At 43.9% G+C, this 144,179-nt stretch overlaps 1 protein-coding gene and 1 long non-coding RNA gene across 6 annotated transcripts; one reads left to right on the top strand and one right to left on the bottom strand.

The window, feature by feature from the left end:
* Window positions 1–32,183: 32,183 nt before the first annotated feature.
* Window positions 32,184–134,290, top strand: BCAS1 (brain enriched myelin associated protein 1). 5 transcript variants are annotated; one of them, XM_053574215.1, is made up of 13 exons: window positions 32,259–32,427; window positions 40,179–40,255; window positions 43,208–43,286; window positions 60,730–61,301; window positions 80,629–80,781; window positions 81,838–81,882; window positions 84,465–84,593; window positions 90,765–90,977; window positions 102,961–103,002; window positions 110,289–110,462; window positions 120,268–120,333; window positions 127,165–127,428; window positions 132,940–134,290. In XM_053574215.1, the coding sequence occupies exons 2-13, from the start codon at window positions 40,184–40,186 to the stop codon at window positions 133,012–133,014; spliced, it is 1,884 nt and encodes a 627-aa protein (XP_053430190.1). In that variant the 5' UTR covers window positions 32,259–32,427; window positions 40,179–40,183; the 3' UTR covers window positions 133,015–134,290. The 5 variants fall into 5 exon arrangements, with proteins under 5 accessions (XP_053430192.1, XP_053430193.1, XP_053430194.1 ...); XM_053574216.1 differs by lacking the exon at window positions 84,465–84,593 and having other exon boundaries at window positions 32,190–32,427; XM_053574217.1 differs by lacking the exons at window positions 84,465–84,593; window positions 102,961–103,002 and having other exon boundaries at window positions 32,184–32,427.
* On the bottom strand, window positions 39,557–47,887 carry LOC128573801 (uncharacterized). The gene is made up of 3 exons (XR_008376550.1): window positions 47,606–47,887; window positions 46,614–46,704; window positions 39,557–40,204 (listed from the first exon to the last, which is right to left on the bottom strand). It is a non-coding gene; the product is annotated as an uncharacterized LOC128573801 (long non-coding RNA).
* Window positions 134,291–144,179: the final 9,889 nt, after the last annotated feature.

Below are 144,179 nucleotides of genomic sequence, written 5' to 3'. Positions count from 1 at the left end.
ACGAGATGAGGTATACATTAACTAGCATGATGTAAACACTCCTAATTCTATATGAAATCAGCACATTGTACCCTATAAGTGCATTAATGTGTACGTGATCTATGCATTTAAGATTTAATAAAGAAAAAAGACTGGGACCCAGAGGCAGGTGGGCAGGCAGAGGACAGAGTTCTCAGATCCACATGTTAGTGCCTTCCCCATCATCCCATATGTTGCTTTTCCTGGAAGATAGTAGCCACTGCCCCTACTTCCCAGAAAAACTGAGCCCCATTTCTTACAGAGCTCAGCACCCGTGGTTAGAGGAGATTGCTTCCCCCTCCTCCGCTATGCTAACAATATTATGGCCATCATCTACTGAGTGCCTACTAAACCCTGAACTTAAATCATAAATGTGAATCTTATAATCTAGAAGATGTTATTCCCATATTATAAATCAGCTAACTGAGCACTAATGAAAAACTGGCAGAGCTGGCATCTTTCTCTTCCAAAGCCTGCTCCTTCTGCCTAAGGAGAGGTGTCCCTAAGACACTAACTTAGCCTGTCTTTAGGGAAGTCCAGGGAAGCCTAGGATATACTCTAAGAGAAGCAAAGAACTTTATGGTTGCTTATTAGCTGTTCTGCCAACCAAAGGGACTATCATCTCCATTTACAGGTGTAGCGGCACACATGCAGAAAAAGTAACTCAGTTCCAGTTTAACGAAAGTTAAAGGCACTGTCCAGCTCAGTGGCTCTCAACCTTCCTAATGCCACGGCCCTTTAATACAGTTCCTGCGGGTCGCGGCCCACAGGTTGAGAACCTCTGGCTCTAGCTCTTATTCAAAAAAGTACTTTTTCAGCATGACAAGGATGAGTTAAGCCGTGTTATTGCTACCTTCTGGCCAGTCCCTAGCACCACATAATAGAAGCAGCTGGGGTTTGGTTTTGGATTCCTACCCTGCTGCCACCGAGTCCTAGCCTGGTGCCATCAAACCTCTGAGACTCAGCTATAAAACATTTGAGAATCAGTTTTCTCATCTGCAAAGAAAAAAAAAAGCTCCTGGTACAATGCTTGGCACATAATTGGCCTTCAAGACACAGTAGCTGTTTCTCCTGCGTGCAACCGGTGATCTTTGCTGCACCGTATCACCCACTAGGTTTATCACCAGTGTCCCTGCCAAGTGGCGTTCCCGCCCCAGCAGGGAAACACCAACAATGGGAGTGGTTGTCCATCATGAGCAATCTAGACCAGTTACAGGCTGAAGCACTTCACCCCCTATGCCTCGGTGACCACAGTGACCTGGAGAAAATAATTGCTCAAAAGCCCTCGGTGACCCTGCTGGGGATGCACCGTGCTCCCTGCCAGAGCACATCGTGGTGGGGAAATCTCAGCTGGCTTTGCAGCAGTGCACCTGCAGAAAGGAAATAGCCCATCAACTACCATCCAAAGGTCAAAAGAAAGCACAGCGGTTGTCAGGTGCTGAACCTGTTTCTTTGGGAGTCACCTGTGTGGAATTTTCGAGAAATCTGCTCACTCTCATCTTTTCAGCCAAGTCAGGGATTAATGGCACAGTGTCTGACTGGTCTTATTCCCTCTCAGTTCACCCAGCTTGAAGCTTTGATCATTTCTGCATCTTTAGGTGAGACTTTACTCAGCTTCAGGTTCCATACATTTTATTAGTTGTGTAGTCTCCAGGGTCTGCGTTGGGGCTTTGTTGTAACTTTAATGGGACGGGAATGGAGGAAGAGGAAAGTGAAATGACATTTCCTGAGTGGCAGCGGTGGGTCTTTGTGCTAGGAGGCAGTGCACGTGGTTAATAATTCACATTGTCTCCATAAGGAAGATACTACCCTCATTCTGGTCAGAGAAGATGTAGACAGTAAACTAGATCCCAGGGCTTTTGCCTTGGGCCATGTGACAGAAAGCCCAGGTCCTTGTACCAGGCGGCACAGTCAGCCTCGGAGGAGGCCAAGGATGGACTGGGTCCTTAGGGTCTGTGCTGCTGGCAGGGGTGATGGCTGAACCAACCAGTACGGTGCAGCCCCTTAAACCAGCTCGAGAAGAGACACAGCACACGAAATATAACTCATCGCTTAAAGAAGTTCATCAGTCTCAAGATTTTCATACCGATTTCTCCATAACAATGAGGCGATATCTAGTCACGATACTTAAAAATTACCCTTTAATTTCTCAGCCAATATTTTCCCACAACTCCGCTGTTTCTGGGCCTCTTTCTAAAATCCTCCAAATCCCTCTCTTCTGATTCCGTTTCTTCTGCCTAAATCCTGCCTCTCCTATTCCTTCCATTCTTAACCCGGGCAATTCATTTTGAAGGGTGATCTCTGTTCTTTTACTATTTAGGGTTTTCAGATTCAGTTCCTCTTTGAATTCAGGTCCCCTAATTTTCCATCATGAAAGTCTAAGCCTCGCCCTGAATCTCAGGCTTGCACTCAGCAGTGCACCTTCTGAGCGCCTGTTACAAACCAAGCAGCGTTTCAGGAGCTGCACACCCCACAGCGTTGGTGGTTCTCAGACTGCGGCACGCATCGGAATCCCCTGGGGTGTGCTGGGTCCCGGCCCCACAGTTTTGTTATTGGGTCAATCTTGGCTGAGGGGAAGGCCCAACAGTTTATGTGTCTAAGAGGTTTCCAGGTGATACTGAGGCCGATGACCCTGGAGCCACATTTGAGAATGATTGCTCTAAGCCAGGGGTCCTCAAACTTTTTAAACAGGGGGCCAGTTCACTGTCCCTCAGACCATTGGAGGGCCGGACTATAGTTTAAAAAAAAAAAACTATGAACAAATTCCTATGCACACTGCACATATCTTATTTTGAAGTAAAAAAACAAAACAGGAGGAAAAGACTAAGTGGAGGCGGAGCAAGATGGCAGCCGAGTAACAGCTTCCTTGCATCTGGGCACCGTGAGTCGGGGGAGATAGGACTCCAGGCATCTCTGGCTGGTGGGAACTGCCTATCATCACTCCTATGAGGCTACAGGGAGTCAGCAAGAGACTTCTGGACCCCAAGAGGAGGACTAAAACAGTGGAAAACCGGCAAGTGGTCGCGTGTGTTCAATCCGTCTAAACCCGCCCACAACTGTAAGTTCAGTAGCAGCGAGACTGCAAACCAGAAAGGCCTTACCTGTGAACTGTTTTGATGTCCTTGGACTTGGCACTGAGTTGAACTGCCTTGGGGAAGGCCTGAGTGGGAGTGCGGAGAACTTTGGCCGTTGTCTAGGGCCCCAGTCTGAGCCGCTGAGCCAGACGGAGCTAATAGTGTTTGGCGGTGGGTCACACGGCTCCATTGTCAGTGATCTGCCCCGGCAAGCTCCGCCCTCAGGGTCGCAGAGCTAGAAACGGGTGGGAGCTGGTAACCCAGCAACCAAGTAGCCTAAGGGTGGGGTCTGAGCCGCCTTGCAGCCCTGACCCTCAGGGGCAGAGTGAGACCTGTTTTGGCACCCTGGGTAAGTGGATAGCCACTTAAGCAGTGATTCCAGCGAGAAAGCTGGGAAAGCTTCTGCTCAGCAAGTTTACAAGTTCAAAGTGCCTTTTAAGTGGGCTGAAGAGAGATTTAGGGTGTCTACCTGCTGGGGTTTGAGAAATCAGCTGCCTCTAGTCGTATCAGAACTGTGACTAACATCTCATACCCCATAAGACCACGTGTTGCCCAGACAATATTCAATAACATATACAAACTGCTTTGTTTTTGGTTGTGTATTTTTTTCTTTTTTTTTTTTGTTTGTTTGTTTATTTTGACCTTGTTGATGTTCTTTTGTTTTTTAATTTCAATCTTTTCCATACAGATCCCTTTTTCTTTCTCAATTTTTCTAGTTTAATTATAATTTCCCATTGCTGCCTTTTTTAATAACTACAACTTCATTTTTGCTAGTGTTTCTACCGCTATCATTTGGTTTTTCACCCCATCGTATCCCCGTAAAGTTTTCTGTTTGCTTGTTTTGGTTTGATTTATAGCATTTTTGTCTTTCCTCTCTACTTGGTGGAGGTGGGGTACTGTGTCTGATCAGGTTAGCAAAGAGCTGCTGACCTCAAGGGAACCACCCAACTGGGGCACCCCCAGAAGGTGGGGTTTTTTAAAGTTGGGTCAAAGTACCCTACTGTACACCTATATTGCCCTGTCTCCCTCTTTCTGTGCCTCTCTTCTTTTTGTCAATATTCCTTATCCCCACCCCCTCTCCTTTCTCTATCTTTCTTTTTTTTTTTCTTTCTTATCACTCGGTCCTCCTTTCTTTCATCCCTTTTTTGCTCTTCAATCTTCTCACCCTTCTGGTCCTGTAACCCTTAGTCCACAGGCACAAGATCTTAAAGAGCAAGAGGAAGTGAAAGGAAAATTAGGGCAAGGAAACAGATAAAAGAAATCACTCATGAGGAAGAATCAGCAGAAAACTCCAGGCAACATGAAGAACCAGTCCAGAACAACCCCGCCAAGGGACCATGAGGTAGCTACTGCAGAGGATTCCACCTATACAGAAATGTTAGAAATGACAGAAAGGGAATTTAGAATACACATGTTGAAAACAATGAAAGAAATGATGGAAACAATGAAGGAAACTGCTAATAAAGTGGAAAATAACCAAAAGGAAATCCAAAAACAGAATCAAATCAGAGATGAACGATATGAAGAATATAAAAAGGATATAGCAGAGCTGAAGGAAATGAAACAGTCAATCAGGGAACTTAAAGATGCAATGGAAAGTATCAGCAACAGGTTAGACCATGCAGAAGAAAGAATTTCAGAGGTAGAAGACAAAGTTTTTGAGATAACTCAGATAGTAAAAGAGGCAGAAAAGAAGAGAGAGAAAGCAGAACGTTCACTATCAGAATTATGAGACTTTATGAAGCGTTCCAACATACGAGTTATAGGAATTCCAGAAGGGGAAGAAGAATGCCCCAGAGGAATGGAAGCCATACTAGAGAATATTATAAAAGAAAATTTCCCAAACATCACCAAAGATTCTGACACACTGCTTTCAGAGGGATATCGGACCCCAGGTCGCCTCAACTCTAACCGAGCTTCTCCAAGACACATTGTGATGAGCCTGTCCAAAGTCAAGACAAAAGAAAAGATTCTGCAAGCTGCCAGGAGTAAGCGCCAGTTGACCTACAGGGGCAAATCCATCAGAGTGACCGCAGACTTCTCTAATGAAACTTTCCAAGCAAGAAGACAATGGTCATCTACCTTTAATCTACTTAAACAGAACAATTTTCAGCCCAGAATTCTGTACCCTGCTAAGCTAAGCTTCAAAATTGATGGAGAAATCAAATCATTTATGGATATACAAACATTGAGGAAATTCGCCACAACAAGACCAGCTCTACAGGAAATACTTCAACCTGTTCTGCACACTGACCACCACAATGGATCAGCAGCAAAGTAAGAACTCAGAAATCAAAGGACAGAGCCTAACCTCCACACTGATGCAAAAGATAAAACTAAGCAATGGACTCTCACCAAATAAGACGAATAGAATACTACCACACTTATCAATTATCTCCATAAATGTTAATGGCTTGAATTCCCCACTGAAGAGACATAGATTGGCTGACTGGATTAAAAAACACAAGCCATCCATTTGCTGTCTGCAAGAAACACACCTGGCTTCAAAAGACAAATTAAAGCTCCGAGTCAAGGGATGGAAGACAATTTTTCAGGCAAATGGAATTCAGAAGAAAAGAGGAGTTGCAATCTTATTTTCAGATACATGTGGATTTAAAGCAACTAAAGTCAAAAAAGACAAAGATGGTCACTTTATATTGGTCAAGGGAAAACTACAACAAGAAGACATTTCAATTCTAAATATTTATGCACCCAATTTAAATGCTCCCAGATTCTTGAAGCAGACCTTACTCAGTCTGAGCAATATGATATCTGATAATACCATCATAACAGGGGACTTTAACACACCTCTTACAGAGTTGGACAGATCCTCTAAACAGAAATTAAACAAAGATATAAGAGATTTAAATGAGACCCTAGAACAACTATGCTTGATAGACGCATATAGAACACTCCACCCTAAAGATAAAGAATATACATTCTTCTCATCACCCCATGGAACATTCTCCAAAATTGATCATATCCTGGGACACAAAACAAATATCAACAGAATCAAAAGAATTGAAATTTTACCTTGTATCTTTTCAGACCATAAGGCACTAAAGGTGGAACTCAACTCTAACAGAAATGCTCGACCCCACCCAAAGGCATGGAAATTAAACAATCTTCTGTTGAATAACAGATGGGTGAAGGAAGAAATAAAACAGGAAATCATTAACTTCCTTGAGCATAACAACAATGAAGACACAAGCTACCAAAACCTGTGGGATACTGCAAAAGCAGTTTTGAGAGGAAAATTCATCGCTTTAGATGCCTACATTCGAAAAACAGAAAGAGAGCACATCAACAGTCTCACAAGAGATCTTATGGAATTGGAAAAAGAAGAACAATCTAAGCCTAAACTCAGTAGAAGAAAAGAAATATCCAAAATCAAATCAGAGATCAATGAAATTGAAAACAAAAGAATCATTCAGAAAATTAATGAAACAAGGAGTTGGTTTTTTGAAAAAATAAATAAAATAGATAAACCATTGGCCAGACTTACTAGAAATAGAAAAGTAAAATCTCTAGTAACCTCAATCAGAAATGATAAAGGGGAAATAACAACTGATCCCACAGAGATACAAGAGATCATCTCTGAATACTACCAGAAACTCTATGCCCAGAAATTTGACAATGTGAAGGAAATGGATCAATATTTGGAATCACATCCTCTCCCTAGACTTAGCCAGGAAGAAATAGAGCTCCTGAACGGACCAATTTCAAGCACTGAGATCGAAGAAACAATAAAAAAGCTTCCAACTAAAAAATGCCCTGGTCCAGATGGCTTCACTCCAGAATTCTATCAAACCTTCAAGGAAGAGCTTATTCCTGTACTGCAGAAATTATTCCAAAAAATTGAGGAAGAAGGAATCTTCCCCAACACATTCTATGAAGCAAACATCACCCTGATACCAAAACCAGGAAAAGACCCAAACAAAAAGGAGAATTTCAGACCAATCTCACTCATGAATATAGATGGAAAAATTCTCAACAAAATCCTAGCCAATAGATTACAGCTTATCATCAAAAAAGTCATTCATCATGATCAAGTAGGCTTCATCCCAGGGATGCAAGGCTGGTTTAACATACGCAAGTCTATAAACGTTATCCACCATATTAACAGAGCCAAAAATAAAGATCACAAGATCCTCTCAATAGATGCAGAAAAAGCATTTGATAAAATCCAGCATCCTTTTCTAATTAGAACACTGAAGAGTATAGGCATAGGTGGCACATTTCTAAAACTGATTGAAGCTATCTATGACAAACCCACAGCCAATATTTTACTGAATGGAGTTAAACTGAAAGCTTTTCCTCTTAGAACTGGAACCAGACAAGGTTGTCCTCTGTCACCTTTACTATTCAACATAGTGCTGGAAGTTCTAGCCAATACAATTAGGCAAGACAAGGAAATAAAGGGAATCCAAATGGGAGCAGAGGAGGTCAAACTCTCCCTCTTTGCTGACGACATGATCTTATACTTAGAGAACCCTAAAGACTCAACCACAAGACTCCTAGAAGTCATCAAAAAATACAGTAATGTTTCAGGATATAAAATCAATGTCCACAAGTCAGTAGCCTTTGTATACACCAATAACAGTCAAGATGAGAAGCTAATTAAGGACACAACTCCCTTCACCATAGTTTCAAAGAAAATGAAATACCTAGGAATATACCTAACGAAGGAGGTGAAGGACCTCTGTAAAGAAAACTATGAAATCCTCAGAAAGGAAATAGCAGAGGATATTAACAAATGGAAGAACATACCATGCTCATGGATGGGAAAAATCAACATTGTTAAAATGTCTATACTTCCCAAAGCAATCTACCTATTCAATGCCATTCCTATCAAAGTACCTACATCGTACTTTCAAGATTTGGAAAAAATGATTTTGCGTTTTGTATGGAACCAGAAAAAACCCCGTATAGCTAAGGCAGTTCTTTCTAACAAAAATAAAGCTGGGGGCATCAGCATACCAGATTTTAGTCTGTACTACAAAGCCATAGTGGTCAAGACAGCATGGTACTGGCACAAAAACAGAGACATAGACACTTGGAATCAAATTGAACACCAAGAAATGAAACTAACATCTTACAACCACCTAATCTTCGATAAACCAAACAAGAACTTACCTTGGGGGAAAAACTCCCTATTCAATAAATGGTGTTGGGAGAACTGGATGTCTACATGTAAAAGACTGAAACTGGACCCACACCTTTCCCCACTCACAAAAATTGATTCAAGATGGATAAAGGACTTAAATTTAAGGCATGAAACAATAAAAATCCTCAAAGAAAGCATAGGCAAAACACTGGAAGATATTGGCCTGGGGGAAGACTTCATGAAGAGGACTGCCATGGCAATTGCAACAACAACAAAAATAAACAAATGGGACTTCATTAAACTGAAAAGCTTTTGTACAGCTAAGGAGACAATAACCAAAGCAAAGAGACAACCCACACAATGGGAAAGGATATTTGCATATTTTCAATCAGACAAAAGCTTGATAACCAGGATCTATAGAGAACTCAAATTAATCCACATGAAAAAAGCCAACAATCCCTTATATCAATGGGCAAGAGACATGAATAGAACTTTCTCTAAAGACGACAGACGAATGGCTAACAAACACATGAAAAAATGTTCATCATCTCTATATATTAGAGAAATGCAAATCAAAACATCCCTGAGATATCATCTAACCCCAGTGAGAATGGCCTATATCACAAAATCTCAAAACTGCAGATGCTGGCGTGGATGTGGAGAGAAGGGAACACTTTTACACTGCTGGTGGGACTGCAAACTAGTACAACCTTTCTGGAAGGAAGTATGGAGAAACCTCAAAGCACTCAACCTAGACCTCCCATTCGATCCCACAATCCCATTACTGGGCATCTACCCAGAAGGAAAGAAATCCTTTTATCATAAGGACACTTGTACTAGACTGTTTATTGCAGCTCAATTTACAATCGCCAAAATGTGGCAACAGCCTAAATGCCCACCAACCCAGGAATGGATTAACAAGCTGTGGTATATGTATACCATGGAATACTATTCAGCCATGAAAAAAAATGGAGACTTTACATCCTTCGTATTAACCTGGATGGAAGTGGAAGACATTATTCTTAGTAAAGCATCACATGAATTGAGAAGCATGAATCCTATGTACTCAATTTTGATATGAGGACAATTAATGACAATTAAGGTCATGGGGGGGAAGCAGAAAGAGGGATGGAGGGAGGGGGTGGGGCCTTAGTGTGTGTCACACTTTATGGGGGCAAGACATGATTGCAAGAGGGACTTTACCTAACAATTGTAATCAGTGTAACTGGCTTATTGTACCCTCAATGAATCCCCAACAATAAAAAAAAAAAAAAAAAAAAACAGGAACAAATACAATATTTAAAATGAAGAACAAGTAAAGTTAAATCAACGAACTTATCAGTATTTCAATGGGAACTACGGGCCTGCTTTTGGCTAATGAGATGGTCAATGTCCGGTTCCATATTTGTCACTGCTAGTCGTAACAAGTGATGCAAGTGTGCATCAGATAGTCCCGAGACTGAGAGGAGGAGTCTAGAGACAGAGAGAAGGAGGGGAGTCGGACAGTACAGCGCACATTCCACACATGAGCACTGTGGCCCGGGACCAGTCTGCTGCTAAGCAGGACAGGCAGCGGTGACAAAAACACAGCAGGACGGATAAATGTCCTCAGCGGACTGGGCGTAGTGGAGGACCCCTGCAAAGTGGAGCAAACCTCTGTTCTCAGGGAAATTGCACTGTGGTTAGGAACACAGACAAAGTAATTAAGCCAACAAATAAAATAGGATAGGCTGTCAGTTAGTGAAAGTGCTCCTAAGAATCACCAAGCTGGAAGGGGTGCAGGAGGGCTCTGGGGTGGTCAGGGCAGGTCTCCCCGAGGGAATGACATTGAAGCAGGGACCTGAATACAGTGAGGAAAGGAAGTACATGGTTATTTGGGGTTAGAATGTTCTAGAATCTAGGGAGAGGGGGTGAAAACTGACTTTCCAGGCAGAAACAAGTACGTAGGAGAATAGCAAAATGGAAAAAATAAACTGGCCATTAAAGGCTTGCCTTGAATGGACTGCAGATTGGGAGAGAGGGAGCCTTTAATTCCACATCTGTAAGATTATTCTGTCACAATAAAAAAAAAAAAAAACTGTGTTCTCCAGATAGTGTGAAATCCAGTAGAATCTTCCCACTGCTGTTTTCCATATGCAACTCCTATTTCCCTTCTTGTCCCTTCTTCTCTCTCTATTCCTCCCCAAGGCCCTGTTGTTCAAGTTACCGATCTTGCACTTGAACCTGAATCCATTAATACCCAACCAAAGCCTTTGACCCTATCCACTAAGGTCATTTTCATGGCTAGATTTTTTTCAAATAGATGCTCAGACTCCACTGAGAAATAATAAAGGAATAATACTCTGCCCAGTTGGAACATGGATTATAAGATGCATAATGTAGCTAAGTTCCAAAAGCCTTGTAAGTATTTCAGATCTTTACAGAATTAAAATAAAGTCCTTTTGCCCCTATCTCTTGCTAGGTTTTACCTCCAAAATTTGACCAATATAATCTTTGGTTTCTATTTAAGTATGTGTAAATCAGTTTATCTTCTTAAAAATAATAACTTTCAATGGCAGCACCTGTGGCTCAAAGGAGTAGGGCACTGGCCCCATATACCAGAGGTGGTGGGTTCAAACCCAGCCCCTGCCAAAAACTGCAAAAAAAAAGATCTTTGGGCGGCGCCTGTGGCTCTAAGGAGTAGGGTGTCGGCCCCATATGCCAGAGGTGGCAGGTTCAAACCCAGCCCCGGCCAAAAACTGCAAAAAAATAAAAAATAAACTTTCAAAAGCATTTCTAACTAGTATATTTTCGTAATTGCATGAGTGTGCTGTGATACTCAGTGTTGCAGGACATACCCCAGGATTCCCACCCGCACATGTACACACCTCTGTAATCCACTCCTCATCAGTGTGGGCAGAACCTCATAGGATTCTAGAATACTCTATCACAGTGGTGCTCAACCTTCCTAATGTCTGAACCTTTAATACAGTTAAAAGGGGTCATGACCCACAGGTTGAGAACCGTTGATCTATCATATTCAATGTAACATCTTTGATTAAGTTACATTATAAGGTTATTTGTTAAGCGATTATGGCATACTTAATCTTGTGACTATATTACCCTATGTAAGATTTCCTCAGAGCCAACTGGAGATGGGTTTATAAATCAGGCAGACACAGTTCGGCCAGCCTGGGAGAAAGCAAACACGCAGAAACTTGGATGAATTTATTCCTCAGTTCTACAACTGAGGTTTTACAAATTTCTATATGTAAGGTCATCCGCAAACAGGAACAATTTGATTTCCTCCTTTCTAATTGGGATGCCCTTCATTTCTTTCTTTTGCCTAATTGCTCCGACTAGGACTTCTAATACTATGTTTAGAGTGAAGGCACCCCTGTCTTGATCCAGATTACAGAGGAAAAGCTTTCAATTTTTCCACATTCAGTATAATGTTAGAGCTATGTGGGTTCGTCATCTTTGGCTTTTATTGTATTGAAGTATATTCTTAAAATCAACAGACAAAACTCAGTTGTGTTTCTGTACACCAACAATAACTAGCGGGAAAAAATCAAGAAAGCAATCTCATTTACAATGGCTATAAAAAATTAGACAATGTTCCTCGAAATAAACTTCACTAAGGAAGCAAAAGATCTCCACAAGGAAAACCACAAAATACTAACAAAATAAGTTGACAAGGCCCAATTCATAATTGCCAAGTCATGGAAGCAACCCAAGGGCCCATCGACCCATGAATGGATTAACAAATAGTGGTACTTGTACACCATGGAATACTATGCAGCCATAAAAAAGATGGAGCCTTCACATCTTTTATGTTTACCAGGATGGAGTTGGCACATATTCTTCTTAGTAAATTATCTCAAAAATGGAAGAAAAAGTATCCAATGTATTCAATACTACTATGAAATCAGTATATAATCACCTACACATTCATAGGAATGGTAAAACATAACTATAGTCCAGAAAGAAGGAGGGAAGAGGAAAAGAGAGGGGAGTGGGGAGGCTGGGAAGAGGGAGGGTTTGGGTGGGGGGATACAACCTAATGTGCGTTATGCAATGATACATTTCTATACTATTAAGAATAGAGTGTGAATGTTTTTGCCACAACAAATAAGTGAGCAAGAAGATGGTTATGTTAATCGGTTAGATGTAAGCGTTCCACATTGTATATCAAATTAGCACATTGTACCCCATAAATGTATTAATGTACACAGTTATGATTTAATTTTTCATAAAGAATTTTAAAAATAAATAAATTGGCAAGGACACAAGGAAATGGAAAGATAGCCCGTGTTCATAGATTAGAAGAATTAATATTGTAAAAACAACCACACTACTCAAAGCCATCTACAGAATCAATGCAATCCTTTTCAAAATGTCAATGACATTCTTCACAGAAATAGAAAAAAACATTCTAAAATCAGTATGGAATCAGAAAAGACTCCAGATAGCCAAAGTAATCCTGAGCGAGAAGAGCAAAGCTAGAGGCATTCAATTGCAGGACTTCAAAATATGCTATGAGGCAATAGTAATCAAAACAGCATGATGCTGGCTTAAAAACAGACACGTAGACCAATGAAATAGAATAGAAAACCCAGAAATTATGTATTTACAGTCAACTGATTTTTGACAAAGTCACCAAGAATACTCATCGTCCCTCCAATAAATGCTGCTGGGAAAATCGGAAGTCCATGCACAGAAGAATTAAATTAGACGCCTGTCTTTTACAATATGCCAAAATCAACTCAAAATGAATTAAGACTTAAATGTAAGACTCTAGGAACCACTAGAAGAAAACATAGAAATTGCTTTAAGACAGCATGGACAACAAAAGCAATAGATAAATGGGATTATAAACACAGCAGTTTTTCTGCACAGTAATGAAAATAATCAACAGAGTAAAAAGACAACCCAATGACAAGACTCCACCCAACAAGGGACTAATCTCTAGAAAATACAAGGAACTTAAACAACTCAACCACAACAACAAAAACAAATAATCCAATTAAAAATTTGTATAGGATGGCTCAGCGCCTGTGGCTCAAGCGGCTAAGGCGCCAGCCACACACACCTGAGCTGGCTGGTTCGAATCCAGCCCGGGCTACCAAACAAAAATGACAGCTGCAACCAAAAAATAGCCGGGCATTGTGGCAGGTGCCTGTAGTCCCAGCTACTTGGGAGGCAGAGGCAGGAGAATCACTTGAGCCCAGGAGTTGGAGGTTGCTGTGAGCTGTGATGCCATGGCACTCTACCCAGGGTGACAGCTTGAGGCTCTGTCTCAAAAAAAAAAATTTCGTATAGTAACTGTAGATGCTGAACCAACAAGAAGCACCAAGAACACCCACCACTCCGAGTCTCCTCATACGGGTAGTTGGCCACGATGTTTCCCCCGTGGAGATTGGTGGACAGCATGAAAGAAATGTCCATGATCCCGTGAATGACAGCCTTGGTCTCAGGAGCTAGCTGCATTAAAGATCAGATTAAAGGGATTCCAAATCAGACAAGTGCTGGTATGATCACATGACAGACAAGACAGGAAAAGGAAAGAAAAAACGGAACGTTGGACCTATTTCAACCACTTTGTGGTTGTTTGCATTTTTTTAAAAAAGGTTTCTGTAAGAGCAGCAGCATTCCTCTTGTCTATCTTTCTCGAATTAAAAATAAAAAAGTGTGGGGCCTTGGTGTGTGTCACACTTTATGGGGGCAAGACATGATTGCAAGAGGGACTTTGCCTAACAATTGCAATCAGTGTAACCTGGCTTATTGTACCCTCAATGAATCCCCAACAATAAAAATAATAATAATAATAAAAATAAATAAAAATAAAAAAGTGTTTCAATAGCAAAAATAATAAAAAATAAAAACAAGCTAGATGAATGCTCTTGAAAAACGACATATAAATGGTCAAACAAAAAAAAAATGTTCACTGTCACTAATCATCAGGGCTAGGCAAGTCAAAACTAAGTGACTCATCATCTTGCCCCAGTTAGAGCATTGTTATCTGAAAGATGAAAAATAACAAATTCTGGCCAGGATGTGGAGAAAAGAGAACTTGTATACATCATTGGTGAGAGTGCAAATCAGTGCAACCATTGTGGAGAACTGTATGCAGATGCCTCAAAAAACTAAAACATAGAACTAGGACATGATCCAGAAATCTCAGTGCCTTGAATATATCCAAAGGGCAAAGAAAATTGACAAGTTGGCTTGGTGCCTATAGCTCAGCAGTTAGGGTGCTGGCCACATACACCTGGGTTTGAATCTGGCCTGGGCCTGCTAAATAACAATGACAACTACCAAAAAAAAAAAAAAATAGCTGGGCGTTGTGGCAGGCACCTGTAGTCCCAGCTACTTGGGAGGCTGAGGTAAGAGAATTGCTTAAGCCCAAGAGTTTGAGGTTGCTGTGAGCTGTGAAGATACAGAACTCTACAGAGGGCGACATAGTAAGACTCTGTCTCAAAAAGAAAGAAAGAAAGAAAGAAAATCGGTATGTCAAAGAGATAGCTGCGCTCCCACATTTATTGCAGCACTATTCACAATAGCTGAAATAAAGAATCAACCTTAAATATTCATCCATAGATGAACAGATAAGAAAACATAGTGCATATAGACAATGGAATGCTCTGTAGCCACAGAAAAGGATAAATTTCTGTCATTCTCAGCAACATGGATGAGCTTGGAGGCCGTCATATCAAGTGAAAAAAGCCAGGCACAGAAAGATAAATACCCCTGTTCTCATTCACGTGTGGAAGCTACAATAGTTGATCTCACAGAAGAGGAGTGGAAAAGTGACTCCTAGAGACAGAGAAAGGTGGGGAGAAATAGCCACAGGCTGGTAAAAGGCCAGATAGGAGACACAAACCCTAGCGTTGGTGGCACCGTAGGGTGACTAAATTAACAATAATTTGTTATATTTTTTCAAATAGCTAGAAGAGCAGGCATGGAATGTTTCCAACACAAAGAAATGATAATTGTTTGAAGTGATGGATCTGCTAATTACCCCAATTTGATCATTACACATTGTACACACGTATTAAAATATCACACTCGATCCCACAAGCATATATAATTATTAAATAAATGGAAAGAAAGCAAACCTCCAGGCCAGGTGGCAAAGAACTTGGGGCGCCCCCTTGTTGCAAAAGGGATTCTCGATCCTGCAGATGGAAGGGGATGAATTTGGCCAAACACGAGCCAGCTGGAAGAGGACCCTGAAACTCGGATTAGAATTCAATCCAGCTAACATCCAGATATGTGGAGGCCCTGGGCAGAAAACCCAGCCCCCCTGTACCCAGACTCTTGACCCAAGGAAACCGTGAGATGATCAATGTGTTGTTTTAAAGCCACTGAGTTGACTGCAATTTTTTATACTGCAATTCACAGCTAGGTTCCCTAAGGCTGTAGTTCCCTAACCCAATTCTCTTGATGTCAGGAATCAACCCATCCTAGAAAAATTCATCCATTCCCATCCTTTACAGTCGGTCAGTATGGAAAGGGCCAGATTTTGTGAAGAACGATCATCTAACAACGTCTATTTCACACTCTCATTGCTGGTCACTACTCACTCATCTGAGCGTCCTCCAATTATTCTCCATGGAGAACTAGTTCTGCCAGAAAACAATAAATCTTTTGATGCATGTGTGTTCATCTTTATTACCAGAGTCAAAAATACTAAAAAATTTTTAAAAGTTTATAAAGTAAAGTAGTAGCTAAGATTCATTCATTACTGAAGAAAGAACATTTCTGTAAATCAATGTGGTGTGGTGTGAGTGTACAGTGTTTATAAAGTCTGCTGGAGCGACCAGGGACGCCAGAGGCCTTCATGTGTACCGTGTGCTCACCACTCACTGACCTGCCCGGAGCAACTCCTCGACAACTGAATTCAGCATTCCTGGAGTGGGTCCTAAGACTCTGGATTTTTAAATCCCACAAAGCTGCTGGCCTCTCGCCTGCCCTAAAAGTAGGAAGACTCGCCCATCACTTCTTTATCTACTCACATCTGGAGTCAAAAGACCTCTAGCACAGTTGTTCTCCAACCTACACAGCCCAGCCTCTCCAGGGAGCTCATGGAAACACAGAGGACTGGGCCCACCGCCAGAGTGTTTGATTCCGTCCTGCTGGGATGCCACTGGGTAATTGACCTTGCTGACAAGTTCCCCCACGTCATGCCAATGATGCTGACCTGACATCATTGCTGACATCAGATGCTGACCTGTTGAGGAACCTGTGCACTGGCCAGCAGGACTTTTTTTCTTGATACTTATGTAGCACTAAGTAGCAAATATGGCTTCTATTTATTCCAGATCGTAATGGTTCCAGGTGTTGATAAAAGTCTTTATTTTGCAAAAATAAAGAAGAGCTGGAGGAGCCCCAGGCCCTGACTGTCTAAAATACAATCCAACTCCACCACCTGCTGGCTACTTCAGGAAGTGCACAGGGAGCCTGAACAGCGCCTGAAAAATGGCTTCTTGCAAATTAATCCTGGCAAACTCAATACCCTGGACACTGACCGCCATCATTCTCATCTGCATTCCTTATTCTCTAATAAATCTGATTTGGGTGGTTGACAAATCAGCCTCCAGATTCCCTAATAGCGGACATGTGGTAATGTTTGCAATGTGCCAGTGATCTCACTTAGACAAGTTATGTGTGTGACCTCAACTACTCCCAGGCTTCCTGTGGGAAACAGAGGCACTGGGCATTTAAGTAACTTGCTTAAAGTCACACAGCAGAAAGTGGTGGAGATAAGCTTCAAACTAGGTCATCCGCCCCTGGAGTCTCCACTTTAAATAACTGTGCTATGCTGCTTCTGAAGAAAACATCTGGGGGAGACACCCACATAGTCATTTTTGATTATTTAACCCTTCCTTCCTAGAAACATAGCCCCGGCATATGCGTTGGATCCAAACTTTTCCATCCCATTTATTTTATAAGGAAAAAATTGGGGCCAAAGCGAGGTGAAGTGGCTGGCCCAAGGTGTCAGGTCAGCAAAATAACCCCAGCTCCTTCAGCCATGCACAGGGTCTGAAGGTCTCCAGCTCTGGGCTATGCTCTGCGGTGACAGCAGAATCATGAATGTGCCCTGCAATGACCAGTTAGGGGCTCTAATTATATTTGGGGGCTATGATTCTAGAAATCATTATTTAACTTCCAAAATATATATATATTGATAAGGGGCTATCAATATATATATAACTTCCAAAATATATATATATGATAAGGGGCTATCACATTCTGTATTCCACCGTTTAAAAACTATTTTTTAGTCATTTAAATAAGCCATTAAGATTTTTGACATTTGCTACTTGGATTATTATTTAATCAATAGTTTTCCTGTAATTCATTCTTTTTTTTTCTTTTATTTTTGAGACAGTCTCAAGCTGTCACCGTGGGTAGAGTGCCATGGTGTCATAGCTCACAGCAACCTCAAACTCTTGGGCTCAAGCGATCCTCTTGTTTCAGATTTTCTATTTTTAGTAGAGAAGGGGTCTCAGTCTTACTCAGGCTGGTCTCAAACTCGTGGAGCTCAAACAATCCACCCACTTCAGCCTTCCAGAATGCTAGGATTACAGGCGTGAGCCGCCGTGCCCGGCCTCGTTTTGTTTTTAATAGCTCTTATCCTGCAGTATTTTGTCAAATCAAGCGTGTGACATTACAGGTAGCACCGTGGCTCAAGGAGTGGAGCGCATATACTGGAGGTGGTGGGTTCAAACCCGGCTCCAGCCAAAAACTGCAAAAAAACAAAAAAAAGTTTACTTGATAAACTTGTTTGGTTATCCATGTAGATACACAGAGTTCATTTCTGTCATACCTAAGAACAACTAGCTCTCCACCAGTGATGGCCTCTGTGTTTTGGGGAGAAGTGGGGTCTCAGTGGCCCAGGGGTCTGAATTTTTCTGTTGGCAATGACATTTGTAGGCATAAAACAGGTTATTAACCTTACTGAACCCGGGTTGTGCATCTGCAAAGTGGGGCTAACATAGCTTCCAATCTGACATGGTTATTATTGGAAATAGTAGGATAATCCCACATCAAGATTTGACACAGTACCCACACATAGCAATCAGTGCCTGAGATCACAGTGCTGTAATAATAGCTCTTATGAGGCATGACAGGAATCTCAAGGGTAGTCGTAAGTGAAGCACCTCATGATTTTCTTTTAGAATGTCGACCTTCCTACAGAAGAAGAAACTTCATCCCCACCTAACAGCCAGACACACGGCAGCTTACTAACATGTCATCATAATAAATTCCCTAAACTCTTCCCAAGAACGTGGCATTTTCAAGGCTAGAAATCAATAGGAGATGATCATCTTTATTTATTACCTAAATATGTGGCATGGAACTTTACACTGTTAAGGAAGTACATACTGTTTTCCCATATCTGGAAACAAGCAAACCATGAATTCTTAATGCTGCTTCCTAAGAAGGAAATGGACTCTACCTGATTGAGGGCGGCCACCTCCACCGTTCATGAAAGGCGGTTTTCTCTCCTCGAGAATAGATTGTTCATTCCCTAAGTGGAGAAAGCACTTGGAATTTATGAATTCTTCAAAGTTTGGCTATATTCTTTGGGCTTTGTGTACCATAGATAGAAAAAGAAGGCAGCCCTCCAATTTCAAGGAAGACTTCGTGACCAGGGCGTTGAAACTATCACACATCAACAGAACAGCAAGAAATAGTAAAGGGATTGGGACTCAAGCTCCAAAGCCCCCTCACTGGGGGTATTGTTCTCTCCTTGAGGGAAGGTTGAGTGCAAATAGATGGTACCAGAAAAAGTCAGCAAAGTGTACTTCATTTCTTTTTTCTCTCTCTCCACAGCAAGCTCTGCAGTAGCCATTTGGGGGACAGAGAAGCAATGTTGCAGCTGAAGGGACACTGTGCTTTGCCCTGTGTCCCTGTGTGCACATGTTATTTTACCTTCTCTTGTTATTAAAGGCTCTAGCAAATTAGCTGGCTTGCTTTGCAATCCAAGGCCCCACCAAAATAGGGGAAGAATTGAGAGCATGACCAGCCCCCCAACCCCAAGACAAGAATTCTCTGCACTGTGTCCGCACTACAATCACCTAACTTTAAAATAACACAAAGTACCCCTGCCCTGGCCCCGCCACAGGTATGTGGCATCTCCGTCCCTGGGAGGGGAGTTCCAGTGGTTCCAAGGTGCATTAGAGGCAGGTGGAGGGACGTGGCAGCAAGCCAGGCTAACCCAAGCGGGGCACCAGCTGTGTTTGTACTGTCTGTCCTCAAAGAGGTGGCTATGGAAGGCCCACAGGGCACGGCCGTGCTGCTGGGGCATCAGAGGAGGCGTTTACCCAGGGCCGGGCCCGACTCAGGCTGGCTGGTCTTCTTCAAGCCTGTCTGTTACCTCCCCAGTCCTTTATCTCTTCTGCAAACTTAATGATCCATAAAAGCATTATTACGGAACACAGGGAGTAATTTGTAGGTGGACCCAAATAGAATACGGTAGAATGCAATGGAAATCCAACGTGCCATATTGAGTCAGGACGAACATTTTCTTTCAGAGATGTGTGGGTGCATTTCTATGGACAGAGAGCTTGTGAAAAATGATTACCTTAATTGTAACTTTTCCAAAACATTTGAAAGCCTCTGTTTTAACCTACGGTATCTTTGTGAGGGTTAAATGAGATGGTGTTATGGCGCATGTCACAGACGAAGCTGTCAATAGGTCCCATCAGACGATACATGCACGCATACAGATCTACAGGTCGGTACAAACATGTCAAGACCATCTGTGCTACAGTCCGTTACGTCACTGCCAAGAAACACAGTTGACAGCATCCCTTCCTATTTGCCCGTGCATGTTTCAACTTGCTGGGAAGGCTTCCTTTGATTCCATCCATGAGGATTTTACATTTCTTGATTTTTGTGTGTCTCCAAACTTTTGTAATGACCCGTGTCCATGGCAGAGAGAAGACAGATAGATGATAGCAGACAGACCGTCACACAATGTGACGACAGAAACAGCTGGATGAAAGTGTGAGCACCTCAGCTACCATGCGGTTGGCAATAGACTTGGAAGGGACGCACTCCTACAAGGACATGATTTCCAAAGGGACTTGGACCTCCAATTAATTCCCTAACGTAATGGATGGGAATTTGTTCCACAGCATTGAGATTCAAAAGGTGCCATAGCTCCTCTCTCTTTATCAAATAAACTCAGCTCCAAGGCTTCGCCCACTCAATTGCTGAGAAATTCAATTGCAGTCTTGTTTGTGGTGTCTCTGGAAAATCACTCTTGAAAAATCACTCTTGAGTAGTATCCCAAGGCAAGAACAGTAAAAGCCATGTTATGGGCTTGAAGTGCAGGTAGAGAGCTGATAGGAGACCCCTAACCGCAAGTTACACATAGAACCCTTCAAGGTTCTTATTTCTCCCTATCATCTACACAACTACTTTTATAACAATTATTTTACAATGGTTAGCCTGGGTGGAAGTTTTTTCCCCAAGGATTTTAACTGAATTTTCACAGAAGCAAAATCTCTCTTTATTTTGATCCTTGGAGTTCACTATTTATTGATGTATTATTTATTTCAGGTGTCATTAACAGGCGCCCCCGCAGGCACGGGAACAAACCCGACTGAATTCTACGAAACACAAAATCCAACAGGTGCCCACCCTGTGGAATCACCAACTCCCATGTGCTGTCAGCAGCTGTGGCCAAGCACCTTCAGGACAATTCACAGGCTGCATGTGAGCAAATAAAAAGAACATGAGTTTACAGAGGGAATGGAAGAAAAGTGAGTCCAGTCAACTGTAAGAAGGGGTGGATGGGAATAATAAGACCCATTTCCCTTCATCAATCATTCTGTTATCTGAGCTTGGCTATACGCTTCCTTGCAAAAGACATGACGTTTCCTGGATTGCAATGTGCTATGATATTATTGTTATTTTTAAAGGTTTTCCCGACTTTTATTTTACCTTGAGTTGCTGGCTGAATAGCTAGCTGATCAATGGTATAGTTGGTCTTACAGGACCAGCTTCTCCAGGGCCTTCCACGCCACTTGCCCTTGCTCCCCATGACTTCCTCTGTTTGCCGCTCCTGGTCCACCTTCCACCTGTCTCTGCCTCCTCTCTGCGTCCCAAGGCCAAGCTCAATGGACTATGTCAACACAGCCAACGTACTGCAGTGACCTCTCCTTGGCAGGATCCTCTGACAGAAGTCTCTGGGGTTTTTTGTTTCATTTTAATTGTTTTTTTTCTTTTCCTAAGACAGGGTCTTTCTCTGTCCCTCAGGCTAGAATTCAGTGGCATCATCATAGCTTACAGCAACCTCAACTGCTTGGGCGCAAGTGACCTCTTGCCTCAGCCTCCAAAATAGCTAGAACTACAGGCATATACCACTGTGCCCTGCGAGTTTTTTTTTGTTTGTTTGTTTGTTTTTTAATTTTTTTGTAGAGACAAGATCTTTCTCGTGCTCAGTCTGGTCTTGAACTTCTGGCTTAAGTGATTGTCCTGCCTCGGCCTCCCACACCTGCTAGGATTACAGGTGTGAGCCACCACCCCAACTCCCACCCCCAATCTTGCAACCAGAAAGTTTCCTTTTATTAAAGCAACTAGGTTTGGCCAGGCACAGTGGCTCACGTCTATAATCCTCGCACTCTGGGAGGCTGAGGCAGGCAGATCATCTGAGCTCAGGAGTTCAAGACCAGCCTGACCAAGAGCAAGACCCCAGTCTCTACTAAAAACAGAAAAACTAGCCAGGCATCATGATGAGCACCTGTAGTCCCAGCTACTTGGGAGACTGAGGCAAGAGGGTCATTGGAACCCAGGCGTTAGAAGTTGTTGTGAGCTATGACGCCGCAGCACTCTACTCAAAGTGACAGAGTAAGACTCTATCCCCCTCCCCACAAAAAAGCAACTAACTTTCTCCCTCTCTTTCCTTCTGGGTCCTTGTGCAAGCCCCAAAATTCCATGGTATCCCATCCTGACCTGGCCCATCCGCACCTTGGTATTAAATTTGGGGGGAAATAAATCTTCCTTGAGTTGTCTTCACATTTGAGAGGCCCCTAGGTCTCTTTTCGACCCTTACTGATACACACTGGCTGGGTCAGGTGGAGTCTGTCCACTAACTTGTGATCCATACTCACAGGAGGAGAAAACGGGGGGAAGGATGGAGCTACGGAAACACTTTCTCTTTAGCAATAGACATTGTCAAAAATCCAGAGCCACCCTTCAGAAAACAAACGGGGAGGCAAGGGCGTGGGATTGTTTGAGACGCTCTGCCAACACATACTGTCTGAACAGCTGCTTTTGGCTTTAAACAGGGCAGTGTCTCTTTATGTACATTTACACACTGTAACTTAGGCAAGAGGAAAATATGATTCCTAGGAAATTGGCAGCTGTAAATGTGTCCTCATGGGTGGCACGGCAGGGCAAGGAGGCTGTAGGTCCTGCTTTTTAAAAATCCTCTTTTTTCTTCTCCTTTGGAAACCTCAAAGAGCATGGAGAGTTGGCTGAGTCCTGAAAGTAGTAAACACCATAGGAGATTAAAACTACTAACAGGTAAGCCTTGAGCGAGGGCACGCTGCCTTCCCAGTCCTCACCAAGCTCTCAGGGCGGCTTTGCCGCTCACATGGACAGGGGAAGAAGTGGAGGAATACAAGGAGTGAAATGACTTCCCTCTGCCGCACAGCCGGTAAGGAGCAAAGGCAGGATTCAAACCCAGGTCTGTCTGATTCCAGGAGCCGGCCAGGAGGCACACAGGGGCTCACCCTTAGGGCCCACATTTGTAAAATAAAGCTAACATTGCCTGTGTCCCAGGACGGTTGTTGAGATTTAACCAAGGTCCCCTCTGCCCCCTGCAGAGGTCCCTGTCACTTAGCAGATGTGTAAAGACCTACAAGAGGAAGAGAGGAGGTTGGAATTGCTGGAGTATAGGGGCTCACTTTACTTTTGCACGTCTGATTCTGCAATGTTTCATTTTGGCCAACTCAGACCTGACTTTTGGGAATAACAATGACACTGAAGAAAACACCATTTATTTTGTGCCAGCATCGCACCAACAGTCCTGAGTGCTTTACTTCATTTCCACCCCACACAGCCCTAAAAGGAAGGAGGTCTTATTATCCTCAGTTGAGCACTGAATGAACTGAGTGTCAAAGAGGTTAATTAACTTGCCCAACGCTACACCGTGAGGAGGTGGCAGTTTCCTTAGACCCTACCTGGCTCCTGCAACTTGCTCTCAGTCACTCCTCCACACCTCCCTCCTGTTTTTATTGTATTTAACAAACATTTCAATGCCTGTTCTCTGGCAGGAACTGTTATGAACACTTTAAATATTAACTTGCGTAACACCCATATGAATTCTATGAGGTAGCTACTCTCTCGTGTCCATTATTACAGGTGGAGAAAACTGAGGCCCAGAGAGGTTAAGCAACACACTCAAGGTCACACAGCCTTTCCAATTTCAAGTTCATTATTTTTTTCTTAAGTTTACAAACAAACCCAATAATAGGCATGACAACATTTTTAGAGTGACAGGTTTGAACTGCCCACTGACTGCTATTGCCAGTGACGACTACCACCATGCTATAAGATGCATCATTTGCAAAAAGGCAAAGGAAACGGACGGTGGTTTTCAAGCCTCAGCCTTACCAGAAAAAGACTAGGTGGATGACAGCTTCAGTGAGGTTGCCAAAAAGGGGCAAAAGGCAGAACTTGCATGGGTTTCACCTCAGACCTCGACAGCCTCCACACCACTTGTTGCAGGCACTGAAGAAAACACCATTTATTTTGTGGTGTTTAAACACACCACAAAACATTAAACATCTCCCCACAGGCAGTGGGCCTGGAGAAATGAGCTGGAAATAAGCCCAGTCTCTTGTTCAGTGGGGGTATGGTGACTACCCTGGGTTGAATCCTAAAGGTCAATTGCTGTGAATAATACCGTGGCCTCTAATCCTGACACCAAACAAACTGGGACAATGTTGACCGAGATTCAGCCAACATCAGAATGCAAACATAGAACCAACTCCTCGGGTGGAGGGAGCTCGAGCCAGAGTCTGAACACCTGGGAGGATGAATTGAGGGGCAAGTGGTCCCCTCGGAACCGACAGTTTTGAACTGATGTCCCAGCACTCTGCTGCCAGGAGTGCAGTGTCTGCCAGGCCTTCACTCACACAGCTCTCTGTGCAGAAACGTTTTCCTCCCAACCAGACCTCTGCTGTCACGTGACAGACGCCACTTCTTTATTCAACTCTCAAACTGTAAGATGCTTTTCTCCGACAGTCTTTCTCCCACCCCAGGCTGAGCTGGAGCATCTCATCCTGGACCTCAGATTCCCCCTTGGTTTACTGCAATTTTGACACTTCCCCCATCCCCACTTTATACATGTGTCTTTCTCCCGCTTAGTCTATGGCCCAGAAAGAAACAATCTGGACGAGCACTCCTCCCTGCAGCCACATCAGGGTGGAGACATCACGGAGACAGGGCCCTCCTGCCTGCTCTTCGCGTCTCTGACTCAGCAGAGCAATGGAAACCGGTCTGTAAGGAGGCCACGAGCTGGGAGAGGAAAGGAACTGGCTGTCAAGAGTCTGTGGCTTGCTCATAAAATATTTTCCCAGGTCAATATCTTCAAGTGTTTTCCCTGCACTCTCCTCTAGTATTTTGATAGTTTCATTGTCTTAAATTTAAATCTTTTATCCAGTGAGAATCAATTTTTGTTAGTGGTGAAAGGTCAGGGTCTAGTTTCACTCTTCTACAGTTCTCCCAGTACCATTTGTTAAATAAGGATTCTATTCTCCAATGCATGTTTTTGTTAGGCTTATCAAAGATCTAATGACGATATGTGGCTGGGTTCATCTCTAGAGTCTCTATTCTGTTCCATAAATCTATATCCCTATTTTTGTGCCAGTACCATGCTGTTTTGATCACTGTAGCTTTGTTGTATAACCTGAAGTCTGGTAATGTTATGCTTCCAGATTTGTTTTTATTTCTGCGTAATGTATGGGCTATTTGAGATTTTTTTCTGATTTCATATAAAAAAAAGTTCTATTTTTTTTAAGTTCTTTAAAGTATGACATTGGTGCTTTGATAGAGATTCCATTAAATATGTAGATTGCTTTGGGTAGTATGGATATTTTTAACAATATTCATTCTTCCCAGCCATGAGCATGGTGTGTTTTTCCATTGGTTAATATCTTCTGAGGGAGAGGGGAGCGGAAGGAAGAGAATGACGGGAGAGAGGGTATTTTGTGGGATCTTGCCTAATATGCACAATGCAAGGGTACATTTCAAAACAACTAAGAGTAAATTATAAATGTCTTACCACAAAAAAATAAGTAAGGTGATGGTTATATTAATCAGTTTGATTTAAGCATTCCACATTGAATATCAAATCATCACATTGTACCCAATAAATAGGTACAGTTTTGATTTAATAAAAAATAAATTTTACAAAAAAGAGCCATTGACTTTGGCTGTTGAAAAGGATAAAGGCAAATGTCCAATCAACACGTGACATTTTCAACAGCACAGTTACCAAGGAAATGAAAATTACAACAGGAATCCTAATGAGAGTTTTTCATAATGAAGAAAATACAATATGGTTTTTAACTGCTAATATTCTATCTTAACCTTGAATTCATCCCTCTCACACCTTCATTACTTTATTCATCCATCCATCCATCTGTAGAAATACAGGATGAAATCTTCAGTTACAGAGACCCAGTCCCTGAGCTCACAGAAGATAATATATTATAGTTGGAGAGGAACTCAGAATTCAGCCACATGCATCAAATACCACTAGAACATTGCCACTCTTTCATCCAACACTTGAACATCTGGGAAATCCTTCTAAAAGAAAATTCTAGGAAATCTGTCACATTTATAACAGCAGAAGATATTAAACATGTAAGTGTTCAACATGGCCAGGTAGTTGTTAATAATTCCTCTGATACTTAAAAGAACTCCCAATGCCTATTTTAAATGACATATTTGCATCATATATCATGGTAAAAAATAGGTATTCCAGGTTTCAAAACAGTAATATAAAATGAGTAATCTGTGTATGATATTGATACAGAAGAAGAAAAAATACCAAAGGTTATTTCTTGGTGATAAGATAATAGATTATTTTTATATTTTACTTCCTATGTTTTTATAAAGAATTCCCTTTGTAATCAAAAAAGGAAAAAGCACATTTTCAAAGTTTTATTCTCAGAACCCTTAAAAACGGACCAGACACGGACTTCGCTTAACAATTGCAATCAGTGTAACCTGGCCTATTGTACCCTCAATGAATCCCCAGCAATAAAAAAAAAAAAAAAAATGGGCCAGACACGGTAGCTCACACCTGTAATCCTAGCACTCTGGGAGGCTGAGGTGGGTGGATCACTGGAGTTCAGGAGTTTGAGACCAGCCTGACCCTGTCTCTAAAAAATAGCCAGGCATTGTGGCGGGCGCCTGTAGTCCCAGCTACTTGGGAGGCTGAGGCTAGAGAATCGCTTGAGCCCTGGAGTTTGAGGTTACTATAAGTGATGACCCTGTGGCACCCTACCCAGGGTAACAACATGAGACTCTGTCTCAAAAAAAAAAATAGTGAGGTGAAATGCACATGGCTTAAAATTCACCATCATAATCACGTTAAGTGTGCAGTCCAGTAGTGCTAAGTGCGTTCACATTGTTGTACACCCCCCTTCCTTCTTCAGAACTCTTTTACCTTGCAAAACTCTATCTCCATTAAACAACTCCCATTGTGCCCCACTCTCAGCCTTAATGACCCCCATCCTACCTCCAGCCTGTCTCTCTGACCTTGATGGCCTCTCACATCAGTGCAATCATACAGTATTTTTCTTTTTGTGTCTGGCTGATTTCACTTAGCATAGGATCTTCAGGGCTCATCCATGTTATAGCAAGTGTGAGAATTTCATTCCTTCATCTGGCAACACTAAAAGAAATTCCTCAACATTTTTAGCCCTTCAGGATGACCTTCCCAGCATGATGACCACTCATGTTCCCCATCTGTCCCTGGCCACATTTACAGCCTCATTCTCGGTGCAAATAATAACCTGGGAATACTATCTTATGTTACAGCTACTAGACAGCCTGCCAATCCAGGGCCACTGTGCATTTCCCTGCCTGTTTTTTCCTTCTAGAATTTCTGTTGCTCATCCTCCAAACCTCTTATCCTTGTCAATCTTTAGCTTTCAAAAGGCCGTGTAATTGATCCTCCCTTCTACCCCAGGGACTCAGCTGAGGGCATCTTGCCTCCTAGTTGTCATTCAGCAGTGTCAGGGGCTGAAGCCAGGAATCTTTCTGGGTCCCTAACCAAGACTGAGCCCTGATTTTAGCCATGGGAGATGTGACTCAAGTGTTGTCCATGGCCTGATCTGGCGTCAGACATTGGCCTTCTCTGAACCGTCTCCTTACCCAACTAGAAACTCCTCACGTTGTATGATTATAATGAGCACATCAGATAAAGACAAAAAGGTGATGGAAAAGAAGCCAAGTGATGGATAATACAAAAAGACACAGGTGCATGTCAGGGATGGACGGCCACCGACAAGTAGTGTGTCTGTGACCACACTGTAACATCTGGGTCCCTGCCCCTCTGGCTCAGTGATCATAACACAGCGGACGCTTTCTGGAAGTGAGTGAGAGACTCGCAGAAGAACAGAAGGCGTGCAGAGGGTGCAGGGCCAGGCCCAGAAAAGGCGGCTGGAGAGAAGATTTCAGACTTCACATGACTGTTTTCAACTCAGCAACCGGCTCCCTCCACATTCCCAGAAAAGCAGCTTGGTAACAGGAGCTGACAACCTCAGGAGTTCGTCAATATTTGAGGAGGGGTGGAGTTGGGAAGGCCAGAAGATTACGAGGCAAGACGAGTCCCGTGGCGTGATGGCGAGTCCCATGGCGTGATGGTGAGCACCACCTGAAGTCTGCCGAGCAGAGGGGGCCTCCACTCTCAGCGTGCTCCCTGCCCTGTCAACAGCAGGAGGCAAAGTCTTCCACCCAGAACTCTGCACTGTAGAAGACTGGTTTCTGCCTCCACCCAGGCCCTGGGCTTAATTTAATGATCTGAGGTCACCATCTTGAAAACCTCAGGGTTGGGGTGCCAGCCTCCCATGCAGTTGAAAACCCTAGCATAACTTTTGACTCAGCAGAAACGTAAATACAAATATCCTACTGTTGACCAGAAGCCTTCTTGAGAATGTAAACAGTAAACTGTCAAAGAGGACTTATTTTGTATGTTATATGTGTGTGTATTCTAGCCTGTATTCTTACAAGGAAGTAAGCTAGACAAGGCTGGGCTCAGTGGCTCACAGCTATAAACCCAGCACTCAGAAGGCCGAGGCAGGTGGATCACCTGAGCCCAGGAGTTGGAGGTTGTTGTGAGCTATGACATCACAGCCCTCTACCCAAGGAGACAGAGGGAAACTTTGTCTCAAAACATAAAAAAGGAAACTAGAGGAACAAAAATGCTTTGAGAAAATCTTAAGGAGGAGAAAACAGATTTGCTGTTCAAGTGAAAGTGGATCACCCTTGTCTTCACATTGAGGTGACCGAGGCGTCAGAGGACAAGGTCATCCTGCTGTCTCAGGGGTGGCAGAGGCAGAAGAAAATCCATGTATGAGTGCACCCATGCAGTTCAAACCGGCGTAGTTCAAGGGTCCACTGTCATGTTATCTTTGAGCTTGTGTAAGTAAAACCTGACGGGACAATGAGGCACGGGTCTGACATACATGTAATAGGCATGTCCCTGTTCCCTGAGGCCTGTACACACACAGCATCCCTGAGGCCCATGAGTGGAGGATTCCAGAGGACTCGTGACCCGTGGGTATCTAGCAAGCTTCAAAGACGGAAGACGATGAGTGTGTTACACCTGCCACTGAGCACATGGGGACAGGGAGGGCCCGAGAGCCCCTGCTTTCCACAGAAACTGCCTTCAGTGCAGAAAAAGGCAATGCATTCCCAGAATCACAAACACCCTATCCTATCCTATCCTATCCTATCCTATCCTTCCTTACTCACGTACCTGCCCACAATGGCCGACCGCGCGTGCTGAAACCGAAGAAGGCAGAACAAGAAAGGGAGTGTGAGGGCAACCCGGCGTTTCTTTTCCTCCCCTCCCTCCTTACTCGCTGATTAACTCAAGGTAGAAAAGTGTGGGAGAAGGTGTGAGCATCTAGGCATGAAAGAAACAGGTGAATTAATTTGGGCTAGCGTTTCCACTGCCTTAGTAAGGTATCTTCCTGTGTCAGCGCACAGTCTGGCTTGTGTGCCCTCGGGGACCCTCCAGTCAAACTGCATTTCCAACCAGCACGGCACCATCCTCAAGATGAACGGGAAAATTCACGCTAATAAGGGACATGTTTAATTTTTCTTTGTTTAGAATGACTTGGAGGAACAAACAAAATACTTGACAAGCAGACAGGCTGTAAAATAAAGAAAAAAAACCTTCGCATTTTAGCACCTTTGAAAGAACTTGTCCCTGCTTTTGGAACAAGGGCCTTGTCATTGCTTCTGGTTTCGAACTGGACCCTGTAAATGATGAACCCCCCACTCGCCCACTACTGACCACCCAGCTAACAGGTGATGACAGTTTACAGCTCAGCAGGCCCGCAGCGAGCTGCCCCACCTGAATGGTTTCTCTCTCTCTCTTTTCTTTTTCTTCTAAGCTGTTAACATTTATTTTTTTTTCATTGAATCAAATGCACATAGATCATGAATACATTCATGCATCTGTGGGGTACAATGTGCTGATTTATTTTTTATACAATCTGACGTGGTGAGATCAAACCAATCAACACAGCTTTCACCTCATTTACTTGGTTATTGTGCCAAAACATCTATGTTCTACACTGGGCAGATTTGACTGGTACCTTGTCATATGCTCCATAGGTGTGGTCCCGCCTTTTACCCTCTCTCTCTGTCACACCTCCCCCCTCCCCTCCCTTCCCACTCCATTTCTCTCCTTCATCCTGGGCTAGAGTTGTGTTCTATCTTTCATAAGAAAGTGTGAGTAAATCTCAATAGGTTTCCTCTTTTATGTTTCCATGGAGGGATCTGGAACCTACTCTCCTGAGTGAAATGTCTCAAGAATGGAGGGGAAAGTATCCAATGTACCCAGAACTTCTATGAATGGTTTCTCTTAATCACCCAAGTCACTCCTATCCCGAAACTTCACACTCTTCTCTAAGTTAGGTGCAAACATTCCTGCTTCAGTGTGAACACAGATGAGATGAAGGGATGGAGGGGAAAGGCTTTGCAAAGAATAAAACGCCATCCAAATGACCTTTACTGTCCTGTCAGATTTGAGGATACAACAAGTGCAATCAGCCAATAGTTGCAGCATGCCTGCTAGGGTAAAAAGTCCCTGGAGAAATCGTCATGCCCATTTTTCAGGGTGCCAGGGGATGGGGATAGAAACACGGATGTAAAACAGACAAAGGGGCTCACAGCTAAGTGGGCCCATGGAGGTTTAGGGAGGCACTGGGGCCCATAGGGGCTCAGGGAGGCTCAGGGAGGCGCCAGGGCAGAGGGAGGCTCAGGGAGTCGCAGGGGCCAACGGAGGCTCAGGGAGGCGCGGGGGCCCACAGAGGCTCAGGGAGGCGTGGGGGCAGAGGGAGGCTCAGGGAGGTGCTGGGGCCCACGGGGGCTCAGGGAGGTGCTGGGGCCCACGGGGGCTCAGGGAGGCTCAGGGAGGCGCCGGGGCAGAGGGAGGCTCAGGGAGTCGCAGGGGCCAACGGAGGCTCAGGGAGGTGCTGGGGCCCACGGAGGCTCAGGGAGGTGCTGGGGCCCACAGGAGGCTCAGGGAGGCGCGGGGCCCACGGATGCTCAGGGAGGTGCGGGGGCCCACAAAGGCTCTCCATCCAACAACAGGTGCATAAGCAGGAAGATCGCAGCCCTACTCCATCTGAATCAGGCCCACAGCCCTAGCTCTTGAGCCTCCAAGCCTGTCTGCCCCTGCTGCTCACAGTGTGTGTACGTGGCAGCTGCTTAATGATTGGGTTTATCCCATTCCACATTTAAATGTACAGCGCTGAGCTGGAATTGAGTTTACAGCCCTAATTATAGTGGGCCTGACTGTGCATTCAGCGTTTACTTAAATAGTAATTTGTTCCTTACATGTCCATCTCTGCAAGAGGCCTTCCTTCTCCAGCTCTCTCCTTGCTCTGCGATTCTGTTTTTATTTATAGGACTCTGTATTTCATGACACAATGACCCAGGAGGGGTAGAAGCCTGCCTCTTTCACTCACCTCTCTAAACTCAGGTCTGCATGTAGCCTGAGTATACACAATACATGCTTGTGATGGGAGTGGAGAATATTATCGAATAAAGCCTCAATAATTACTAGTTTGCATCTCTTCTGAATGTTTTTCTCAAGAGCCCTGAGCAGTATAACTCAGCATGTTTCTGTTTTTGCATTGGCTGTTAGGATGCTCAAAGCCTTATATCTGTGAACCCTTCATAATAAGTTTGTAAATCCACATGCACATTTATTTTTGATCCTGTTCTCCTTTGACGTCTCCACTTTTTAAAAATCTTCTTTTGCTATATTTTGATTCATCTTCTCATACGTTATGGCATGCGTCCTTGTAAGACACTTTAATAAATATCCCTGCCAGCATTGAATAAATTACATAGCCTATCTTGAATTTCTGGCTTGCAGAGGAAAAAATAATGCCCTTTCCAATGTCCTACTCTGTGTTCAGGGCAATAAGCCGCCCTGAGGTCACTTGGAATGGTGGCTGCGTGGCTGGGGATGCACAGGAGGTGAGAAGCTATTTCCTTCCGATCAGGTGGTGAGCGGTGCAGGTGCTCTGGACGAATGGAAGGCGGAAGGCCAACGGAACTGCAGAATCTCACAGAACGTGTTTTCCCTGCTCTGCTCGTGACCCATGGGTACTGGGGAAGGGAATCGGCCACCCAGGTCAACCTGCAGGCTCAGTGGGTGAGTGGCAGTGGGCAGGACACTTGGGGTACCAGGGAGAAGTCAGGTGCTCGACTTTTATTGGAGTTGTGCTGCAGCCCTGAATCCAGGAAGAGAAGCTGTTTCTCTAGGACGGTGGAGGAGCACCCTCCCCCCAGGCTGCTGTTTGCCTTGCTGTGTGTTCAGCCAGCAGGCTCCAGAGGAGGAAGCACAGGGCAGGGAGCCGGGCTCAGCTGACAGCCTGGTCGTGGGCAGCACCCTCTGCAGACATAGGACCCCAAGCTCCAGGTGACACCAGTGGGCTGAAGATCTCCTCACCCCACGGGGCCCAGCAGGTAAGTGCTTTGCGATCCTTTTAGGCTTGGCTCGACGAGGTGGGGGTTTTGTTTTGGCAGGCAGGAAAATATAGAGGCCAGGGGTCAGACCCCAGCTCTGCCATCTAGCCCCCGTGTGGCCTGGGGCTGTGTGTGAGTCTCAGTGTCACCATCTATGAAATGGAGCCAAAGATGGCCCTAACCTCAAAGTTTTCAGTCTTACAAGGAATAAGTGACAATGTGGTGCTATTGGCCTATGTGTCTGGAACCACAAGGGTCACTTCAGGTGTAAACCTGGGGAGAAGCAGTGGGTGGAGGGTTCTCTGGGTGATCTGGGGACCTGTCAGGACAAGAACACCCCAAAGAATCCCGCTGCTCAAGAAGTGAGGGAGCCGGGGGAAGAAGCTGCCAAGTGCACTTTGTGAGTCTCATCTAACACTGACGCTGACCCCGGAGGCAGGTACTGGATTCAGATCCCAGGTGTGGGACCCCTGGGCATTTGCAGTACCCTCTGAACCTCCGTTTCTGGCCAGGAAGAGTCACTCAGATTAGAGTGTGGGTGCCCTGGAGAAAGAGAAGTCCCAGCCCCACCCCAGGCTGGGGGCCCTGTGGCAGACTCCTGCAGCCCTCTGGCCTCAGTTTCCTCATCTGTAAAATGGGCCTGATAGCAGAACAGAGATCAAAGAACTGGGATGGCTAAGGCGTGTGAACACGGGGGCACTTAACAACCATGAGCTAGGGATTTCCTTGCCACCGTCATCTCCGTTTTACAATTAGGAAAACGAGTCTGGAGGTGGGTGTAGGAGCTGGTTCCAGGGTCGCACAGAGAGGAAATTGTGGAAGGGGAATTCAGGAAGGGAGGAAAGTTAGCAAGGGACCCACCTCGGGTACAAAATTTAAGGGACACCAAAAAACCCAGTCATCATCATAAATTATATTTTAAGAAAGTATTTAAAAATTCTAAACTAACATCAAGACATCCTTAACGAGCCCTGTGTCAGTGCGCTGGGTGAAGATGGGATGGGATCAGTGGCTGCATTCATTTTGATTCTTTCCAATGTCGTGTTCAAACACAATTCATCTGGACGACTGTTTTGTGGCATCCTGACCGGGTCCTGCTGCAGCCCCGTGGCTTCGAGCCCCTGGGTGTATATACTGTGTGCCCCCTAAATAAAAGACCAGAGAGGGGGTGTGCAAAAGTAGCTTTTAATTTTAGGGAGTTTGAAATAAACCAATGTCCCAAATCACAGAAAATCCTTTTTTTTTTTTTTCTGTGAGTTCTGGAACCCAGAAGAGTTTTCTTTTCAGGAGAAAAACAAGTGTTTTGGGGAATGATGTGGACCCATAAGAACCCTCTGATCCTGGCTGGGTTATGGCAATGAGGAGGGACAGGGACAGGGGGGCTGCCTCCCCGCAGGGGAAGCCGTGCTGCTCCAGTGTTAAATCTGCGTTGATTGTCACTACATCTGCAGCCAAGTGCTGTGCCGTGAAGTGGGTAAGAATTTGAGTGCCTGAGTCAGGTGGATGTGGGTTCAAACCCCAGGTCTATCTCTAAGTAGCTTTCTGCTACTCTCATGTGGACAAACTAGCCAGGTTGATATTGGTGAGGTGCAGGAATTCCATCTCTCAGCCTCAGTCTCTTTACGTGTGCAAAGCGGGGAGTAACGGGCTTCTGTATGTGAGGGGCCTGGCAGCAGGGCCGGGGGAAGGGCAAAGCAGGTGAGCACCTGTGGGGATAAAACGTAGGGAAGGGGCTCACTCTCCTGCCAAACTGCACATGCCCAACCCTGCGAGCAGGCTTCCTCGCAGTCCATGCCCTGCTAAGCTCATCCTGGCCCTGCCTGGCACATAGTAAGCCTCCATTAACGTCACCTGCCATCAGGATTAGCTTACATATGTTTGGTGCAATACTACGAGTGTGACAGTGAGCTGAAAGCTTTCTAGGATCATCGACCACTTATGCAAACACAGCTGAGTAATCCAATAACAGTACATCAATTACCAAGCATTCCTAAAGCACCCAGGCAGATTTTGATAGAGACACCCCTTCCTGGGACCCACAGAGTCCCATGCCAAACACTCACTGCTTGGGCAGTGCAGAGAAGGCTGGATTTCAGTCCTCACTTTCCCCCTTGTCCAGGTAGCGACTTGCACCACTGTCCATGGTGGCCCTGGTAGTAGCTGCGTGTTGCTAGCATTGTGGCACGGCCCGCAGTGGGTGCAGGACTGTAGGGCCAGGCAGAGCAAGTCTGTTCTCTTGATTCTTTTGTGTACCACCATTGCCATTTGGGTTGGGAGCAGAAGGCTGGTTCTGCTGGGTGTGCCAGCCTGGCCATGTGGGCGTGGCCCCAGGCTGGGCAGTGAAGGGGGCCTGTGGTTTGCCTACATTCCATTGCATTGATCGAAGGTGTTTCTTGTTTACTTGGTGACTAATTCTTTCACTGTTCCACCTGCTCCATTCAATAGTCATGTAACTGCCTGCTGGCAATGAAGTTTCGGAAGGGCCCTTTCTCCCCTGCAGGCTATAGAGTGGTGGTGGTTAGCCTGCTTTGCGGGTGGGGTCATTGTTAATCTGTAACCTCAACAAGGCAACACCGACCATCAGCCACTGGTGTAAAAGACAAGGGATGGAAGGCAGCTTCCAGGTGGCCAATTCACTCACGGGTAGGATCAGAGAGCTAATGGGATTATAACATGAGCGAGAGGAGTAACATTAGCAATAACTCACATTTACCTGCCTGGCTACTGCTAAGCCCTTGTGCTAAACCCTTACAACAGTGATCACCAACCATTCCACTGTGCAATCTTCACTTTGGACCACACCATACATATTCCTTGCTCAGTTACAATTTTAATTTCTTATTGCCGAGTTATAATTTTAATTTCTCATTGCAAAAAATAAATATGTAATATTTTATATGCCATGTTCTATTGAATTATGCACAAATCATTCATGAAATTATAGTATCATTTATGTAGCAGAAGAAACAGTAGAAAATAAGAACGTAGAAAGTGGACAGCCTGAGCTCTGGACCTGGACCCAGGCTTGCAAGGGGTAAATGATTCTCCCACTTACTAGCAGATGACCTGTATCAGTCAGCACAGGCTGCAATGACAAAAGTAACCCAGACTGGGTGACTTAAACAACAGACATTTGTTTTCTCATGGTTCTGGAGGCTGGAAGTCCAAGATTGAGGTTCTGGCCTTTGATTTCCCGTGTTAGTCTCCATCCCGGCAGCCTCCTGCCTGTGTCCTCAGAGGACGATGACAGAGCGAGCTCTTTGGTGTCTCTTATTTTAAGGACATTAATCCTATTGGATCAGGGCCCACCGCTATGACTTCACGTGCCCTTAACTGACTTCTTAGGGGCCCTATGTCCAAAAGCAGTCACACAGAGGGGTAGGGATTCTTTGATCTTTTGGGGTACACATTTCAGTCCTAAACATGACCTTAGGTCCGGAACTTTAGCTCCCTGGGCTCAGGTTCCACATCTGTTAAATGGGGACAGTAGAAACACCTGCTCATGGGGTTCTGCTGAGGATGTGATCAATCGACTCAGGGAAGCATTAGAGCAACGCCTGGCATGGTGTGGGCACTACAGGAAACATTAGTTATTGCTGAAGTGTGTCACGTTTTGCTTTCCACTTATGATAGCTAATCTATTCCTCAAGAGCCATGCACCAGCCACTGGTCTACATTCGCACCCCTGTCCTGTGCGCTGCACTGGCCTCTACCTGGAGCTTCAGAGCTATCCGGCACGCAGCTAGCTCTCCACACGTGTCAGATGTGGTTACCATTTTCAATGGATTCAATGTTTCAGTGCCTATCTGGCATTAAAGGACTGGCCATCCTCTTGCCAATGGTTAACAGAAGGTTTAATTGCTAAACATCAACATGCTCCCTTTGACCCCCCCAGTCATTTGGAACAAGCCCTGTAGGCCAACTGAATTTATTTCTGCTCTCATCACTATTGGCCAGTAGGTGGCAGTAACCTTTTGCTTTTGTCCCATATAAATCCAGCTCTTGAAAAAAACTGATAGACAGGCAGGAGCAATTTCACAACACCTATGTTACAACTGCTCGTGGAAAGTGACATTATCTGAATCCAGGTAATTGCTGCAAAAGACATGTCACTGGATTTTTCTTCTTTCATTCCCCTTGACCTTGAAGATGCTAAGAGGCTGCCTAAAACAGGCAATGATGAGGATAATGTAACCCCCCAGCTGTGGGATTAAAAAAAAAAAAAACTCATCTCTGCCTGGATGTCCCACATCTTCCAGCTTCAAGGTATTTCATAATCTCAAATGGTTCTTGAAAGTAACACCCAATTGCTATTGGATTTTAATTCAGTTACGTAGGCGCTTTAAAAATTTGTAATAATTTTTCAACTTGTTAAAAGCCACATTTAGCTGAAGACGTGTGCATGTCATATGTTCACACATGTGTTAATACGGAACATGTGTTATGCACAACATGTGTTTGTTGTAACCTTCGCCAACACATTTAACCTGCATGCCTCAGTTTCTGCATCAGCAGAATGGGAATAATAACACCACCACCTTGCGGATTTACTACATGGAGTACATTAGTTTTACTACAAATAAACTCCAAAAACTGTTTCTGAACACGTGGTAAGCACTCATCAAATGTTGTTAATGTTATTACTTTATCGTCACTCCGGTTGTAAGAGTGGTCATTATTTTTATCCACAGAGGTTCAAATTCTGTTAAAATTTCTGTAAAGGGCCACATCGTAAATTTTTCAGGCAACCATTCAACTCTACCATGCGAACATGACAGCAAGCGTAGACAGCGTATAAATAAAAAGAGGGGCTATCTTCCAATAAAACTTTATTTATGGATGCCAAGATTTGTCTCTCCCATAATTTTCATGTGTCACAATCTATGATTCTTCTTCTGTTCTGTTTTGAACCATTTATAAATGTGAAACTTGTCTCTGGCTTGCTGACGACTGAAACAGGCAGCCGGCTGGATTTACCCACAGCTGTTGTTTGCCAGCCCTGGTCTCGCGGATTCAATGTTATATTCATAATGTCCCATTTACAGAAAGAAGTGACGGTCTGTTGTAAGTGCTCACGTTGTGGATTTTATAAATAGAAAATAGTACAAAAGGACAAGTGTCCTGTATGTTTTTGCATTTGTTCAGCTTTATGACATGGTGTGATTAGGAAACGTAGACAATCCCCAAATTTGGGTACGTATCAAATTCCTGCAAGAGAGCAGGTGGTGGGGTCCATGGCCCCTTTCTTGGCTGAGTTTCCTATTGCTCAATGCATCTATCAGCAGGGAGTAAACACTCCTACAAGGGCAAGACGCCCCCAAGAAACCTTGGCGACACATTGCCTCCTTTCAGCCAGAAATCAAAAGTCCTGATTTTCATTCTGAAAGCCAAAGCAGAGCGAGAGCCAGGTCTTGGGAGACAGGCTACAACTGGAATTGTGTGTGTGGAAAAGGAACTTTAGATCTCAAGACTGCTCATCTTTCCAGTGGCTGAAACGACCCTCCTTCTGGAATCAGACATACTGGAGGTCAAGTTCTCGCTCAGCCTCTTTCTCGATGTGTTTCCTTCTGAGAGTTTTGGAGGCTCAATGCCTTCCTTTCTTAGGGGAGTTAATCATATGCAGAACATTCTGGTGGTTGGTAGGAGCACAGGCAGACTGTGTTTGAGTCTTGCCTCTCCCCTCATTAACTGGGTGATCTCTGGAAAGTAAATGAACCTCTGTGGGCTTCAGCGTCCTCAGATTGAGAGTGAAATCACAACACTTCTGTTCCACAGGGGCGCTGCGGGATCCATGGCCCTTGTATGAGGTGGCACTGTTTACAAAACTGAGCATGTGCTAAATAATTATTTACTGTTTTCATTATTATCGTAACAAGACTCATGAGGTGTTCAGAGATGATGTAATCACGTCCCTAGGTCATGTGAGCCATAATGATCGATGGTTATTCCCTCCATTCAACTAACAAGTAATAATTAAACTCCTAATAAATGCAAATGGACTATTAAGAATAGAAGATACAAATCTGGGTTAAAGCAGGCAGGGCCCTGACCACATGGTTCTTACAATTTGGTGGGAAAGAGAGACATCAATAAAATATTCCATTAATTAAATATTCAATTAAATATACAGGGCTTGGCACCCATAGCTCAGTGGTTTGGGTACCGGCCCTGTACACCAGGGCTGGCGGGTTCAAATCTGGCCCAGGCCTGCTAAACAACAATGACAACTACAACAACAAAAAAATAGCTGGGCGTTGTGGCGGGTGCCTGTAGTCCCAGCTACTTGGGAGGCAGAGGCAAGAGAATTGCTTAAGCCTAAGAGTTTGAGGTTGCTGTGAGCCGTGACACCATAGCGCTCTACTGAGGGTGACATAGTGAGACTTTGTACCCCCAAAATAGATAAATAAATAAATATTCCATTGTGCTCCCCAACGTTCAGATGATGTTAGTGGTTATTCCAGGACTGTCCTACCCAGTGCAGCCACCCCCAGCCTTCTCCTGTGTTGCCCCGACCTCATGTTAATATTATTAATCTGCTTTTATTCAGACCATAGAACCGTATGTCTTTTTGTGTAATAAGCACATGTGTTTTGCTTATCTTGAGCCAGACATTATTTTAACCATTTTATAAGCATTAATTCATTGAGTCCTTGTAGTAGTCTTATGAGGCACAGAGAGGCTAACTAACCCTCCTCAGGACACACAGCAGTGAGGGAAAGAGGGTGGATTCAAGCCCAACACTCTTGCTCTAAACTGCACACCCATAACCACTGTACCATGCTGTTTGCAACTATCGGAAATAGCTTGTCAGTGTATTCATTGCCCATTTGTTTCTTGTCTGTCTGCTTACCAGATTTCAGCCCAGGGACTCAGAGGGCTCATCATTTAATTCAGAGCCGTGACCCTCGTGCTTGCTAGGGCATTAGATACAGAGTCATATGCTACAAATGCCCCTTTTGGTCCACAACATATAATGTACCAACAGTAGTCCCATAAGATTATAATGCCCTATTTTTAATGTATCTTTGTTATGTTTAGATATATTTAGATACATAAATACTAGTTTAGATACATTTAGATATACAAATACTAGTGACATGCTGAACAGTATTGTAACCTACGCGTAACAGGCTGTCCCATCCAGTCTACGCATACAGCAAGCCTGCACCATCTCAGTTTGCGTTGGTACACAATGATGTTCACACAAGGACAAAATCACCTAACAATGTTTCTTAGTGTGTATCCCTGTCATTAAGGGACACATGACCATATTTATTAAATGAATGAATGAATGAAAATAGACCCAAAGATGTATATAATAAAACAGTGCTAAGTACTGTGATTGGTTTTTACAGGGAGTTAACAGGGGGAAAACTAAAAATTAGAAGTATTATTTCAATTACCCTCATTCTAAAGTCTCCTTCATATGATATCTGTGACTCTGGCTAGGAGGAAAAATGTGTTATCTACAAATGCACTTTTGCGGATGATAAATATTTCCCTCCTGGCGATGAAATGCAATTGAAAATTGCAGCCGCATTTGACGTTGTTGGATGTATTACGTATGAATCCAAAATCTCCTCTCCGTTGCTCAGAACAAATACAAGCAATTCGTTCTAACTTCCGCTTGTGAAACGCACCCAGAGGGTGACTTGTCAGGGATCTGCACTTCACCTTCCCACGTAAGACTTCGGTTTGCTTTTGGTTTTGATTTGTTTCTCTCTTCCTTTCTTTTTTCTTCTCTGTTGCAGGAGCAATGGGAAACCAGATGAGCGTTCTACAAAAAGAAGAAGACCAAGAGAATGAATCAGAAGCAGAGACTTACAAGGTAGCATGGTGACAGTCACGGGGACATTGGCTACTAGTAGGAAGTGTTAGAGAAGATGGAAGAATAAACTGCCTGCCCGGTGCCCACCACATAGAGAGGATTAAGGATGGGTTGCTCAGTTGTATTTGAACCTCTAGACTCCATCAAGGATCTTGATAAAAATGCAGGTTGTGAGCCCTCCTGAGACTGGGGAACTGGAAGAAGTGGGAGCCCGTAGATTCTCTGGCTTTAAGAAGCTTCACAGGGTGGTGCCTGTGGCTCAAGGAGCAGGATGCTGGAGGTGGCGGGTTCAAACCTGGCCCCAGCCAAAAACTGCAAAAAAAAAAAAAGAAGCTTCACAGGTGATTCCTTTGAAACCGTTTGGTACCTGTTCCCAAGTAGGTTTAGCCCAGATGTTCCTAACTGTGGGTTATTCTTGCCCCAACACCCCTCCCAACCCCCCAACCCCCCAGGGACACTTGGCAACGTTTAGAGCTATTTTTGATTGTCACAGCTCAGGTGGGGGGGTGGCGCTACTAGCATGTGGTGGATAGAGGCCAAGGATGCTGCCAGACGCCCCTCAATGCACAGGACAGCCCCTCAACCCACTCCAAGGAATGATCTGGCCCCAGTGCTGAGGAGGAGAAACCCAGGTTTAGATCAGTGGTTCACAGTGTCATCTGCACTTTAGAATTACTTGGGACACTTTGAAAACTTGTGATTCCTGAGTTGCATACTAGACAAATTCAATCAGAAACTGAGTGTGGGTGTGAAAGCAAGTGTCAGTATCTTCAAGGCTCCTCAGCTGCTGGGATGTATGAAGACCTACTCGAATCAGGACCCTCTTTCAGAACATCTCTCTCAAGGGCTGAGACCCAGAAAATAAAACATTCTCCATAGATCGTCTATAACCATGGAGCAGAAGGCCTAGCTTTTCACCACCAGTTTGTTTTATATCAATTTAGTTGAAGATTAGGAGCCCTGGCCGGGCGCAGTGGCTCACTCCTGCAATCCTAGCACTCTGGGAGGCCAAGGCAAGCAGATTGTCTGAGCTCAGGAGCTCAAGACCAGCCTGAGCAATGTGAGACCCCATCTCTACTAAAAATAGAAAAATTAGCTGGGCATTGTGGTGGGTGCCTGTAGTCCCAACTACTTGGGGGGCTGAGGCAGGAGAACCACTTGAGCCCAAGAGTTTGTCATTGCTGTGAACTATGACGCCAGGGTGAGAGAGTGAGCGTCTGTCACAAAACAAAAAGGAAAATAGATTAGGAGCCTCACTACATGTAGTAAACAATACCTATGACCAAGTATTGATTGTATCTCAGAGGAAATTCCAGCTCAGAATAGTTTGGATTTGATGAAACTGCCTAAAAACTCAAATGCCCCTTGGGTGGCACCTGTGGCTCAAGGAGTAGGGCGCCAGCCCCAAATACAGGAGGTGGCAGGTTCAAACCTGGCCCTAGCCAAAAACTGAAAAATAAAATAAAATGGGAGTTAAAAAAAAAAAAAAAACTCAAATACCCCTTTAAAGTGGGTCTCAGTCTTGAAATGAGTATTAGAATTATGCAGCCCTTGGGCAGCGTCTGTGGCTCAAAGGGGTAGGGCGCCGGTCTCATATGCCAGAGGTGGCAGGTTCAAACCCAGCCCTGGCCAAAAAAATAAATAAATAAAAAAGTAAAAAAGAATTATGCAGCCCACTTTTAAAACACTTGATGTCTTGCCTCACCTGAGACCAATTAAAATGACAGTCACTGGGTATGGGCCGTTACTAGTCTCTCAAGCCCCACAAATGATTCCAAGTCCAGCTAAATCTGGAAACTTCAGGCTTCCAGGAGCCAAATCAGTAACAAAAATGAGCACAGCAGTGGGGAGTGAAGATGGAGAGCCAGGGGCCCACGCCAGAACAGAAGAGTGCTGGCTCCAGCCACGGTAAGGAGACTTTTCCTTAGGAGTTAGAAAGCAGCGTTCGTGAAATCTCCTGATTTTTAATGATTGACAACGGATTTCAAAACACTTAAAACACTCTGTTGATCAAATAAATCAAATTTACATGCCAAGTATAGACCCGGGACTGCCAAATGATTTGGCTGTAATATCTAGGCCAAACAGTTTGACATGGGGATCTTATGATGTCTCGGTAGAGTTCATGGTAAATTCAGAAACACAGATTTATTTTAAACAATTCAAACCATGACAAAAATACAAAGAAAAGAAATCTCTATTCCCCTAGAAGTCTTCCATCTCTAGGAGTGATATTTAGTCTTCTGGTTTTATTTCTCTCTCTCTCATTAACCTATATTCTTAGAAATAATAGTATTAGCAAAATAAGATATGATATGCAAAGTACTTAGCATATAATCAAGATTTCATTAATGTGGTATAATTTATATTATTTTATTGCAAAAATGACGTTATATAACATTCTGTTTTGCAATTATTTTTCTTTCCATGGGAGTGTGTGTAAATGTATCTATATATAATCTTTTAATATGCTGGTAATAAATAACACAAGAGGAAAGATATCAGGGGAGGGGCCTAAAAGAGATTAAAAGAGATTGCAGCAATGAAGATGCAGGTTGGGGTGTGGAACAGAAAAACCAACAAGGAACTTCCTGTATTTGAGCGTTTATTTGACTAAAGATCTGGTGATGATTTTGTCTAGAGAGTGGGGTGAGACTAACATCACAGGTTTCAGAATCCTCGTGTTGTATTCTTGTACCACCCCTGACTCAGTGCCTGCAGCTGGGTGTGGGGCCATCTGAGCTGCAGCACAAACACTGGAGGGCTCTCATGGCTCCAGGAGTCCAGCCCTTGGAGTGGGTTGTTTTATTTTTCTGAGGCATAATAGAGCTCTGGGTAGGTTCTAGAAACAGTCTTTATGTTTGAGTTTTGGGAGGCACCCTGGTCGCCTTGAGTCGCTTCCTCGAGTTGGTCTAATTTTCCTGACTCACAGAGCCATGTATTCTGTTCCAGGTGGCACACGACAGTCAGTGCGCTCCAAATGGGGTCCCAGTGGTGGTGTCAACCCACACTGTCCAACGCTTCGATGAAGGTCAGTGCCGTGCTGGAGAGAGCCCTGTCCCTCTGTGGTGGGGAAGGGTCCACCGATGCTGTTCACAGCAAAACAAAGTGAAGGGGTTGAGGCCACTGCCTCACTTTGAGAATCCTTGTTATTAATTCCTGGGGCTGTCTGATCAAAGTACCACACCCTGGGTGGCTGAAAGACACCATTGATTGTCTCACAGTGCCAAAGGCCAGAAGTCCAAAATTAAGATGTGGACAGAGCTGGTCCTTTGGAGGGCTCTGTGGGAGAATTGACTCCACAGAGGCAGATGTCATCTTCTCCCTGGGTCTTCACGTGGTCTTGCCTCTACACGAGCCTGTCTCTATGTCTAAATCCCCCTTTCTGTAAGACAACAGTCACACTGGGTTAGAGCCCCTGCCAATGGCCTCATCTTAACTTGAACATCTGCAAAGACCCGATTTCCAAATATGGCCGTATTCATAGGGGATTAAAACTTCCACATCTTTAGGGGGAACCCAACGGAATCCATAACAATGACTTGTCTCTTTTGAATATGTTCTCAGGAGAGACTGAGGATTTACAGCAGATAAGATAAAATCAAGGAAGTGGGAAACACAAACAGCTTGCCTGTTGGAGTCAGACCTGGGTTAGAATCCCTGCCCTTCAGACATGGAACAAAGCGTTTGATTTTCCAAGCCTTGGTTTTCTGAGCTCTACCATTGAGCTGTGGGAACCCAGCCAGTTTTCTGATCTCTAAAGTGGGGAGAATTGCAGAATTGCTGAGAGTATTCCAGGAGCTCAGACATAAAGCATTTAACGCAGGACTGAATAGTTAGGAATTCCTTAGAAACTGGTAAATTATTGAAGATGACAGAATGTTGCCTAGATGAAGGCAGCTTTTAAAACTCATAATATATGAATTTATTTGACATTATTTTAGAGTATAAGACTATGAATTCAATACCTCTAAAGCAATCAGGTCCTAGATTATATTTTAAAAGGTAATATAGGTAATATCGGCCAGGTGTGGTAACTCACACCTATAATCTCAGCATTCTGGGAGGCTGAGGTGGGTGAATCGCTTGAACTCGGGAGTTCGAGACCAGCCTGAGCAAAAGTGAGACACTGTCTGTACTAAAAATGAAAAACTGAGGCAAGAGGATCGCTTGAGCCCAAGAGTTGGAGGTTGCTGTGAGCTATGACACCACAGGACTCTACAGAGGGCAACAAAGTGAGACTGTGCATCAAAAGACAAAAAAAGTTAGTATAGCCCAATGTTTCAGATTACAATTACTATACAATCAGACTGCTAGCTTTGTCATCTGCTAACTGTGTGACCTTGAACAAGTTACTTAACCTCCCTGAACCTCAGGCTCCTCATCTGGAAAGTGAGACTAATAAAGTACCTTTAACATAGGTATCAAATGTAGTAAAATCTCATCTCAAAGCATATCTAGGAATTGCTTTTCCAAGCCTTAGTTTTCCAAGCCTGCACATAAGTCTTCTGGATTTATTACCTGTCACTATTATACTATAGTTGTGGTTTTTTGTTATTTACATATAAGATTCTGGATCTCAGTTTCCTTTCCTAAATAATGAGGAGATGATTCATATCATTGGTTTCAGAGGGTTTAGGATTTCCTAGGGAGCTTATTAAAAATTTGCACATTGGGCCTGGCACAGTACCTCACATTTGTAATCCTAACACTCTGGGAGGCCAAAGCAGGAGGATCCCTTAAGCCTGGGAGTTTGAGACCAGCCTGAGCAAAGTGAGACCCCATCTGTACTCAAAATAGAAAAATTAGCTGGGCATTGTGGTGGGTACCTATAGTCCCAGCTACTGGGGAGGCTGAGGCAAGAGGATTACTTGAGTCCAGGACTTTGAGGTTGCTGAGAGCTGCAATGATGCCATAGCATTCTACCAGGGCAACAGAGTAAGACTCTGTCTCAAAAATAAGCCCAAGTGCCCATCGATCCACGAATGGATCAATAAATTGTGGTATATGTACACCACGGAATATTATGCAGCCTTAAAGAAAGATGGAGACTTTACCTCTTTCATGTTTACATGGATGGAGCTGGAACATATTCTTCTTAGTAAAGTGTCTCAAGAATGGAAGAAAAAGTACCCAATGTACTCACCCTTATTATGAAACTAATGTAGGACCTTCACATGAAAGCTATAACCCAGTTATAACCTAAGAATAGGGAGAAAGGGGAAAGGGAGGGGAGGGAGGGGGGAGGGAGGGGGAAGGAGGGGGATTAATGGGATTACACCTGCGGTGCATCTTACAAGGGTATATGTGAATCCTAGTAAATGTGGAATGTAGAGGTCTTAGCCAAATAACTAAGAAAATGCTACAAAAGCTATGTTAACTAATGTGATGAAAATGTGTCAAACGATATATGAACCAAGTGTATGGTGCCCCACGATCATACTAATGTACACAGCTATGGTTTAATAAAAATAAATAAATAAATAAATAAAAATAATAATAATAATAATAATAAAATAAAAATTTGCACGTCCTGGTCCCATCCCATAGCTGCTATTCAGAATACCCAAAGGTAGGAGCCTGAGACCATGAATGGTTGCAAGCTTTCTAGAACGTGCTGATTTATAGACAGGATTGCCAACCACTGGGCAAAATGATACCCTACATCTCTTCCTGGCTTTAAATTCTGAGTCCAACTTTAACACTTTGATGTGCACACAGCGGACTGTGTTTCTAGCTCTGGATGAAAACGGTGCCGAAGCTGGCCACTGGGATACACAGGCTTTGAAATGAGAATCATACATTTATATAACTTGGAAACTATACATGTTGGTTCTTAAAAAGTTTCAGACGATGCTCACTCATTAGTAACATCAACACCAGCTTCAACTGTATTTCAGTGTAACATAGCAGCTCTTTAAGCAGGCATTGAGGCTGTAATATGCCCTGCAGAAATGCCTATACATCTTTACCATCATTTTATTAGCAATATTATCATCATCATCCCCTTTTTGGAAAAGATTTTTTTTTTTTTTTGTAGAGACAGTCTCACTTTATGGCCCTCGGTAGAGTGCTGTGGCCACACACAGCTCACAGCAACCTCCAACTCCTGGGCTTAAGCGATTCTCTTGCCTCAGCCTCCCAAGTAGCTGGGACTACAGGCGCCCGCCACAATGCCCAGCTATTTTTTGGTTGCAGTTTGGCGGGGGCCGGGTTTGAACCCGCCACCCTCAGTATATGGGGCCGGCACCCTACCTACTGAGCCACAGGCGCCGCCCTGGAAAAGATTTTTTTAAGGGAACATTTCAGATTCGCCACCAAATCGAGAGAAAGGTACAGAGATTTCCCATATACTCACATCACACATGCACAGCAAAATGTCCATTGGCAGAAGAATGGTTGATCCAATTAGCGTAGGCCACATGAGAGTCCTGAGTCCATTTGTGCTGCTGTAACAAAATACCACACACTGGGTCATGTATAAACTCTAGAAATTTATTTCTTATGGTTCCAGAAGCTGGGAGGTCCAAGACCAAGGCCCTGGAAGGTTCAGTGTGTGGTGAGAGCCTCATTCTCTACTTTCAAGATGGTACCTGGTTGCTGTGTTCATTGGAAGGGAGGATGCTATGTCCTCACGGGGCAGAAGGGCAAAAGAGGGACTAATTTGTTCCCTCAAGCCCTTCAATAAAGTTCATAATTCCATCCGTGAGAGATTTGCCCTCATGACTTAATAATTATCCCCTAAAGTTCTCGCCTGTTAACAGCACATTGGCAGTTAAATTTCAATGTATCCATTTGGCAAAACATGTTAAGACCGTAGCAGATGGTGGGTGCCTCAGCAGTAAATAAGGATGAACTGCTGGTAAGTGCCGTGGCGTGGAGGAGCTCAAAATCCTTACACTAAGAAAAGGAAGCCAGGTGGAAAAGGCAACATCCATTTACCTGAAATCCTAGAAAAGGGAAAAATGCAGTGATACAAAATAGAGTCGTGGTTGCCAGAGGCCGGAGATGATAGGAGGAGAGTCCCTGCAAAGAAGCACCAGGGAGTTCTGGGGGACAGTGGAGAGGTTTTCTTTAATCCTAATTATGGTGGTGTTTACATTTGTCAAAACGCACAAGATCATGCTATTAAAATCAGTGAATTTTATTGTAGATAAATTATATCTCAATCAGATAAATCTGATTTTCAAAATGCGGCCCAATTGTTGTTTTTTTAAGTTTTTAATGTTTTCAAAAATCAACATAGTCAAAAGCAACTCATCAACTCAAGGCAGAAAAAATTAAATTCAATAAAAAATGCTTTTGTTGAAAAAAACCCATTTTCCCTTTTAGAGGGGTGTTTCTGCTCACCCAGTTCTGTTGTTTCCTTTGAATTTACGGCCGGAGGGAGGTGCCTGGAGAAAAGTGACCTGGTGAGGAGGTGTTTCCTGAGGACATGATATCTCTTAGCTATTTTGTCAGACTGTTCCGGGGCTCCTGTCTACGGCCCCAGGAGGAGGAGACCTCTGAAGACACTGACCTCCCACCATCATGTGTGATATGTAAATTTATCACATTTCCCTGAAACAATCTTGGAGGTGGACCACCCAGTTGAACACGTCACCCCTCCTGTTGAATGCAGGGATCTCTATGTGGCTTTGTTCACAGGCAACTCTGGTGAATTGCGAAAGAGAAACGAAATCTCAGATGGCTCAGAGATCAGGCAGTTGGAAGGAACAGAACGTCCCAGCTCCATACACCACCTCCAGGCCAGACCAAATTAATCATCCTAGAAAAAGAACACCCTATTCCCGTTAGTAAGACTTTACCACCGAGCTGCCACCACCCCTATTAATATCCAATGGTCACTTTCCAGCCTGTAAGGTGGCAGGAGGACAGCTGATGCTCTTACCTTTTTCACCCAAAAGCTAAAAAGAGAGGACAAAGGCTGAGCCTAGAGATTCTGGGAAGTAAATACTTGAAAGGCTTTTAGCCACCTCAGGAACAGAGTTGTGTTCTAGTGTGTTTTTTGAAAAAGACCCTTGTACACCTCCCCTAAAGAGATATACGGCCAGCATTAGCAGAAAACCAAGCGCTAGGAAAGCATGAAGGCTGCTAGGATTTAATGAACATTTTGTTCCTCAGTATACCAAATACAGTTTTAAAAGGCCCGTCGGCTGGCAAGGGAGACTTGGAGCCGCCTTCTCACTCAAGAAGAGCTGAGGTACAGGGCTATGGATGGTGGGACAAAGAAGGAAGGTGGGGAAGTGGTGGCCTCCATGGCAGCTTCCAGAGCTAAATGAGGCCATGCATCAAGAGCTAAGAGAATCCCAAGTATGAAATTGCCATAGCGCAGACAGGCTGCGTGTCTGCGTACATACTATATCTGGGCTTCATACAGAAAAAGAACACGTTTTGTTCATCCTCCCCCTAGTTTTTGCCCCCTGGGGCTAATACATCACCCATGAGAGGGCAGCCCCAGAGGATGCAGCTTGTTTATGCCACTGATTTAGTTTTAAAGTCAAAGAGCCTAACAGGTCAAAGCCTGGACACGGGGTCATGTGCCTCCTTCCCTCCCGTGCTCACATGCTAATCCCCAGAACCTGTGACTGAACTCTGTGTGAGTTTACACAGTAAAAGGAGCTTTCATACTCGAGTAAGGATCGTGAGAAGGGGAGATGGTCCTGGATTGTCCAGGTGGAACCAAGGGCCTTTCAAAGATGAAGGCAGGAAGGTCAAAGCAGGAAAAGAACATGTAGCAAGAGGAGCAGATGAGAGAGGAAGACGTGGGAGACTGACCACAAGGCCTACAGGAACCGTCAGGGTTCTTGGGGGAGGCTCTGGGAACGGGACAGTCCTGGCCGGCATGGAGATGGTCTGCAGCCTGGAGACAAGGCTCAAGCAACTTGGTGCTCTAATGAGATAAGATTGGTGGCTTGTTAGTAAGAAGGTGTTGGACTTTGAACATTTGTGGTGCATCAGGGTGGGAGTCGAGCCCGTGGGGAAAGAGCACATCGGGATCCTTAAGCACCTAGTCCTTGTACATGGGGCCCCCAAACCTGTTGTATAGCGTTTCAATAAAGTCCACGGCGGAGGTTACTCAGGGCTCTCCTGCATCGATGGGGAGCCTCACCTCTTGCAAGCTTGTACTTTCAATCCATGTACTGACTGTTTCCTGCATGTGGCACTGGCAACCACAGTGGCCCCGACAGAGAGAGAGAGAGAGACTCCCCTGCTGGACTTAAACAGGGGGAGGCTATAAGCCAAGGAATGCAGGCAGCCCCAGATACAGGAAAAGCCAAGGATATAGACTCTCCCCTAGAGCTTCCAGAAGCTGACCCATTTTTGACTTAACAACCCTCAGAACTGTAAGATATTTGTGTTATTTTAGGCCTTTTGTTCATTTGTTACACGGCCATAGGAAACTAGTGTATGCAGGCTGAAGCACTGGCGTCTAACAGCCCCGGGCACAAGGTCCTGGCTTTGCCACTCGCTGGCTATATAACCTTGCCAAAAGTCTTGTATTCTCAGACGCACCTGTAAAAGGGGAGTAATAATATGAACCTTGTGGGGAGTTATGAAAACAGCAGCTGGCATGAGATAAACAGGATAAAAGGAGTCAGGACAGAGCTATAAGCAGAGTCTGCTGTGACGCTCCCTTTCTCTGATTGCTCACCTGGCCAGATGTTCCCACCTGTGTATTTATGCCTAAAATATCACAGATCTTTGGAAAAAATGCCTCATTTTCCACCCTTCTTCAATTTCTTTCTAGCAAATTTATTACATTTAGTCCCCTCTTTTAAAAAAAAAGAAAAATGGCTCTGTACTCATGGCTAATGGATGGCAGAGGCAAAGGCCCACTTTATCTGCCAGGACACGTCATTTTTCAGAAAGAGAAGAATGTCTCTGTTTCACCTGGATAAGAAGTTTCTAAAATTAATATCTTCCTTTTTGTTTCCTAGTCCATTGTTCAAAAAAAGAATTGTCTAATTTTGCTTTTAAAAAAAAGATACAAGTGGAATCCTTTTATTGGATTGAAAATTCTACCTTGAGCGAAGGGCTTCTGCTGATAACATAGTGAGAATAGAAGAATTTGCCGTTATCGGTACCTGGGCAAAAGGGAATGGGAGACCCAGTGCCAAAAATCACAGCTACGTGATACAGTGAAAAATCCAGTGGCCTCGCTGGTCCGAAAGGGAGCAAATAGATGTGCCCTCTTAGCATCCACTGTTTCCCCCCAGTTGATCTTTTTTTAAAATCTGGGTGTCTACCATTCTCATAAAAGTCCCTCAGAGCAGAGTACTTGTCATCCTTTGTTACTGAGACAGTCCCAGAGCTTAGCACAGGGTGTGGGATACATGGAGGTCTTGGACATTGTTGATGGAGGAACACAGGTACATGAGGCCAGTGGTCGCAAAGGAGCCAGGTTGAAGGGCAAGTTCCTGGGTCCCAAAGTGCTCAGCGGTGAGGACTATAGCCCAAACTAAGTACAAATCACTGTTTATTAGAGTGAGAGGTCCAGATTTGGTATAGCAGCCTGACAGCGGCATCAGGACACCAAGTAAGTGAGCCAGTTATGTCCCTCCGGCTCACAAGATGGCGGTCACAGAACCAGACACCACATCTGTGCATGATGGGATCCAAAGACAGACAGGGAAAGGCCAAGATAAGCCACTATTCTGTTCTCCTTTGATTAGGACAGAAGGACGATCTTTCCCAGAAGCCCCTGCTCCCGGGCGGGCGTCCTCTCACGTCTCATTGTCCAGAGCCAGGTCCCACGGCCACTTCCAACTGTGTGCGATGCTGGGACATGGAGCATCCCTCAGAGGAGCAAGGAAAAAAATATAGTTTGGGGACCAGAGTGGACGTGCTATTGAACCGATAGCATCTGCCAGAGTTGATTCCAAAGAATGATTATAATTGAGCGGTGGGGGGGGGGGGGGAGGAGTAGCTCCTATCTTTACTAAGGCCTTTCAAAAGACAGTAAAGGGATCGACCTCATTTCCTAAACGCTGCTTTTCTTTCTCTTCCCATCATATGTATCTCATTGATGAGCTCCTTAGCCTCAGCTCTCCTCCTGAAACCCTGCTGGACACCCCATCCTCAGAGGCACTCCCCTTTCCTCCTTTCCCTACCTTGCACTGTGTCATCTTTAGCCTAAAGTAGTAAGAGAGAATTCTGAAAACCGGCTCTTCCTTTTGAGCAAATGCTACCTCGCCACGCTGTCCTTGGGAATGAGCAAGAGCCCCATGTGAGTTTCATCCTTCTCAAATTCTTTTTAGTGCCTTTTCTCACCAAAAAGGTCTAGCAGAGAATTTCTGTTGGGTAAAATAATTGTATACTCCCTATTGTATCGTTGTGTTAATAGTCTGCAAAGAGGCACACACAAACACACCCCCACCTCTCAGTAATTTGTACCTCCTGGTATTCCTGTCCCTGTAGAGTCCTCTCCCTTCAAATCTGAGCTGGTCCTGTCTACACCCAATAGCAGGTAGTGGGAGGGATGATGCCTGGTGTCCAAGGCTAAGTTCAGACAAAGTTCTCTGCTTTGTCTCTTGCAGCACCAGCTCTGAGGGAAGCTAGCCAAAATGTTAGAAGTCCAACTCTCCCAAGGCTGTCATTCTAAGAGGGAGTCCAAGCTAGCCACATGAAGAATCCAGGAGGAAAGAAAGAAAGAGATGTGTAGCCAGTCCCCAACTATTCTAGAAATCTCCAACTAGGAGCCAGAACAGTGGGTAAAAAAGCCATCATGGACATTCCAGCTAATAGATGCCATCTGGGCAAGGACTGGGTAAACAAGCCACAGCCAGAACTAAGTCTCCAGCCAGGTATCCCTGAGGGAGCCAACATCCTAACCACCTTCATCCTTCCAAAGCACTACAGCTGCAGCCCCAAACTCCTGGCACGGAGATAAGCTGTTGCTGGTGTCTCTGCCTAAATTCACTGACAGTCTTGAACATGATAAAATGGTAGTTTATGGTAGCGAAGTTGGAAAGTGGATTGACCGCCATTTAATTAAATTGTACTGTACACTGCATTTACAAAGCTATTTCATAAGACAGTAAAACTGTGTCACAGTAAAAAAAAAAATCGTTGTTGTTTTAAGTTATTCATTTTGGGGATGCATGTTACACAGCCATAGATAACCAAAACAACTGCTGGTCTGCATTTTAATTTGTTTCATTTTAATTTTACATATATTTCATAATTCACATAATGAATAAATACAGTCATATTTTCTGTTATTATTGTTTGGGCGAAAATTTTCTTTCCCTTTTTTTCTTGGCTCATCTCACATCCGTCCAAAAGATGCCAAACTGGACAACTCAATATTTCTTCTTCTGTATGTTTTTTCTTTATTTTTTGCTCTATATTTCATAAAAGAAAAATCGGAGGCATGATAAAAACTTAAAGAATTCATGGATTGGGGAACACCAGACTGAAAGAGGTTTAATGTTTCAATGACAAAGCATCAGTGGCAAGTATTTATGGAGAAAATGTGGAAGCAGAGGCTGGGCGCCTGTGGCTTAAGCGGCTAAGGCACCAGCCACATACACCTAAGCTGGCGGTTCAAATCCAGCCTGGGCCTGCCAAACAACGATGACAGCTGCAACCAAAAAATAGCCAGGCATTGTGGTGGGTGCCTATAGTCCCAGCTACTTGGGAGGCGGAGGCAGGAGAATCGCTTGAGCCCAGGAGTTGGAGGTTGCTGTGAGCTGTGATGCCACAGCACTCTACCCAGGGGGACAGCTTGAGGCTCTGTCTCAAAAAAAACAATGTGGAAGCATAATAAAGGAATTATTTCATTGATTACAGTTACCTAGTTGACTATCCTGTTGGAAAGTCTCTGTTATATAATTTTAAATTTGTTGGCTGTTTCTGTTTGGCTAAGTTCTGTTTTTCTTTAATATAGGCATTTATGAGAAATAGCTCATTAAGTTTCCCTTATACACATTCTGAGCAATGTACATGGTAAGATAGGACAGGAGGAAAAATCCCCGCTCTAACTCTGCCAGCTCCTGACCCCAGCCCCAAATTTCCTTCTTTAGACACAAATACTTGACAATTTCTTGTGGCCAGAGGTATTCTAAGGGTGCATATTTATAAGTATAAATATAAATCCTCTCCTCTACCTCCCAGTATGATTTTTAAAAATCAAATGGGAATGTACTGTCAGGCACGGCTTTTCCACTTACTATATGTTTTGGAGAACTTTAATGCCTGTGAACTATTTCACTGTCAGGACATATGATAATTTGTTTAACCAGGTCCCTACTGATGAGTGTTTAGGTCTTTTCTGGGATTTTTTTGTCACAGTAACAGTAGTCCTGCAAATAGTTCAAAACACGTGTCTTTGAACTTCTATGCAATTATGTTTATAGGCTCATATTTATTCTAGAAGTGGAAATTAGAACTTCTCGGTGTTTGTGAAATTTTAAATACTGATAGATATGGCTAAATCATTCTCCAAGGGTGCCGGAAAGTTACTCTCACTGACGGTGTCTGCTGCTGAGCACCTTTTCCCCAGTTTGATAGGTGGAAGGTTAAGCATCCTTGGCCTTCCATGGTGCTTGTCTCCGCTCTTGTGAACATCTTTTCAGGTGAAACGCCAGCTCGTTTCTTCTTCTGTGACTCATCCCTCTTCATTGTTGTTTATTCCCCGCCTCCTGCCTCTGCGCTGCATCTTCTTTTAAAAATTAGAATATCCAATCTGGATGGATGTGGAAGACATGATTCTTTTTTTTTTTTTTTTTTATTGTTGGGGATTCATTGAGGGTACAATAAGCCAGTTACACTGATTGCAATTGTTAGGTAAAGTCCCTCTTGCAATCATGTCTTGCCCCCATAAAATGTGACACACACTAAGGCCCCACCCTCCTCCCTCCATCCCTCTTTCTGCTTCCCCCCCCATAACCTTAATTGTCATTAATTGTCCTCATATCAAGAGGAAGACATGATTCTTAGTAAAGCATCACAAGAATGGAGAAGCATGAATCCTATGGACTCAATTTTGATATGAGGACAATTAATGACAATTAAGGTTATGGGGGGGAACAGAAAGAGGGATGGAGGGAGGAGGGTGGGGCCTTGGTGTGTGTCACACTTTATGGGGACAAGACATGATTGCAAGAGGGACTTTACCTAACAATTGCAATCAGTGTAACCTGGCTTATTGTACCCTCAATGAATCCCCAACAATAAAAAAATAAATAAATAAAAATTAGAATATCCACATACCGTAGATTCATCTCTCAAAGGGTTCAATTCGCTGTCTATTCACCCGCGAGCACAACCATCCCCGCCTCTTAATTCCAGAACATTTTCACCCCTCAAACACGGACACCGCCCTGGCCCCAGCCCCTGGCAAACCCCTCATCTCTTTGCTGTCTCTATGAATTTGCCTGTTCTGAATGTGGAATCTGGACCCTCCCCCGTGTTCTCCTTTGCGTTTGGCTTCTCTCGTGGCGTATTTCGAAGCACGTGCGATGCTGAGTATTAATAACACTTCATCAAATGGATGTGCCTCATTTAGTTCCCCCATCCATCTGTTGTTTGGGTTGTTCTCACTTTTTAGCTTCTATGAAAATGCTGCTGTGAGCACGTGTGTACAAGCTTTTATATGAACATATCTTTTTATGTTCTTGGGTATGAACCTAGGAATAGAATTGCCGGGTCACACGGTAACTCTGTGGTTAACTTTTGGGGCACTGCTCACCTGCTTTCCAAAGCAACTTGGCATCTTGACATTCCCACCAGCAGTGTGAAGGTTCCAGTTTTTCCTATCCTCACCCACGCTGGTTATTGCCTGCCCCCTACACCCATCCAGGGGGGTGTCAAGTGGTGTCCTGTTGTGATTATGATTGCATGTCCCCAGTGACTGAGGAAGGTCAGCATCTTTCTGAGTGTTTTTTGGCCATTTTTATAGCAACTCTGAAGAAAGTCATGCCATCTTGAGTATGCAACTTTCCTGCGTCCTTCTCCCCAGAGCCCCTGGGAGCTTACTGTTCCCTGGCTCTTTTTTCCGGAGTCCCAAACTAATAACACTCACCCTGCAGCAGTTTCTGTGTGGTGAACTCCACCTGCCCCCATCTCCAGTGCTTGCTCTGAGGGTCCTTCAGCTGCAGGACTAACAGAATACTGAGCTACCCTCCCTAACAGGTGCTGCATACTGCCCATCGGTCAGTTCTTCCTGGTGCGTCCACCTGCAACCCTTGGGGACACAAGGAGAGACTCCATCAGATTGGAACTGGAAGTAACACAGTAAGGAGTTTCAGCACATGAAAAAATAAAAGCAAAGCAACAAGGGAATCCTTCCTCAGAAGTTTTGAATATTGTAATATAAACAATGTGTGTGTGTGTGCGCATGCATATATATTTAAATATATAATTAGAACTCTGACAAAGCAGCTTGTTTTGATGAGCATACTTGGTACTGTAAAAATGGTCAAAATTCCTGAAAGTTCTCTGGCCCAGATTCTTGTATTTCTGAGGATAATTGGTTCATATCATTACCATTTTTAAAAGTCTTCCCAGCATTCTCATGTTTGTAGATTAAACTATGGGAGTAATTTCTTTCCTTATGGCTTATATTTAAAAATATAAAATAATAATAATAATAACATACGTATAACAAAAACGACTACTGTTTACTGAACACCAACCATATACCAGGCTATGATAAGCACATTATGGGAAATAAATCAATGAACCCCCATAACTCCCCTTGGAAGAGGCAATGTTATTTTTATGTCCATGTTATAAGAAAGCTGAGAGATAGCAATATGAGGTTACTTGCCCAGACCACCTATTAAATAAGTGAAGGGTGAAGCATCAAAGCAGGTCTCTCTGATCCACTATCCAAATTCTTAACAATTAATCACACAAAGATACCACTGGAAAGAAGTTCTCAATTACATATCTAGGTAACGTGACATTCCCTTAAAAACAATGCATGCAGTACAAAATATTTTTTTCTGCACTAAGATCAAATTTTTCAACTCTATCTTCTAAATATTTGGAAACTGCCATTTTCTTTCTTTTTTTCCCCTTTTCCTATTGTTAAATCATAGCTGTGTCCATTAGTGCAATCGAGGGGTACAATGTGCGGAAACTACCACTTTCATTCTTACTTGATTTCTTTTCATCTTCCCTAACTCTTGGGTCTTTTTTTTTTTTTTTTTCATGAAAAGCAAAATCTCTCTGGCATGTCATCCTTATGTATGTTTTATGAGAAAATTTTTTTATTGAAACTAGATTTAAAACGGACTTCTCCCAAGATTTTTCACAGCAACTGAGAGCTTCATTTTAGCCTTCTAGAAGGAGTTTTCTCTTCTTCCCATAATAATGTGAGAGAGGCATGCCCCATCTTTGCGAGATTTTAAACCCCCTGGCTCCGAGAGCTTTTCTTCCTAATGGCTCACACAGATGGGGTGTGGGCGTGTATGCTTGTATTAGAACACATTTTATTTATTTTTAATGTTTATCTGTGGTCTCAAATGACTCTAATCTCTTTTTCCCAAGGGGATTTTTCCTTTCACTTTTTTTGAGATGCCTAAGTGTTGGTGGTGTTTTTCTTTTCTACCCAGCTCCTTACAACTCATTTTCTCACATTGCAACCTCTGTACCATTTTCTCTCCCATCCCAAATCCCTGCTAGACAGACTCGAAGAGCCTGGACATGGCTTCCTGCAGGAGTACTGATTGATGCTAATTGATAAGTGAAACAATTTCCAACCAAATCCCTGGAATTCTCTCCAAGTCTCTGAGTATATGTTCAATGTAATTGGCATAAGGCGAGAACCGGTGATGTGCTCGAGCAATACTGAAGTTCAGCTTCAGGCACAGCTGGCTCTAGATGTCTAAGTGATACCCTTGGGCATCTGCTCCCTGGGCTCTCTGGCTCTGCTTTCATCTGCAACCTCAAGTGTCCAACTTGTTTGTTTGCTGACCCAGCACAAAGAGTGCAACTCTGTTCTAAAAGGTTTATCAAAAATCATAGGATTTATTTTTATTAGTCTTAGGTCACATGCCTACCTGGGAGGTGAGTGTCTTAGCAAGGGAAATGGAAACCCAGGTGATAGACTTACGTGCGTACCCACCAGGTCTGGGCATGGAACATACCATCTAAAAACTCTGTGTTCTTACAAAGTATTGAAACACAGCCGGGCACAGGGACTCACACATGTAATCCTAGCACTCTGGGAGGCCGAGGCAGGGATTGCTTGAGCTCAGGAGTTCAAGACCAACCTGAGCAAGAGTGAGACCCCATCTTTACTAAAAATAGAAAAACTACCGGGCGTTACACCAGGCACCTGTAGTCCCAGCTACTGGGGAGGCTGAGGCAAGAGGATCTCTTGAGCCCAAGAGATTGAGGTTACTGAAAGCCACAATGATGCCCCAGCGCTCCACCTAGGGCCACAGAGTAAGACTTTCTCAAAAAACAAACACAAAACCAAAAAAAGCAAAAAATAAAATATCAAAACACGTGACCCATTCTCTGATGTCAAGCGGTAATTTGCTGCTACAATCTCTACACGTGTTGAAATCTAGTCCAGATACTTGGCTATAAGGAATTTACCCTTTTTCAAAGCAGTATGTTGGCACTTTCTTTTCTTCAATATTGGCACTTTCTTAAAGGTCTGGCTATGGGAAGGTTTTTCATGTTTTGTTGTTGTTACTGTTTTTCAAAGACTTTTTTTCCGGCTGTAACACTCTTTTCTCACCACTAGCTCCTCTGGTGCCCAGCCAGGCGGTAAGGGAGGGAGGGAAATATTGTGGATTTTCAGTGGACGTTCCTGGCATTTTGAAAAGCCTTTGCTTGTTTGAATCTCAGCCTCTCCCTTTTTGTCAACGATTTCCTCTTCTCCTGGCAGGGACCATCTTCACAATTCATTTATATTCACTCTGATGTTTCTGTCGCCTTGCTCACTAACTTGCACCCTCATATGTCCCTTTATCCTTCCTTATTCTCTCCCTTTCCCTTTTTTTTGTATGATATCTGCTGGCACAATCGATTCCTGGACCACAGAAAAAAGGTTAAGAGGAGGTTGAAGATTCAGCCGACGTGCTGGCAGGGTGACTTCCCTGTGCAATCCCGGCCAGTTTCCTCTCTGCTCCTCCATGCGTCAGGAGAAGACACCATTCTGCTGCACAAGAAGCCAGCTCGCCCTCTCTCCTCCTTTGTTTTTTCCTGACTCTACCCACTGTGAGATACTAGAGTTGAGCAAACAGAGAATTGCTAACTAATGTGCCTTGGGGGCGGGGGTGTTTCTCGCTACATATTAATAAGCAGTGTGTGCAGATCAAAGAAATCTCGATACTTCCCTTTTCTTTTTCTCTTTGTCTTCTCATAAACAGACATGAAGAAGTGTCTGGCTACAAATGCATCAAAGGCATGGGAGAAACCTTGAAAATCACAGTATCTGTGTTGGGAAGCGCAGCCTATGGGAAAGCCCTCCCCCACGTCCTTAGCATGAGTTCTCTCCTTTCAGGGTGAGGACAAGCTTGCAAGAGAACCACTAATAGTCCCATTTTACAAACAAGGAAATTCAGAGATTGTTAGTGACTTGTCCACAATCACACAGCTGATTAACAGAAAATCTTCATCTTTAACTGTGATTTAAAAACTTCTTGGTATTGGGTGGCGCCTGTGGCTCAGTGGGAAGGGCACCGGCCCCATATACTGAAGGTAACAGGTTTGAACCTGACCCTAGCCAGCTAAAACAGCAGTCGGAACTACAGCAAAAATGGCCAGGCGTTGTGGTGGGTGTTTGTAGTCCCAGGTACTCGAGAGGCTGAGGCAAGAGAATCGCCCTAGCCCAAGAGCTGGAGGTTGCTGTGAGCTGTGATATTATCGCACTCTATTGATGGCAACGAAGTGAGACTCTGTCTCAGAAAAAAAAAACATCAAGGCAGAGGTCAACGAGGAAATGGATGTTGAAAACAGTGCCCCTCCCAAGCGGGGGCAACATCTATACCCGCAGGCAAGGTTTTGGGGGTTAACCCTGTGCCTTTAACTCTGCACTCACCCAAAGGCTAATTTGCCTACTTTAGTGGACACCTGTGCCTTCAGCCTTCAAAGAAGAAACTCTCTGAGTACTGTATTACTTTTTTTTTTTTTTTGAGACAGACTCTTCCTTTGTCACCCTCAGTAGAGTGCGATGGTATCATAGCTCACAGCAACCTTAAACTCTTGGGTTCAAGTGATCCTGTTGCCTTAGTCTTCTAAGTAGCTGGGACTACAGGCGCCCACCACGATGTCCAGCTGTGTATTACTTCTTAAAATCTTCTGCGTTCTTCCCAGTCTATGCTGGTGTAAGTCTCACAGTAGACAGAGAGAGTATGATTTTAGGAGTCAGATTTCTACCTTAAGCCAAACTTGACTTATCAACTTACTGAGCAGCCTTGGGGGGGTAAACTGACCTCTCTAGCTGTCAGTATTCTCACTCTGAGTAATGCTAATCACTAACATTCCTGACATTTATTGAGCACTTAATATATGCCAGGCACCATTCTGTGTACTTTAAGAATATTAACTCAAGAGCCACGCATGGTGGCTCATGCCTATAGTCCTGGCACTCTGGGAGACCAAGGCAGGTGGATTGCTTGAGCTCAGGAGTTCGAGACCAGCCTGAGCAAGAGCAAAATCCCATCTCTAAAAACTAGCCAGGCATCATGGTGGGCAGCTGTCGTCCCAGCTACTCAGGAGGCTGAGGCAGGAGGATCCCTTGAGTCCAAGAGTTTGAGGTTGCTGTGAGCTGTGATGCCATGACACACTGTAGAGGGTGACAAAAAGTGAGACTCTGTCTCAAAAAAATAAAACAAAGAATATTAACTCACATAATCTTCACACACACACACAAAAAATGATGAAGTAGGTTTTATTATTTGCTTCATCTTAGCAGAATCTTAGGGGACAGAAAGTAAGATAACTTGGATTTGAACAGACTAATTCTAGCCCAGTGGCTCTCCAACATGAGTGATTTTTTTCTAGCAATGTTTGGTTGTCTGAGCTGCGGATGCTACTGGCATCTGGTGGATGGAGGCCAGGATGCTGTGACATCCCACAGAGCATAGGCCAACCCCCAATAGTACAGAGCGATCCGGCCCCAAACTTCAATGGTGCTGAGGCCGAGAGACCTGGTTCTTGCTGCAGAGCCCAAGCCTTTGACCCCTGTGCTGCCTCTCACTTGAAATCACCAGGATGTGCTTCTCAGAGGGTTCCTGCGAAGACAGAAGAACATCCAGGGTCACTGTATAGCACCTAACAGCTAGTAACTTTCCAATAATTGGCATCTCCCCCCCCCCCCACCTTCTGGTCCCCTCTCCCAAGGGGAACGGGGTCGGAAGGCATCTAGATGGCCCAGTTCTGCCTCGCAGAGTGACACAGTCCCAATTAGCACTGTGGCCCTTGCATGTAAAACATCTGCAGTCCATTATTAATCCCTGAGCTTCCCAGCTCGGTTGAATCAGCGCTGTTTATGTTTGCTTTTACAGTTGATTTGGGAAGAAGAGTCCAGGAGGTTAATGTGGCCACTTCGTCCCCCAAGACGACAGGGATGAACGCTGCTGCAGATGCCAACGGAAAGAATCTTGGGAAGGAGGCCAACCCCCGGGCACCAGCTGCTAAATCGCATTTTTTCTTGACGCTCACTCGGCCTGTACCAGGACGTACCGGAGACCAAGCCACAGATTCATCCATTGGGTCAGTGGCGCTCGATGTCAGCCCCAGTGAAGCTTCGGCAGACAAAGGCCCGAGTGACAGCCAGGCGCTTCTGGGAGCAGGTGCAGCGGGCCACGCCGTGGATAAAACCCCCGGGCCCACCACGCGCGGCCACCAGGCCCTCCCCGCCGCGTGGGACCCCGCGCCGCCCCCGCCAGAGGCCGAGCGAGCAGCGCCCGCCAAGCCCAAGGACTCCAGCTTTTTTGACAAATTCTTCAAACTGGACAAGGGACGGGAAGAGGCACCTGTGGACAGCCGGCAGGAACCCGAGAGGGCAGAGCGCCGAGACGAGGTGGGCGAGGTCCCTGGAGCGTCCTGCGTGTCCCATGTCGCCCCTGGAGGGGAGGTGAGTGCGAGAAGGCCTAGGTGGCCCTGAGTGGGTGCTGGGGACAGGGTGGGTGCCCGGGGGGGCGGGGTGGGGTGACACCGCTGCACTCACATCTGCTCACCCAGCACCCCCGAGATAGCAAATTGACCCTTCTAGAACAAAAACACATTGTCACATCGTGTCACCCGCAGAAACACGGGTCTGAAGGACAGAAACAGCAGCACTGTCTGTTTCGTGTAAAATAAAAGAAGCAGTGACTTACCTACGGATGAAGTCGCCCTTCCATTTTTCAAAGGCAGAAGCAGACAGGTTGCATTTTTGATCGTGGAGTCTGGAGGGAAAGGCAGGAACGGAACGAGACCGTTCCTGAGAGACCCTCCTGTGTCTGCAGTTTGCTGAGGGGCAGCCTGGTCAGGGGCTGTAGTCGGAGGCAATTTATTGCTCCCTCTGAACGGCCCAGATTGATCTTTAACTTCCTTCTGCACTGAGATGTGGGTTTGCAGAAAGAGCTTCTCCAGCTCTGGGCAGACTCTTTAGTGCACTAATTATTTTCCAACAAGCCGGAGCAATACCTTTGTGAAAACCTGATTTTTTTTTTTTTTTTTTAGGTGGTATCCTGAATCAGTTGCTTTGTTTCCTGAGCCAGGAGAGGCAGGCTCTTTTTGACATTAAAGAGAGCATTTGCTTTTCAACTTAAGCAAGCTTATTTGTATTCAGGGCAGGAAAAGAGCTCCTTAAATGAAAAGGAAGTAAAACTTGATACATTATATTTTTAAGGCACCCCTTTCCTTGATTAACAGACTTTTAAAGAATATTATTTTTTCAGAACTTGAGAATAAAGTTTAGGGCCTCTAGTTGAGTGTAGAACCAGGAAAAAAGAAGACGGGTTCGTTTGGGGGCCATAGTTGTGTGTCTCTGGTGTCTGTTTGTCTCAATGCCAACACGCTGCCAAAATGCTTCTAGAAACACAGGCTACCGTTTACTGAGCACTTACCCTCTGCAGGCTCTGTCCTAAGCACTGTGTATGAATTATTTTCCTTATTGAAAATAGTTCACATTAATCTCTGGTTTCAACACACCCAAGATGGTATCAAAAATTACACTGGGTACATTGGATACCAGCTGAAAACTCTGGGCCGTTAAAATTGGAAAAAGATTAAATAAAGCCTGTGTGTTTAGGTTCTTACAACTCTTGCTGTTTCTTTTTTATTTTATTATTTTTTTTTTTTTTGAGACGGAGTCTTACTTTGTTGCCGTCCCCTACCACTGGTAGAGTGCTGTGACATCACAGCTCACAGCAACCTCAGACTCTTGAGCTCAAGTAATCCTTTTGCCTCAGTCTCTGGAGTAGCTGGGACTACAGGTTGCTGGCCACACTGCCCGGCTATTTTTAGAGATGGGGTCTCCCTCTGGTTTAGGCTGATCTCCAACTATGAGCTTAGGCAATCCACCTGCCACAGCCTCCCAGAGTGCTGGGATTACAGGCGTGAACCACCACGCCCGACCTATTCTTGCTGTTTCTATACATTCTAACTAAAAGAACTTACTTTCAAAATTCCTTTTAGAAGCATAAAAAAATTTTCTTTCAAATACCCACTTTGCAAAATGCACCAATGCATGACGTCAGTTCTGTAGGTTTCTGTATAATTCCAAAGTAAGTTTTCTAGTGTGTCTGCTCTTTACTGAGTGTGACACTGTTCCAGGCACAGGTGAGACACAGGGACCATGGTGGGGTTGGCAAGGCAGAGTTCCTGCCATTGTGGGGTTTACTGTCCAGTGAGAGAAAATGAATAAATAAAGTTGCAACTGCAACACGGGGGGGTCACGTGCTCTTCTGGAGCAGCAGAGGGCTGGGGAGGCTGCCTGGCCTGGAGTAGAATTAGCCTCACAGGCCCAGGGAACATCCCATCACACGTGTAAACTAGGAGCCTGGAACTTACTTGTCTGGGGTTTGTAATCCAGACAACTACGCAATGACTGCTCAGTCATATTAATGAATATTTCAGAAACAGTTCATTACTTGTCCCTGAGTAAAGAAACTCTTGCTGAAATCTCATTATTAGTCATGAGCTGCTAAAACCGTTCTGAGCTTGTGATTGTTTTGAATAGTCCTGTGCATATTTTGCCTTAGCATCCAAAGCTAATCCATCCCTGACTTAGGAAAAGATGGAGTTATTTATGGAAAAACAATGAAGGACTGTGCTTTACCCATCTCTGGGCAGGTATGGAGTGCTCCATTTGAATCCCCGTCTTCATAAAGTGAACCAGTTCGGCATCTGATTACCAAATCTCAAATGTGTGTAGTCGTGAAATCCCAGGACACTCAATCCATGTCTAGTTCTAGAAAAAGTTTTAAAGTTCTACTTTATTGGGTGGCACCTGTGGCTCAAGGAGTAGGGCCCCAGCCCCATATACCGGGGGTGGCGGGTTCAAGCCTGGCCCTCACCAAAAAACTGCAAAAAAAAAAAAAAAAGTTCTACTTTATTAACTCAGCTTCCTCTATTGAAAAAGAACTCTTAGGGACAGCACTTTGATTTGAGGGGAATGAGTTCCAAAATGAGATTTGAGTCAGACAAGTTGGGATTGTATCAGGAACACGGTGGGCCCCCACCAGAGTCAAGCCCAGGTGTAACATGTTGAAGTTATAACCAGCTCTCAAAGACCTGAAAAAAAACAACCTATCTTCCTTCCTGAATAAGTGACTTAACTCCCTCTGATTCACCAATAAAATCTGCCTCTGATTTTGTTAGACTACAAATTTCAACTTTTCAGCGGTGTTAACATTGAAAATTGAATGATTAAATCCCCTGTGTAAGAAAGTTAGGAAATAGCTATTTTTTCCTTCAGCCTGTGAAATTATGAATTTTCAAGTATCTGCAGGGATTTTTAACACCAAAAAATAAATATAAAACCATCCCTGGATGGACAGTTCTATATATGGGAGGAAAAAACAATTTTTCTATAAGCGTAATAAGAAAGTCTGGCCTTCAGAAAGTAACATAAGTAAAAGGTCTCAGATAGTGGTTTCCTGGGTGGGAGAACCACATTGTGCATTGATGGAACTCAGGGTATTGATTCAGAATTTGTAGGGTAAATTATGCCTTGGGCTCGGCTGTGTCAGCTCCCAGACCCCCACTTACACCACCCCTCCAGTTTCACCCCATGCTCTTCGCTGGTTTGGAATTCCAACCACAAACTCACAGAGCTGTGAATTGGGAGGAAAGATGCCACCATTTCATTCTGGGGGGAGAAACACAAATCTTCTGTGTTTTCAAAATGACAATCTTATTTCTGTGCCTTATAAAACTACATTCAGAGCATAGCATAATTAAAACAAGGCAAGAATTCATGAACAAATGAAGCATTTACTACATAGGCCAAAGAAAAGATAAATTATATGCCTGAAAGGTTTCACTGAGCTGTGATTCACACAAACCAACGTGTTGGCAAGGATGAATTTTTTTTTCCCCAACAACTGAACCATAGCTATAAGATAGGCATTGAAAAGACTCACCACAGAAAAGAAAAATGATCACATAATGAAAATTTGACCTTTATTGGTTAACGAAAACCATTAAGTGTCTGTTGACCGCATGCTATCTCCAGAGGTGTCTTTGTGTTGTGGGAAGCCTTGCCATGTACAGGTTCATAAGATTTAAGAAAAGTCTTCCTTTTCTTTAAAAATTCTGATTAAAGACTGTGATTGTTATTTAAGCACCAAATTCCTGCAAGGCATTTGAAAGATAAATGATGCTTCAAGGAGCATGCGATCTCGTAGGAGACAATGTTTTTAAGGGACATTGTGCTAAGTGCATTGGTTTTCAGATTGGCTCCCACTCCAGATACTAACAATATTCAGTGTTTGAGCTTCTCCTGTTCTTTTCAGTCTTGAACACATTTCAATCAGGTTTCTATCAGAGTCGCCTTGATGTTGCACCTCCCCCGACCCAGCTGCCAAATACAGTAAGTCTCAGGCTGGGTCCTATTAGATCTGACCTGCCAGTGAGACTGATGAGTGAGCCACACTTTTCTTCTTGAAACACCCCCCCATCTCCCCCACCATGCTTCTTCCTTAACCTCCTTTACTGAATCTTATCCTCCAAATGTAGGACTTACCTGGGGCTCAGTTCTTGAACATCTTTTCTAACTAGTCTACTTCCTTGAAGATTTCCCCTGGTACCCCGGGTTTAAATATGCTGACAAGTTCCCAGTTTATACATCTCGAGCCTAGATCTACCTCTGAAGTCCAGACTTGAGCGTCCAGCTGCCTCCTCTTCCGCCTGTCTACTTGAATTCCTACATCTCCGTTTGAATGTTCACTGAGCATCTCAACCTCAATATGCCCCCAATGGAACTAGTCATTCGCCACCTAACAGCCGCAACAAGATGCCCACGGTTTAATTCATGGGGGCCCCATCTCAGTTGATGACACCCCCGTCCTGCCACTGTAGTTCAGTGGTAGAATCAGAGTTAAAGAACCAAAGAGGTAGTGAATTAAACATCAGCATTGGCAGTCAAGTTGCCTAGGTTTCCACCGTGCCTTTATCACCTACTGGCTGGGTTACCTTGGGCAAGCTACTTAATCTCTCTGGGCCTCACTTTCCTCACCTGTACAGCGGAGACACTAGTGTTAGCATATGGTCACCTTAGTCACACTTGTGAAAACTAAATGAGACAAGCCATGTGAAGTAGTTCCCTAAAGCCCGGAGAAATTGCATTTTGAGAAAAAAAGAAGAAAGCCAGCTTAGAATTATGGGCTTTCTCCCTTTCTCTTCCTCCGTATTTGAGTTCTTTTTACTTTTCCTGTCTGCAGACCTCAACCAAAACTCACAGGGAGAACACCACTAAATCCAATAGGAGAGTTCCATAAGCAAAGGCACAAGTCCTAGCTTGGGTGAAAACGGTGCAGAAGCTGTAAAAATTATTTTGGAAAAAATACAAATGTACCTGCCCGTGCCCACAACCCTCACTTTCTTTGCCTGACGTTTAAGGGTCTCCACAATCTTTTCTCTGCCTGTTTTCCAGGGGCGGTTTTCACTCCTCCTTCTCTTTTCTCCAGGCCGTATGGCCAGCGTATGACCTGTGCTCAGGCCATCTGCTTCCCAGCACTTGCTCCGTCTGTATCGTTCCCTCTCTGTTTATCAAACATTGACTTCACCTTCACTGGGTTCTCCATGAAGCCGACCAGATGTCTCTGCTCTTGGGTGGTTTCTGACAACATGAGTCTTTCCAGGGTTCTTTTGTATGCTATATTTTAAGTTCAATTCTGAGATAAAAATCATGTTGAAGGAATCATCTCATATAACCATCAAAACTTACAAGGGAATTCCTATATTTTCACCACTTTACAGATGAAGACATCAAAGCCTTAGAGAAACCATGTCACCAGCTCCTGTCGCACAGCTAAACAGTAGCAAAGCCAGAACTGTTCATCTTTAAAGCCCTTTCTCTTAAATGCTCAATGGTACCATTTTTACCAGTTAGACTCGCACCTGTATAAGGTGAACACCCAAGGGACTGTAATAAACTGGTCAACACACCGAGGCAGTGAGCATAAAGAGCTGAGTCTATTGTACTGATATGTACCTGTGATGCAAATCCAGTCTACGAAAATTAAGTCAACTTGAGGTCAGTGTAGGTAGTTAGTCAACTATGGAGGGTCTACTGAATTTGAAACTTGTGCAATAAGTTGGCAACTTATGCAAACTTGAATAAATGTTCATTTGAGGGCATGCAATTCAGACTGTTAATATGAGCATAAACTGGAAAAACCAAGTTGATCCCAAATTAGAAAAGGAAAATAAAAAAGTATCACCTAATTTCAGAGTTAGAAGGCCAAGTGAGTTATAAACTGGGGTGGGGGGGGTAGTTAATGTGGTTTTTTTTATTGTTTTGTTCCTATCTTACGGCCACAAAGCCAGGTCATTTCAACTAGTAAAGAGAATTATCCATCCTAAAGCCTTTGTCAGAACAAAATAAAAATCAATCTTAAAATTATGCAAGTTTTGAAGTAAGCAAGATCTTTGGCTGTAGTGCTTTAATGTGGATGCATGTAGCAGTAAGAGCACTTGACTTGAGACGTCTGCAACAGCAAAAGTGATGTAGACGTGTTAGGAGCCCCTGTGACCTAAGTCCAGACTCTATTATTCAATAGCTGGGTAATGAAGTCAAATAATAAATGCCCCATTTTTTAATAATTCACTATTTCTAGGCCACATAGGAAGCGTTTTTTATATGTTACCTGCTTTGATTCTTAGAATGACACAAGGTAGATTTTTTAGTGCCAGGGAACTTGGGCTCAGAGAAGTTAAGTTACCTGCCCAAGGCCACACAGCTAATTGGTGGCAGAACCAGAATCAGTCACCAAAGCCTGTTATACTGAGCCATTTCCAAACCTTGTGTTTTCATTTTCAAAAGGAAGATACTACCTGCTCTAGGGTTCTTGCAGGCTATAAGATGATACAGGCCATCAGTGGTAGTAATGTAAGTTAAGACAGTGTATTTAATAGTGCTAAATAAAACAATGTTTTTTCTAAATTGTTGGAGACTTGGAAGTAAAGAATTACGAACTAGGACAAATGGCCTTCCAGCATGATGGAGTTTGAGTCTCATTTAGGGATTACTAATATATCATTTTCACTTTAGCTGTAAGAAAAACACACACTACTGATTTAACAGTGGTTCAGCTAAGGAGGAAAATGTACTATTTCTTGCACATAATAGGAACTCAGAAGTTGGGGAGCTTGGAATTCCAACATCTTCACAGGCTTGGGTCTAGGCATGGCCTCTTAAGGTTTTTTTAAAGATGACTGCCACCGTTTCAAATATTGCACGTACAAGCATGCCTTATTTTAGTGTGCTTTGTTTAATTGCACATGGCAGCTCCTGCATTGATTTGTAAATTGAAGGCTGGTGGCAACAGATCTGTTGGCACCATTTTCCAACAGCTTGTGTCTCTATGTCAGCATTTTTAGCAATAAAGTATTTTTTAATTAAACCGTGCATATTTTTAGACATCATACTTTTGCACCCTTAATAGGTTACAGCGTAGTATAAACATAACTTTATATGCACTGGGGGAAGTGTGTGTGACTTGGTTATTGCTGTATTTGCTTTATGGCAGTGATCTGGAGCCAAACCCGTAAGATATCCGAGGTGTATATAGTCATAATACTCTATCGAATGAAAAAGGAGTTTCCTAAGATTTACCCTGAGATGCCTTAGGTGAAACTGAGTCACCTATCTCCGTCGAGGCTCGAGGGAGACCCAGAAAGCAAATAACTAGTTTCCTGAGCAGAAAGCAAGTTCTGCCTGCAAAGATGATCAGCTGCAGAGGGAAAACAGGTATATCTTTTCTACCCAGCTTTGTATCTGGAAATGATTAGGTGAATGGAGTAAGTAAAAGGCTGGATAGAGGCCTGAATGGAGTAAGTGAGGCTGCTCCATGCGCCTCTCGCCCCATGCTAATTCACTTGAGTATACACATTACATTAGCTTTCTAGCTTGACTATGATACCCACGGTGAGAAAGAGATTTTATATCTTGGCCTGACGCACACGCACATACTTGGAACAAAGAATTCACAAAATAATACTATATTTCCAGCATGTAACACATGCTGGGATTTTCTATTCTTCTCTGCTCTATTTTGTTTGATTTCTTTTTTTTTTTTTTTTTTTTTACTGCTTGTTTTGACCCACTAAGTTATTTTTAAATCCTCTATGGGTCACAATCTGAATTCTGGAAATTCTCGTCTGCTATCACAACCCCTTTAATATATGGTGACAGTGATCTTAAGCGATGTGAGTGTTTTTTATGCAAATGGGGTTTCCCCATGGCTGGCACCCGTTGGCACACAATAAGGTTCGTTAGATGAACCCAGCGAGAATAAAAATGGTTTAGATCTCATGTCACGCCTTTTCAAGGAGTATTAGGATGTGTTGTTGCAATGTCATGATCAGCTCTGCCTCCCAGAACTTAAAAGTGATTTCAAAACATATATGATGTGTACAATTTCACTTAAACTGTGAGATCATAGTACAAATTCATTATTTGTATTATTGATTATTATTAATTCAGTTTTCAACAGTCCTGGTGTTCATCACGAATGTAATATTTAGTGAATTGTGTTTTCCCTTTTTTTAATTTTTTTTTTATTAAGTCATAAACACATAGATCACGTCTACATTAATGCATTTATGGGGCACAATGTGCTGATTTCGTATAGAATTAGGAGCGCTTACATCACACGGGTTAATATATACCTCATCTCGTTTACTTAGCTATTGTGTTAAGACATTTCTACTCTGTACTACAGATCTGATATGTGCCCTTGCATTATGCACCAAAGGTGGGATCCCACCATTCACCCTCTTGAATTGTGTTTTCCAATACATTTACAAAATACATTTCGTGCTACCGTCTAGTATTTTATCCCATCTACTTCGCTCCTTCAGAAGTGATGATAACAGCTACAATTTAGTTTATCAAGTGTTTACTAGGTCACAGGGAGGGAAACTAACTGACACAAAATCATATGGCTAGAAAGTGGTACAGCGGGAATTTGTAGCCAGTTAAGTGTTGTGCATGTAAATTCAAAGAGAGAAAACGCTTGAAAAATTGGGAAACCTCTTATATTTTATAAAGTTTGTGAAGCGAGTTCTTTCCAAGTTGGTCTGTGGAACATCAGCCCAATAAGATGGGCCTACAAGTAGGGCTCCCTCGTCAAATAATTTTGGAAAATAGGACTTGCTTTGTGCAATCTACTGAAGACTCACAGTGGATGTCAACTTACTGACGGCCCTGAGTGGTCCTGCAGACGGTGCCCACTTCCCTTTGTTTAACCAAGCATCTGCCACACTGACTTCCGTGTAGGTACCAGCCAGCTCACAAGTAGGCCATACCTTCCAAGGAGGGTTCTTCAAGGAGATGATAATCTAGCTAGGCATTGAGAACAGAAGTACAGACCTGGCCGCCTGTAGAATGCATTGAGGCACAGTTATGTTTTATTTGACCTACACAGTATTTTAAATTTTTTAATTAATCGATTATATTTTAAATCGACAAAGTTGACCATATTTTAAAAACAGGATATGTCAGTACAATTTCATAGTTCAAACATTTTGGGGAGTTTGTGCTATGTGTTTTTCCAGATGGGATGTGAGTTGTGACTGTCCCTTGAGATGTGACATCCAGTCTCCAGTTCACCTAAGTCCCCCGCTCTCCTCCATCGATTCCCAACAGGGCAGCCCCATGAGTTGTCCATAATAACATTTGCATTGTACTTTTTCTTGTAGTACAGTTGAAAGTCGAGCCAATCCAGTCAAATCCCCATAGCTGACCACCTTCCTACACTGACCACCTCCTTAAGTCAACCTAATTTTCATAGACCGGACATGCTCCACATATTCTCAATGGAAGTTTCTTATGGTGACCACCTCCATATATTGACCAGTTTGTTGCAGTTCCTTGAATGGTCAGCTTACAGAGCTTTTACTGTACGCTCATCACAGACCACTCCCTTCACAGTGCTCAGCACAATCTGAAGCTTGTTAGGTGACCATCTGGCTACGACACTGTAATCCCAGCCTGAATCACAGCAGGTGTTAGACAATACATAAGAGGAGAGCTGTTTTTAGTTTTTCATGCAACAAACATACAATTGCTTTCTTGGTGTCAGAAATGATTCCAGGTTCCACAGTGGATAGAAGCGTGTGCTTCACAGAGCATTCATTCTGATGGAGAGATCAGTGATAAGAGGAAAGAAAAGGGAGGGAGGGAGGGAAGGAAAAAAGGAACAAATAGTTCCAGAGTTTTAAAAGAGCCCCGCATGAAATAAACAGAGTTCTGAGATAAAAAATGAAGAGGAGAGTGAGACTTAAAATTCGTTGGGGGCAGAGATGGGAAAGACTCTGGTCTATTCTAAAAGTCCAGAAAGAGGGATGTGGCTTCGCTTGGTTCCTTCCCACAGGCCAGCCACTTCCTAGGAAGTCTGCCGCCTCACCTTGGCAGCATTCAAAACCATTTTCTCGCTATTGGCAAGTGTTTGTTAAACAGATGACAAACAAGTTCTAGGCTGTGGATTATTAGCTTTTGTGTTTTGAGAAATATGAACTATCCCCACGTCAGTCTGGAGGGTTTTACATACAGGAACTAATCTTGGAACAGGAGAAGCTTCCGCAAATCCCTTTCACCCACCATGACTTGCCCTGAGAATCACTCTCTACGCACTCTTTGCTCACAACAAATAGATTTTTCCATTTTAAATCATACATAAGTAGACTTTCCTTAAGTGTGTGCCAACTCACGTGCCCTTAGGAATATCTCCAAAGCAAAGATTGCTGCAAAAAAAAAAAGAAAGGAAGAGAAAAATATTTTGTTGCTTAATTCTCTGCCCATCTTTCACTTGCCAGGGTATTTACTTACCCTGGAGCAGAGTTATTGAGGGAGAAAATCTTTATTTTATTATTATTATATATTTTTTAAAAACCCTTACTTATAAGAAGCAAGTGCAGAGTGCTTTCTTCAATAGATTTCTGTCTACCCTCCACCTATGACTACACCAAGTGACTGGTTTATTTAATCTTACAAATATAACATCTCCACATCAGTCAACAGCTATGATTTAATGAGGATTTACCATGTCAAGGTCCTAGACTACACTTAGGCTGTGAAGAGACGCAATCAATCTTTAATATCCTGAGTGGTAATGTGACGACTTACAGTAAAGAGCAACATACTGACAATTGGTCCAACCTAACTTGGTTCAATTAGTATAAGCAGATAAAACTAATAATATTCCCTTTCTCTTTCCAAAAAAAAGGAGGAAAAATGGATGAGTAGAACATTTTTGGATCTGGGTTATCCAGCTGAAATTTCCCTTTTAGAAAAGATACCAGCAGATGATGAAAATCTTGATATCATGTTTGATATTTTTGTTATTTTATATCCCTCTGAAGTCTTAGATTGGAAGCAGTCTAGAATTTCTCAGCCAACTACCTGGAGCACTAGAAAGTTTGTTTCAACTATGGCACTTTGGCAGCGTGCAATTTTAAAATTTTAGAACACCTGCTTTCTGAATAAGCAATTCTATATTTAAGAAGGTATTGATCAATACATCAGTGGAGTGACCTTAGTTTACAGTAATCTTTTGTACATTTTAAACGAGCTAGATGTGAATAACTTGAATGTTTCTAGCATAAAGAAAACACAAGTATTCAGGGAGATGGATATTCCAAGTACACTGATTTGATCTTTATAAATTATATGAATGTATTAAATTATCACTTATGCCCCCAAACTATGTACACCTATTATGCACAGATGTTAACAATTTTAAAAAGAGTTTATTGAGAGAATGAGCAATATTTTATCCACAGGCTTTCAGTAGAAATTCCAAAATGAGGGTTTTTATATTGATCGTGGTATACCCTTACACTAAAGGCCATGAACAAGTGTGATCATAGAAACAGAGGTTGACATGTGAAGACAGTCATAATGTCATGTCAAATGAGAAAAGCAGATTTCAAAATAGTGTTCAAAGTAATTCCTTGGGGTAAAAATGATCTCTGCCTGCCTGCCTATCCATCATTCTACCCAAAGACCAGTGTGAAACGAAAAATTGCAAATTGTCAATAGCTGTTGTCTTTCAGTAATGGAATGGTGGGTGCAATTTTAAAAATTCTTTGTCCATATTTTCTCTTTTTTTATGGAAGAGAAACTATCAATCTAAATACAAGAAAATGTCCCCCTCCAGGTAATTTCCCAGTTTCTCCACTAGGCTGCGTTGTGAGGCTGAGGCATCCGGAGTTGGATTAGAAACAGCCACAGGCCACTAAGCAACGTGGCTTCAACAAGAGATTATTTTTCTCTCAGTAGTTCCCCAACCGTGCAATCCAGAGTTTATGTGACAATTCCTTGTTCAGAAATAATAACGAGTTTTTAAATACACTTATAGCTGATGTGATCAGAAAGGGGAATTTTGTTGTGGGCAGGCATTTCTGAGGTCCTTTCCTCAGCAGCCCTCCCTGTGTTGTGCTGGCTGAGTTCTTTCCCTGGTTTTGCCTTGATTTTAGAAGATGTGAGTGCATTTTTATCAGTTGATGTAGGTTGGACAGGAATAGTAAGAAAAATAACAGTACAGAATGGCCTATGTGAATATACGTTTATTGGCCCTCCTTCATGGCCTGAGCTTTGTAGTAAAACAAAGTTTAAAAAAAAAAAATGACAATCTGGTTAGGAACTGTTGAGATTCCACAAAGTATTTTTAGTATCTGGTCTTGGCAGTCCTTCTTGCTTGTTTATTAACTTACATTCTTTTCTAGGCAAATTGGAAGATTAATTATATCTTTAAGAATGAAACAAGCCCCATTTTTCTTCTCGAATCTGACAATGGCTATATGCAGGTGACAGTGCCCTCAGAAGAACAGTGAAAACTTGATGACCGTCTGGTGACTGCCGTTGCCTAGCAAATGGAACCCTTTGTCTAGTGTGACATCCGAGGGGCAGAGGAAACACAGCCTTCCCTTTTATCCCAGGCAGCATGTGGCTCAAATTTCTAACAGATGGAAAAGAGCGACTAATGAGTTTCTGTCCCATTCAATGTTTTTCAGATGAATTTTCCCGTGTTCAACTATACTTTAGGCACTCGTTTTTGGTAAAAAGATTAAAAATAAAATCAGGGATGCACCATGAAGAAATCTAGATGAGATAAAGTCATCACACATTGTTCCAAACGAAGCTTTTTTAGCGTCGATCAAACTTCCTTACCTTATATTTTCTGCTTGGATAATGTAGACTTTGCTTAAAGGAAGCTGAAATCCAGTGGACAATTTATAGTCGAAAGAAGGTGCCAGAAATTCCATATGGGCTTTATTATAGATAATCAAATTATGATAAGGCTGCATTATTTTTCATCATGACAAATGATAATCAAGCAACTAATGTACCTTGCTTCTTGTTCTTTGAAGCCAATGGAAAGGAAAAAATATAACCTGTTCACACAGAGATGAACAATAAAAATACTAATGAACACTTGTTGGCTTAAAAGAAGTTTCCAGGTATTGCCTGGAGAACGTTTCTGCTTCCGTCTAAAATTTCTATTTGCTGAGAATGACTCAGAGGCCTGATGTGAACAGCAATGGCCTAACTACTTATCCTATTCACATTGGATTGTTTGTAGTCAAGGATAAAGATCACTCCAGGAATAACACGTTTAAAGCATACCCTACACTGGTAGCCTGGAAGCTGGATTCTTCTCCCAACTGTGTTTAGTTTGTCCTTTTAATGTTTTAAAAAATGTTTAACTAGTCATGCACATTTTCTTGTAATCTTCATTTTAATAGGCAATTTACCTTACTTAAAATTTTAAAAATTACAAAATGCTTACCAATTCCACCCAGTAGACGCTTGCTATTTGTATTTTTTTAAGGTTGAGTTTCCCTGGGCGTATGCAACATAAATTCTTATTCCTTCTTTTCTACATAAATAGTAATATAATATACACTCTGTTCTAGACCATGCTTGTTTTCAGTTAGCAATTCTTGTCTGTACTAAGAGAATGTCCTCATTTGTAACGCCAGCAGAGACTTCCATTGAATGATTATACCATGATTTGTTTAACCAGGATCCTATTAATGACCTTGGCTGGTTCCCAGCCTTTTGCTATTAACTTCCCTGAAGTGAATAACATTGTACATCTGTTATTTCACACACGTGTGGGTTTAGATTGAGAATCAGCTCTTAGACATAGAATCTCTGGGTAAAAGAATACATTCCTTCTTACAGTTTTGGTAGAGAATGCCGCATTCCCCTCCACTAGGATAGAATCCATTCGCATGCCTGTCAGCAATGTATGAATGCCCCCTTCACCCGAGCCTGTCAAATCAATGTTTCTATAAACATTCGGGATTTTCCGACTTTTCGCTATTTCTTTTCATGACTTCTAGATTTCAAGTCATAGAAATAAAAGACTTCTCAATCCAAAGTTAAGAGACTTTTTCCCCCATGTTTTCTTCTAGTATTTTTATGCCTTTGGATTTTATTTTACTGGAGGGTTGAGTTATGTCAAGTTAATTTTTTTTCTCCAGATGGCTGCTCTGTTGCCTTTACATCTTTAATTTTAAAGTCCTTCTTTACATATAAGATTTAGGTGTCATCTTAATCATAAGACTAAATTCCCATACGTCTTTGGGTAAAATATATTGTATGGCTGACGGTAACAAAGTGGAGAAATAGAAAGGAAGAAAGGGAGAGAGGAGGGAAGTTAGAACAGGAAATGCTTTGGTGAGAAGATGCTGTTTGAGTAAAGGCCTAAAGGACAGGATATGAGAGTCAGGGAACTTACAGCTTGGGCCTCTGATGTCATGTTAGAGCCTGAGTTCAAATCCCAGCTCCACTTGACCTTCCGCGAGGTAGTTATCCTTCTCCTGCATTAATTGTCTTCATGCATCAGTAAAACTGGAATCATTAGACAGATAGTGCATACTCCATGGGATCATCATAATAAATGAGGGCTTTGTAACTACTTATCCTATTCACATGTGCAGCACCGGTCATGGCACACTCTTACCTTCTGAGGTCAGTGACGTCCCCACATCCTACTGGGTGTTGGTAATTTGCATCTTTGTCCTCCCGCCCTTTCCTTTTTGTTGTTGCTGTTCTGTGTCGAACAGAGGTTTTGGCAGATTCTTTCCTCCGTCTCTCCCAGGATGCTGTTGATATCATTGACTGGGCTTTTTATTTTGGTTCTTCTATCTTTCAGTTCTAAAATTTCCATTTCAGTTCCCCTTTACATCTTCGATTTCTTTCCCGAGACCTTCTTTTTGTTTCAAGCACATCCACAGTTGCTCAGTAAAGCTTTTCGTTATGGCTACTTTATAATTTGTGTCAAATAATTCCAGCATCTCCAGGTTGGCACCTATGACTGGTAATCTCTTTTTCATTAACTTTGAGAACTTCTTAGTTCTTGATACGACAAGTTATTTTCTTTTTCTGTTTCTTTCTTCCTTTTTTTTCAGGTACCCACAACACACAGCTAGTTTTGTTTTGTTTTTTTCTATTTTTAGTAGAGACGGTTGTCTCTGTGAGTAAGACCTCTATTGAAGATAGACAAACTAGCCAGAAGTAGTGGCAAGCACCTGTAGTCCCAGCTACTCAGGAGGCTCAGGCAAGGGGATCCCTTGAGCCCAAGACTTTGAAGTTGCTGTGAGATATGATGACACCACTCACTCTACCCACAGTGACAAAGTGAGGCCCTGTCTCAAAAAATGAAATGAAATGAAATAAACTAAAAACCACAGCAATAGAAACGAACCAAAAGAAAACACAGGTGTAGGGAGGAGGGCGTGCAGAAGGTCGGTGAGCTGAGCACAGCTCCGTTCAGGGTAACAGCTATGTGGCTGGAGTCCATGAAAGCATCTCCCTTGTATTAAATCCTTCATTCATCAATCATTTTTGAGCACCTTCTATGAGCGTCAGTCTAGATTAGACAGGGAAAAAACACCAAGCGAGGGAGATCTGGAGTATGACACAGGGCTTCTCGGTTTTGGCACGTGTGATACTTGGGCAGCATAATTCTTTGTTCTGGGCGTGGTAGAATATTTAGCAGCATGTCTGGTTTGTGTCCTCTACAGGATGTCCCCTGTGACAAACTAAGAAAAATGTCTCCAGACATCACCACTTGTCCCTGGGGGAAGAGGGAACCAGGGATATATTGGAAGAGCAATAGGTTAGGAAAACAAAACAAAATAAGGCAATTAGCCCCAACAGGGCACACGGGGTGGAGTGATGGTGTTTGAAAGTATGGTGGATGGTAAGGAAAGATCTCCAGATAAATGTGACGTGTGACCAGATTTGAAAGAGGGAGGGAGGAAGCAGGCAGAAGCTCAGGCTCCTAGAACCTGAGGCAGGAGCCTGCTGGGCATGTTCAAAGAACAGCAAGGAAGCTGCTGGCCCCCAATCAACTCAGCTAGGGAACCAGTAAAAGAAGAAAAGGTCAGGAAGGACGTACAGATGAGTGGGAGAGGGGGTGTTCTTCCTCGGGGAGGAACAGGGAAGGCCCTGTTATCACCCAGAGCAAGCCAGGCTGCTCAGATAAAAACAGCCACTCGTGTTCTCACTTGCCTACCGTGTGGCCTGGGACACCGTGAAAAACCTCTTTGGGCCTCAGTTTCCCTATCTGTAAAATGCCTCCACAATCTCCACAAAGATCCAATTAGGCAGCAAGTCTGTGAAGGCATCTCATAGTTCAGCTAAATTGACATTCAGTTCCGGCAGGACTGACTCAAAAATCCCCACATTTGCCCCTCGAGAGCTTTGTAACCCTGGACAAGTAACCTAACCTCTCGGAGGCTCATTTCCTTGTTTGAAAAACTACTAATTGCAACATTGGTGTTAGGAAATTGTTGTGAGGGTTAAGTGACATAAATTTAAGGCACTTATTTGCACGGTGGTTCGCATGCTATAAATGTGAGATGTCTGAAGTTATATATCATTCTATAATAAAGAATGACATTAAGATTACTTGACCTTGTTCAAATTACATCCATCTAGAAAGAGAAAACTCTGGTATACATGTGGTATTTAATAACTAGTCATTGAAATGAGTTCAATTGTCCTTGAGCAGCAGAGGTAGTCAACTGGTCTATCAGTTTATACCAGCTTGCCTGCTGCCACCAACCCAGGAGGAAGAAACAGAACCTGGGAGTCTGGGTGCAATGCTACCACACCCCCCTCCACGGTGGGGGGAAGTAATCAAGATACACAGAAATGCCAAGGATTCAGTGGCTTCTCCCAACTCCCACACAGGAATTGTCAGAAGTCCCTGTGAAAAAATAAAAGAACTTCCTGCTGGGCGTGGTGGCTCACACCTGTAATCCTAGCACTCTGGGAGGCCGAGGAGAGTGGATTGCTTGAGCTTAGGAGTTTGGGACCAGCCTGAGCAAGAGTGACACCCTGTCTCTACTAAAAATAGAAAAATTAGCTGAGTGGGGTGGCTCAGCTATTTGGGAGGCTGAGTCAAGAAGGTCGCTTGAGCCCACAAGTTTGAGGTTGCTGTGAGCTATGATGCCACGGCACTCTACCCAGGGGATGCCACGGCACTCTACCCAGGGGATACCACAGCACTCTACCCAGGGCAACTGGGTGAGACTCTGTCTCAAAAAAAAAAAAAATGATTTCCTTCCATTCTGCTCAAAGTCAGGAACTGACCGTATGGGGGGCAGGGAGAGGTCATGGGGAAGGCCAGAAGCCAGGACCCTGAGACCATGGGATGAATATGTGGGGGGTTGAAGAAGGAAGGGGATGCCCAGACTAGGAGCTGAGCATCAAGTCAACTTCCCTCCACCCATCGCCGGACCAAGCCCCACTGTCAGGCCACCACCCCGCACACTGCCCTGGGGGCCTGGGCATGTTTTAGTCTCACCTGCCCCCACCACCAGCACACTAAGACACTTCTAAGATCCCGGCGGGTGGGAGGGGGGCTGCGAGACCATTCTAGTGAAATCGTCTAATTTTTTGCAGGAATATTTATCAAGTTTTAAATTCATCTACCTCTTGACCCAGAAATTTCACTCTTCGTAATTTGCCCAAAGAAAACATAGACACCATGAATGATTAAAAATAAATGTGTGGCACATCCATTCCAAGGCTGCGTACAACACCCTCGATGTAAAACTATCAGCACCATAAAGGCTCATCGATAAAGATAACAGGCAATAAACAATGTTACGGTCAGCGAGGGAATAATGGCCTGGAGACTCCGTCACGCAGACCTGGCAGTGCAGCCGTGGGGAGAGGCCTGTGCTGTTTTTGTTATATGAGAAAAGCAAGTCGATATCCATAGTGCCATCCCATTTCTGCCGGATATTCATCCATTTACAGCCATCGTCTGTTGCATAGTCAAAGGGTACATATTTGCTGAATGGCTGGGCCTCACTGTCCTGGGTATTTGAGAGAAGCAGTGTGCCCGGTTGGTACTGTCTAATGGGGCTGTGACCAAAGTCGCACCAACTGAGCAAGGGAACAAAAATGCTGTCATAGCAAATTTTTTTTTTAAGAGCAAGGTGCCGTGGTGGAGATGATAAAAGGGAGCACTTCAGAGGGGGTTTAGGGATGACCTCCCCAAAGAGGTGACACTTGAGACGTGAAGGATAAAGGGAAATTACCTGCAGGCAGACAGAGGGCAGCATGTTCCAGACAGAGCCAGGAGATTGAAAATACCGTATGGAATGTTAAGGAACCAAAAGAAATCTGGCCAAAAAATGGAACAAAAGAGGCCCGGTGTGGTGGCTCACCCCTGTAATCACAGCACTCTGGGAGGCCAAGGCAAGTGGATCAACTGAGCTCAGGAGTTTGAGACCAGCCTGAGCAAGAGCAAAACCTCATCTCTACTAAAACTAGAAAAACTAGCTGGTGTTTGTGATGGGTGCCTGTAGTCCCAGCTACTCTGGAGGCTGAGGCAAGAGGATCACTTGAGCCCAGGAGTTTGAGGTGGCTGTGAGCAAGGCTGAGGCCACACCACTCTACCAAAGGCAACCGAGTGAGACTGTCTCAAAAAAAAAAAAAAAAAACAACGGAGTGAAGGAGAGAGTGATACAGAAAGGGTGGAGACTTAGGCAGGGGCCAGACCAGTGAGACATGGGAGACCTTATGTCAGAGTCAGGGCTTGGGTCCAGGCCCGTCAGAAGCCACTGGAGGTGGCAGGAGCAGGAGGATGGAGCCTGTTGAGTAAAGAATGGATTGTAGGAGCGAAGAGCCCAAGAAGACAGGTCAGGGGACCATGGCGTGGGAAGGCGGACAGACGTGGACATGGAAAAAGTATCCAGGAGGCACCCTACCCTCCTGGGTCAGGGGAGAAAATCTGTCCCCAAATCCCATCCCTTGCACCAATAAATTCCCAGATCCCCAAAAAAGAAGAATAGTTTTTTTAAATACCAGCCCTGGTTTTTCTTTTTTTTCATCGTTGATATGATTCACCCGTGTGGGGATGAAGGCCAACAAGGTGGAGCCAGCACTGGGGATAACGTACAAATCCTCAAACAAGGAGACCACAAAGCGTCTTACACAACCTCTTTGCAGAGTGGGGAGAAAAGGGTTTTTGTTTGGAAGGCAACGTGCACTGCTGTGTTTATTACCCTCCAACCAACTGCAAATGCTGAGTATGTTAGAAAGAGGGTGTCAGAAGGAAGAGCGATTCTCATAAGCTCCCGATTGTTCCGTAGGCTCGTGGGCAGAGGAAACATGGCAGGAATTAGGGGGCGAGGGAGAAAGGGGCGTGAGGCAGAAAAAGCGCTGTGAGAGTTCACATTCATCCAGGGGCAACCGTGGCACTCTGCTTTGCTCCTAGGACTTAGTTGGCGGCAAAGGAAAAGAAGAAGAAATAGGAACCGTGAGTTACTCTGTCCCTGGGGACGCGGAAGGGCTGGACGTTGCAAAGGACTCCAGGACGACGGAGACCGAGGAGAGTGATAATCCCATCATGAGTTTCTTTAAAACTCTGGTAAGTGCTTGTCCCCTCTCTTCCCTCAATTCTTTTGCTCAAAAGTCATGTCAATTCTAAGACAAGTGCACGTTTGAGCATGATGACGCAGAACAAATTATCTTCATCATGCAGCTGGAACACAGGAGAGCAGGAACCAGGGTGTTCCATAGCGGGGTGGGCAGCATCGGGCTTTCAGAGAGGGAGGCTTGGAGCTGGGAACCATGGTCTGAACAGCAGGGCCTAAGCCTGGGACAGGACCGCCTGTGATGGAATTCTGTCACAATTGGCTGTCTGATGGCCAGTGATCATAAAAATAATTAGAAAATAACCTCCAGTTGTGTTGTTGGTCTATCAAAGCAGTGTTGCCACTCACAAGGCAAATAAAACACTGCAGAAATCACTTTCTACCTTGTTGCATGGAAGTCTATCCTTTCATGCCTTTACATTGCTTATTTATTTCTGAGCCCCAGGGCAGAACACATGGCCTGGCACATGTCAGATGCTTAAAAAAAAAAAAACAACTACCAGGTGGTGTCTATGGCTCAAAAGAGTAGGGCACCGGCCCCATATGCCGGAAGTGGCGGGTTCAAACTCAGCCCCGGCCAAAAACTGAAAAAGAAAAGAACAAGACAACTACCACCTCGATAAATGAATGTGTAATTAAATAGACAGCCTAAAATGTATCTGGGCTACTTCCAAATATCAAGACCAACTTCAAAAGATAAAACAATAGAAGTCAAGAGAATGGGCCACAAACTCCAAAGCGTTATGCATATGTTTGGAGGAATGATAGAATTTATGGAAAGTTTGTGATCTTCCAAGAGGCAATTTTGAATGTGGCCAAACTCTTGATGAATGACTAAGATCAGATGCATTTCATTATTAGATATTAATATGTTAACTTCGCAGTCACCCAGCACTCCTTGGGCTTCTGCTAAACTGAAAGTACATTTCTCATTTTATCCTTTACCTATGTGGTGAACTGGATCACTCGGAAGAGTTTTGTATCTAATGAAATGAACATCACCTTCAAGGGCCATGATTTTTAATGTTTGGTTTTCTCGTACTTTTAAGGTTTCACCTAACAAAGCAGAAACAAAAAAAGATCCAGAAGACACGGTAGGTATTTTGAAGTGTGTTTATGTTTGAGTTTGCACATGGAATTGGATTTGAAGTTGGGTCTGCTTGTTTGTTTTTTGACTATATAAATATGTATATACAGCAGATACCAAAAAAAATGTATACACATTTTCAGCAATGTTATCTATGTGTTACTTTTTGAAGTTGAGTTGAAGGTGCTGTTACTGGAAATGGATTCACCTCCATTTCCCCTGTAATTCCTACTCTTTGGGGGAATGATTGATCTTATTCCCAATAAGATGTGTTAAAATGTGTATGCATTTTTCGTACCCTCCATATATACAGTTAGCAAATAATAGTATTGTCATTAATGGTAGTGTAATGACAATGAAGCTTTCAAGCTTCTAATGGGAAGCTTGAAAGATACGCCAATTCTGTCGAAATAATATCACAATAACCAACTTCTTATACAGTAAGAGGAGAATGCTCGTAATCATATCATCCTGTCAGTGTTCTTAGTTGTGTGAAAAGAGACCCTGGAATAGACGTGGAGTATAAAAGACTCCATTTAAAGTAGAAGAAAGCTGCTATATTTTTTGTTTTCTAAAAAATACGTTCTCGTTGCTCGCATAATTTGAAAAAAAATGAATCTCCACTGCAAAGACAGTTGCTTGATGAAATAAAGCCGCTGTGGGGCCCTTGCCAAATGGAAGGCCGTGGAGAGGGGTTAGGATGCTCTAGAAAGCTTGGATTTTTACTGTTGTCTTAGAAAATCAGCCAATTCTCCTCAAAATACCTTTAGTTTAAAACAACTTCCTCCTAAAGGTGTTTTCCCTTTACATGTGACCGGGCCAGTTGCCTTTAGTAGAATATATGGTTTAAATTTCAAAGAAACCATGAGGGCGGTTTAACGTGGTGACAGATAAGTGTCTTGGGTCCTTTCTTTTGATAACGCAAAGTGCTTTGAAAGGCAAAGTGCTTTGAAAGACATGGGGATCAAACGCATGGCTTGGAACGCATGGCTTGGCCAGCTCCGCATCTGCTACCCAGATTGGAAGGAGTTGGTCGTGGAAAAAAGCACCCTAGGTTTGGTCTCAGAAGACCAGTCTTTGAGCACCAGTTCTGCTACTTGATAGAACTGTGACTATCCCCTGTCTGAACCCAGTTCTGTAAAATGGAACAATAAAAATGCTCTCCTGGACCCCAGGATTAAAAGATCTGACAATGTCTTGTAAACTGTAGAGCTCTGTTTAAATGTAGCTGATCCCTATTTTCATACACATGAAAGACTGGTTGAACACTATGACATTTTATGGTGTTGAATGGTTCTTATAAGATTTTCTTCTTCCATTGGGGAAAAAAAAGGATAGCTGAAGTATCTACATGCGTTTTCCTATAAAATTATCCATTTGCTACAAGGTCACGGGGTCAAGTTCGATGAATGGTGGAGTCAAAATGTTTCTCTTTGGGTTCTGTGTTTTGCATTGTTTGAAGCCACACGGGGGAATAGGATATAAACAGTGGGGTATGTGGGTGTGCTGTGTGGCTTCCCACGTGACCTGATGTACTCAATCTAGGCCGATCATGCACCAAGATTCTTCCCTGACCCAGAATGTGGTCCTGGCTGGACATACTTAGCTGATAAAAATCTCTCTAACCTGCCCAGAGAGCTTTGAGGTCACCACTGGTGCATCTGGGGTCTCAAAAGAGGATTCTGTGAATGTAGGTTGTCTATGACTCCCCCAAATACATCTCTTTCTGTCATCTTTTCTAGTGGTGTCCTTGGACTCAGGCATTTGAAAAATCTGTATCATTTCTTAGCACGCTACCTGGCCCACACAAAATGCCCTGCCCTTTGTAACTTGAGTCAACAGTCTCCAGTAGTTGTTGTTGGGCCATTTCCTTTCCAATCTCCCTCACGCACAAATTTAGCTCAGTGGACTGGTTCACACTAGACACTTCCTTTGCCTGGGAAATCTGCCCATCTAGAAGTGAACTGAGATTTTCCAGGTGATAATTACTCCCTGGAACTTTGTAGTACTGAATTAAAAGAAAGAGGTTTGAGAATAAAAGCTATTCAGTGGCAACATTTGCCTTGACTCCAAGGTGCAAAAATAAATCATTGTCTGTAAGTTTTCTTTTCTTTCCCATGTGACAATAGCAGTTAGATATTTATTTTTAAAAACCTATCAGGTAGAGAATGCATTATCTTTTAAAAAAATTTTTTTTCATTAAGGTATTTGAAGTCTCAGAGACAGAGATTAAAAGTCCTATTATTTGTCTTTAGCAAATGGAGATGGGCCGAGAATTTTTGTCTGGTTCAGTTTGGGTTTGGGGGTTTTGTTTTATTTATTTTTTTTTTTTAGGTGTGTTAATCTGGGTCATTTAAATAGGTCACCCTGTTGAATATCAGTGTATACTTGAAGTTGACTGGCGAATGTGCTGTTTAGCAAATTGTCTTTGAGAGTTTACAAAAGGCAAACAGGTACACGACAGTGTTTTGTGGTTAGGGGATCAGGGTGGTCTACCAGTAGCTCCTGGTCACGGTATATTAACACACTTAAAAAATGGATTTTGTTTAAAAACAAAGTTCTAAGGCAGTAACTGCTGTTGCCCCAAAGGCATCCAAAGCAGAGAGTGTGTGTGATGGGCAAGCCAAGACATCGGAGATCCAGGCTAAAGTCGCCAAGAAAAAGCACCTGGATAGCCCCAGGCTAGGACTTGCCTTTAGAAAATTCTTCAAGCATAAGGTCTGTATCTTGTAAACTAGAGAGAAAAGAAGAGCCCTGGTCCTCACCCCACGAAACACGCACCATCTTCAGCCCGCCGGCTCCTCTCCAGTGGAAGCAGAGCCTGGGGTGGCTGGGATTAGTTAGGGGGATAGAAAATGATGTGACTCACACTTCCATGATTTTTTTTTTTTTTAATTCCTGTAGTTATAAACATCTCAGAGTGGTTTCTTGCTTGTGTGGACCAGGGTTCTGAAAGTACGACTCTAACCCAGTATTTCCCAAAGTTGGTCATTTGCATACCACCATTCCTGGTACTTGATATTTTTATACTGAAATTGAGCCATTGCCTATTTAACACATGAACTGCTGTATGAGTTGTATTTAACTCGCGCTGGTTTAGACCCCAGGGCCTTGTGAAGCATATCTAATCCACGTGTCTCTTGACCTTGAGAGCTACATGGTGTGTAGGCAACTCACTGCCATGCGGTAGCATACGTATTATGTGATGGGTGGCCCCCTGAGCAAAATGATAAAAATAACAAATACTTATTAAATTAGAAAGTATTGTTGTGTTTTCGAAGTCTTTATTCTATTTTTATAATAACACACTGCGGCCTCTAGGAAAGGAAAAGTTTTTTCCAGGGTTTTAGTCAGTGTGTTAAATTTATCATAAAAAGAAACTTTGTGTTATGTGCAGAAAATCAGAATTATTTTTCAGAAGGCAAAAGAGACCATTTGTATGGCTAATAAAAAAACCAGTTACATTCTATCCACCTCATTTGTGTTAAGCTCTGAGTCTATGCTCTTTCTAGCTTTATTAAAAGGCAATGAATTGGCTCAGTGCCTGTGGCTCAAGCGGCTAAGGCGCCAGCCACATACACCAAAGCTGGCAGGTTCGAATCCAGCCCGGGCCCACCAAACGACAACGATGGCTGCAACCAAAAAATAGCCGGGCGTTGTGGCGGGTGCCTGTAGTCCCCACTACTTGGGAGGCAGAGGCAGGAGACTCCCGTAAGCCCAGGAGTTGGAGGTTGCTGTGAGCTGTGATACGACAGCACTCTACCCAGGGTGACAGCTTGAGGCTCTGTCTCAAAAAAAAAAGGCGATGAATTGGCCAGTTGTAGAAAACTCCTGCTAAAAATGTACCAGCATCATCTGAGACTTTCCCAGTATGTTATCAGAAGGATTAAATGAAAGTTGGAAAAGTATTTCCACTTAACGTTACTTAATATTATATCTCTATACAATCGAAAATTATCTCTAATCTGCCGATGGTATGCTTTCACCACTTTGGGATATACTCCACTAACCTCAAGATAACAATTTTATCTTTCTGTGGTCTGTTTCATCCCCTCTCACTATTAACTAAGCTTATACTGAACCCAAATGAAATCCCAGGCAGAAAAAAAAGAAAAAGCAATGAATGAAGGCAGAGCCTGTCATATCTCCAAATCCTTGGGAAGTTAAGAAAACTTCGAAGTCAATTTTGGAGATATTACACTTCTAATGTCAGAGAAGACACCAGTGCTTGTCTGAAACCATCAATTTAAAAGATCGCTGATTTGGGTCAACTTGCTTAAAATATCAACCACTGGCCTGGCGTGGTGGCCCACACCTGTAATCCTGGCACTTTGGGAGGCTGAGGGAGGTAGTTTGCTTGAGCTCAAGAGTTTGAGACCAGCCTGACCAAGAGCAAAACTCTGTCTCTACTAAAAATAGAAGAACTAGCCAAGTGCAGTGGCAGGCACCAATAGTCCCAGCTACGTGGGAGGCTGAGGCAAGAAGATTGCTTCAGCCCAAGAGTTTGGGATTGCTGTGAGCTGTGAAACTAGAGCATTCTACCCAGGACAACAAAATGAAACTGTCAAAAAAACAAAACAAAGAAAAAAAAGAACCACTTTCCACCAAGTTGAATGAACATACTAAAACATCCCCAGATGGATATCATAGTATCAGAACTCTACATGTCAATAAGAGCTCCATAGAAAATTCTCATGGCTGAATCTGTACTTTATTAAAAAACTGTGTCGTGAAGCCACCCTGTAATTTCCATACAGGCTTTGTTTCCTAAAGAGACAGTGGTAAGTATTGCAACGAAGGAAGGGGAATTAAAATATGGTCCAGTGGAAAATGGAAGACAAGTTTAACTCCCTCTTGGAGCGTTTGTGACTAGAGTCCTTGAAAGTTTGAGAAGCGCGTGACTTTCCCCCGAGATCTGTATTTCATTATGACATTCATTTTTCCATGGACTGCAAACTTTCACGTCTGCAGTATCCCTTGCCACCCATAAAAGGGCCACCCACGTTTGATGTTGTTATTCCCAGGGCTTCCCAAAATCATTGCCCTCAGATCCTGCCTCTGAGGTACCTGGGGGAGAATATGATTCTGAAATACTAGGAAGATGGAGAGAAAAGAGTCCTTTCCAGGATTCTGTAATACAGACACAAGGACATGAAGGTTTTGCCTTGAGTTACATGCAATGCATTTAGCTAAATGTGAATTAAAGTATAAGAGATACTTATAAATGTTCCAACGTCATTTGTGCAGCAGTTTGGTAGACCTCATTGGCTTTTACCTCCAACTAGGATAGTTTATTTCTTTTCCCTTTTTGATTATTCAGTTGTCTATAAAGTTAGCAAAACAAGCCTGTTAAAATAACCGGTCTGATTCTACCAATAACCCTTGTTGCATGGTTGAAGGAGGTGTGATACCCTGGGTTTTACCACGGGGTTGTAGCTCAAAACAGAAAGGGAAGAAGTTCAAGCAAATTCAAAGATAAAACACTATCTTCTAGTTTTGCTGTTAAAATAATAATAATACAATGGTTACCAATTTTGGTTAACTCCTGGGCTTATTTCTCTACATCTCAATATTCCCTCCTATAAAAGGAATTTTTATAGCTTATTCCAGACTTAGAAGCCTGGAATTAATAAATGAAATATGTTTATGGTTATAACTGATCAGAGCTTCAGTTTTCCTTTGCTGAGTCTGAATCTTGGCTTGATCATAATATGTCTCAGAATCAAACTTTTTCACGTGGCCTCCAACTTTGGTGACAACGTGCCCACATGGCAGGCATTGTCTTAGAATGTTTCTCTTAGGCCCTAAAGTGCTCCCCTCTCGAGTTTTCTCAATGCCCCCCTCTCTGCAAGGCAGGTGAATCATTACAACTGGCTCACGTGATTGCTAAGTTCTGCCACACATCTATTGCTTGGGATCCTTGGTATCACGAACACCTACATCTTACTAACATCTCCTCTCTCCCGCATCCAAATGTGGACACACATTACAAACTTATTAAGAAGGTAAAGTTATTTGCGATGCAATCTCCAAATGGAATACCTTTGAATTTCATGCGTGGGGTCACCAGATAAAATAGAAAGAGTACCCAGTTCAATTCAAAATTTAGATAAACAAGGAATTTTTTTAGTATAAATATAAATATGTCCACGGAATACTTGGGACGTATTTGTACTATAAAATCAGTCTTTGCTGGTCTGAAATTCATATTTAATGGAGCACCCCATATTCTCATTTTTATTTGCTAAACCTGACACCTTTATTTCTGAGATGATCTCTGAAAACATGGTTAGGATTTCTGTAGTCTCCTCTGCAAAGCAAAGAGAAGATTAAGCTGGTTAATGGGGGGAAGCACTCCACTTGGGGGACTTGGCAAATGAGATGGGCAGGGTGTGAGAAGGCCGACGGTGCTCCGGTAAGGACAAGCTGCCCAGCGATGAAGGAGGGCTGGCTCTGGAGTTCATGTCACGCACTGTATCAGTGACCACCTGGTTTGATTATCTGTTTTGCCCCAGACACAGGGCCTGATGGAAGTTAGGGATGAAATTAGAGACCAAGACCCTCTTACCCTTGAGAAGATCCAAGTCTAGCAAGGGAGAAGCATAGTCCACAATTTGCATCAATTGCAAAAACAATTATGCAAATACGCTGGAGTCCTATTATGTTGCTGTAACTATCATATAGTCATGCCCTGGTGATGTTTTTTCAAGGGCCTCTTAGTATCTTCCCAGTGTAAACAGAAGAAAATTTGCCATTTCTTCATGAAACTGATCCATGTAGAAGTGTTTTCCTCGTTATCAGCCCCTTACCATTATGCCTTTTCTCCCCCAGTCACCCTTTCTGAATGAAATTTTAACATAACAAGTACAACGTGTGTCTGTTTAAGGACTGTGATCCTTTTCAGGGCTATTGAACCTGTTGTTAATATCTAATTATTTATAACCTCCCTCCCAATGACAAAAGCAGCATCACCCCCAGATGTCCCCCACCCCTTAGAGGGGTATTGTTGGTGTAGACATTTCCATCCCTCATTGTGTGGAATAGCCCAGAGGTTAAGGCGACTTTGATTCCCTGGGAACAGTGTGGTCTACAGTCACTATCAGTGCCTGGGTTAGGGGATCACAGTCCCTGGATTCACCTGTCAGCTCTGCTCCGTCCTGGGCAAGTTACTTAACTACCAAGCACCTCAATTTCCCTCTCTGTAAAATGGACATAATAATTAGTTCCTTCCTCCCAGGACTATTGAACATTCCATGCTTAGAATGGTGCCTGGCACTGTAACCTTTTATTGTCATTACTAAATCTACGTTTATAGTTGGAAATACGCCTCAAAGAGGCAACGTTGGTCCAGGGAGACTTGGGAGAGAGACACAGAGGAGACTGTGGTGAAATCAGCCAAAGATGTAATGCAGCAGGTGAACTGGCGCTGTCCCAGAGAAATTCTAGAACTCTGGACCTGGAGGAAGGGAGCTTTCTTTGTCACCCCATGTGACTCTGGTCAAGTGGGCTGAGCGATTATCAAGGGGCAGCCTTGAGCTGGAGAAATAGTGCATCTGTTAGAGAGTATAAAAGCCGAGAAACATGAAGCCATGAAGCTGCTGGGCACTTACCGCAGTGAGGCGGGCAGGGTTAATGACCAGACCAGAGCCCTTGCTCAGAGGCAGAGGGGAGGGCAGCTCCTGCCCCCAGGTTCTTGGTCTAAAATGGGCCCTGGAGCAAATAGGGATTCTCCAGGAAAGTAGGAGGAGAGGTGGATGTGGGGCGGTAGCCCCTCTCAAATACTCCTTGCTCAGACCTCTTGCCAGAGGACCACAGGGCAGCTGTTCCCTGTGCATGGAGCACACTTCCTCCCTCCCCAGTTAATTCCCAGTCAGATGACAGTGTGGCCATCCCTCCTCAGTAAAGCCTTCCCCATTGTCATGAGTTGGTCCAATTCCCTGATTTAGATTTTTTTGGTCCAATTTCCTAATTTAGATTTTTTTGTGGGGGGGGTGATGAAGCTTCATTTGATGAAGCTTTCATTGTGGAGAGTAAGGCCCACATCTGAAAGTGAGGAAATGGGGCTGGCGGCCAGGCATGGTGGCTCCCTCCTGTAATCCCAGCACTCTCAGAGGCCGAGGCAGGTAGATTGCCTGAGGTCAGGAGTTTCAGACCAGCCTGAGCAAAAGTGACACCTTCCATCTCTAAAAATAGCTGGGCTTGTGGCAAGTGCCTATAGTCCCAACTACACGGGAAGCTGAAGTGAAAGGATCGCTTGGGCCCAAGAGTTTTAGGTTGCTGTGAGCTATGACACCATGGCACTCTACCAAGGGTGACCAAAAAAAAAGGAAAAAAATGGGAGTTTGGGGATGCTCTTCTAATTCAAAACCCTTTCACCAAGTTCTGTTCATGCTGCTTTATACCACAGATCAGGGATCCCGTAACGTGGAGTATGAGTGTGGTAGAAAAATTTCTTAACTTCTATTATAATTATAGTTTAATCCATCTTTCATTTCTAATTTGGATTAGTAAAACAAGGCAGGTTTATAATATATACACAAATATGTGGGAATTGGGGGTGCATGCTCAAAATGTTTTTACTGATGGGAACCTTGGTCAAAACCATTTGGAGATCAGCAGCCACAAGCAATCTCCCTCCTAACAGCACAGTGACTCCTACCTCGCCTTCCTGCCTAATGAGTTACTTACGTGAACGTAACTGATAATGCTGCTATGTTAATTTTGGCCTTCTTTTAACAGAAATCTACATGGGTAGTAGAAATGTAGAAAACACAGAAAATTATAAAGAAGAAAATTAACATCATAACCCCAGCCCATGCTTATTAAAAAATAAATAAATCTTTCACTTTGAAAATCTTAATGCCATTTTGAATGTTTTTAACTCCGTAGGGTGCTGAAAAGTCACCCACCACTTCCGCCGACCTTAAGTCGAACAAAGCCAACTTTACACCCCAGGAGACCCCTGGGGCAGCCAAGAATCCCAAAGGCAGCAACTCTCCGGGTCACGTGCAATCTGTGATGTCCACTGAGACGGGGAAGGAAGGTGCCAAGGAGAAATCGGGACCTGCCTCTCTGCCTCTGGGCAAACTGTTCTGGAAAAAGGTAAGTCTGGTTTTCAAGATCTAGAGAGTCCCTTAGGGCTAGAGTGAGTTCAGAAATTATTTCTATAATAATAGAAATCCTTGAACGTAATAGTGTATGGAGGGTTTGTTTGTTTGTTTTTGGGTTTTTTTTTTCCATCTTCTTCAAAATGACAAACTCCCCATTGAGTTGAGGCTTTCTAATGTTCTCATGGGAAGACTGAGAGGCCGATCACGTTATCAACATGGGTGTGTCGGGAAGAAAAGGAAATGAACAAGTAGAACTTTTCATTCTTTGAATGACTCCAATGTGTGAGGGAGGGTTGTGGTATTTCATGATTTCATTTTCCTTCTAAAATGGTTTATGACGTGTGTTCCCCCCAGCTTTCTCTGAGCACTCTCAACCTCCTCGGGGCTCCATCTTTGCCTCTCCCCAGCCACATAGTCAGTCATCACCAACCACTAAGTCTTCTCCTCTCTCTAAGAAAACCAGGGTGTCCACCAGTTCACCTCCAGGGCAAGCACGCACTGTGTTCCATGACAGGAAGATTCAAATCACTGCCTGGTATCCGCCTCCCCCATCTACAATTTAAGTACCCAAGGGAGGTGCCACTCATGGAAATGGTGGGTGAGGCTGAGTCATCCTGAGAGCTATGCCTTAGTCATCACAGCAAGCAAACTCCAGCTGCCACGCATGTTCACAGCTCTTGCCTGTTTTAAATTTGGCCGAAAGATAAGCAAGGAAACAGAGATGAGGGGGTGGGCATAATTCCCAGAGCTGGCAGCATCCAACTTCGTAATTTCATCCAAACATCCATGCCACCTGGCACACCGCAAAAAGCAGATGATAAATTCAGATGCCGCTGTGGTTTCAGCTACACTCCCTCATCCAGAATCCAGCTGGGTTTCTGAGTCTCTTTCCTGTTCGCTTCTGTTGTACAGAAATCTTCCATCTAGCTCATTCCCAGAACACGAACTCCAATATTTCATGAAAATTTTGGATGATGTCAGTTGACATGTCTGTACTAATCCTCCTCCTTCCCCCCACCCACCATTACTTATCTTAAAATATCTTCATCAGCAATACAATATAGGGAACAATACCCGAGTATCTGTTTGCATATTAGTGGCCAGGAAGATGACGCAGGAGACTCATGTTTGAACATTTTATTCCACTAATTATTATATAGTCATACATATACTCAAAGTCTATTGGAAAAATAGAACTAGTGCATTAAACTTGAGATTTAATACATATTTCCTCAAGGTGAGAGTACCTGTATTTAGGAATCTAATTAAAAGGAAAGTGTTCCGTGAAAAACGGCACTAATATTAGGTAAATAATGGTCAATGTGGGTCCTCCAAGAAGCAGACAGCAAGGAAGAATTGACGCACGATATTTTTGGAAGAAGATAAAGGGGAGAAGGCAAGGGTGGGTAGAGAGAGACTTCAAACCACAGGGAGGGTCTGACATTTGGAGAGGAGAGAGAGAAGGGAGGAGGAGCAGCTCCGCAGAGCCTGAGACTCAGAGTGGGCTGAGGAAGTCTTGGCCGTGACAGCGGGGCTCTTAGAGAGTGGATCGTCCACTCTGGGAGTTTCCCACTGGACAGGAATGAATGGCCCAGTCCCTCTGCCACGTCTGTTGAGAGGCAGGGGTCACCAGGGAGAGCCCGAGCTTGGCACTAACACTGCCATGGAAGCTGAGGGCAGGTGGGGCCGGTCCTGGTAAGGAAGCTTGCGTAGCACACTCCGTGGCTGTTAGAGATGACGCATAAATACAGCAAAGACCGGCTCGGCACCTATAGAGCAGGGGTGACGGTGCCAGCCACAGACACCGAGGCTGGCAGGTTCGAACCCGGCCCGGGCCTGCTCAACAACAGTGACAACTGCAACAAAAAATAGCAGGGCGTTGTGGTGGGCGCCTGTAGTCCCAGCTACTTGGGAGGCTGAGGCAGGAGAATCGCTTAAGCCCAAGAGTTGGAGGTTGCCGTGAGCTGTGATGCCACAGCACTCTACCCAGGGCAACATAATGAGACTCTGTCTCAAAAAAAACAAAGCCCATGTGGACAGTTGACCAATGACCGAAGTTTTGGGAATACTGATGTGAGCATTAAAAGTCTGGAGTCAGACAGATCTGACTTTGGTTCAACAGTGTGCCTCAGTTTCCTCATTTGCAAAATGCAAATAATAATACTACCTATGTCACAGAAGTGAAGTAAGAATTAAGTGAAATGATGCTGGTAAAACCTCAGACACCATGTGTATCACAAACATGCCCGAGGAACCGTCTTTGCTACCTCTGTGCTCAGGAGGTGGGGGAACTAACCAGGCCAAGGCTTTGCCTTTCAGTACTGTCTGGTTTGGGAAGGCTGTTAGCTGTTGATCAAGTGCTTCCTTAATGTCTGGAATCTGTAGGGCACACAGTGGGTCCTCTTAAAATAAAGTCAGTTTGGAGGCCATGGCTCACGCCCGTAATCCTAGCACTGGGATATCAAGACAGGTGGACTGCCTGAGCTCACATGTTTGAAACCCACCTGAGCCAGTGCGAGACCCCCGTCTCTAAAACTAGCCGGGCTTTGTGGCAGGCGCCTGTAGTCCCAGCTACTCGGGAGGCTGAGTCTGAGGTTACTGTGAACTAGGACGCCACAGCACTCTACTGGGGGCCACAAAGTGAGACTCTGTCTCCAAAAAAAAAAAAAAAAGTCAGGATCACTTGCCATTCATTCCCCTATTGGTAGAATCGTATTTATTGCAGGCTCACCGTCTGTCTTTGCACCATTATTCAGCTTTATAATTTTTGGTAGATTATTAAAAATGTGAAGTTATAAGAAACTAAAACCCAAATCACCTGCCTTTCCTTCTTGTACCCAGTCAGAAAGGAAAGCTCAGTATGGAAGTAAAATGTGGAAGTTTCACTTATTCAACAATATTTTAATCACTTTCTTTGTGCTAATTTTTTTTTTTTTACTTGTTATTTTTTTTTTTTTTTTTTTTGAGACAGAGCCTCAAACTGTTGCCCTGGGTAGAGGGCTGTGCCATCACAGCTCACAGCAACCTCCAACTCCTGGGCTCAAGCGAGTGTCCTGTCTCCGCCTCCCAAGTAGCTGGGACTACAGGCGCCGGCCACAACACCCAGCTATTTTTTGCTTGCAGCAGTCATTGTTGTTTGGCAGGCCTGGGCTGGATTCGAACCCGCCAGCTCAGGTGTATGTGGCTGGCGCCTTAGCCGCTTGAACCACAGGCGCCGAGCCTGTGCTAATTTTTTTGTGCTAAGGACTAAGCATTGAAAAACTAGCTGTGAACAAACACCTCTCCTTTTCCAGCTTTGCATTCTTGTGGAGAAGCTCACACTCTAGCAGAAAGTGAAATGGGGACCTTTGTTGTCTTCTTTAAATTAGAAACGCGGTAGTTAAAAAATCATCCGCATAAAAATTTTGAAAAATACAAAGAAAAAGCTGTGACATTCTTAAATTTCCACTGATACCTCCCCCTAAGCCCTCTGCCTTCTCTCTCTTTTCATTGAGAAGCTTTTAAACAAATTGATTTCAAAGTTTCTGAGTCTAGAGGTAAGGACACCAGGAATGAATTGTTCCCATCACAGACTGTTGAAAGGCTGTTATTTCACTTGAAAGGCTAAGTTATTTTAATTTACAGTGTTGATAGCTGATATACTTCTTATTCTAAAATAAAAACAAAAATAACCTTTGAGGAAATTAATTTCAAGTTACTTTGTACTTCCCTTAAAATGTGTAAAATCCAGTGGGTTAATTGGGTTGCTACTTGCTCTGTGACCTTCCGTAAGTTATTTCTTCTGTTGGATGAGAGGGTTAAGATATCTAATTTTGGCAATTCTTGTATATGGTAAGACTTGCATAACAGAATCAGAAAGATTAGGCTGTGTAACCCCAGCCAAGTTGCTGGACCGCTCAGAGATCTTATTTTCTTATTTGTAAATTAAGGAGCATGTTTAGCCCACAGTGAAATTATTAAAAAAACACTAATTGTACATACAGAGCACCGGAGACATACTGAGTGCTCAATGCATGATGTCTTCAACTATGAACAACAGATCAGTGGTCATGACTCACTACTCATGTGTGGTTTCTAGTGCCAGCACCACCCTAAGTGCAAAACAAGTCCATGGGTCACTACGAAAGTTTTGAGACACACTGTGTCATGGCCCATTATTTTACTTCCAAGGAACACAGCCAACAGTGTCCTTTCTGATTCACCCGTGCAACTTTTAACTTGCCCGGCTTATCGATGTTGCTGGGAGGGCTTCCTTTGTTTTCCGTTCGTACAGATTTTACATTTCTTGATTATTGTGTATCTCAGAACTTTCATAATGATCGCACATAAGACTCACTTGCTATCATCCTAAGACCTGCCAGCCTTTTGGAGGAGCTTGGTATATAAACACACGCCTGTGGGAGTGCAGGTGTGCACGTGTAACTCGTATTAATAAGTGATAGATTTGGAATGTCAAGATTCCAAAGTTTTCTTGCTTTCTTTTGGGGAGACAAATGCTGGGGTTGGTTGGGAAGATTATGCAAATCACTTAAACTTTCAAGCCTCAGTTTCTGCAGCTGTAACGCTGGCCAATCATGTCTACTTTTCATGTCTGTTGGGAGAATTGAGTTAGAAAAAAAAGAAAAGCTGTGTGACTGGTCTTCAGTGAGTTATAGCCCCCTTCCAAAGCAATGAACTTCTCAATCTTATGTTAATCTATGGGGGGCAGGTTACAAATGCTATGGGTATTTTTTTTTTTTTTTTTTTGCAGTTTTTGGCCAGGGCTGGGTTTGAACCCACGACCTCTGGCATATGGGGCCAGTGCCCTACTCCTTTGAGCCACAGGTGCCGCCCGCTATGGGTATTTTTATTATTTTTATTTATTTTTTTTTACTAAATCATAGCTGTGAACATTGATATGATCATGGGGCATCATTCACTAGCTTCACAGACCGTTTGACACATTTTCATCACTCTGGTTAACATAGCCTTCCTGGCATTCTCTCAGTTACTGTGCCAAGACACTTACATTCCACATTTACCAAGTTTCACATATACCCTTGTAAGATGCACCGCTGGTGTAATCCCACCAATCCCCCTCCCTCTACCCCCTACCCCCCCTCTCTGCTACCCCCTTTCCCCCTTCCCCTATTCTTAGGTTGTAACTGAGTTATAGCTTCATGTGAAAGCCCTAAATTAGTTTCATAGTAGGGCTGAGTACATTGGGTACTTTTTCTTCCATTCTTGAGATACTTTACTAAGAAGAATATGTTCCAGCTCCATCCATGTAAACGTGAAAGAGGTAAAGTCTCCATCCTGCTATGGGTATTTTTAAAAGACAGCAATTGGTGTACATCAACATAGACTTAGGGAACTGAAAAATCCATCTGAATCACCTGGGTCATTTGTTTCACATACAGACTTTTGTACCTTCCCCTGGGGATTCTAGTTAGGAAAGTCTGGGCATATGGGGGACAATTAGAGAAGCATTTGGAAGATGGGCTGAGACGTGTGGGCTTGGCAGGAAAGGTCTTAGGGCTACTGTGAATCACTGAACTCAGAAGAGCCATCACATGGTCACAGGGTACTTGGGAAGACTCGCTAGGAACAGGACAAATGCTGGCTTACATGATACCAGGTGAATGGATTTTAAAGAAACTTTTTTAAGAAAGTTTGAATGTGCCCTTTACAGCAGGGGAACTCTTACTGTTCAAGCTTATGCTGATAAGTGATATGCTGGTTAGCGCCTCATTCTTGGCCACATAAATGTCCAAACAAGATCCTGCAGATGTTGAACTAGACTTTAGTGTTGTTGTTAAGGAAGCTGAACTGTTTTCAGATTCACCGGATAACAGCCAGAGCTCCAGTTCATGGCAGAAGACTGGGGGTGTTTCTGTTTTTTGAGGTTGGGATGAGAACCTCACCCTCTGTAGTTCCCTGACTGTCCTGGGGAGTTTGAGGACCTAATAAATGCCTCTCAGTCTGCAGAGATGACACTGCATTTCAAATCATTCTGTGCCTCTCTCTCATGTGCATGAAGTGAGATGCAACATCACCAACTCTGTCCAGCTTGCCTTCTCACCTCTGTCATCCCCTTCCTGAATTTGTTCCCAAGGTGGGAAAACAAAGTTATTTTTCCTCCTCGTGGGAGATTTTCCCCCTATGACATACTCATTAGCAGCAGAGAGTAATGAATTCGAATCTAATCCTTCCGGTTCCTCCGCTCAGAGTCAACTACCTGGAAAACGTGAAGAAAAGCAAAAAGTCGCCTGAAGGCTTCATGTGTCATTACGTATTGCAGGTGGAAACCACGCTGCGTACAAATGCGGATTAAATGTGAGATCCAGGCTTGGCTCACAGAACTGGTACAGAGGGTGGGGTACAGCTCTCAGCTGGGAGAGACACACCTTAGATCCCACGGGGAGGTGTGACATTAGATAGGAGTAAAAGTCTAATCCGTGTCATGAGCCTGAAAATTAGAAGAAATCTGCTTCCATTTTGGACACTAACGGGGAATACTGGTAAAGCTGCATAACATACGGTCTGACAATAACAGCCCAATAATGCAATTTGTTATCACGATTATCTTTGTTAGCACTACCACTGTTCTCCGCTCTGTATGGCTCAGTTAATGCATGCTGAGGTGGATACAAACCAATAGGTAACAGAACACACTGCAAGAAGATATCTTTGGAAATGCCCCTGGAATCTAGCCTTGACCTTGTTTATTTAAATTTTTTCATCAAGAACTTGGACAATGACCTGAAACACACCCTTATCAAGTTTGCAAACTGGGTGGGCTCACGGATGCAGTCCAAAATATAAGCAAGAAAGATCTCAACATACTGGCACCACAGGCTGGAGTTAGTGTGACCCAGAATTTGCGTTTTGCGAAGGGTCAACCTGCCAGTCTATTATGTCATCAGTAACATGATGGAACCCACATCATCCCTACCACATTCCAACCCTGGAACCTAAAATAACCTATGAGCGGTGTTAAAAATGTCTGTTCATAAAGAGTTTCGGAGCAAACACACATCTGACTTGAACAGACTGAAGGACATTTCAAAAATAACATAGAATTTGTTGAGAGAAATCTTAAATAGGTCTATTAGATTTAGCCAAGGTCACTTCTTCCCAGTATTCATGAAAATTGCTACCGTTAATTGAAAACAGCCTGTGTGCAGGTGCTGGGCTAGGAGCTTGACAGATGTTAAATCAGCAGCAGTGGCTGTCACAGACCGATGGACATAAATCCATAGTCATCCTGCCTAAGCAGTTCTAGGACCCAGGACAGGTGATCGGACTCAGTCTGGGCTGCCGCGTGTCCCTACTAGGTAATCGTCCCCAAGGCGCCCCACTGCCACCTCCAGAGGTGCCTAGGGGAAGATCCTCACCAGTTCACCCTACCCCCACCTGTCACTGCTGTTGGGCCTCATAAGCCTGCCATAGTTCACCTGCCTGGGCCGCAGAGCGACCCCGTTTAACAAGACCCACCCTTGCCATGCGCACAGCCCTCTTTGTCCCCAGTACACACCTAATTCAAGGACAGCTGAGCTGACTGAGTTGCTCTACCAGCCACCAGCACCCTGACCAGAACTGCTATTTCCCCACCCCTCTGGAGCAGCAGCTGCTCCCGGCGTTCCTGCTTCCACTGGTGAATGCTCTTTCTGGGGCCTGTTTCTTGGAATCTTTATTTCTTCCCCCACTTCATACACCGTGACTTATAGAAAAGGCTATAGACAAGTGAACCCTAATTATAGTTCAGGTTGTTCCTGCCCTGCCCATACACACATCTTCCAGGTCTCCGACTCCCATGTAAATCAGGGTGTTCATGGAAGTAGCAAGAGGAACTGTTCAGCTTGACTCCAACTCCCAGACATCACTGAGTTTCTGCTCTGTTCCAGCCATGATTTTCCCCACACATGCTTTATTTTTTCCTTAAAACGACCCTGTATTTGATAAATCTTTGGGTGAGTGATCTGAAGCTCAGAGAGATGTGATTCATTTGCCCAATTAATTTGAACCTGACTTTATCACCCATGATGATCTGGACAGGGTTCTGGGTGTCAGGAATGAATTCCTCTCTTCATGTACCAAATTCTGAAGAGGGACCAGCGCCTCCCTTCTCATTATCCTTGTTTGGATCCTGGTATTAACTGAGGATTTCAGCTGCTGATGTGAAGGCTGCACCTGTGGGCCTCTGTGCAAACATACAAAAAAGTTCAAAATGGGCTTGGCGCCCGTAGCACAGTGGTTACGGCACCGGACACTTACACCAAGGGTGGCAGGTTCGAACCTGCTCTGGGCCAGCTGAACAACAATGACAGCTGCAACAACAACAACACAAAAATAGCCGGGCATTGTGGCGGGCGCCTGTAGTCCCAGCTACTTGGGAGACTGAGGCAAGAGAATCGCTTAAGCCCAAGAGTTGGAGGTTGCTGTGAGCTGTGACACCACAGCATTCTCCTGAGGGCCACATAGTGAGACTCTGTCTCAATATAAAAAAAAAAAGTTTAAAATGTGTTGGATGGTTCTTAACAGATTTAATCAGCTACATAATAACGGTATCTCCTCTTTCCATTCTACTCCAATTCTTTCCGGGACATGGAGAAAAAAGTCTCCTCTGGATATTAACAGGCATTTATCATGGCGCTAACCCTTGCTGCACTCTCTCCTCAACAATTATGTTTTATTTATCACGTGTTTTAATAATTCTCTTTATAGCATGGATGTTGATATTGTGTTTACTATAATAATAATACATTTTCAAAAAAATGTATTTGAGTAAAAAGTCAATTTAAAGAAAAATATCTAGTAAATCCAGGTGATCCATGGCCAGGTAGAGAATTAGAAGATGGTGTTGAAGTCCCAGAAGCACAAGCGTCGCTCAGATGGACGCATTCCCAAAATGAGAAACCTTTGCTGTGAGGTGTCTCTTTAAAAGTAATCAATAGCTATTTATTTGGAACAAGCAATATTTATAATGCTTATTTTTAAAACAGCAGAAAAATCTGGAAATCTGAAACTGTAATAAACATCAAGGAAACATCAGAACTCTCTCCTGTTCCTCTGGAATTCCTAGTGTCCTCTGGAACACAGTGAATGGTCCGTGGCCAGGAACTCTCCAGACTCAGAAAGTCAAAGATAAAAAACGAGTCCTGTTACAACCAACTGGGACAGGAAAGAAGGTTTGAAAATAATTCAGAAGAATTATTCTGAAATATTGGCAGAGTTTTCTCAGACCACTGTAGACAGTGTATTGACTTCCACCATCTTCATAGGCAAGGCTTGAGGAAGTCTGGCTTTTAAAATACCGTTTGACTCTTTGCCTGTTTATAGTATTGAGTAGTGTTCAACTGGTCTTGGAGAAAAAGGAGGTAGTTCCAAGGAAGGAGCACTCGCCACAGATTTCTTTTGAATGTGCTATCATTTCCCGATAGAAGCCTTTAGAAATGCCATGATTCTTTTCAGGGCCATTTTTGTGCCCAAGGAACCTTCACTACGGGAAGAAGATAAATGGAAATAAATGGGCCAAGCTGAAGAGCTCATCTAGACAGACAGCATGTCTGTAAGTGAAGAAAGAAGTTCAAGGCTGGGCTCGGCGGCTCACATATTCTGGGAGGCTGAGGCAGGTGGATTGCTTGAGCTCAGGAGTTCAAGACCAAGAGCAAAACCCCATCTGTGAAGAAAGAAAACTAAAAAAAGAAAGAAAGAAGTTGACACAGTCACCAAAATATGTGTTTTAAGTCATCACAGGAGGAGATACATCTGACTCTTAGAACCATTTCCACCGCATTCTAGCTATTTAACCTGAACAAGTCACTGCACCTCACCTCTCTGTGCCTCTGTTCTTCTACATAAATGAAGATCTTAACACTTAACCGTCTGGTGGGGACTTTAAGTAAGATTCTTAGTGAAGCATCACAGGAGTGGAGAAGTATGTATCCTAGGTACTCAATTTGATTTGAAGACAATTAATGACACGGATGGGGGAAGGGAGAGCAGACAGAGAAGGAGGGAAAGGCTGAGGGAAAAGAAAGGAAGAAAAGAAAATAGTGTCTAATTTTCACATAAATTGGTTTTAATTTTGACCACAGTATATTACTTAAACATTAATTTTTAACTCAACATGTTAATATGTTGTTTAGGATATTGCATCCTCATTTATAAGTGACATACGTTTGTAATTTCTCCTTTATAATAATATATTTTCTCCAACTTTAATATCAGGTGTACCCAGATCAATTAGAATGATTTTGAAGTATTTCTTCTTTGTCTATTATCTATAAGATTTAGCATGATCTGTTTTATGAAATTATCTTTTACTTTTATTTATAAATATTAGTTGTCTATTTTTTGATACTTAAAAAAATAAAAAGTTAACTGATGACTCCAAAAAAAAAAAAAAAAAGATATCTCAGTGCAGAAGATATATTTTAAGTATCACATCCCTTCTTCCCATCTCTCTGGACAGGAGTGGGGGAGGTGGGACTGAGTAACACAGTTGATACAAGGAAGCATGTTTAACCTGGAGTCCAAGGAAAGATGGACTCTGAAATTATTTGAGCCCCCAAATTATTTGCCAAGTATTTTACGTTTATTTTTGGGTGGGTGGAGAGTCCAGATCTATCAGATAAGTCTCAAAGTGGTCTGTCACCACCACTGTCCTCTCAAAAGTTTAAGAACCACTGAAGGAAAAATGCAAAGATAATCTCGAAAGGTGGAGCTCAGGCTCAGCGCCCGTTGCTCAGTGGTTAGGGCTCTGGCCACATACACCGAGTTTGGCGGGTTCGAACCCAATCTGGGCCTGCTAAACAACAATGATGACTGCAACCAAAAAAATAGCCGACCGGGAACGTATAGCCCCAGCTACTTGGGAGGCTGAGGCAAGAGAATCGCTTAAGCCCAAGAGTTTGAGGTTGCTGTGAGCTGTGATGCAACAGCACTCTACTGAGGGTGACATACCAAGACTCTGTCTCAAAAAATAAGAAAGTTGAAGCTCAGCTAACTGGTAAAGCAATTAAGGCATTGACCTTTGCTGGAATCAGGATTGTTCCTCTACTTGGAGAAGGATTGTATATGCCAGAATTACTCTGGAAAATAGAGCAGTGTTTAATCCAGATGCGTGAGACTCCAGCCCTGTAGCCTTCCATGAGCCAAGTTGCACTTTGGCACAATGGAACAGGCCCAGTTTGAGGGATGCTGGCCATGAGATGTGGTCAGGATAAAGCTAAGGACTGGGCTTGTTGTATTACTGCGTTTGTTTATTGTGTGGTGACCAGAGAGGGGCCTTCTCTAAACTTATTCCCAGGATTTTCCTAAGCACTCGTTGTTCTTACCTAACAGTAATTGTGCATCAAGATTAACTATACATCTGTCTTTTTATCGGCCACTAGAAAATGGCAAATGTGTTGCTTGCCTACAGCCAAGACTCTGTGGCTCGCATTTTCTGTAGCTACACCTCTCCTGTGTACATTTGTAGTCTGACTGGGTCCGTGTATTAATTTTCCCTTTGTCGCATTTTAAACACATAATTTTTAATTTTTTTAATTGTTTCTGGTGAATTTGAGGGTGGAAAGAATTTTTTTTAATGTTTGAATTTGTTAGGGAGAGTCTCTCTTGTAATCGTGTCCCACCCACAGAGGTGTGCCATGCACCTGACATTGTGCCCATTCAGTGGGAGCGCCCCTCTCCCTCCCTCCTCCCCTCTTCCTGCTCCTTCATTTCCTTGTCTCCCACCTTGAATGGATTTGAGTTTTTCTCTTGTGTGGACGTGAATTCGATTGTCCACTGTGAAACACATGATTTGTACGTGCTGCTTGCAGGTTTGTAAACCTCCTGCAAGTTCTTTTTCGAGCAAGATTTGCACACCCAACTCAACGTCTGCAAATTGCACCGTCGGGCTGTTCTGTTAGCCAATTAACCCTTTGCTTTTATGTGACAGTTTGGGGGGTAGCATCTTAACTCTCCCTTTTGTTTTTATCTTCCTTTAGTCAGTTAAAGAGGACTCAGTTCCCACAGGTGCGGAGGAGAATGTAAGTTATGCCTCAAACCACAGAATCATTCCACTTTCATCCTCCGTGGGTCCAACCACTGGGCACTTTTGGTTCTGGGATCCTGAGTTCTTGCATGCTCAACTTGCTCTTGCATAACTCTTGCACGTGTTATCCATCTGCTGTAGACTCTTTCGCTCTTCCACGCCATCAGGGACGGATGGGGAATAACATTGCACGCATTTGTGTAAATTCCCATTGAATCAAGGCAAAACCAATGCGAAATGAGAGCACATATTTTTATCATGTTGTCATTTAGGGGCTGAAAGAGTCTACCAAACTTGAGCAGCTTTGCACTTCCTTAAGGAATAATGATGTGGCAACTTCTGCTTCCCTCCACCGTGACTGATCATTCCCCTCTGTTTCTATGGTGACCCAGTTTCTTACTAACTCTGGGTGGTACCCGGGACCGCTAATTGCATCAGGCATCAGAATATCTTGCAGAGTCTGCCAGTCTCACGTGGAGAGCTGACTCCCTGGGTCTGCAGCTGAGCCAGATGGGGTGAGCCTCGCTGTCTTTATGCCCTCAGATCTTCTGGAGAAATATAATTCAGAGGGTTTTTGTTTTTGTTTGTTTGTTTTGCAGTTTGGGGCCGGGGCCAGGTTTGAACCCGCCACCTCTGGTATATGGGGCTGGCACCCTACTCCTTGGAGCCACAGGCGCCGCCCATGTAATTAAGCGTTTTAGGACAGTATATTCATGTCTGAATGGATGGTGCTCTATTAAGGCATCACAAACGTGCATCTTTCCAAAACATTTTCCTGGTTGATTAACAAACTGGCCTCATGAATTTCAGACCCACAACAGCAGCTCTCTGCTCTGAAAGAAGTGCAGTGTTTAAAACATTATATAAGGGGGGATAAATAAATTAACAGCTCCCTGAGCTAGAGATGTGTATCTATAGAATTTCCACATGTGTGGCTTCTTCTGCGTGTCTCTAGTTTGCATGCCATGGATAGAGCCAGTGTTTTCTTTCGTTTTTAATGAGTGGGGCTGAACAGATGTTGACAATTCACACATGTTCCGGAAACGTTGTCCAAGATGTGGGATAAAAATGGGCATGACTGTGTTATGATTCTTTTTTTTTTCTCTCTCTTTTTTAGACTGCGTTATGATTCTTATTAGGAGGAAAACCTTTGAACTCTATTTCTCATTTTAGTTGTTTTTTTCTTCTTCTCTTCTTCTCTCCTTCTCTCCCTTCCTTCCTTCTTTTTTTGCTTCCTTCCTCCCTCCCTTCCTTCCTTCATTCCTTTTATGAGCCAAACTTAGTAGCTCAGCAAAGCTCAGGTAGCTCATAATTCCATAAAGTTCTCATGAATTACTGGCTGTATTCTAGAGAGTCAAAGTCAAAGTCACTATTTCAGCAGCCTACAAGGAAGAAGTCCATGAGTCTTCTTCCCATGACCTTTAAATTTTGATGCTGTGGATAAAATGAGCAAGGACTCCTACAGCTTATAGCCAGTCAAGGTTAATGTCAGACCTACTCTCATTCCGTTCAATAGAGCAAGTCACACAGCAAAGGACAGAGTGTAATTCTTTTACAGAAAGATGGAATAAGTAATTGGAGAAATAATGGGATTATACTCCATAGTGAAATGATTCAGCCACAGATGATTCAGTAGCTGTATAGATTGATGGACTATGTTAAACCGAGTTAGTTTAATTTCCTCCTCCCCAGGAAGAGAGATCACCTTAGTCAAAACTATGTATCATGTTCTAAATCTTCACAATAGGGCAATTAGACATGATTAACCATATTACGAGAGTGCTTGAACTAGTGACTTCTAGCTAAATAAGGCTAAGTATTCATTTATTTATTTATTTATTTATGCAGGGCTTTTTTGGCAGGGGCCAGGTTTGAATCCGCCCCCTCTGGTATCTGGGACCAGTGCCCTGCTCCTTTGAGCCACTGGCACCACCCCTGAGTTTATTGTTTTTAAAATTTCTCTACCTACAACTTTCAACCTACAACTAAACCAATCTATCAACGAATGTGCTGCCTACCTGTGTTTTACAAAACAAAAGACAGAGGGCTTTCGACATTTCTCAAAGTTTTTTGTAAAAAGAAAAATAAGGCTTTTGAAGCCCCTGGAAATTTAGCCCTTTCCCTAGAATGTGCCTCTAGTCCTATCAGCAATAAGTTTATCTTGATTATAGAAACGAGAGAATCCTTTAGCTGTAATCTATTTGACCATTGGTTAGGTGAGTTCATGTTCTCAAAAAAGAAAGATCTTTTCTTCCAATGACTTATCAGACCCAGGGGATAGGTACTGCTGTTGTTTATCTCTCTTGGTGAGTAACTTCTCAGTTGCAAGTGAAAGAAACCCAACTCAACCTGGATTAAAAAGAAAATGAAATTTATGGGTTCTCATTTTTAGAAAATAGAACTGGTTTCAAACAGAGTTTGATTTAAGGCTCTCCCTTGGCTGAGCCCTGTGGGCCTGGCCACATTTTCAGCATTCCAACATCACATCACCAAGTCCAGAGTAGAGAGATTGTTCCAGGAGCAATCCTTCATGTCTTGGGATTCTCTGCCATTGACTCAAATGCGTTCACAAGCCCTAGTGGTCAGCTTTTGCCAGGTTATGCTGCAATAACAACCAAGCCCCTAATTTCAGTGGCTCTCAATGGCAAAGAGTTGTTTTCTTCCCCTCACTCCTGCTGTAAGTCATCTGCACACTGACTGTGGCCTACCCAGGAGCTGTCTTTCTGCTGATAACTAGAGAGAAGAGGCTGTCCCATCAATAGCAACATCCAGTTCTAGCTGCAGAAAGGAAATAGTGTCATGGTGAACCACGAGATGGCTCCTACAGCTTACAGCCAGTCACATTAATAGGTTAATATCACACCTAGTCACATTCCATTCACCAGAGCAAGTTGCACAGCAAAGAATGCAGTGTACCATCCCTTTACAGGAAGATGGAGTAAGTAACTGAGGAAATAGTGCATTGTGCCACTTGCAGCCATCACTGAACAGCACCATCCAGGAGCTGGACTATGTTGACTGGTTCAGAACTTTTCAGTTGCCTTCATCAGATCACATCGGTCTTGAACTTGGAAGGATTGTTCCCCTCAAGCAAAACTGGAGTGTGTTAGCAGATGAGGGAGAATAATTACCAAGCAGAAAAAAGAAATCTCTGGAAATTCTTTATAATCAAATAATCACATTATAAACCCAATAAAAATAATTTTAAAAGATTCTAAAATAAAAATCTTTAGTATCAGGGTGGCGCCTGTGGCTCAAGGAGTAGGGCACCGGTCCCATATGCCGGAGGTGGCGGGTTCAAACCCAGCCCCGGCCAAAAATCACCAAAAAAAAAAAAAAAAAAAGTCTTTAGTATCAATATTCTTAAGTTGTGAGTAAAGTTTAAGTGGAAGAAATCTATTTTGGTGAAAATGAGTTTCCAAAACTCACAGCTCTAGTAAAAACCATATAATCCAAATTTTAAGGGTAAATATGGTACAAAATTTGAGGCAAAAAGTGAAACACTTTACTGAGATGTATTTTGTCTGTATTAAACATACAAGCCATCTCCATGAGATGAATATCATATCACCTACTGAAATCAAGTAAGGAGAATTTATTTCTATTAATAAAATATAGCGTATATGTGATTTTAATAATGTCTATCATACCCAAAATTAAAATGTGCAGATTCAGTCATACATTCTAAATAGGGAAAACTTTTTCCAAAGCCTTGGCCTGGAAGGAAGTTGGAAAAATATTCGAATAAAAATTGAATTCTTATGTCTGCATATGCAAATCATGCCCTTACTCAGCCCAGATTTTCTGGATTTCCATACTGGTATTAGTAGATTCTCCTTGACCAATTTCTTGGCCTGACTTTAACCTAATTGAAGTCTCTCTATCTCTCTCTCCTACTGGAACAGTTGTATCTTAGAACTTATGACTGAGAATTTATAAGTTGATACCTCTCAACATTTAGAAAATCCCAACAAGGGAACCATTAGCATTTAAATAAAGTTGATTTACAAAGTTAGTGCCATACAATCTGACCATTTTATTATATGAAAAATTTTCCCTCCTGGCCCATGCACACATACTAAAAAGAACTCTCTTCTTCAAAGACAGTATAGTTCTGAACCCAGGATCCCCAAGTCAAACTCTCTTCATTACCTACTTCAGGGTCATTCTCTATTCCTCCCTTTTTCTACCCTTGAGCTTGAGCAAGATTGGCAACTGTCATACCCCCAGAGTATTTTATTGTGATTGCTCGGGTGATGGGTCAGTGTTTCATTTTCTTCACCCATAATCAGCTAAGGGGTAAGGATGTAACCTACTTCTGACCGGTGAAATTTATGTGGAAGTTCATTTGAACCCCATCTTTCGCTGTGACCTTCCTTCCTTCTCAGGACCCTGAGTTGAGGTTGTGATATCTGTAACTGTGGCAGCTAGTTTGTTACCGAGAGGTAATCAGGAAAAAGAAATCCAGTGTGCCAAGAATGGCAGAGCCAAAGAATAGAAAGAACTAAAGTTCTCAGAGACATTGTGAAACCACAGAACCACCCCCAGAATTTCCTGCTATTAAACTTGTTTCCTGTTTGGTTGATTAAACCACTAAGGAAGGCCATACCTGGTGGCTCATGCCTATAAACCCAGCACTCTGGGAGACTGAGGTGGGTAGGTTGCTTGAGCTCAGGAGTTTGAGACCAGCCTGAGCAAGAGCAAGACCTCACCTCTACTAAAAACAGAAAAATTATCCAGGTGTGGTGATGGGCACCTGTGGTCTCAGCTACTTGGGGGACCGAGGCAAGAGGATCACTTGAACCCAAGCATTTGAGGTTACTATGAACTATGATGACATGATAGCACTCTATCAAGGGTAACAAAGACAGACTGTATCTAAAAAAAAACTAGGAAATACTCAGTTACTTGCAGCAAATGCCATCCTTGCTGCAATGGCTACTTGCCCATAGTGTGACTTTGGCCAAGTCATTCAACCATTCAGACTTTTCATCTGTAGAAGGGGAATAATGTCATCTTTCCTGAGCTGTCTGTGTAACCATTTCTTGAGGTTATATTCAGGGTGGCCGTAAATTCCATTTACAATTTTAAATTGCACATGAACTTTATGGCCACCCTCTGTATTAAAAAAATATATACCTTGCATAATGCCAGGAATAGTACAAAGAAGTAGTTACTAATAGAATCATTGGTAAATAATAGACCAGTGTACAGTGGGTGAGCCCAGATAATTCATGTTCATAAATAGCCTAATATTAACACAAATAACAACCAAGTATTCATTAAGCACTTGCTATGTGTCTGACACAGTTCTAAGAGCTTCATAGGTGTTACCTGATTCAGTCTTTGCAACAACTTCCTCATGTGTCCACCATCCCCCTGGAGAACACAGAGGTGATGGGCACTGACCCTCAATTAGCAAAGACCAAAAGGATCAAAGACAAGACTTAGACCCCAGCAGTTTCCTTTGAGCCCAAGTTCTACACTTACACTTCAGGCTTACCCCAAAGGCTCTGGTGGCTGGTGCTTATTTTTCAGAAATACAACTGAATCAGACCAGCTCCGTATGTAGAGACCTGGTCCACGGCTGACTGCTGATCCCAGTCTGTTGTTTGCTCCAGTTGCAGGCTGGTTTCCTAAACACAGAGCAAAGTCCAAAACCAGCAGCTCAGCAGAGGAAGCTCACTCACAGTCCTGTCTTGTTTGGCCAACCCGGCATTCTTATTCTTCTATGTCTAACCATCTTTCCCACCATTCTCTTATCTCCTATCTGGTCCATTCAAGCCAATACCACCTGCCTTGCCTCCTGGAGACTTCTGAGTTTTTAACTTCCCAAAGCCGATCTTAGTTTACAAAAAAAAGAAAGAAAGAAAAAGAAATACTAAACATCCTATCAGTACTTTAAGATATAGAAGGTGGGGGATATACTACTGTGATTTCATTGCCAAATTCCAGGGTCTCCTGAGTGTTGATTTGTTGATGGGCACCTCCATGAATCAGTTGACAATGTAGAAACTAAGGGTTGTTCTTGATGGGGAAAATTTGAGTCATTGCAAACCAATGGTTTATTCCAAAAGAAAGGAAAATGGTTTCTCCATGAGCATAGTGTATCTTTAGAAATAATTAAGTCCCCTTTCCAAGCCCTTGACATTGAGAACACAGCTCTGAAGCAGCAGGGGGTCTTCTACCAGCCTTCTACTGCACCTTTACAAGTGCGGCCTTTGTAAGTTCTTTCCGTAGCAGCCAGGAACAAAAAACTTGTATAAAAGGCTAGATAGTAAATATTTTAGGCTGGGTAGACCATCCCATATTTCTATCCTATATTCACATCATATATTTCTCATCTTTTAAAACATGTATTACAACCCTTTCAAAATATAAAAACCATTCTTAGCCCAGGCGCCACAGAGGCATCCACCAGGCTGGATGTGGTAGCTTTGCCAAACCCTGATTGAGGAAAAAGAGGCCTTTATTAAACCCTCTTCTGGCCAACTCACTCCGTCCAGTCACAGGGACCCTTGCAAATGTAGAAGCTGTCACAAACAGGACAGGCCCCTGGAGGGACACAAAATAAGCAGAGCTGGGCTCAGGTGCAGGGTGGCAGGCTTCCATCCACACCCCTGTTCACCCTCCCTGCTCCCCGCTGACATTCAGTGAACGGGGAGTTCACTGGGAGCTGGGCCAGGGGACATAAACAACTTGGCCATTTTTTGTTTTTACCAAGTTTGTTTCTCTTCTGAACGTGTGCTTCGACTGAGTACTAATGACAAGTGACTGGCCTGGGGAGTGGTGAGGAAGGAGTTAATGAGGAAGGCCAGTCCGTGGAATTGAGTGGTGTCCCCACTCTCCTTCCCGCAGAGAAGACTGTTCTGGGGAACTAGGGTGTGGACTGGAGGTGTCATGGCTACTGTCTCTAAGACTCAATTCGTAAGAAAATGATTATTCCTGATTTCTACACAGGCCAGGTATAATTGATCTTTGGGGTGGACCAAATTGGTGGGCTTACTGGGAGGAGCGGGGTGTTGGGCACACCCTGAAGGGTAGCAGAGACATCCTCCATGTGCCTGCACCTTGCTGGTGGAAGGAATAGTGTCCCTTCCACCCCAATTTGGGAGCTGTTCAGAAATTGGCTGTTTAGGAGGGTTTCTTCTCTACATAGGAGGGCCTGTGTAGAAATGATCGTAGATTCAAACCTAAGAGTACTATGCGGACCCCACTTTATATGATGTGTTTTGGGGGATTTTTTTTTTCATTTTCTTAATACCTGGCAAAATAATCCAGGTGGTGTGTGAATCACCAGTAGAGATTATAAAGTCTGAGGAAGTAGACTCAGCCTTACGAACGGTGGATCTCAGCGAAGGAGATGCCGCTACCCCGGAACCCGGTGAAATCAAACTCGGAAGAGAAGACAGCAAACCTCCCAGAACCTCGCTGATGGCATTTCTCAGACAGATGGTAAGCCACTTACTTCCAGTACAGGAATACTGGAAACCCAGGTCTGCTTCCGAGAGTAAAGACCCACAGCCCAGAGGCAGAGGGTAGGATATGTCACCTGCCGTGTTGGGGCTGGATAGGAATGGAATGTGAAAGGTGCAGTTAGAAAACTACCTTTTCTCCTTTTGATTTAACCCTGGAGAAAGTCTCATTTTATTGCTAATATTCTTTAACCCCTTCTTAACCCCTGCTAACTCCCTTTTAAACATAGAAGTGTTAGCCTTGGGTCGGATGGGACTGGAGCCCATATTGTTTACTTCTAATTGTTTTCTTTTTTCTTCTAATTGTTTTTATTTTCAAAGTGTGCTTCTGTTGGTGGTCCATGATACTGCTTTTCTCATTACTGGAATGATATGACATTTCCTTTGACAATACAATTATTTACATAAAGAACGTAAGATATTTTTAGCTGGGTACGGTGATCATGCCTCTAATCTCAGTTGTTTGGGAGGCCAATAAGGGAGGATCGCTTGAGGCCAGGAGTTTGAGACTAGCCTGGGCACATGGTAAGCCTTCATGTCCACAAAAAAATAGAAAGGAAGTTATCCGGGTGGTGCCTATAGCTCAAAGGAGTAGGGCACCGGCCCCCTATGCCAAAGGTGGTGGGTTCAAACTCAGCCCTGGCCAAAAACTGCAAAAAAAAAAAAAAGAAAGGAAGTTATCCAAGGGTGGTGGTGAGTGTCTGTAGTCCCAGCTACTCAGGAAGCAGAGGCAGGAGGATCACTTGAGCCCAGGATTCTGAGCTTGATATGAGCTCTGATTACACCACTGCACTCCAGCCTGGGAGACAAGAGCAAGGCCTTGACTCAAAAAAAAAGGGGGGGCAGGGGATGGGAGAAGAAAAGAGAAAAAAGTCCAATTTACATATTGATATGGCAAAAATTCTGAAAGTGACATATGAGTGACACAAATTTGTAAAAGCTGATTTATAGATAATTCAAATAAGGAAATGACAACCTCTGGGAGGCTGAAGCAGGCAGATCACTTGAGCTCAAGAGTTTAAGACCTGCCTGAGCTAGAGGGAGACCCCATCTTTAAAAATAGCTGGGCATTATGATGGGTACCTGTAGTCCCAGCTACAGGGGAGGCTGAGGCAGGAGGATCACTTGAGCCCAAGTGTTTGAGGTTGCTGTGAGCTGTGAGCCACAGAACTCTACTCAGGGCAACAGAATGAGACTCTGCCTCAAAAAATACCAAAAAGACCAAAAAGACAAGAAATGACAACATAACATTCTACTAGTGAAGATATATAACTTAGCTGGTGAAATTTGCCACATGTTTTTAATTTGTATAGAATAGAAAGAAGGTGAACAGCCATCTTTTTGGTGTTTGTAATCAAGTACATGAAACGTCTAAACAGCCATGAACTTAAGTAATATAATGCAACAAAACCTAAATCAGTTGGAGGACCAAAACCAAAAACCCATGTAAAAAAGGTCATTGAGTTTAATTCTCTTTTGATGAAAAACAAGAATTTCATTATAGTGCACCTTTATTTTCAGGAGTATTTAGGAGTTTAATCCTTTAAGAAAGCAACTCTCTAATTGCACAGGCTCAACCTGTTCAGGAATTCTTTCTAGTCCACAAAACAAAACAAATCCTTGCCACTAGGAGTTGAGGCATATTAGAAATAATTATGGTAGAAATAGTTGACTGGAATCATTTTCTTCTCTTGTTAGACTCTCATGAAGTAAAAAGTGTAGAGTAAAGAGTGGGCCTGCCGTATGGCCTCAACCCTGTCTGGATTGCTGGCCATTTGATCTGTAGTTTGGTGCTGAAAATGGAGATGAAGATTTGAGATTTTTTTAAACCAATTTTTACATGATGCCAGGAAAGAAAAGAACTTTTCTCCCGTTTCTAGCAACTCATCTAACTCACGAATGGGATCCTCAATTAGATCATAATAATATTGAAGATGAGCAGCTTTCTCATTGCTGTATGGAAAAAAGTAACAAATAGAATGACGGTCTTTTCCAAATAACCAAAATGATGCTGCTTCATTTAAAAGAGGGGGAAAAACAACCAAACATAATGCATTTTTAAAAATCCTCTAAACCATTCACTGCATCTATCGAAAACAGATTCTTCAATTCAAATGAGATCCCACATTATTCAGACTTACCTCCTTCAGAGCTATCTGCTAAATGTTATTCGGGGAACATTTTTAAAGTGTAAAGGGAAGCAAATTATTAACAAAAGGTCCTTTGGAATTCATTCTTCATGAGAAAACTCAATGACCTTTTACATGGGTTTTTTATTTTAGTCCTCCCACTGATTTAGGGATGGAGGGACACAAGGAAACATTTTCCCAAGCAATAGTGAATTCAGAGTATCAGGACTTCTCTGCCCATTTTCCTTGTCACCTATTGCCATGCCTGGGAGTGCAAACATTATCCTTTCCTCTTAAAGTTTAAACTCTGCTTCCAAGATTGTTGGGTTTCCCCTAAAATCACAAATATCCCAATTATTCTCTCTTTTTTTGCTGTTTTGCTCTTATTTAAAACATTATATTTACGTTATGATTAATGCAAGTACACGAAAGACAGGTTGTCTAGCTTGCCAAAATCCCCGCCACTCCCTACTGTCACACCCAGGCCAGCTCTCATGTATGTCGCTGGCCTTTCCCTGTGTATATGTGAATCTGCAGCCTCTAATGTGGGACTACCTCATTCTCTAAAACAACTTTTTCGAATGGCATTGTGTAGATTTATCACACTCAGATGGCCCATTGCTCGCCTGATGGATACTTGGCTTCTTTCCAACTTTTTGCATTTCATTCATTCACTTATCCAACAGATAATTATTGAGCACCCATCATATTCCAGGCACAAGGAATACAACTGCGAACATAAACAGATGTAGACTCTGTCCTCATGGAGCATAAAAGCTGATGAAGAAAACAGACATTTATTTTTAACTCTATCCCCGTATTTAGCACCGACAAGTGTCTTACACCGATTATTTCAATTGCTTTGCTAACCTGCATAAAAATTCCTGTCCACCCACTTTTATGCATGTGTTCACATCCCCACAGCGTAGATTCCTGGAAGTGGACTCTAGCAATTATTTTTAAGAAACACTTCTTGATAACATGTTCCTGGCTTCCAAACTGATTGAAAGTCTTTGCATTCATGCAAGGGGAGGGGAGAAAACTTCTTTAAGTTCTTGGAAACAGAAAAGGCATCTGGCCCATCTCTGAGGGTTTGGGGGGGGGGCGGGAATTTGGAGCAAATAAATATTTCAAAAGAAACTTTAGATGCTGTTAGCAAAATAAGGGTTTGCTTAAACAATTAAGAGACTAGAAAACCTCTGTTTTGTGTTCACTCTCATCACGATTGACTTTCTACTCTACCCTCTGCCTCTCTTTTTTTTTTTTAGAGACAGAGTATCATCTTGTCACCTCAGTAGAGGGCTGTGAAGTCACAGCTCACAGCAACCTCCAGCTCTTGGGCTTAAACGATGCTCTTGCCTCAGCCCCCCTCCCCCAAGTAGCTGGGACTAAAGGCATTCACCACAACGCCCGACTATTTTTTTGTTGCAATTTGGCCGGAGCCGGGTTTGAACCCATCACCCTCGGTATATGGGGCCGGTGCCCTACTCACTGAGCCATAGGCGCCACCCCCCTCTGCCTCTCTTCAGTTTCTCTCAGGCCACCTATTTTAGTGTCCCCTAGTAAAATAACTCTTCGCGAAGCATTTCTTTCCTTACAAATGCATTGCCCCATTAACTTCTAAAGTGATTTTTTTTCTTTTCAGAAATGAACCTTTCATAAAAATAATAGTAGAAAAAATATTATGTTTCAAATAACTATATTTCAGGGAAAGAAAAGCAGTCAGGTAAGCCTTCCCATTGCCTTCAACACAGGTGGGTGTGTCACTTCCCCAAAATCCTGTGGGCTCCTATAGGATTTCAAAATAATTGGGAGGGATATCTGAGATATGAGTCATGGCCTAAATAGGAAAACGTCTTATACATATTAATTCAGCTGCCCGTCAAGAAAGTGAATGTCTGAAGTGCTAGCGTGTTTTTCTCCAGTGAGTGGGTAGCGCTGCGTTCGTGTGTCTACAGGCCAGGTAGGCAGATGAAACCGCAAAGGTGGTAGAAAGAAAGAATATACATGCGTGAATTTATAGTTTGTCAATATTAATAACATCTGGCCCTTGAAAAGTGCACTCCTCCTCCACAGTATTTTCACATGCATTATTTCATTCAATCCTCTTCATGTCTCTTTCCTTAGACCGTTGCTTAGTTTTATAAGAAAATCTTTGCTGGGATAACATTCTCAGGGTTCACAGAGAAATACTGTGAGCTTTAATATGGGGCACATTAAAGGCTCCAAGGAGGACAGAGCCGTGAAATCAGAAGGCTTTGTTGATTACATCTAATCTGTTTATAAAACCTGTTGAATTTACTGTCTAGAAGGGAAAAAAGAGGGTGGTCTTTAATGGTGATTATAAAACACGAAAAAAGGCTGGGCGTGGTGGCTCGTGCCTATCAATCCTCATATTCTGGGAGGCTGAGACACGTGGATTGCTGGAGGTCAGGAGTTTAAGACCAGCCTGAGCAAAAGCAAGACCCTGTCTCTAAAAATAGCCAGCAGTTGTGGCAGGTGCCTGTAGCCCCAGCCACTTGGGAGGCTGGGACGAGAGGATCACGTGTGCCCAGGAGTTGGAGGTTGCTGTGTCTGCCGAGGGCGACATAATGAGATTCTGTCTCAATTAAAAAAAAAAAAGAGCTGGGTGACTGTACTAAGTGGTTAGAGCACCAGCCCTGTGCACCAGGGGTTGCAGGTTCGAACCAAGGCTGGGCTTGCTTCACTGGAAAAAAAAAAAAAAAGCCAAAGTTCTTGATCCCAAATTCTCCCCATGGTATTAAAATATGAGTACTAATTTGCTCTTGCTTTGCATAAGCATTTCTGTAGGCAGTTCCTGTCTCCATCAGTAACTTGCATCCTCTGCCCTTAAAGTGGCTGTGTAGTCGAGTGGCACATGTCAGTCATCGGTAGTCACGGCAACAACAGCGTCCATTAATTTACCGCGTGCTTACGACATGGCAGGCACTGTGCTAAGCAGACTGCAGGCACTAGCTCACTTATGAACACAGAACCCTGCAGAACCAATGCTCTCCCTGCCTCACCACGGAGTTCAGTGTTTAAGACTACCTAAGTGATTTTCCCACAGTGCTAGGGCTGGGAAAGGGCAGAGCCAGAATTCCAGTTCAGGTTTTTGTTTACTTGTCACTTTTGTGGATTCTAAAGCTCACCTTTTTGCTCCTGTGTTAATGCTGGGGTTTATGCTTCTACAGCTGGTTTTCTTTGAAGGAATGGAGGGAGCTAGACCCCCGTAAGCTCAATTTTTGTAATTCCCTTGGTGCTGTCTTCTGTGGAGATACCATTTGTACGTGCTGGGCTGTTACATTTACCTACCATGACAACAAGGGAAAAGAGAAGAAAGCTAACAGGTGGCTTACGTCAAACTTGGCCAGAGGCTTTCTGAGTACATTTGTCATTGAAATAATATTTACTTACTTGCCTGAATAATCTTGTCTGACTAGTCTGATTCCATTTTAACTGAGCAGCTTGGTATAGCACAAAGCTCAGACTCATAACCTTTTGCTGATCCTGGAAATGTCTAGTGGGTCCAGCTCCTCACAGTTGTAATGAGCTTGATCTCATGGACAATGTTGCTGATATACTCACCCCAATTAGATTTTTGTCCCAATTCTTTTTCATTTTTTTTTTTTTTTAATTTTCTTAAGACAAACTTTCACTTTGTTGCTCTTGGTAGACTGCCATGGTGTCATAGCTCACAGCAACCTCAAACTCTTGGGCTCACGTGATCCTCTTGCCTCAGCCTCCCAAATAGCTGGGACAACAGGTGCCAGCCACAATGCCCAGGTATTTTTTTTTTTTAAAAGATGGGGTCTCACTTGTGCTCAGGCTGCTCTCAAACTCCTGAGCTAAGCAATTCACCTGACTCTGCCTCCCAGAGTGCTAGGAGGCGTGAGCAATTCTTTTTCTTTTAAATCTCAAGGTTGGTGAAATTTCTTTTCTTTTAAATCTCAAGGTTGGGGCGGTGCCTGTGGCTCAGTGAGTAGGACGCTAGCCCTGTATACAGCCCCAGCAACAAAAAAATAGCCTGGCGTTGTGGCGAGCACTTTAGTCCTAGCTACTTGGGAGGCTGAGGCAAGAGAATTGCCTAAGTCCAGGTGTAGGAGGTTGCTGTGAGCTGTGTGATGCCATGGCACTCTACCACGGGTGATAAACTGAGACTCTGTCTCTAAAAAAATAAAAAATAACAAAAAAATAAAATAAGTAAATAAATCTCAAGGTTGGTTAAATTTTATTGCCATCAAAATACATTTATATTCCTTTCAAAGAACTGTCCACCAAACACTTCTGTTAGAATTTGGAATATCTAAGTGATAATATATTGGAGATGGTTCAAACGTTCCTCAGAATACTAAACTATAGGACGTAGTGATACAATGAAAGAAATAAGAAATGACTTCATTAATATGCAAGACTTGGATGCCACAACTAGATTCCATCTCAAAACCGAGGGCTGCGTGCTCTGGGGGCCTTCGCCTTGGACTCTAGGGAGGGAAAGTAAACTCCATGAAGAAAGCTGCTCCGTGTCACACTGGAAAATCTCTGAAATTATTTCCTAATCTTTAGCCTGTTTTCAAAGTATTAAATAGTCTCTGGAAGAATTTTAGTCTCTTTAAGCGAAAACTTTGCTATGTTTGAGAGCTGGAGAAAAATAAGCTTCTGCGATTATGGTCCTCTGAATACAAAAGTCCAAAGTGGATTATTCTGATTTGTCTCCAACAAAAGGGAATTGCAAAGAGAAAAGAAAGAAATAGAAAGAAAAAGAAAGCAAAGGAGAGAGACAGAGGAGGGAAGGAAAGAGAGGGAGGGAGGGAGGGATTATTATTCGTAATAACTGCATTTATAGACGTGACCTCAGGCTTAATAGGATCCTTTGTCTAAACTCAACATGCAGGCACTTTACATACACACAGCTTTATAGGTTTCAAAATAAACGACCGAGGAAAATGCCTGAAAAGCTGAGATGCTCTCTCCTTTTGTTTGAAGAGGTTTCATCTCTTTGCAACAGTCTCCCTGACAGGCTGAAGGTCTGTTCTCATGATGAGATCCCGTTGCTGCCACACAACCTTCTGATTCAATCTTCATTGTCCTCCAAGTGTTATCAAAGAAGTGGAAAGGGAAGAAGGCAAATTGAAACCTTAAACTGGCGGAGCACCTAACCAATGCCAACTTGAAACTGCTAAAGGGACCTTAAAAGCCTCTCTCTATTAGAGAGCAAAGAAAGAGAACTCTGTTCTTTAGAAGGTGGTGGAAGGGCCGTACATGACTCCTGACAGCCAGTTAGTTTCTGCTTAGAAGGCCGTATTGTTTACCTGGTTTTTGCTGCTCAACATTTCCCTAAGGCAGCTTAGGAACGTGTTTGAGTAGGAAGGGCTCTTAGGACACATCCTGAATTCTGGAAGCCAAATGCAATCCCAAGGGGTTCACACCTTCAGGTGTGATGGGAAGGCTGGCAGAGCTGGTCTTGGGGAGGGGAGCAGTATCCCAGATAGACAAGTTCTTTTTCTAAACATTCTCAAGCAAGACTTTGTAGACCAACGTGGAAGACCCGTAGGAAGGAAAGCTCGCTTTTCAGGATAAAGGATCTGAAATTTATCTGGAGTCAGACTCATGCTTATTTGCCTTTGGGTTGAAAACCTTAGTGAAATTCACAGTGATGTCTCCAAGAAAAGTTCAGGGAGCTTCCAGACACCACGTCCTTTATCCCTAACCAACAGAGAAGCACACGACCAGGCTCCACTCTCTGCCAAGCTCTGTAAATGCTGCTTTGGGGATAGAGAAGTAGACAGCCTCCCACATAGTGCGTTAAACCACTGCAAGTCCTACTCAAGGCTTCTGAGTGGAGCGTAGCAGCAAGCAATGTCTAAAGGTGGGCACAGCTGACCCCTGACGACAGGCCCATCCCACACGCATCCATCTTTGTGGCTGGGCAGCCTCCATCTTGTCCAGGCTCTTACCATTTTGCCTAATCTAACATGAAGTAACTCCATAGAGAATGCTCAATAAACATTTCTGATTGGTACCTTCTGCCTTCTGGGGGGTACTATGGGGAGGGGGTAGAGAATAAAATGGAGTCATTTACCTGCTGTCAAATCCCAGTCCCCATACCTGCTAGTTCCATGACCCAAGCCAGTATGTCTGAGCTTCCATTTTCTTGTCTATGAAATAAAGAAAATAACTACCCCTCGGCTGTGAGGTTCTGAAGTAATGAATAAATGAAATGACACAAGTTATTATTACCTCATTTAGCATAACACCTAGCATTTAGCAAGCAATCCACCAGAAGCTAGCCTTCATGAGTAACAATTTTTGTTACCTCTAATGTGAGCACCGTATCTCAGATAACAAAGACACATGGCCTTTATTGGTCTAAAAGTATCTGAGTGTCTTCAAGGCCTTTGCTGTCCTTAGCCGTGGGTTATGGGCTTCTGCTGTCAGCTAAGGGAAAAGCCAGAGCTGCCAGTAGAATCTGGAGTCTTCCTCTTTGGTCTACATTGCTTAACCCCCACTCTCAACACTCTCTCCATAGCTGGAAAAAGGACAATTTAGGCAGTAACCAAACATGCAGGGATTAGACCCGAGTCTGTACTGCTAAGAACTGAGCCACCCACTACCAGATTTCATAGGCATTTTATCAAGCACAGAACGTTACTAAATGCACAGCTAAAACCACAGATTCCAGAATTGATCTGAACTTGCCTGTGGCTCGTTCGCTCAGAGCAGTAATGCTCAAACTCACCCCAGAACACCTGGAGGGCTTGTTAAAACACAGATTATTGAGCCTCACTCCCTTCCCCAGTTTTTGATTCAGTAGATCTAACGCCATTCTCCAGAATTTGCATCTCTAGCAGTTAACTGATGTTAGAAGCCAGTGGTGCTGGAATCAAACTTTTAGAACCATGAGCATGGGGCTATAGCATTGAAGACAACCTCATCCAGCCCTGTCACTGATGTTATTGGCTATAGGAGGCTCTAGATCAGGCGTCCTCAAACTTTTTAAACAGGGGGCCAATTCACTGTCCCTCAGACCGTTGGAGGGCCAGACTATAGTTTAAAAAAAAAAATATGAACAAATTCCTCTGCACACTGCACATATCTTATTTTGAAGTAGAAAAACAAAACGGGAACAAATACAATCACACTGCTTCATGTGGCCTGCGGGCCACAGTTTGAGGACACCTGCTCTAAAGGATGGAAGGTGGAATGTTTAACTCCATCAGAGAATTCATAGCTCTACTGAGGAGAAACACAGCAAAACACCCACCACCTAGATGTATTGGTGCAAAGCTACTAATGGGTCGATTGTTCGTCCAATTGTGTATTCAGTTCATATATTCAACCACTTCCTTTTTCCAATGTTAGTATTTTCATTAGCATGTATTTATTTATCCCAGAACTACAGAGTCCCAGGGTGTAGAATTCTTCTTGTTGTTATTTTGAGAGCCCAACACTTCACTGTAACCAGACTCTTGTTAAATACTGCATGGCAATCGTGTCTCTCAGAAGCAGCGTATTTTCAGCTGGGCTTCCCTTGGGCTTGTTACTGAATCCCAACAGTCCATGACCGAGCTCGTCCATTTCCTCTGTCTTTATGTTCACCATGTCTCTGTACGTGCACGTGGTAGCTGAAAGGCCATTGTCTGTTTGTTATTTTAGTCAGTGAAAGGGGATGGAGGGAGCACCCGCTCAGAAGAAGTAAATGGGAAAGACTCCAGCGACCAAGTAAGTGACTTTGAACTCCATTTGGTGGTGGGGCCAGCTGGTGTATTCTTTCTTCTTTCCAGCCTTGTTTCCTATGCCATTCTCAGCCATTCCCAACTCATTTAGTATCTCTGGATTAAGCACCTACTATGTGCCAACCTGTGCAGACTAGAGTTCCTCAGCTATTTCCTATAAAAGGTTTTCACACATGCTCTTCCCTGTTTTCATTTTCTTTTCTTTTTTTTTTTTTTTTTTTGAGACAGAGTCTCACTTTGTCACCCTCGGTGGAGTGCTGTGGCATCACAGCTCACAACAACCTCAAACTCTTGGGCTCAAGCAGTTGTCTAGCCTCAGCCTCCCACGTAGCTGGGACTACAGGCGCCCTCCACAATGCCCAGCCAGGTTTCAGAGATGGGGTCTCACTCTTGTTCAGTCTGGTCTTCAGCTCCTGAGCTCAAGTGATCCACCTGTCTCAGCCTCCCAAAGTGCTTAGATTATAGGTGTGAGCCACCATGCCTGGCCATTCCCTGTTTTCCACATGGAAAATTCCTTCTGCCTCTTCACTTCTTGGCATAAATGTCACCTCCTCAAAGAGACCTTTGGTGTCCGCCCATCATGGCTACGTCTTGTTCTTTTCGTATTGCACGGCCCTTATCTCCCCTACACCTCCCACCTCCACCTGGAACATCAGTGGAGCAGTCTTTTCTCTTTTTATTTCACATTGCATGACACCTGGCAGCTAGGAGGAGCTATTTCATGAACAGATTAATTAAAAACATGGGGTCGCATAGTTCACTTACATCATTTTCTCCCTCCTAAAGAAATGTAGCTATGACATGTTTATAACAGTGTGTATTCTGTTTTAAAAATGGGATTATATGGAACACCCTGTTTTCTAACCTACACTATTTTTCTTTACTTTTTAAATATTTTAATTTTTTTTAGTATTGTATTTCATTTCATTTCATTTCCTAGAGCAGAGTTTCGCTATGTTGCCCAGACTAGACTCAAACTACTGGGTTCAAATGATCCTCCTACCTCAGCCTCTCAAATTCCAGAGATTACAGGCATGCGCCACCAGGCCCGGCTTACACCCATTTTGTTAACCTTAAACTTATACTTCCACAAAAACAGCATCAAATATTCTTCTGCTCGTTTGAGAAATAAAAGCAGATAACTGTAGGAGTTGTAGGGTCAAACCATCTGTGTTCAGACCACGGCTCACCCATTTTTTAGCTGTGTGACTTGGGAAATTGCCAATCTCTGAGCACCTCAGCTTTCTCATCTGTGTAATGGAGAAAGGCAAGTGCCACCTTACAGGTTTGTCAGCTAAACTAAGATGTAAAACACTGGATATTTCCATACAGAAGGCTCAATAAATGTTAGCTAGTGTATCAGTCAGCACGGCTGCCATAACAAAATGCTGGAGACAGTGGTGTAAACAACAGAAATCTGTTTTCCCATAGTTTTGCCGGTTGGAAAAGACAAATCAAGGTGCCAGCAAGGTTTAGTTCCTGGGGAGGGCTCTCTTCCTGGCTGTAGACAGCCACCACCTTGTCCTCACATGGCAGAGAGAAAGATACATAGAGGAGTCCCTTCTTAAAAGGACACTAATCCTATCAGGTCAAGGCCCCATCCTCATGGCTTCACTTAACCTTACTTACCTTCCATTCCAACTATAATCATCTTTTGGGGGGTTTTTTTTTAGCCTAATTTTTATTAAATCGTAACTGTATACATTTATGGGGTACAATGTGATGATTTGATATACAATGTGGAATGCTGAAATCAAACTGCTTAACATAACCATCACCTCACTTACTTATTTTCGTGGTAAGACATTTATAATACACTCTTAGTTGTTTTGAAATGCACCCTTGCATTGTGCTCATTAGGTGAGAGCCCACCAAATAGCTTCCCTCCACTCACCCTCCCCCCTGCCGTCCCTTTTCCCTCCTCTCCCCTCCTTCTGTCTTGGAAGTTAGGGCTTCCGTGAATTTGGGGTTGGAGAGACACACTTTAGTCCATGACTTTGGGGTTGGGGGGTTACACTTTAGTCCACAGCAGTTTTTACCTGTTATGGTTACTCTTACACTGCTCCTAGGAACGTATCATCTCATAATGTTGCTCATGTCACACGTGCAAAGGGACAGCAATGATTGTCATAGTACTTCATATTTCTATTTCCATAACAACTGATTTATTGTATGTATTTAAACAGAGAATACATGGCTTTTTGCCACATTCAATTGTTTTTCTTTTTTAAGTTATTACTATGCCTGGCCCCCATCTTCTAGACTACTTTGGAACACAAATTCCTACAGGCTACTACCTTGGGAATGTGATAAACGTACTCTATTCTATTTATTTATTTATTTGCAGTTTTGTTTTGTTTTGTTTTTGGCCCGGGCCAGGTTAGAACCCGCCACCTCCTGTATATGGAGCCGCCGCCCTACTCCTTGAGCCACAGGCACCGCCCAACTTACTCTATTCTAAAAGAAAACTTACATATGATGGTACATTTTTGTCTGAAATGTTATGGTGAAACAGTTACACCAACAGTTTTGGAGTTTCTAAAATGGGCAAGGCGTCCGTGAAAATTTGAGTGAGCTGAAAGCTTTATTTTACTTATGCTCACCAAGTAGCGCTTTGAGAAAATATTTCAGAATTCTATTTTCCAGAGCTTGGATCCAGACTTACGAGCACTGGTGTGTCCTCACTGAGAGATGACACATGCTTAGTTTAAGTTGAGGGTGGGATAGGAACAGACATTCTCTGCTCCTTCCAGATCTGCCCTCCCAGGGTCATAAAAGTCTCCATCGCTATTTCTGGGAAAAGCAGCCCGAGGCACTGCCGGCCAAGGTTGGATGAAATGAGACTTTCCATGACTCTGTCCTGCCAGCCTAGCTGGGTTCCAGGAGGACCTGCACTAAGATGTCAATAACTTGTGTTATAAAATGTGAGACCGAATCAAACTGCAAGCAAAGGTTTTTAATCTTCTGTTTTTAATAACAAAGCAATTGTCACGCCATTTAGATTCTCCGTGCACTCTAAAGATAGGGAGATGGCCAACTGTTATCTTCACATAGTTTCTAAGCCATTAAAAATAAAATTTAAGCCTAATTGGGATGTGGTTACCATAGGGTAAGTGGACATTGAAAGCTCCTCTTATTTAAAAAAAGCATTGTCTCGTGACAGCTGTTGGTTTGTAGATACTGCCTACTTCCCACAATGACTTGGGAAGGAAAATATTTTGGAAACGTTTGGAAGGCGACCTGCTGGCTGTTCATTCAACACATTTGGATGGGGACTGCTCTGTGTCACTGCTCCCCAAGGTGCTGCAGAGACAGAGGTTTGTTCTCTGAAGCTGCCCTTTCACTGCAGGGAGAAGAAATCTCTGCAGTGACTGCAGATATAACCAGTGCTCCATAAGGGAGGAGTGAGGGCATCCTTCGGCCAGGTGACCAGGGACCGCACCTCCAAGGTTTGAGCTGAGACTTGGTAGACAGGGAGGGGCAGTCGTCCTAAGCCCTGGGGGCAGCTAGTGAGCCCTACTTTAAGAATGAGCTTCTTCAAGGAATGAAAGAAAACTTGTGGCTGGAGCAGAATGAGGACAGAGAAAGGGACAGGAGTCAGGGCTGGGGTGGCACAAGGGGACCCTACGTGCTGCATCTACCATTATTTGCTGGGTTCTGTGTCTGCAGCAGCCTGGCAGCCAGACCTCCACAGGCAGCCTTAGAAAGAACAAGGTGACCAACTCATTCCAGTTTACCTGCAACTTCCCTGGTTTTTTTCGTTGTTGTTGTTTTCTTTTTTTTGAGACAGTCTCACTATGTCACCCTCGGCAGAGTGCCGTAGCATCACAGCTCACAGCAACCTCAAACTCTTGGGCTTAAGAGATTCTCTTGCCTCAGCCTCCCAAGCAGCTGGGACTACAGGCGCCTGCCACAACGCCCGGCTATTTTTTTGTTATTGTTGTCATTGTATGAGCAGGCCCTAGCCGAGTTCAAACCCACCAGTCCCAGTGCATATGGTCAGCACGCAAACCACGGAGCTACAAGCGCCAAGCCAACTTTCCTGGTTTTAAAACCGTAAGCTCCATGTCCTGAACCCCTGGCTCTCAGACAAACCAAGATGACTGGTCACTCTACTTTTAACCTTTCCCAAGAGCCAGTCACTGTGCCAGATCGGCTTTTCATTCTTAATTAAATCCTCACACCACCACAAGATGTCATTTCTTTTATTACTCCCATACAGATGAGGAAATTGAGAAGTCTTTCTTCCAGGTCACATAGCCAGGATGTGATGGAATTAGAATCCAACCAGGTCCCTCTGACCCCAGACACTGAGTAGCTCTCAGCTACTCACTGTATCTTACAATCTGCTGTACACAACAAAAACAATGAACAAGGCGTTTGAACTGGGGTCTCTGGTTTCTGGCTTTATCTGAAGTGAGAGTTTCGGCCTCATTCCCAGGGGAGCACCTGCTCTGGGCTGGACTGTGCTTGCACATCTCTATCTCAGCATTTGCTGTGGCTGCTGGGCTCTGACAGGTGTATCCAAGACATGCGGTGATAGAACAGCTTCTTGGGTCACAATTCATGTCTGATGCTTTTTTATTTGAGGACCTCTGCCCTCTGGAGAGCACCTGTGGGGGCCTTTTCGACTGGGGACTCTCATCTGTCTGTTCTCTGGCTTCTTTCAAAGGGGCGTGCTCCATTTGCTGGTGGGAAATGGCAGTTCTCTTTTGCTTGCAGCCTTCTGCATCAAAGCTGTAGCCCTGTCATAGAACTTTTTCCCTGAGGACAGGACACAGCTTTATGAATCAGGCGTATAAGCCATGTATCTGTGGGTCAGAGGTGGCCCACAAGGGTACTTGTGTTCCAGGTGTTTGCCATGATCGCTGTTTTAAAACTTTTGAAATCTGGCTCAGCGCCTGTAGCTCAGTGGCTACGGGTGCCAGCCAAATACACTGGAGCTGGTGGGTTCGAGTCCAGCCCCGGCCTGCCAAACAACGACAACTGCAATCCCCACCCCCCACCTCCACCACCCAAAAAAAAGAAAGAAAAATAGCCAGGTGCCCGTAGTCCCAGCTAGTAGGGAGGCTGAGGCAAGAGAATCTCTTAAGCCCAAGAGTCAGAGGTTGCTGTGAGCTGTGACGCCACAGCACTCTACCAAGGGCGACAAAATGAGACTCTGTCTCAAAAAAACAAAAAACTTTTGAAGTCAATATTTAAAAGTTGATGTATTTTGCATTTAGAAAATTCAATTCCCAAGTTATTTTGAAAAAATCGGGTCTGACCGCACGGAGACTGCAAGCATCTGTGTTGTCTCTCAGCAGGCTCTGAGCCACTGCTGCCACTTTATAGAAAGGGCATGTAGCGGTCGAGCCACTTCAGCCTCTGTCCTCCGAATTGTCTCCCCTGCATTGCTCAAACTAGTATTTTTCTTACACTTGCTAATACTTCTTTGCAACCCTTTTCAGCAGGGGAAATAAGATGTCTGTATAGGGCTGTGCCTGTGGCTCAAAGGGTGCTGGCTCCATTTGCCAGAGGTGGCGGGTTCAAGCCCAGACCCAGTAAAAATTGCAAAAAAAAAAAAAGTCTGTATGATTATTCTCAGCTTCTTTTTAATTTTTATGTTATCTTTCTGGATCCCATAGGCATTTCAGGTCAATTAAATGATGAGAAAAGGATTTCTACTTCATAATGGATTTATTTATTTATTTGGCTCTCTGTAATTTACCCACTATTTTGTAGAATTGGGGGGGTTACTGCCTCATTGCTCCAGAATCAGGGGTCCTCAAACTTTTTAAACAGGGGGCCAGTTCACTGTCTCTCAGACCATTGGAGGGCCGGACTATAGTTTAAAAAAAAAAAAAAAACTATGAACAAATTCCTGTGCACACGGCACAAATCTTATTTTGAAGTAAAAAAACAAAAAGGGAACAAATATTGTAAATCTTTAATTTTGGGATAGATATACGTTCAAGAGTAAAGATAAAACAGTCATCTTCTCTTACCACGATTTCATGAAGCAAGAGGACAGTTTCACACCAAAAATTAAGGAAGACAGAATCATGAATTAAACGAGCAGTCCCCAAGGAAAAAAGCCACATGGGTTTGCAAGTGGGAGGAACCCTCTCAAAGCTAGTGCTCGTGTCAAAGGGCTTCAGGAACAGCTAGATCCAGGAGCCACACACAATATCAGCCGTGCCTGGTCTCTCTTTCTTTGTTTTTTATTCTTATTTTTTCTGTCTCTCCCCATCTCTCAGCTCTACTCTTCCTTTCAGGGCAGATTTCCCCTGGAAATAGTGATGGCTCTGAAAATTCCAGTTTTACATCTTTATAGCTTCAAAGAGAACAAACCGCTTTCTCAATTATTTTAGCAAAGCTCTGAGCTTAGCTCAGAGTCTACCTAAGTTTGCCTCCTTTGAACCAATCACAACAACCCAATCAGAGCAGTGCTCTGATTGGCCATGCTGTATCCAGGGATGGAGGTAGTTTGCCCAGGCCAGTGGAGAGGAAGGGGGAGAAAGATGGTTTCCCAAGGAAAATCCAAGTTCTGGGACCAGAAGATGGGGGAAAGAATCCTTGCTGGGAAAGCATAAAATTAATCTACTACTAGATAAATAAGTAAATGTCCACTACCATGACCTTGTACCATAAGTGTTTGTACATTTTTTTCCTTTCTTTTTCTTTTTTCTTTTTTTTTTTCCCCATTTCATTCTGGATTAGGAAAATGTAGAAACCACCCAATATTAGAACATCTCTATTTTGACATATTTATTTCTCTGCTACTGAGAGTTCTCTTGAAGCCATTAAAAATGCATTTTGTCTGAAATTGCTGTAGACAGCCAACTCTGCAGAGAAGCCGGTCACGCCGCCAGAGCCCGAACCACCAGGAGTCGCGCAGAAGGGCAAAGAGGCCTCCTCCAAGGACAGGAAGGCGGCGGCCGAGGGCAGCAAGCGGAAGAACAGCAAGCCGGAAGCCAGGGAGCCGACGCAGTGCCCGGGGCCGGCCGCAGGGGGCGCCAACTCGCTGCAGGATGGCGACAAGTCCCAGAAGAGGCCCGAGAAGCGGCGACAGTCCCTGGGGGGCTTCTTTAAGGGCCTGGTAGGAGGATTTTGTTGCTGCTGCTTTCTGGTTTCACGGGCCAGGGGTGTGGTTCCCACTTCCAAAGGGGATAGACCGGACAGGGCAGGGCTGGCCATTCAGCAAATGCTTCCTGAGGGCCTACTGTGTACCAGACGCTGCGCTGGGCGCAGAGAGCAGGGCGGGAGGCTCCTACTGGGTGCCAGACGCTGCGCTGGGCGCAGAGGGCAGGGCGGACGGCTCCTACTGCGTGCCTGACGCTGCGCTGGGCGCAGAGGGCAGGGCGGGAGGCTCCTACTGGGTGCCAGACGCTGCGCTGGGCGCAGAGGGCAGGGCGGACGGCTCCTACTGGGTGCCAGGCGCTGCGCTGGGCGCAGAGAGCAGGGCTGAAGGCTCCTACTGCGTGCCAGACGCTGCGCTGGGCGCAGAGGGCAGGGCGGACGGCTCCTACTGCGTGCCAGGCGCTGCGCTGGGCGCAGAGGGCAGGGCGGACGGCTCCTACTGGGTGCCAGGCGCTGCGCTGGGCGCAGAGGGCAGGGCGGACGGCTCCTACTGGGTGCCAGGCGCTGCGCTGGGCGCAGAGGGCAGGGCTGACGGCTCCTACTGCGTGCCAGGCGCTGCGCTGGGCGCAGAGGGCAGGGCTGACGGCTCCTACTGGGTGCCAGACGCTGCGCTGGGCGCAGAGGGCAGGGCGGACGGCTCCTACTGCGTGCCAGACGCTGCGCTGGGCGCAGAGGGCAGGGCTGACGGCTCCTACTGCGTGCCAGACGCTGCGCTGGGCGCAGAGAGCAGGGTAGACAGTTCCAGCCACTCTGGAGCCCACACGTGGGTGCTGAGTGTGGGAAGAGCCAGGAGGGGAGGCTGAAGGTGAGGGCCGGGCCTGGCCTTGGGTTTGAGAGAAGAGCGCGAAGGAAGGGGCTTCTTGGAGGTTATTATGTCTGGCTTAGTCTGCAGAGAGCACCAAGGAGGCTATAGCAGCCGGAGCGACAGAGGCAAAGGTGGGATGCCCAGAAGCAAGGGATTAGGGTTCAATCCTGTGGGACTGGGAGGTTGGCCAGAAAAAGATGATGCCCAGAGGGGCCTAACGAGTTTAAATGAGGGCGGCTTCTCCTGAGCCTCACCCATAGGACTCTGCCTTCCGGTACCTCTCAGCGGCTGGCGGGTGAGTGGAGGCCAGACGTTAACTAGTTAATTGCTACATCAGGTTGCTACCTCAACACTTTGGGCCCGACTGTCCCATGCATTGTAAGGCATTTAGCAAAGTGCTAACAGCACCATCCTAATAGCACCTACTCCAGGTTGTGAAGATTCAAAAATTATGTGTTTAGACACTGCCAAATATCCCTGGGGGACAAAATCAGCCCTAATTAAGAACCACTGGATTATGGTACATCCCTTATGATCCACCCCACCCCATGTAATAATTTTTTTATTATTAAGATCTTTTTTTGAGACAGAGTCTCACTTTGTTGTTCTCCGTAGAGTGCCATGACGTCATAGCTCACAGCAACCTCAAACTCTTGGGCTCAAGTGATCCTCTTGCCTCAGCCTCCTGAGTAGCTGGGACTAAAGGCACCCACCACAATGCCTGGCTATTTTTTAGAGATGAGGTCTTGCTCTTGCTCAGGCTGGTCTTGAACTCCTGAGCTCAGGCAATCTACCACCTCGGCCTCCAAGATTGCTAGGATTCCAGGCATGAGACATTTATGGGTTATTTGTTTCTCATTGAATTCTTGTTTATTTCCTTCCCTAAACTGTTAGCTTTGGGGGAACAGTGACCTTGTCCTTCATGGGCTGACAGTGCTGCCCCAACCCCAGAACAGTGGCTGGAACATCGTAGTTTCGAATAGTTATCTGTTGAGTGAATGAGTGAAAAGGTGGATATTAGGTGGATGGATGGAAGATAGATGCAGTGAAATATAACTAGTAAATGTTAAAATATTTAGGATAATGTAAATCTTGGAAAACACGAAGAGTCTGAACGGGCATTAAATTCTAAGTAAGGCGGCTAAGCATAAACTTGGAGGAGAAATAAGCAAAGTCATACCCAGGACCGAGGGGAATGTGGGTTGAGCCAGGGATGGAGATGAGGAAAACACTGACACCAGCAGGGGCCCAGGGGCTGGGGTTAGCCTTCGTGCTGCAATAGAGGTGGGTAGAGAAGAGAAGCAAGCTGGCTGAAACCTACCTATTTGATCACTGGTAACTGTCCTATCTCACAGACACCTGTAGCTGTTGGTGACCTCTAATACATAGAGGTAGGTAAGTGCAGTAGCTTTCCTGCCCCAGGTGTGGTCCGCAGATCAGCATCTCTGAGGAACTTGCTAGAAGTGCAGGATCTCAATGTCAAGGTTAAAGCTTCATGTAACGTGTTACATCTGCCTGTCCTCTCTACATCCCCGAGCATGTGTGTAGAACCTCAATTTGAGATAATGCTAAAAGCCAAGATTCGAGGCCGCCAGAAATGGGAAGGCCCAGCCAGGGACCTGCTAGCTCTTTCCAGCTCCTCAGGAGGAAGGCTCTTTTTTAGATTGAAAGAAGGGATGAAGGAAAAGACTGACCACCACCCAGGTGGGATGCATAAAGCCCGATCACCTTTAGTGGGTGGGTGGTTTAGGTGGAGTACTTTCCTCCATGCTCAGCTCCAGCTCGGTGGACAGGAGTGCACACCTGACCACGCTTTGCTCAGTTATTTCCAAACGGAGGATGTGTTTTTCCTGCCTGAAGTTCTGGTGAAACTTCTTCCAAGCCACAGTGCTCTGGGTGGTGCAGAGTCTGGAGAGAATAGTGGTCCCTGAAGCTTTGAGCTCAGAGCCCCAGGTCCCCTCTCTCTCTTTTTTTTTTTTTTTTTTTGAGCTTTCTTTTTTCAGAGTCCCATAGGGCAATCTCTACACATCTCCTCATCCAGAGAATCCCTGGCTGGGGCAGAGGGGTAGATCTAATCCAGTGGTCCTTAACCAAGGCTGGTTTTCTCCCACAGGGGAGGTGTGACAGGTATCTAGTCACAATTATTTGATTATCACAACGGAGAGTAGGTGCTATTGGGAGGTTGTGGAAAGAGGCCAGTGATGTTGCTAAATGTCTTACATGCACAGGACGGCCTCCCCAACAAAGCCGTGTCCAGATGAAGAAGCAAATCAACAGTAAGAAGAGTCCCTACTCACAGCGTCCATCAGTATCAAGGCACACCTGTTACCTGCAGACACCTGCGAGGCACTGAAATGGGACTGGAGGAGCTCACAGACTCCAGCCAGGGGTCCTCAAACTACAGCCCACGGGCCACATGAGGCCGTGTGATTGTATTTGTTCCCGTTTTGTTTTTTTACTTCAAAATAAGATATGTGCAGTGTGCATAGGAATTTGTTCATAGTTTTGTTTTTTTTTAAACTATAGTCCACCCCTCCAACAGTCCGAGGGACAGTGTACTGGCCCCCTGCTTAAAAAGTTTGAGGACCACCAGCAGTGTAGAAGTGTGCCCTTTTCTCCACATCCACGCCAACATCTCTGGTTTGGGGATTTTGTTATGTGGGCTACTCTTACTGGTAGCCCTTACTGACTCCATGACTCAGTCTCATGGATGGAGCTGGAACATATTCTTCTTAGCAAAGTATCTCAAGAATCGAAGAAAAAGTATCCAATGTACTCAGCCCTACTATGAAGCTAATTTATAGCTTTCCTATGAAGGCTATAACCCAACTGTAGCACAAGAATATGGGGAAAGGGCCAAGGGAGGGGAAGGGAGGGGGAAGGTTAGGGTGGCGGGAGGGTAATGGGTGGAGCCACACCTAAGGTGCATCTTAGAATGGGTACAAGAGAAACCTACTAAATGCAGAATACAAATGTCTGCATACAATAACTAAGAAAATGCCATGAAGGCTATGTTGAACAGTTTGATGAGAATATTTCAGATTGTATATGAAACCAGCACATTGTACCCCTTGATTGCACTAATGTACACAGCTATGATTTAACAATAAAAAATAAAAAAATAGGGCGGCTCCTATGGCTCAGTTGGTAGGGCGCCGGCCCCATATACTGAGGGTGGCGGGTTCAAACCCGGCCCCGGCCAAACTGCAACCAAAAAAATAAAAATAGCCGGGCGTTGTGGCAGGCGCCTGTAGTCCCAGCTGCTCGGGAGGCTGAGGCAAGAGAATCGCTTAAGCCCAGGAGTTGGAGGTTGTTGTGAGCTGTGTGAGGCCACGGCACTCTACTGAGGGCCATATAGTGAGACTCTGTCTCTACAAAAAAAATAAATAAATAAAATAAAAAAATAATGAACAAAAAAAAAAAAAGTTTGAGGACCCCTGCGTGTCTAGACAAATAAAATAGATAATACAATCCTTTCAGAGAGTGAGATGTTTGATGAGAAAGTAAATCGGAGTGAGAGAGCTATATCTCATGGTGCACTTGAACCTATAAACTTCCAGGGCACACTTAAATTATGTTGGTCAAAAAGAAAGAGTGAAAAAAAAGGAATATATTTACTGTGCTTTGAACTTCTTTTGAAAATAATTAACGATCTTTAAAAATATTCACAGTACATCTAAGATCCTCTCATGGCACACCAGTATGCCGTGGCATACCAGTTGAAAATCACTGAGTTAGGGCGGCGCCTGTGGCTCAGTCGTTAAGGCGCCGGCCCCATATACCGAGGGTGACGGGTTCAAACCCGGCCCCGGCCAAACTGCAATCAAAAAATAGCCGGGCGTTGTGGCGGGCGCCTGTAGTCCCAGCTACTTGAGAGGCTGAGGCAAGAGAATCGCTGAAGCCCAGGAGTTGGAGGTTGCTGTGAGCTGTGTGAGGCCACGGCACTCTACCGAGGGCCATAAAGTGAGACTCTGTCTCTACAAAAAAAAAAAAGAAAATCACTGAGCTAGATGGTGATTGAGGAGGGGGGCACTAAAGTGAGGTACATTTGAAGGGGTTTTTACACCCCAGGTTCTGCTCTAAGTGCATGACAAGTATGCACTTGTTTATCTTGGGAACAACTCTCTGAGATGCGTTTGATCACTCCCACTTTAAAGATGAAGAAACCAAAACATAAAAGCCTGGCGCCGTGGCTCATGCTAGTAATCCCAGCACTCTGGGGGGGGCCGAGGCAGGTGGATTGCTTGAGCTCAGGAGTTGGAGACTAGCCTGAGCAAGAGCGAGACCCCATCTCCAAAACTAGCTGGGCACTGTGGCAGGTGCCTGTAGTCCCAGCTACTCGGGAGGCTGGGGCAAGAGAATAGCTTGAGCCCAAGAGTTTGAGGTTGCTGTGAGCTATGACCACCACAGCACTTCACTCTGGGCAATAGAGTAAGACTCTGTCTCAGAAAAAAAAAAAGAAGCAGCAGCAGCCAAAACACAAGGAGTTAAATAATTTATCCAGGCTTTTACAAAGACAGACTATAATATAATTCTCTCATCCACCACTTTGAATAAGATGAACCTATAAATTTAGCACAACCCTGGCATGGCGTGAATGCATGATAAGTGCTGTTGATATTACAGACCCTCAACAGGCTACAACCTCTCTGTGTTTTCCTACAGGGACCAAAGCGGATGTTGGACGCTCAAGTGCAAACAGACCCTGTATCCATCGGACCAGTTGGCAAATCCAAGTAAACAATCACCACAGTTCCCACCAAGTTCTCCTGCCACCAAGATCTTTCCTCCTTACCCCATCTCCCCCCCAACCTATTCCGTGTATATATCCTTCTGATGCCATCACATGAATTCTGCATACAAATTAAGCCCGAGCTGTTATATACTGAGGTGTATTATTTATGTCTTTGGTCTAGTCTTTTTGGGTAAATAACTGTAACGGTGATATAGCAGGTTAACCAGTGAGGTCAGAAGAGTTGACGCTTACCAAGCAGGGAAGGGAAAGTGTGGAGGAATTGGTTTAAGTTATGAAAAAGGTTAGCGACAAGTTGCCAAAGGAAGGTGCCTGCTAGAAAGCATTAAGCTTTGTAGGAAATAAGTGCTCATCCTGTAAGCTTGAAAAAAGGAGATGAAGGGCGGCACCTGTGGCTCAGTGAGTAGGGCGCCGACCCCATATACCGAGGGTGGCGGGTTCAAACCCAGCCCGGGGCCAAATTGCAACAACAACAACAAAAAAAATAGCCAGGTGTTGTGGCGGGCGCCTGTAGTCCCAGCTACTGGGGAGGCTGAGGCAAGAGAATCACCTAAGCCCAGGAGCTGGAGGTTGCTGTGAGCTGTGATCCATTTGTTTTAAGTTCATATTTCAAAGAGGGAGAACCCGGGCTGTGTTGAGTGGTTGCCAATTTCCTGGAATGGAATGTGTGGGGTGTGAAAAAAAGGAATGAGTTAAGAATTGTTTTTCAAATAAAGTCCTTGAAATGTATTGATGAGAGGGAAAAGATTGACTGGAGAGGGCTTAAAATGATTTGGGAAAACAATTGCTCTTGAGGCTCCGTGACAAAGGGCAAGGATTACAACTTAAAAAAAAAAAGCAAACAAATGAAGTTGCAAGTATATTTTACGACACACGGGGGCGCTAGGGTCTCCATTTTTATCCCGCATCCTGTATCCCTAACAAAGATTTTGTCTCTGCGATCTTACATTATTAATGTTTCTCAGATGGCTGAGGGCTCGCTTCATCTGTTCTGTCTGACACTTGCTTCAAATGCATCTGTAATTTCCTAAGGTTCTCAGGATGTGCTCTGATAAAACCCTCCCCATAACCTTAGTTAATAAAAATTTACGGAAGATTATTCAAATACCTGAGTTTTTTTTTAATACTTGTACAGAGGAACAAATAGGACTGTGAGTCTAGTAAAATGTAATCTAAAGTAACATGGAATGGACTGAAAGTCATGTACACTGTATCTTTCTTTTTTTCTGGTTCAATAAAAAAGAAAATACATTTCCTTCTAAAGTATCTTTTAATTTTCAACTTTTAAAGCAAGTCTCTCCTACTTGATGTCCAGATGGCTTTACATTCCAGAATATAAAATCCATACTCTTCTGTTACCTTCTTCGGAAGATAATTTTCTCCCAATCCTCCTGGATATCCTTGGATAGGGACACACACGTGCGCACATGTGCATCTGTGTATTTGCCCATACCCACGTGCACGTATATTAAAACCCTGGCTTAGGTCAGGTTGCCTGGAGCAGAGCCTGAAGCAGGGACAGCCTGAGTGGGCTCCCTGGGAAAGGGAGTCAGAGAATAGAGGGCAAAGAAGGGCTTGGGCAAGGATTGGTCTCAAATGGAGCATGAATTATACCTCACAATTACCCATTCTTGAGGCAAGGGGGCTGGCCTTTGAACCCCTGTAGGTGAGTGCTGGGCTGTCCTGGGATCTGGTGGGATGGGCAAACTGCTTCCACTGAGCTGAGAAGCTGCTGCCCCTGAGCACCCAGAAGGTGACTGCGTCACTGGGTCCACCAGAGAGAAACACATTTGCATTCAGATATGTGCTGACACCTGCATTTGCATACACATGAACATATCATACACATCACATATGGGGACAGGGAAATACATGCACACACTCGTGTTCATGTAAATAAACGCATGTGATTAATGCATATGGGCACGCACTAATCTACCACCCAGCTCATCACACGTGAGTGGAAACAAACCTTAATACACTCTCCTGGCTGGACCTAGAGTGTAGAGACCAGTTTGCCTCTCAGGCAAGTTAAAGCCTGGCTTTGGCACAATAGGCACGTGGGAAGTGTGTTCAGAAACAAGGGACTTCTCTTAAAAACTCAGACTGAAGTGGGGAGAGGGCCCTTTGGACTGGCTGGATTCTGGGTTCCAAATAGAGACCCGAGGGTTCGCTGGTTAGCTTCTTCAGATATCCTGACCACACCTGGAGATGACCCGTGTCTATGCTTCCCCAGTTGAGAACTGTCCCGTGCTGCTCCATGTCAGAGTGTTTAATTTGGCACAGTGCAGGGAAAATCCCTGCGGGGAGGGCCTTCCTGGGGGATGACTTTCCCTACACTGTTGCCATCATTAGAGCAGGGATGCTGAGCCCAGGGAAGCAGGCAGCTGCTACTCCTTTGTCTCCAAACACCATGGGGGCTGCCTGCTCTGACCTTTGGGGAGCTCCTGGGCTGCAGTCCATTGAGGAAGGTGACAGTATCATTTGCAAGTTTCACCTCACTGGGCACAGGGCTTTTTGCCCAGATGAGAAGTGCCCACAGGCAGGAGGGAGAGAAACCAGAGCAAGGAACTGAGCCGCGGGCCACAGCCACCACTGCAGATGGAGCCCTCCCCCTCCCCCAGCAAAACAGAAAAGGTTCTCTGCAGAAAAGCTCTTGGCAAATCAGGCCAACAGTTTTTATAACTGCTGCCCTGTGCTCCTGGGCCAAAAAAAAAGAGAGAGTGAGTGAGAACAATCTTTTAATGACATTGCTTTTTTTTTTTTTTTAAGGCAAGAAAAGTCACAGTAAACTAAAAACCTGACTTCTTAGGGAAACTCTAATAGGTTGTAGCTTAAGAGGCAAGTAAACCCACCTTTTTGTGTGTTGTGTGTGTTTGCTGTTGCTGTTGTTTTGAGTTGAGATCCCAGTCCTGATGCATTTAACAGTAAATAACTAATTTCCACCTCGCCCTGAACTACAGAGTAAAAGAGCAGAAACTCACCAAGTGAGCCCAGGAAAGCCCTAAGGACCCAGATTCCCAGAAATGCCACTCAGAACAATGGAGAGAAAAGCAAAGCAAAACTTACACACAGCAAAACATTCCTGAATGCCCTGAAAGAGAATTTAAAACCTGGGGGGAGGGGGCAAGGGTGCCTTTTATTATTGTTATTATTATTTCTTTACTTACTCATTTACTTATTTATTTTAGGTGCACAGGGAAGTGTGTCTTCTCGTAAGTCAAGAAGCAGCAGCAGCCTTTCCAAGATTGGAGGTTTTAAGCCGAAATGGCCGCCACTGTGCACGGGCACACGGACACACAGGCATGTGCACACACAGACACACACACACGCGCGCACGTATGCATCCCACAACACTTCCAGTCCAGCTGATGGTGACTTTTTGATGGATATCTGTAAACAAATTCATTCAAAAGAGCGGTTATTCCCAGCAGCCCATGAGGTCCCTCTTGAATTCATCCTCTTGGGGGGAGGCATGTACCGAAACAGATGCCCCAAAGGGAAGGGAAAAGAACAGAAAGTGAAATTCTTGTGTTTTTATTGTATCCCCTTGCCAGTTGCTCTTTAAACAAATTATCTGGGATTTAAACACATTCTCTCTCTCTCTCTTTCTGTCTCTCTCTCTCTCACACACACACAGGCTGCATTGTCCTTGTTTGTTTGCAAACAGTCCAGAAGTTCAGGGTCCCATGTCCCGCTGGCTCCTTCTCAAAGTGCCTGTAAGGGAGTAAATTTCTACCACCTGGACCTGACAATGTCATTCTTATGGCTTAAAAAAATAAAATCAGGTGCACTAACCTACAGTAAAGGGAAAGAAAGAGAAGTGATTCCATTATTAACTTACCCAAGGTGCAGACACAGGGAAAACGAGGGAGTGAGCTTGGCAGCAATGTAAGATTACAGGGGTGGTATTAACATCCTCTGAATGTCCCGCTTTAAGCCTTTTAAAGAGGCAATTTTGCACAGTGAGTAGAATTAGTCCTCTCCATGATCAAGATTTTGTTCACTCTATCAGTGAAAATAATGTGGCCCCTGGCCCACTGGAAATTACGGGCTCCATTAGGAAGAAAAGAAATGACTTACTGAGCAGCAAATTCTCTAAATTTGTAATTCAGATCTTTCGTGCAGGCCTGAAAGCTGGTCAGGATCCAGCCCTTTGCATAAATTGGTTTTCTGGGAGTTTAACTCTTTAGGCTCTGTGATCCTTGTCTAGAAAGGCACTCAAAGTAACACCTCTCCATCCTGCGGCCCTTTAACTAACCGTAGCAGAAGGAGCAATCCATAACTTCACAGAAGGAGAATAATAATAATGCTTAGATTATCACACATTCAAGTTTATAAAATGCTTTCTGAATACAATATGTCATTTAAAGCTGGATGTCCCTAAATGAATGTAATAGCTTCTTTTGTTACATTTCACTGGGGATGGAGGCAGGTGGTAGAGGGGAACTGGTATGTACCTGTATGGATTTTTTGTGAATTTTTTTTTTTTTTTTCAAAATGAGCACTTCTTGGCAAAATGGCCCCCAGCTGCCTTTCTGGGAAGGATTGCGGGGAAGGGCCTCGTTCCTCACGTGATTGACAATCAGGGAAGCACGTGTCCGTCCAAATGCGGCCACAAGGGGGCGCTCCAGGACCTGGGGTTCTGCAATCTCCAGCCAAGGCCTTTCCCCCAGATTGATTCCCTGACCAGGAAACTGGGCCAAAGCTGCCGGGGAGGGTTTGCTGATTAACTTCTAGAAAGCAGTCAGGTTTGATGAGACATAGAACAAGAAGGCCAAGCTGGGCGGGTCAGTTGCCTTCTAGCCCTGCCTTCCAAACATCAGTGAGGTTAGTTGGTTGTTTTTTTTTCCATTCTAATGCACTTCATCTTGGAAGATGCTCAAGAAAGACTGTGTGATTGCAAAACGTTAAATTGGTGTCACTAAAGAGCATGTATATGTCTTTCTTACTGGTCCGTCTCCAGGAAGAGGGCAGGTGACTTAGGCTCCAAGATTCCTCCCTCAATAATGGGATCAGAGATGCCAGCAGGGGAGGTGCTGGGCGCCTGTAGTGAGCTGGTGCTGGTACTTCACGAGCACCTAGGACATGAGAGCTGGTCTATGACAGGGAACTTTTAGCACCAAGTAACAGAAAACCCCTGCTCAGATTGGCTAATAACAGTAACAATAAGGATGTTTACAATTTCGGATAATACCTGTTATGTAACAGCTTTGGCTTTGACTCTCCAAGACTCCATCCTGGCTAACAATCATGACGAGGAAGTTGTCGTTTCCTATAACAGATGTTAAGTCACAACCTGACTCTGATTCTCCGACACTCTGCCATGTTCCGTGGATTTGACTTCATCCTAAAACTGGTGGTAAATGGTGGCTGCAGTTCCAGGCAGAGGGCTTATTGGATTGTCACGATCAGTTTTGATGGCTCATTCTGGGGACATCGGTGTTGAGAAGGCAATACAATGTCGCAGAAAGTAGCAAAGCCATTATTAATAACATCTGTGTTGTTAAGGTTGGCCATTCCCCAAATCGAACACATCCCTTCAATTCAGGTTGATGGGATTTGCATAATGATGGCACCTGGCCTCCAAAGAAGGGCTGTTAGACTGAGTTTATCAAGTTTAGGACCTTCTTGTCTGTCTCCTCCATCATTCCATCATCAGTGTCTAGCTCAATACCTGGACACTGGAGATATTTGATAAATAATTGGCATGGATGAATTGTTGGAAAAATATTCTGTGGCCACACCCATTAGAAGTGGGTTGCCTCATCCTCTGGCGTAGGCTTGTTTTAGCCTCAAACATTTGATCACGCTAATCAGACATCCACCCTCCCCAGGTGACCAGTCCAAGCATCTTCCCAGGATCAGAGTCACCAGCATCACCTGAGAACATATTAGGAATGCAAGTTCTCTAATCCCCACTGAAGACCCACTAGGTCAAAAAAACTTGGAGTAGAACCTGGTACAATCTGTGTTCTAACAAGCCCTCCAGGTCTCCTGACACAGGAGAAAGTTTGAAAACCGCTGGGCCAGGTGGACCTTGCCCCTCGCTGAACACCAGCTAAGCTTTTGGTCCAGAGACTGGCCCTGAAGATGCACAGGATGGAAAATGAAAGCTAACCCCGAATCTTACTATATGCCAGGCAACGTCATCACATGACTTAACCTTACTGCTGACCATTCGACGGATGGGGAAACTACCGCTCAGAGAGAGAAAGCGGCTTTGCTCAAGGACACACCTGGCAGGGCCAAGGTGGAAACCCAACGGAAGCTCTTAAAAGCTTGCTTTCATGTCTGTGGGGGGACAGGCAGGCGGAAGGGCAAGAAGACAAGGGAGGAGAAGCAAAAGCGGGATGTCGTGGGACTCAAGAGGAAGGCCCTGCTAGAAGACCGGGGGAGGCTGGTTGGTCTTTAGCTACAGCACAAAGAATGAATAAGGGGGTGCTCGAAGGAGGGCCCAGCAGAAGAGCCAGTGCTCAGATGTGGAGTCAACAGAAAGAATGTCAAGAGGTTCAGCAGAAATGGAGGAGGCCGTGGGGCTACCCCAGACGAGGATCGAAGCTAGAGAGACAGCCCGGAGCAGGTCACAGAAGACACAGAAGTCAGGGAGAAGAGTCAGTTGTAAGAAGTGTACACTGTCTTCTGAGGGCAGTGGGAACCATGGAAGAGATGCGAGCTGGAGGACAGAGTACTTAAATGTTTATTTCCAAATGTCGTAAATGTGGATTTGGAGTTTGGTCCCATTGTCACCCAGATGATTCACACCCAGGGCCCAAGGCTGTGAGATCTTGAACAAATCACTGTGCCTCTCAGAGCCTTAGATTATTCCTCTGTAGGATGGGAATGTTCATGGCCTTCGGGGAGAAGGATAAATGAGACTTAACTAAGTAAAGTGTCCTGCAGGTGCTAAGTGCTCGGGGAGCTTCCTGGTGAGGTGCAGATGACACTGGCCTGAGGTAGAATGGACATCTTCTCTATCATGGGCAGAAAGGCCACCCAATCTTTGGGACACCCTTAAACTTTGCCCCAACCTCTCCTCATCCACGTAAGCAGTTGGCAGGTGGTTCATCCTTAGAAAAGAGTAAAGAAAGAAGATGAAGGAAAATGTTGACTTTCCCTTATGTTTATCTCATTCTAAAGAAAAGCAGAGTTTCGGGCGGCGCCTGTGGCTCAGTCGGTAAGGCGCCGGCCCCATATACCAAGGGTGGCGGGTTCAAGCCCAGCCCCAGCGAAACTGCAACAAAAAATAGCCGGGCATTGTGGTGGCTGCCTGTAGTCCCAGCTACTCGGGAGGCTGAGGCAAGAGAATCGCTTAAGCCCCAGGAGTTGGAGGTTGCTGTGAGCTGTGTGAGGCCACGGCACTCTACCGAGGGCCATAAAGTGAGACTCTGTCTCTACAAAAAAAAAAAAAAAAGAAAAGCAGAGTTTCTGGAGAAGAGACTTGGGTTTCCCTTGACTTTCCTTGGTCGAATTTACTTATAGTAGTAGCCAGGTTGCCATGAGAACAGATGCCCTGGGCACCACCCCATCGCTCTGCAGCCCACCTGAGTTTCCCGGCAGCCCTGGCAGCGTCCCACCTCACAGGCCCCTCTGCTTTGCTTTTCTGCATGGTAGCTTTCTGCAGGGCCCATGACAGCTGCTCAGTCCACCTGCAGGGCGTTCTGGAACAGCCAGAAGTTGTCCGTCTGCAGAAACAGCCCCCAACCCACGAGGGAAGGCAGGTGGTACATGAATGTCTCTGCCTCTCCACTTCAGGGGGACTTCCTCAGTGGAACAACCTAGAGGGGTCTCCTACCTGCTCCCATGAGTGTCCTCAGCAAGACTGAATCGTAGTCCCCTGCAGGAGGGACGCACTCATGAATGTACCCTCCCTCATTCTGCTTCCTGGGATCACTTCCCCAATCAATCCCCTGTGCTCAAGTTCTTGTCTCAAGGCCTGTGACTTAGGTACAAATGTCTGTGTCTCGCGTAAGGTCCCCTCAGGAAAACCTAGCCTGGGCTAAGTAATTTAATAGAGGAAATTGCTTGTGGACACTGGTGTTAAAGGTGCTGGAAGACTTGAAATGGCAAGCATAGGGCAGAGATTAGAGGGAGGAATCGATTAGAAACAGATTAGAAAGGCAAGTGGCATTGAAGATAGCCACGGGGAAGAGGCAATGTTGGGCTGGGGAACCTGGTGGAGATGGGGCACCCGAGGCTGCCTGAGAGCAGCTAGAACGCAAGGAGCTCTGGGAAGCATTGCCTTTCTGTTGAACGGAGGGGGCCAGTGCCTCCCTCAGCCTGAGCCTAATCAGAAGCCAGTTGGCAATGAAAGCCAGGAAGGGAAGCTTGGAAAGGGGTCCAAGGGCAAACAGCCAAATGCCCAGCACAGTTGGGCGTGCTTTGAGGGGAAAGAAGGATCAGAGCAGCCTCAGTTAGGGTCTAAATCTAAATGAATGAACATATATGTTATGGTCCTGGTCACAGCCCTGTCAGCTTCTTTATCTTCAGAACAGAGAGCAGTGGAGAAAAACACAGGCTCTGGGTCCAAATAGCCTTGGCTGTGATCCCAGTTCTGTTCCTTGTGGGCCATGTAGCCTTGACCAAGTTATCCCACTTCTTCAGGCCTCAGTTCCACATCCGGAAGATGGAGTCTTTGCCCTGGGGATTTAATGACAGGACATTTCTTATGCAGGACAGTTAGCACCATGCCAGGCACATAATTCCATCTAATAACCATTCATGTTTATGGAAACATCTTGAGTGTCAAGGCCATCAGCCCGTTCAAATTCCTGCTGGAACTTACTGTTTCTCCTCTTTCCATGCAAACCCCCAATTCAGTGTCTAGAATCTGCCTTCTGTCCCTACTTTCCTCTCTACCTCGTCACTTTAAAAAAAAAAAAGAAAGAAAAAACTTTCCACTTTCACAAAGGTCCTGCCAGAACTGAGGGGAACAGCCTCTCTCCTCCCCTCTGGGTTCACAACCCTCACCCCCTCCCTATCTCTTCTGACCAGTTGTTCACAAGTAGCTGAACAGTTTTGAGAATACAAAAACAGGAAATTATGCTCCAGTCCTAAAACTAAAAAACTCATGTGCAAATCCTTCAGCGGACAAATTTCTTCAGCTCTCAAAAACCAGGGCCTTGAAAAATCAGGTCCCATGGCCAAGATCTCTGGATTTGCTTAATCATTTCCTTTGCAAATGTATAACCTCTTTGACTGCGAAGAAGAGATGGTGAGAAAGGGGGAGGCGGGAGTTGAAAATATTTTAAGTCAACCACAAGACACGACAGGAAATTCTGGATTGGGGGAGGGGCCATCTTTCTTTAATCCCTCCGTGGCAGAGCAGCCTGAGATAGCAATTCTAGAAAACTGTTTATTGTCCAAGAAATGGGCATTCTAGGATCTTCTTTTTCTGTCCACGCTGACCAGAGGAAAACATAGCAGGTTCTGAGGCACACACACCCCCACCCCCGTCTGACACTTTAGTTGATTCTTGTAGCAAACATTTGCTGAATTCCTGCCCATCCCCCCCCCACACACACACACACACACACACTGAAAGCCAAATAGGGCTCCCCACAGGCTCCCTGTTTTCCAACTGACACTGACCAAGCTAAGGAACCTTAAGTTAAGGAGGCCATGAAGAATCTGAAGTGGGTGATCTAAAGTTCTTTTATTTTTATTTTATTTTATTTTATTTTGGCCGGGGCTGGGCTTGAACCCACCACCTCCTGCATATGGGGCTGGCGCCCTACTCCTTTGAGCCACAGGCACCACCCATAAAGTTCTTTTATTATTAAAATCCCTGAAAGGCAGAAAGAACTGGCTTCCTTTGCCTTTCCTTCTCACACGCTGATTTTTTTTCTCTAGCAAATCAGAGCAATGTACTTTTAAAGGTAGGTCCCTGTTATTAGTAGTGGTTTTTATTTGAAACTTGGGAGCAACCAATTTATTTTGATTCAGCATATGGAATGGAATAGAATAAAAAAAATAGAATAGAATAGAGCAGAACAGTTCACGATGTATCAGTGGTAATATGGGTAATATTGATTAGTGTGAGGTTTGTTTTGATTTTATGAGCATGTGTGTATAGAGTCGAGATATATTCCTTAGTATGATTTGTAACAAGAAAACGTTAAAAGTTCCTAGTCTTGGGGCGGCGCCTGTGGCTCAAGGAGTAGGGCACCGGTCCCATATGCCAGAGGTGGCTGGTTCAAACCCAGCCCCGGCCAAAAACCACAAAAAAAAAAAAAAAAAAAGTTCCTAGTCTTTAGTATAGTGTAGAGGCTGCAAGTATGGGAAATGGAGTCTCCTGGTAGGGTTTGAACCGCCACCTGCCACCTGCTAGCTGTGTGAGTTTGAACAGGCTGAGTAAGTTCTCAGAGCTGTGTGAGGTTGGACAGGCTGAGTAAGTTTTCTGGACGTCAGTTACAGCAGGGAAGTACTGTACAATAAAGAAAAATATCAAATCCATGTTGGATATGACAGTCTCTGATTTTCAGAGGGGGCCTTCCTGTCCCTACATCTTTCCTTTGGTTTATCTTCTAGAATCTACTCCTCTTAAGTAAACTACTCCTTCTATCTTAACCTCTCCTCCTCTGAATTTCCCTCATTCCCTCAACCTCCAGTTATTAGCTCCAACATCAGTTGGATAAAACCAAAGCCAGGTAACATGTAAAACTCCTTTCCAGAAAAACATAGCTAAATGGCTAGTTGCAGGCTATCTCACCAATGTGCAACTGCAAAGGCTAGAAAAGGAAACATTGCCAGGTGGCCTAGAAGGGAGACGTGATGCTCGCCTTCAACTACAAGCAACAACAAAACTGACAATTAACTTTTCAGCAGAACTGATAGATACCAGATGACGACATCCTTTAAAAATGAAAGAGAGAGAAAGAAGGAAGAAAGAAGGGAGGGAGGGAGACAGGGAGGGAGGGGAAAGAAAGAGAAGAAGGCTAGAAAGAAGAGAGAAAAAAAACGAAAGAACAAAATGAGTTGAAAGAAATAATGGCCAACCTATAATTCTACACCTAGTAAAAAATAGCCATTAAAATTGAAGATGAAATAAGTATGTTTTCAGACAAACAAAAAACTAATTATTATTAGCAGACCTTTACTAAAAGAAATACTAAAAGAAGTCACAACACCCAGCTATTCTTTTTTTTTTTTT

Source organism: Nycticebus coucang, chromosome 21 (assembly GCF_027406575.1).
Source record: "Nycticebus coucang isolate mNycCou1 chromosome 21, mNycCou1.pri, whole genome shotgun sequence".
NCBI lineage: Eukaryota > Metazoa > Chordata > Mammalia > Primates > Lorisidae > Nycticebus > Nycticebus coucang.
The sequence above is the reverse complement of the archived record's forward strand: the minus strand, read 5'-3'. Positions and strand labels throughout refer to the sequence as shown.

What these genes read in the sequence shown, in the direction of transcription:
- BCAS1 (XM_053574215.1), top strand. Translation starts at nt 40,184, where the DNA reads ATGGGAAACCAGATGAGCGTTCTACAAAAAGAAGAAGACCAAGAGAAT. An exon ending in TGAGTTTCTTTAAAACTCTG is followed by an intron (nt 80,782 to 81,837) that starts GTAAGTGCTTGT and finishes CGTACTTTTAAG; the next exon opens with GTTTCACCTAACAAAGCAGA. An exon ending in GCAAACTGTTCTGGAAAAAG is followed by an intron (nt 90,978 to 102,960) that starts GTAAGTCTGGTT and finishes ATCTTCCTTTAG; the next exon opens with TCAGTTAAAGAGGACTCAGT.